The 138,998-nt window shown below is 55.7% G+C and overlaps 2 protein-coding genes across 4 annotated transcripts; both read left to right on the top strand.

The window, feature by feature from the left end:
- The first annotated feature begins 43,103 nt into the window (after positions 1-43,103).
- LOC140709084 (voltage-dependent T-type calcium channel subunit alpha-1I-like) lies at positions 43,104-100,590 on the top strand. Its single transcript, XM_073006705.1, has 8 exons — positions 43,104-43,529; positions 45,198-45,331; positions 64,416-64,513; positions 81,505-81,664; positions 88,062-88,377; positions 89,989-90,081; positions 93,903-94,215; positions 96,835-100,590. The coding sequence occupies exons 1-8, from the start codon at positions 43,437-43,439 to the stop codon at positions 97,473-97,475; spliced, it is 1,848 nt and encodes a 615-aa protein (XP_072862806.1). The 5' UTR covers positions 43,104-43,436; the 3' UTR covers positions 97,476-100,590.
- Positions 100,591-100,597: 7 nt separating this feature from the next.
- On the top strand, positions 100,598-138,102 carry CACNA1I (calcium voltage-gated channel subunit alpha1 I). 3 transcript variants are annotated; one of them, XM_038007415.2, is made up of 27 exons: positions 100,598-105,761; positions 106,389-106,574; positions 106,890-107,007; positions 107,154-107,309; positions 107,801-107,894; positions 108,568-108,770; positions 109,423-109,902; positions 110,240-110,340; positions 111,187-111,310; positions 111,589-111,657; positions 112,207-112,391; positions 112,966-113,092; positions 113,349-113,474; positions 115,763-115,852; positions 118,022-118,214; positions 118,772-118,923; positions 120,498-120,607; positions 121,243-121,376; positions 122,245-122,315; positions 125,612-125,690; positions 126,297-126,418; positions 127,473-127,811; positions 128,088-128,234; positions 129,297-129,419; positions 130,846-131,011; positions 132,626-132,822; positions 134,083-138,102. In XM_038007415.2, the coding sequence occupies exons 1-27, from the start codon at positions 105,112-105,114 to the stop codon at positions 134,725-134,727; spliced, it is 5,187 nt and encodes a 1,728-aa protein (XP_037863343.2). In that variant the 5' UTR covers positions 100,598-105,111; the 3' UTR covers positions 134,728-138,102. The 3 variants fall into 3 exon arrangements, with proteins under 3 accessions (XP_037863343.2, XP_007974037.2, XP_072862805.1); XM_007975846.3 differs by having other exon boundaries at positions 132,623-132,822; XM_073006704.1 differs by lacking the exons at positions 100,598-105,761; positions 106,389-106,574; positions 106,890-107,007; positions 107,154-107,309 and having other exon boundaries at positions 108,687-108,770; positions 132,623-132,822.
- Positions 138,103-138,998: the final 896 nt, after the last annotated feature.

The raw sequence follows: 138,998 nt of genomic DNA, 5'->3' as shown, positions 1-138,998 counted from the left end.
TGGGAGGAAGTTGGTGATGGTTGGTATCTTCTCCCCATCGTGCCGCCTGATTTCTTTCACCCTCCAGGCCTGGGGCTTTCTAGCTGTGCATTCAGCTTCTCAGGACATGGAGTGCCTGCCATGCTACCTTGTTCCTGCCTCCATGCCTTCTCCCTCCTTGATGCCATTTCTCTACCCACTTCTCTCTTCTTATCTGAATCCTGTACAAGCTTTCAAGGCTCAGCTCAAGTCTCTCGCCTTTGATGAGGCTTCCCTGAAGACTCCTGATCTAAAGCCCACTCTGATCTGATATAAATCCGTCCCACCCGCAGGGCTGTCTGGCTTGCTGAATTCACACCTATAAGACACCTCTCAGCCCGTTGTGTACTTACACGACCTTGCCTTGTAGTCTGGTTACAAAGGCTTGTCTTGTCTCCTTAGATTAAAAGCTAGAAAGGGATGAATATTTGTTGGACACCTACTATGTGTCAGGCACTGTGCTAAGCCCTTTAAAGAAGGTTTGCATCCTGCAAAGCGTGAACCCTTATCCCCATTTCACAGATGAGGCACCTGAGGCTCAGAGATGTTAAGGGGCTTGCTTCCCATCCTCAGTCAGGAAGCAGCAGAGCTGGCATAAAATCAGAGTGCACCTTTCTCTAAAGCTGTGACTATCTGCCAGCATGGGGGTGCCCAAGGCAGCCCTCAGCATCCCCCTGGTGCCCCTCACCACACATTCTCCCAGGACGTGGAGAGGGTTGTGCTGGGCAGCCCAGTGTGATGACATATGGGCAGGGGTTGGGAGCACTGGACTCATACTGGGGGCTACTGCTTCCCAGCAGAGTAACTTTTGCCAGGCAGCTCATCTCTGGCCTCAGTTTCTTCATCGGTAAAATGGGGTCAAAAGGGTGGAACTCCAGGCGGTTTAAAGAGGTGCCTAGCACACAGCAGGTGCTCACTAAATGCTTCCTGCGTTGTGAGGCAGTGAGTAGACCATTTGGCCTGCATTGAGGAGAGTGTTGATGCCTTTAATTTGTTTGACTGCATGCAAATGAACAAATAAAAGGAGGTTATAACCTTGAACACTCCCTCTCCCCAGTCCACAGCCCTTGGGTGAGATAGGAAGGGAGACAGGCCTGAGGAGCATGGGATTGGGGGAATCAGTGTGACAGGGTCCTGGGAAGTGGTGAGACTGAAGCCTTTGCAGCTGGATCCACCTGGGGGCCCTCTGGGAAGCCTTCCTCGGGGAGGTGCATCTGTTCCACCTGGGGGCCCTCTGGGAAGCCTTCCTGGAGGAGGTGCATCTGTTCCACCTGGGGGCTCTCTGGGAAGCCTTCCTCGGGGAGGTGCATCTGTTCCACCTGGGGGCCCTCTGGGAAGCCTTCCTGGAGGAGGTGCATCTGTTCCACCTGGGGGCTCTCTGGGAAGCCTTCCTCGGGGAGGTGCATCTGTTCCACCTGGGGGCCCTCTGGGAAGCCTTCCTGGAGGAGGTGCATCTGTTCCACCTGGGGGCTCTCTGGGAAGCCTTCCTCGGGGAGGTGCATCTGTTCCACCTGGGGGCTCTCTGGGAAGCCTTCCTGGAGGAGGTGCATCTGTTCCACCTGGGGGCTCTCTGGGAAGCCTTCCTCGGGGAGGTGCATCTGCTCCACCTGGGGGCCCTCTGGGAAGCCTTCCTGAAGGAGGTGGCCTTTCAGCCAAGCCTAGGAGGTTGGGAAGAAGCAGGGGTGTGAATGAGAAGTGGGGAGGCAGTCTGGGAGGTGGAGCGACCTTTAGAGCTGGGTTCTAGCTCAGCTCTACCGTTTAAGAGCTGGGGCCTTAGGTGGGTGACCCCTTACCGGGACAGTGGGGTAAACCCCCCCGCCTGGATCTCAGTGAGGAGCCAGAGTGGAATGCGGCAGAGCAGTCACCTGGGACACGGGGGTGGTCAGTATTGCCACCCCCCCCTTCTTACTCCTGACGCAGCCCCCATGCTGAGGGGTCAGGACCCTCCCCCAGGCACGACCCTTAATTTTAAGGAGCTGGCCGCGGGCTGGGGGCTTCCTGCCCCCTGGGGAGGGGCAGGGAGCTCACCAGCCATCGCCGTCAGTCTGTCTGTCGCCTCCACGCCTCCCCCCTCCAGCGTCCCGCGCCTGCAGCTTTCCCCGAAGACATTTGGTGTCAGTATAAGGACGGCTTTTCCTCGCACGCGGCGCGGCTCGGTCTCGCCGCCGCCGCACGTCCCCGCACCGCCAGGCGCTCGGGCTCCTCCGCAGCCCCCGCCGCGCGCAGACCCCGCGCTTCGAGCCCGGAGCCGGAGGCTCGAGCAGAGCCGAGGCGGGCCAGAGACCGGCCTCAGCCCCGCGCTCCCCGCCGCGCCGGTCTCTCCCGGGCACTTGCCCCGCCGCTCGGTCCCCGCAGCACCCGCGCCCCCGCCCCGGCCCGGAGCGCCGCGCTCCCGCCCGCCGCCCGCCGCCCGCCCAGAGCCTCGCCGTCCCTCCCGCCCGCCGCCGCCTCCTTCTCCCACCATGGCCCGGGCCCCCGGGCCCGCCGCCCCCCGCCCGCCGCCTCCCGCGCCCCGGGGGCTCAGCTGATCCTGAATTGGCGGGGGGTCGGCTGGCGGGACTGGAGGTCCCTCTCGATCGCCGGCTTCGGGTGCGGACGCGTCGTCCCCGCGTCTCTAACCTGGACGACCCCCCGCGGCCGGGCCAGGTCCATGCCAAGGTAGGTGGGGGCGGGGTGGGTGGGGGGAAGGAAGGGAGGGCTCCGTTTTGATGCCAGTTTCTTGGCGCGTTGGCTTCTCTCTTCACTGGGGCATTTATTTATTTATTTCTGGGGACCGATCCTCCCCACCCGCGCGTACCCGTCAGGTGAGCCCCCCATCCCGCGCCTTCGGGGCCATGCCTTGGGAGGAAGGACAGGAAACTTTGACCGGTCCCCTCTCCAAGGCCACGAAAGTTCTCTCGGTGCCAATACTGAAGCCAGCTGAGCCAGCGCTGCAGAAATTTATTCAACAAGTCAGGCTGGCGGCCGGGGCCCGGGCTGTCCGCGCGTCCGGCCGCCCCTCAGCGGCTGCGGCTCTGCGGGCAGCTGGGCCAGAGCTGGTGCCCGTGTCCGGCGGGCTGAGCTTGGAGCGCTGGCCCGGGAGCACGGCAGCGGGGGACACTGGATGGGGGAATCCCGGGCAGGGTTTAACTTTGCTGGAGGCGGGGGTGGCGGAGACCCCCTCTTTGGCCCGCACCCCAGCGGGGCGGAGGCCTCGCTGCATGAATCCAGGCCAGGGTCGGAGCCGGGGCTGTAGGGGTGAAAGGGACCCTCGCCGGCTGGAGGTGTTATGTAATGAGTGCTCATGATGATTGGGTACTAATTGCCTACTGGGTGGTGTTAGGGGGAGCTGTGGGGGACTAGGGGGCTTGGCAGTGGTGGGGAGGCCTCTTTTGGGGGAAGTCATGGTGCCTGGGGGAGGGGGCTGTGGTGGGGCCCAGGATGAGGCCTCAGTCAGCCCCTCTGCTAGTGTCTTTCTTCCCTGTCAGAGCCCTGGGGGGGTCCTGATCTGAGGATGAGATTGGGGTCTGAGAAGACCTCTGCGCTATATTCTCGTTCTGAGGGTCTGTGTCCTGGGTCCAGGTGTGTGTGTGTGTGTGTGTGTGTGTGAGAGAGAGAGAGAGACAGAGAGAATGAGCGAGCGCTGGAGTGGGCCTGCGTGTCTGGCGTGTGTGGTGTGCTGGGGTCTGATCACCATGTGAGGAGAGTCTTGGTTGGAGCACTCAGATTGGCCCAGGCAGTGGCCAGTTCATCCTCTGTCTCTCACCGCCTGGAGGATTCACCCCGCAGGGGCTGGCACCGCCTCGGGGCTAGGATGCTGTGTGAACAGAGGTGTGGGTCTGTGGCCCAGCCCAAGGGAAGGGTTTGGCCCGGGGTGCGGGCCTACCTTCCTGCGCCCCGTCCTCAGGCCCTGCTGGCACCTGGTCACCTCTTGGATCTGTGGCTTCTCTTAGCCCTAAGGACTCACTTCCGGAACTCTTGTCCACCCTTCAGGACAAACTTTCTGTTCAGGCTTCAGGATCTAGGACTGGGCTGGGAGTCTAGAGACCTCCCAGTTCCCTTCCCGCCTCCACCATCAATGCAGAGACAGAGGGAGGGGACACCAGTGGATGACAGGTCAGGACAGGGTGACACTGAGCAGGGACCAGGTCTGGGGCTGCAGCAGGGGGAGGAAGAGGAAAAGGAAAGAGTGTGCCTGGAGGCTGTTGAGCTGGCCTGGCACCAAACCCATGAACCTGCCCACAACCCCAGAGGGCCTCGGCACCACACCGTGCCCTCCATGCTCTCTTCCTAGCTGTGCAGAGCTGCTGTGCCTGCCCCAGGGCTCACGATAGGAGGCCCCTTCCCCTTCCTTTGACCAAAGTTCTCTGCCCCCTTCTTCCCCATTTCTTCCTCCTCACCCTGCATGCCCTTCCCCTCGCCCCCATTCCAAGCCTTCCTGAGAAAGCTAGGGCTGAGAGGGCATCTTCCAGGCCCACCAGGGGGCGCCAGGCAGTCCTCGGGTCCCTGCTGCCTCCCCTTGACCTTGAGTGGTCAGGTAGGGGTGGAGGGTGCTGTGAGAACCCCCTCCTCTCTCACCCTCTCTCTGCTTCAGACATCCTGCTGAGCCCATAGCCAAATGGGGAGCAGTTTTGGGGACTGCAGCCTCTCTGTGGTTCTGGACCCAGTTCCCCATCCTGAGCCCATGGGGATCACCACCTCCGACTCCCCTCCCCCAGTCTCCTTCATCATGCCCCCCTCCATGGCCCTCTCTGCCACCTTCACCCCACACCCCAACTGTGGCTGCCCTGGGCCTCAGCCCCAAGGAAGGGGCTCTCAGGCCAGTCTGTTTCTGGGCACCACTCTGTCCCTCCCCCACGCTGGTGGGGCTCCTGCCACCCCGCAGTTCCTAGTGCTTTCCAAGGGAACCAAACAGGCTTCTGTGTGGCTCTTTGATCCGTGGCTGTCTCCACTTCAGCAGCTGCCTTCTTTGATTCCTCAGCCCCCCAGCTCGTGGTGTCAAAAACTGTCTGGAAAGAGGGGATGCTGGGCTGGGTGTGGGGGTCTATAGAGACCCCGCTGCGCTGCAGGGAGAGCAGGGCACTCTCCCCTACATCCCTTCTCCACTGTCGCCAGCTCTTCCCCTGCTCCTCTTCCTCGCCTGTCCTCCTGTCCCCACTTCTCCTTTCCAACCCCTTCCCTGCCTCCTGTTCTTTGCCGCAGAATGTTTTCTTCCCATATGTTCCTAGGACATGCCCCAGCCTTAATGCCTTCAGTCTGCTCTTGTGCCCCCGGAGTCCCGGGTCTGGCCTGGGGGCTCAGAGAGCCCAGGGAGCTGTATATGCCCTGCACACTGTGGGTGTGTGGTCTGTGGATCTCTGGGAGTGTGACTGTGTGGGTCTGTGGGTCTGGGTCCAGGGATCTAAGGATCTGTAGGTGTATGTGTCTGAATCTGTGGATGGTGGATCCACGGGTCCGTGGGTCTGTGGATCCTGATATCCAGGAAGATGTGGGTTGAGTCTCTCCCCCCACCATGGCTGCCAGTCTACAGAGGGAAGAAAACAAATTGGATTTTCTGACTTCCTTTTCTCTCTAATATTTATTCTTCACGTACTGTGTTCTAAGGCCTGTTCTGGTCACTGGGGGACACAGCAGTGAATGGAAGGGAACAGACAAAACCTGTCCTCTTGGAGCTGCTGTGCCTGTGAGAGGATCCGGGCCTCCCCTGCCAGGTGCTTTGTGGGGACATGACCACAAGTCCTGGTTTCCACTCATGCTTTGGGATTGGAGAACCCAGACCATATTGATAGACAAGAGGTGCAGATCACAGAGGATTTAGCATGGCATGTTTGGACACCTCTGCAAAAGAGCTGGGTGCTTCTGGGGCTCCTTGAGCAGGAGAGGACAAGAAGGACGTGGTATCTTGAGGGTGGAGGTTCTGTGGAGGCCGTGGGCTCTTTAGGGCTAGGTTCAGTGCATACTGGCCCTGCCTCCCAGAACTTCTCCCTTCATCTCTGAGGCTCTGCCTCTACCTACTGCCCCTTCTCCTGGTCTCTGGCCGGAGTGGTCTGGCTAACGGTGCATGTAGAGAGGAGCATTAGGGTCTTGCTGCCTGCCCTGCCCTGTTGAGCAGCGGGGGCTGCATCCAGTCCTCCGTCATTCTAAGGTCTTAGGCCCCTTTTGGGAGGGGCCTAAGCTCTGTCCCAGCTGGGGTAGAGATGAGCAAGTCCACAACCATGGCAGGAGGATCAGGTCACCTAGCATCACAGGAGCATCCGCTTCTTATAAAACTGGGATAATACCTTCCAGCTGAAAGGATTTTTGTGAGGCTCAGACGTGTTTCTGCAGCACCTAGCATGGGGCCTCGTACAACGAAGCTGTCTTTTTTTTCATGAAGTTGCTTTCCAAATGTTTTTCCCCATTTGCTATCTGGTTTTCAAGGCAGAAAAGGCAGCATCTTCTGCATTTTATACAAAAGGAAATGAAGCTTGGGGAGACCCTGTGATGTGGGGAGGGCAGAGCTGGTCCTTGAGTCCTGGGACTCCTGATCCAGTGCTCTTCCTGCTGGACACCCCTCCCTCCCATCAGTGGCCATGTTCACCCTGATTTGCTAGCTGAAGTAAGACCTAAGGCCCTAATTACTGCAGAGTGAGTACAAACTGATCAGCAGAAGCGCCTGCTGGGAGATGTTCAAACACACTGATGGAGGTTCTGACACAGTCTCGCTTGCCACACTTGTCCTAGGGCCGAGAGCTGGCTGAAGACAAACAAATGGCAATGCCTGGTGGTAGACACGTGGGCAGGTGCAGGGGGTGGGGGCGCGGGTGGGCTGCAACCTCCTGTCCACAGTCTGGCCTGGATAACCCTTTAACTGGTGACCTGGAGCTGGACTGCCCAGATCCAAACCCCAGCTCTTTTACTAAGTAGTTCTTGACCTTGGGAAGATCCTTTAACCTTCCAGTACCTCAGTTTCCTCACCTATCAGGTGGAGAGAGCAAAAGCCCTTCTCAAAAGCTTACTCTGTGCCTGGCATATAGTAAGTACTCACAGATAATGTCGGCTTTGATTCTCATTGGCCATCATGGGAGGGGTTGCTGACTGAACCCACTCAATAGGCTGCAGAGCTGGGAGGGCTAGCTGTTTATTTTTGTGACAGGTCTGAGATGAATGACTGTAAGACGTGGGCAGGCTCAGCTGACCAGACCAGAGCAAGTTTTATGACAGGTCATGCAATTGCAGGGGCCGCACTTCAGCCTTTCCTCTTTAGGCTGAGGAGCTCTGGCTTGGCTCAGCTTCTCTGAAGAAGATCTGAGGGGATCAGTGGACCACATGCCCCACAGGTGCTGCCGTAGGACTGGGTTGCCAACTGGGTCCTGATGCTCCCAGTCTGCATCAAGAAAGGCCAGAACCAGGCATGTAACCTATCTGCTGTGCTCTGGGTGGCTTGGTGCAAATCCGGTCCTGCCCATGCAGAGGAAAGGGCACAGACTTGAGTGTGACTGGGGAGGGGCCCCAGGGAGGCATACGATGTGGAAATTGTCACCCAAGGAATGGTTGAGGGAGCTGGTGACAAGAGGCCTGGGGCAGATGAGGCTCAGGGGTGGGCGGGCTGTCGTCATGCGTCTGCAGGGCTGTCATGTGGAAGAGGGAGCAGATAGAGGGTTCTAGGGGCTCTGGGACTTTGGCTGGAAGATTCTGGAAGGCAGGCTTCCTGCAGTCTCACAAAGGCTTTTCTGTGGATCACCAGATGCAGGCTCTGCATTGGTTTGTATGTGTGAGTGGCTGTTGTGTCTATGTGTGTGTGATTGTGTGTATGTGTCTGTGTATTCTGTGTGTGCATATGTGTCAGTATGTGTGTGAGTGTATGTGATCTGTGTGATTGTGTGCATATCTGTGTGTCTGGGTGTGTAATTGTATGGGAGTGTGTCTGTGTGTTATGAGTGTGCCTGTAAATGGGTGTTTTGTGTGTTTATGTGTGAGTGTGTGTTACTGCGTGTGTGTATGTTTGTGAGTATATGTCTAATTGTTATGTGTGTGATTGTGTGTGCCTGTGTATTCTTTGTGTGCATGCATGTCTGTGTGTGTCAATGTGAGTGTATGTTATGTGAGTGTATCTGTGTGACTGTGCATATGTATGTGTCTGTGATTGTGTATGTGTCTGTGAGTGTGTATGTGAGTGTGTGTCTGCATGAGTGAGTACTGGTGTATCTATGTACCGTGTGTGGTTATATGTCTGTGTGAGTGTGTGTTACGTGTGTATATCTGTGTGTGATTGTGTGTGTGTTTCTGTGTGATTGGGTACTGGTGTATCTATGTGCCGTGGGTGGTTGTGTGTCCATGTGAATGTGTTGTGTGTGAATGTGTGTGTGATTGTATCTCTGTGTTATGTGTGTGTGTAATTGTGTGTGTATGCCTGTGTGTGATTGTGTGTCTGTGTGAGTGCATGCTGGTGTACCCATGTGCCGTGTGTGATTGTGTGTCTGTGTGAGTGTGTGTTGTGTGTATGTCTGCATGTGATTTTGTTTGTGTGTTATGTATGTGTGTGTAATTGTGTGTCTGTGTGTGTGATTGTGTGTCTGTGTGTCTGTATGAATGCATGCTGATGTACCTATGTGCCATGTGTGTGATTGTGTCTGTGAGTGTGTGTCTATGTGTGTGTGTTGTGTGTGTGCATATGTTTGTGTGTGAGGTTGCATCTGCAAGTGTGTGTTATGTGTGTATGTGTATGATTGTGTGTCTCTGTGTGAGTGTGGTACGGAGCATGTGATTGTGGGTGTGTGAATGTGACTGTGTGATTTTTGTGCTTGTGAGTGTATGGTGATGGATTAGGTCACCTCCCGCTCTCATTCTTTTCAGAGATTCTCTGTTTGAAGATCTGGAGACAACGAGAGTCTAAAACCAGACATCGTTTCTGGGACCCCTGGGGTTCAGGAGTCTGGAACTCCATGGCTGAGGATACTAAAAAGGATGGGAAACTGTCAGGAGTCTCACGTCTCACTGTGCACCTGCCTAGTGCCCGGTGGGGCTACTCCAGCTTGTCTGCACAGCAGCTTTGCCATGGTGTGGTCGTCTCCTCATTTTATAGACAGGGTAGCTGTGGGCACCTGCCAGGCTAAGTTGTGTGCTAAGGTGGATTGTTGTCAGGACTTGAATACAGGTCTCAGCTGCCACTGCCCATGCTTTGAAACCCACACTATAGATTCAGGATGATTGTAGTTAATATTTTGGGCCTCTGAAGTTCTGGGTGATTCTAAGATAGTCTGAAATTCCTGGATTCTAGTATTTCCTGAACAAATTTGTTGCTTGTTCTTCTACTAATGATATTAGCTGGTGTGTGGTTGTTGACAAAAGGATAAACAAGTTGCCTCCCTGCATGAAAACACACATGTACACACACATACATACACATGCACACACACACATGGGGTCTGGGGCGACCAGGCCAGGCCTCAGGTCTTCCTCCACCAGGGCTCTGAGCTCTGGAGACACAGGACATTCTGACACTGTACTCCCAGGGTTCTGGAGTGCTGGCTGGAAGATTCTGGGAGGCAAGTTTCCCCACTGCCTTGGGAAGACTTGGACATCTTGGCTGGACCAGCAGCTGTATTGCCACTGTCTGATTACTCAGCTTGGGGAGGCCTGGTTCCAGGGCACCATTCCCGTCCCAGGTTGGTGCCTGGAATGGTTCAATGCTTGAGCTTGGGAGTAAGCAGACCTAAGCTGGGACACTAACTCTGCCTGGCACCAGCTGGCTGACTAGGGTCATGGTTGTACTTCCCTGTTCCCCTGTCTCCTTCTCCATGAAGTAAGAATGAGAATGATCTGTATCCCATGGAGTTGTAAAAATGGACACAGATGATGCATAGAGAGCCTGTTGGCCATTGCTCAGTGGGGTCATGGTGATGATAGTGGTAATGGTGGTGATGATGGTGGTGATGATGGTGTTGGTGGTGATGATGGTGTTGGTGGTGGTGGTGGTGTTGGTGATGGTAATGGTGGTGATGGTGATGGTGGTGGTGGTGATGATGGTGATGATGTTGGTGTTAGTAATGGTGGTGGTGTTGGTGGTGATGATGGTGTTGGTGGTGATGATGGTGTTGTTGGTGGTGGTGTTGGTGATGGTAATGGTGGTGATGGTGATGGTGGTGATGGTGATGATGGTGATGATGTTGGTGTTAGTGATGGTGATTGATGATGGTGGTGATGATGTTGGTGTTGGTGATGATGATGGTGTTGGTGATGGCAATGATGGTGATGATGGTGTCAGTGATGGCAATGGTGATGGTGTTGATGGTCATGGTGGTGGTGAGGGTAATGGTGGTGATGGTGATGATGGTGGTGTGGTGATGATGGTTTTGGTTATGGTGATGGTGGCGGTGATGGTAATGGTGGAGGTGGTGGTGATGGTAGTGGTGATGATCATGTTGGTAGTGAGGACAATGGTGATATTGATGATGGTGATGGTGGTGGTGATGATGCTAGTGTTGGCGTTGGTGATGGTGTTGGTGGTGATGGTGGAGGTGGTGGTGGTGATGGTGGTAGTGATGATGATGGTGGTGGTGATGGTGGAGGTAGTGATAATGATAATAGTGGTGGTGATGATGGCGGTGGCGGTGATGATGGAGATGGTGTTGGTGATGGTGGTGATGGTAGAGGTGGAGATAATGATAATGATGGTGGTGGTGATGGTGATGACAGAGAATGGACTGGGGTAGCAGCCCCTGGGGATGCCACAGCTGGACCAGTGCGTGCTCAGCCATCCACCAGAGTGCCTCCCCATCTACAACACGTTGCTTCTATTTTTTTTTTTTTTTTTTTTTTTTTGAGATGGAGCCTTGCTGTCACTGAGGCTGGAGTGCAGTGGCACAATTGTGGCTCACTGCAACCTCCGCCTCCTGGGTTCAAGCGATTCTTCTGTCTCAGCCTCCTGAATAACTGAGGCTACAGGTGTGCGCCATCACGCCTGGCTGATTTTTGTGTTTTTAGTAGAGATGGGGTTTCACCATGTTGGCCAGGCTGGTCTCCAACTCCTGACCTCAGATAATCCACTCGCCTCGGCCTCCCAAAGTGCTGGGATTACAGGCGTGAGACACGGCACCTGGCAGCCCATCATTTGCTTCTTAACAAGAGCCTGCTGAAGCAGGCTGGAGGAGGGCTGAGCTTTATAGAGAGAAAAACTGAGGCTCTAAGAGGCTGCCGGAGTCAGGAATGGGGGTCTGTGTTCCAGACACAGCAGGCTTCTGCTCCTATCCCTGTTCCTGGAGGCCAGCCCGACTGCCACACTGCTGCTTGGTGGGCCACTCAGGGGAAGGAGCATCAGGGATAGGCCCTGGGAGCACCTAGAAGAAGGGGACTTAGGAACATGGAGGCAGCTCAGACTCTGGCACCTGATAGACCTGAGTTTGAATTCACCAATACTGTCACCTAAAGCAAGTCCTTTAGTCTCTGTGAGCCTCCATCTGCAGATAGATTGGAGCCCAGGGAGGCCCAGCTGCCAGTCCCCTCAGGGCTTCCAGCTATGGGCACACAGGCATCTGGGATAGGAGCTGGGCCACAGACACAGGAAAGAGAGATTTCTGGACTGGACTTGGGGGCTTTGGGAGTGGGGAGTGGGTCAGAGAGTAGTGGCCTGGGAAGCTGCTAAGGAACAGGTCAGAGGGAGATGGTCTGTGTGGCCACTGGGAGCAGGTCCAAGGGTGGAGGCTGTGTGGTCACTGGGAGCAGGTCCGAGGGTGGAGGCTGGGTGGTCACTGGGAGCAGGTCCGAGGGTGGAGGCTGGGTGGTCACTGGGAGCAGGTCCGAGGGTGGAGGCTGGGTGGCCGCTGGAGAGAGAGTTGAGGGTGGTGGCCTTAGGGGTGTGGTTTCTGGGAGCCCCACAGTGAGGGGAGAGGTGTGAGAACGGAGGGTAGCACAGTGTGGTGGCATTAAACAGGCCAAGAGAGGCAACAAGCAGGTCAGCACAAGCGACATAGCCCAGAGACAGGAAGGGGGTAGTTTTGTGCAGTCCCGGAGTCTTGGGGAGCTCTTTCCGCCTGTGTGGTTTCAGGAAGGACTTCAGCAATGCTGGGGCAAGGGTTGCGGGGTGTGCCACTGTGGTCGATGCAAGGCCAGGTGCTTTACCTCGAGAATAAATCTCAATCCACCCCCTTCTCCCTGTCTTCACCAGCAGCCACGGGCAGGCCAGCCCAGTTCCTCCTGGCCCTTCCTGTTCCACCCCTGCCCCTTCATCTGCTCTCCGTTCAGCCCCTAGAGAGATGGCTTAGAAACAGAGCAGAGTATACCACTCCCCTGCCTAAAACCCACCTGTAGCTTCTATTGAACGTGGGATAAAACCCAGGCTCCTCTGTGTTCTCCCCTAGGGCCCTGCTGAACTCTTTGGTTTCATCCGCCTCCCTGCCCCAGGCTAGGCCTCCCTTCTGTTCCTTAAATACACTGAGCGGGCCCCATTCTCCTGGCCTTCGCACGTGCTGTTCCTCGTATGCTCTTCCAGCAGATCAGTCAGGGCTGCTGCCTTCTGATTCTTGGTTTTCACTTAAACATCTCTTCTTTAGAGAGGGCAAGATGATTGTCTCCACTCCCACCTTTCCCCATTGTTTATTTACTTGCCAGCACTTTTTATTCACTTAGTCAACAAATATTGATTGAGCACTAGTATGCTCCAGGCACCATTCCAGGTGCTGGGGATACAGCAGTGAGGGGATACACCTCCCTTACAGGCTTCTCTTAGGATGCGGAGACAGATGCCAAATCGTGGAGATATAAAGACATAAATTATGCACTGTGTTTGATGGTGATAAGAGTTGTGGAAAAGAAGAGAGAAATTAATCGATAGGTTTGTCTCTCTCGACTCTGTGGAAGTGTGGGCTGAGTGGGGGCTGGTGCCGAGACTGGCTCGTGCCCCAGCATAGCCCAAAGCCTACACATAGGAGGTGCTCACTGGACAAATGAATCAGTAGGGCCTGGTAGAACAGGGCCTTGGGGGAAGGAGAAGGTGCCTCAGTGAGAGAGAAGAGCGGGAGCAGGGCCTAGGACCTGAGGAGGTCCAGTCTGGCCGGAACAAATGGCCAGGGGAGGGAGTGGTGGGCTCCGAGGCTGGCACGGTGGTGGGCAGAGCTGAAGCCACCCTAGGGAGGGTGTGTTTCAGCCCAGGAGGCTGACACGTGGCAGGCCAAGGTGCCTGGGAGCTTATGTAAGGCCCGTGGCTGTTTTTCTGGAATCAAGAGCAAAGCCCTGAGCTCAGGAGAAAACTCTGCCTCCCTGACCAGCCAGGGGAAGTGGCAGGAGGTGCCAACTCCCGCCCGTTGCCCCGGGGAGCCAGAGAAATGTCCAAAGGCATCAGCTCCGGGTGGCTTGGTCGATAGCCCTGCAGCGGCTGGGGGGGCACCAGGGATGTGGGCCCCATCTCTCAATCCCACGCTCCAGACTGGCCCTGCAGGGGTTCCAGGGTCCCAGGGACCTCAGTGGACAAAGTTTTAGGGATTGGTGCCCTTTGGGGTGAGGTGGTGAAGGGCAGGACCTGGGAGTGGGACTGTCCGTCCCATCTTGCCATTGACCGCTTGTGGAGGCCCTCGGCCAGCTGTCAGTTGTCGTGAAACCTGCCTGGGGGTCTGGTGCTGGGACTCTGGCCTCTGAACACCACCTGGTGCTTCACTTGGCTGGGTGCATAGCCTTGACAAGCCACTTTGTTCTCTTGGCCTCAGTTTCTTCACCTGCCAGACGGGCGTAGCAGTCCTCCTGAGGTGGTTGTGAACATCAGATGAGGCCACAGGGAGTAGAAGTGCCCTGAGTCGGAGTCGGAGCCAGCGAGATAATTTGCAACACCTAGAACAAAATGAAAATGTGGGACCTCTTGATAAGAAATTAAGAATTTCATGTTGGTGACAGCAGAATTCTAAAGCAAGTTCAGGGCCCTTCTGAGCACGGGGCCCTGTGCAGCTGCCTGGGCCACAGACCCAGGATGTGGGCTCTGACCGGAATTATTTTGTTTTTTGCGATGGAGTCTTGATCTGTCGCCCAGGCTGGAGTGCAGTGGTGTGATCTCAGCTCACTGCAACCTCCACCTCCTGGGTTCAAGCGATTCTCGTGCCTCGGCCTCTTGAGTAGCTGGGATTAGAGCATGCACCAGCACGCCCAGCTAATTTTTGTATTTTTAGTACAGATGGGGTCTCACTATGTTGGCCAGGTTGGTCTCAAACTCCTGACCTCAGGTGATCCACCCACCTTGGCCTTCCAAAGTGTTGGGATTACAGGTGTGAACCACGTGCCTGGCCTTTGACTGGAATTCTATTTCTGCTGTTACTCCGCTACATGTCTGTCCTGTCCCTTCTCTGGACCTCAGTTTCTTCATCTGTAAGGCAAGGAGGTTGGACTCTAAGATTCCTGGGTTCTCAGCCTTGTAAGGAAATGGCTAGGAGGTTCCTGGGTCAAGGACTCAGCTGCAGGTCTCAGCTCTGGGCTCACTTCCTCAGGGAAGCCAACTGTGATTCCCTCCTGGCTTGCCAGGGTTCCCCCAGTCTCTGATTCTGCAGCACCCCAACTTTGCCTTTGTAACCTGAATTGTCCTGGAAATCATGTCTGTCTTTACAATCACCTTTTTTTTCTTGTAAGTTTTCTTTACCTTTAATGGTGCAATAAATACATAGCTCTAGTCTTGTAAAAAAGTTAACCTACCTTCCTTCCTTCCTTCCTTCCTTCCTCCCTCCCTCCCTCCCTCCCTCCCTCCCTCCCTCCTTCCCTCCCTCCCTTCTTTCTTTTTTGATTTTCTATATTACTTAAACATTTTTTCTCTTAAATAATGAAAGATTTCAAATACAGGAAATTGCCAATAGATAAAGAGTTAATATCACAATTATATTCTAAGAAGGCTTTATTCTCCCCACTATCTTCATTTGCCAAAACTGAGGCTCAGCCAGGGTGAGCAGACTTGCCCCATGATCGCCCTGCTTGAAAGTGGATTCCAACGTGGGTGCAGCTGGGCCCTCAGCTGTTTTGTAATCCTCACCCCAGAGTGAGGGTGAGGGGCCTGTGGGGCTCAGGTGGGCTGTCAGAGTCGCATCCGTCCACTTATTGGTGGAGAGGCAGGTTGGGGAGCAAGTACCAGGCCTGTCCCCACCACATGCCACCCTCTCTGTCTTCCCCAGGGCTCCCAGCTCAACGTGGACATGGCTGAGAGCGCCTCCCTGCCCTCATCTGCAGCAGCCCCGGCTGCCGAGCCGGGAGTCACCACGGAGCAGCCCGGGCCCCAGAGCCCCCCATCCTCCCCACCAGGCCTGGAGGAGCCCCTGGATGGAGCTGATCCTCATGTCCCACACCCAGACCTGGCGCCTGTTGCCTTCTTCTGCCTGCGACAGACCACCAGCCCCCGGAACTGGTGTATCAAGATGGTGTGCAACCCATATCCTCCGCAGCCTTGGCTGATCGGGGCCCTGCAGGGGCTGAAGGGTTGGGGGGCTGGGATCGAGCCCTGCTGCTCACACCTTGCTCCGGCTGGGAGACCTGAGGTCTGCGGTGAGGCCACTGGGCCTTGGTGGTGAGTGAGCTCAGAGGGTGGGTCTGGGGAGACCTCAAACAGATGAGGACCTGGTGTTCTGCTGATGTGAAGGTTCTGGAAGTTGCTGGTGGCTGTGGGGTCAGTCCAGTGGCTCGCTGGCTCAGAGAGTCCTTGAGTGTGGGCCCCGGACCTGTGCTGGGCTGGGACTGCAGATCAGTCAGACTCTGGAGCCACCTGATGGGCCGGGACCATACAGGGGATGGGAGCCGTGATCAGGAACTGTGAGTGTGGGCAGCGGGGCAGCCCATCCCAACACACAGGGCAGGACTCATTCTCCTTGCTGTGCCTCCAAGCAGCCTCTTCCCAGGCCTCCTGCCTCCGCTTGCTGCCTCCAGTGGGCTCATGTTCCCCCTGCTTGAGACTGTCATGATTTGCTATGGCCCCGGAGGTGCAGAGCAAAGTCCTAAACCAGCCCATTGGGGCCTGCGTGTCCCACCCAGCCTCACTTTCCACCACTCGGCTTCCCCCCGTGATCTTCTGAGCCTCAGAGTCTTCTCACTGGCTCTTCCCTCTGTCTGAAAAGCTTTTCCCTTCCCCCTGGACCTGGCCAAATCCTTTCCTACATCCTTAAAATCCCAGCTTACGCATCACCTCCTCAGGGAAGCCCTCCGGGATTCCTCCTCTGCTTCATATTTAACTGTCACATCTAACTGTGGAATTCTGAATCTAACATTTGCCTCCCCTGGGGTACTGTCAGATGACCGAGGTGGGGACCCTAGCACCCAGCACAGTGCCTGGCACATCGTGGGTGCTCTGGCAGTGTTTGCTGGGTATACATGGGCAATGCCAGAGCTGACTCCTCAATAAGAAAGGGCGTTGGTTGGGTAGAGAGGGCAATCGGAGGCAGGAGGAGGGCATGGCAGGAGCGAAACCTGGAGAAGGGAGGAGTTGCAGGCAGTGTTGGAGCCTTGAGGGGCAGAGAGGAGTGAGGTGAGGCTGTAGGTGCAGCGGGAGCCCCATAGGGCCTTGGAGACTGCATGAGGGACGGGACTGTGTTTCAAGGGCAGGATTTGAAGCAGGGGCTGGAGAGGTCTATGCTCTGGAAGGACTGTGTGGCACTGGATTGCAAGGTTAAGCTGGGGGCCAGGGACGCAAGCCATGGTGGCCTTGTGGTTTGAGGGGCCACCAAACAATGCCCAGAAACGAGGTTCTGGTGCTTATGGCCACACAGGGCAGGGCGTGGGGAGCTGGTGGGTCAGGTGCAGGCATGAGTCCTGCCCTGGATTCCAGGGATGCCAGATGCAGGCTGGGATGTTGAGACTGGCTGCAGGACTGCTGGGATCCCTTTCTGTAGGGGGCTGAGGTGATGGTGGGCCCTGGATCCCCCTAACTTTTGGAAACCAGAGGGTCTCTGCTGGAGTGGGAGGCAGAACTGGGTGTTCTTTGCTGGGTGGGGACTAAGAGCCTCCCTGTTCCTTCTGGGGGACGGCTCACAGGGTTTCAGGCATGGTGAGAGGGTCTGCTCGGTAATTAGTTCACCCAGCACTCATTGACCTCTGCCCTGGGACAGTGAGGACAAAGAGGCAGAGCTGGTCTGTCCCAGAGAGTGCCTGGGGAGGAAGCAGGGACCACTCATGTGGCTAGTTTTTTTTTTTTTTTTTTTAGATGGAGTCTCGCTCTGTCACCCAGGCTGGAGTGCAGTGGCACGATCTCGGCTCACTGCAACCTCCGCCTCCCAGGTTCAAGCAATTCTCCTGCCTCAGCCTCCCGAGTAGCTGGGACTACAGGTGCTCACCACCATGCCCTACTAATTTTTGTATTTTTAGTAGAGATGGGGTTTCACCATATCGGCCAGGCTGGTCTCAAACTCCTGACTCATGATCCGCCCGCCTCGGCCTCCTGAAGTGCTGGGATTACAGGAGTGAGCCACCATGCCCGGCCTACATGGCTAGTTTTAATACAAAGCACTGGGGAAACCTCGGGGGCTTGTGGCATGTGGACAGAGGAGTGCCAGGCCTGAGAAGGGGGTGACCACAGAAGTTTTAGGCCTTTAGGAAGAAAAAGGCTGGCAGGAGCACCAAGGGGACAATGTCACAATGTCTCAGGGGCCTTTGCTGGGTGAGATGAGAAGAGTTGATTCTGGCTCTGTCACCTGCGTGCTGTGTGACCATGAGTAAGTCACTTAGCCTCTTTGAGCCTTAGAGGGTCTGGATGGGCAATACTGCTCTGGGCTGGAGGCAGGGGCATGGCTCAGATGACTTGGCCTGGGAGTCTGACCCAGCTGTGTCTCTGATGGGCTGTGGCTGGACTGGCTGGGCTGCTGCCCACGTGTCACGGAGAGGCCCCCAAATGGGGGTGGTCGAGTCCTGTCTGGCGTGTGTGTGACCCTGGGCAGTCTCCTCTCTCTCAGCCTCAGCACCTCCACCTAAAAAGGAGGGGCCGGACGAGTAACCCCTTCCAGCCCTGGGAGCCCGGGGTGTTAGCCACACACACCATGGGGGCTGCCTTGACCTCAGGCACCCTGACCCCTGACCACTGAGTGAGCCCGCCGCCTGGGAACCCACCCTGTTTTCCACATTTCTGGCCTGTTGGGCAAACAGAGTCCTTGGGGCCACTGTCTCCTTGGTTTTCACCACCCCTCTTGCCTCCACCCTCAGGGCATGTGGGTCGTGGCCTGGGGTTGGAGACAACAGTGCGGCTGGCCCAGGAGGGAGAGGAGTACTGGTTTCGGGAATAGCTGGGCCTACGTCTTGTCTGTCTTGGAGAGAGCCCTGTGTTCAAGGGGTGGGGCAGAAAGCAGCCCCCCTCCATCAGGAGGGACTTTTCAGTCCCAGGAACTGTGCAGAGCGAGGGCTCTCCCGGCATCCCCATGGCCAGGGCTGCGGAGGCTGGGCTGGCATAGAGGTGATTCAGGTCTCAGCCTTAACTGGTGTGATACGGACTCTCTTCAGGCCTGAGATTTGGCGACTCAAAAGCACAGCAACTTCAAAGGTGTCAGCTCTGGGACACTCGGACTCAAAACTTCTGTGACAGTCTAAGGGTTCAAAGTTAAGATTTAAAGCTCAGCGACACTGAAATTCTAAGCTTCTGTCATTCAAAGGCTGCAAAATTCCGTGTTTCAAAGAGTGTGTGTGGCCGGGCACAGTGGCTCAAGCCTGTAATCCCAGCACTTTGGGAGGCCGAGACGGGTGGATCACGAGGTGAGGAGATTGAGACCATCCTGGCTAACACGGTGAAACCCCGTCTCTACCAAAAAATACAAAAAATTAGCCGGGCGAGGTGGCGGGCGCCTGTAGTCCCAGCTACTCGGGAGGCTGAGGCAGGAGAATGGCGTCAACCCGGGAGGCGCAGCTTGCAGTGAGCTGAGATCCGGCCACTGCACTCCAGCCTGGGCGACAGAGCGAGACTCCATCTCAAAAAACAAAACAAAACAAAAAAGAGTGTGTGAGCCTAAGACTTCGTCGCTCTGATGCTGTGTGCCTAGGAGTTGGAGGATTCTGGACCCGCTGGACCTGGTGACTGCAGCTGCTGCTGGCCTGAGATTTCATACCTGAATCGGGTCAGGCGGGAGAGAGGCCAAGGAAGGCTCCACACACAGACCCAAGAGACTTGGCTGTCCACAGGGGGCCCCTGGAGCAGGGACTCAGTCGTGGGGAGCTTGGGGTAGGCTTTAGGGCCTTGGGATGGGGTATGTGGGGGGGGGGGGGGCAAGGGGGCAGGCAGGGGCTGAAGGCTCTAGGATTCTTTCCTGGCCGGAAACTTCATTCTCTCCTGTGCTCCATGGGAGGAGGCCTGGGGCAGTGCTTCAGCTTGCACTCCTCAATGGGACACCATTGGCATTTGGGGCTTGACAGTGCTCTGTAGTCCTGTCTGTCTCGCATATTCAATAGTAGTAGTGTCCTTCAGTCATTGTGACTACCACAAATGACCTTTTGCATGTCTAGACCTTGAAGAGGGTAACTCTCTTCCCCACTGAGAACCCAAAAGGATGGTGGATGTCTAGCATCAGGGTCTGGGTGGCAGGAGCTGCTCTCATGACGGCCAGGCACAGGAAGGGGAGGGCAGCATGGGAGGGTTCCCCAGACAGCCTGTCCTGTGCTCATATACCTGGTATTGAGGGGCCCTGGCCCAGAGCCAGCTGCCCTTTGAAGCCTGGTGCTCCCTGACTCAGCTCCTCTTCCAGCCTGGAGCTAGGCCCTGAGTCACTGCCTGACTCACCGGAGAGCCAGCAGGCTGCTGGGACCCTCGTGGAGCCTGCGAGCTGGGGTGGGAAAGGGCCACTTGCCCAAATGTCAGCACCGCTCCCTGCCTGGCCTGGGCCGTGGGCATGGGCTGTCAGCTGGGGGTGCAGCTGCAAGGCCTCTGGGTTTGAAATGTCAGGGGATAGATTGTGCTACTTGAATCACGGGAAGCTGGTGTGTGGCACCGTGGAAAGTGCTGGGCACGTGAATCACACAGACCCGGAGGCTGGTTCTGTCTCTTGCTGTGTGACCATGGGTCAGTGTCTTTTTTTTTTTTTTTTTTTTTGAGACGGAGTCTCACTCTGTTGCCCAGGCTGGAGTGCAGTGGCCGGATCTCGGCTCACTGCAAGCTCTGCCTCCCGGGTTTACGTCATTCTCCTGCCTCAGCCTCCCGAGTAGCTGGGACTACAGGCGCCCGCTACATCGCCCGGCTAGTTTTTTTGTATTTTTTAGTAGAGACGGGGTTTCACCGTGTGAGCCAGGATGGTCTCCATCTCCTGACCTCGTGATCCGCCCACCGGGGCCTCCCAAAGTGCTAGGATTACAGGCTTGAGCCACCGCGCCCGGCCAGGGTCAGTTTCTTAACATGTCTGAGCCCCAGTTTCCCCACCTGTCAAACATGGGTGGTAATACCCACTCCACAGGGTTGATTGCACTGAGGACAGAGCAGGGCAATGTGACAGTGGAGCTTTGGGGACTGGAAAAGCCGCCATGTGTGTGGTTATCACTCTGATAACCTGTGCCTCAGCTCTGAACAGGGCCCTCGCGTACTGCTGAGTCGACATTCTGCTTGCTGTAGATTCAATTAGACATTGGGGACAGGTCTTTAGATAGAACATAACACCTTCAGAGGATATTTTTTCCAAGGAACATCAGATCCAATCTCTGTTACTTAGGTGAATTTGAGCTTGTTCTGCTGCTAGTGGCCATGCCCCCATCAGTGCAGACATTGCTAATCGAGCCCGGCATTCTCCAGCAGGGCACCTCTGGCAGCATGGGGAGCCATCAGCCTGAAACCTATTATTTTCCACCCTAGATTAGACTTTCAGAGCCTTTCTTTCCTTTTTTTATTTTTATTTTTTCTGAGACGGAGTCTCTCTCTGTCACCCAGGCTGTAGTGCAGTGGCATGATCTTGGCTCACTGCAACCTCTGCCTCCTGGGTTCAAGTTATTCTCCCACCTCAGCCTCCTGAGTAGCTGGGATTACAGAAGTGTACCACCACGCCTGGCTAATTTTTGTATTTTTAATAAGAGATGGGGTCTCACCATGTTAGTCAGGCTGGTCTTGAACTCCTGACCTCAAGTGATCTGCCTGCCTTGGCCTCCCAAAGTGCTGGGATTACAGGCGTGAGCCAACGTGCCCGGCCTTCAGAGCCTTTCTTAGGAGCATAACTGGCTGCATGTGAGTGAAGCGCCAGGTTGGGTTGCGATCACTTCCCTTTCCCCCTCCCTGAGCCTTAGTTTTCTCATCTCTTTAATGGGGTGATTAAAGATGATTAGCGATGATTCCTATAAAGCACCCAGCAGTGTGTCCGGCACAGAAATGTGCAGGATGAGAGTTGATGCTGATTGCTGAAAGCATTTTGTCTGTATTATCAGCTTTAATCCTCATAACCACCCATGGGGATAGGGGCTCTCATAGTCCCATTTTACAGATGAGGAAAGTGAAGCTCAAAGAGGTTGAGTCAGTTTTATGCAGGGTTGCACAGCCAGGCTGTGGAGGAGCTGGCGTGAAAAGCCCGATTTCTGCACCTCCCCAGTCCTGGCTTTTATTCAGGACAACATTGCCACCTGCAGAGTCTGGAGAAACACCAGGTTCTCCACGCTCCACCAGGGCAGAGAGGAGTTTCCAGGTTCTAGGCAGTGGGGCAAGGGTCCCGCTGCCTCTCTGTGGCCTCCCTGAAGCCAACCCCTTGGGAAGTCTGCAGCCCCCTGCCCTCCTGGCACGCTCCCGGGCTGGGCCTCCTGCACGCCAGCCAGTGCTGAGCCAGCGCTTCTGCTGTGGTGGGAAGCAGTGATGCATGGTGGGGAAGCCAGTCGGCTGTGAAGGCCGCCTCTCTGCTCAGGGAAGGGGAGGGCGCCAGCCTGGCGGGAGGCAGGAGAGGCCAGCTGCCCAATAACCCTGGACGAGTTACCCCACCCTTTGCGCCCTTGTCTCCCTGTCTGTGGGGTGGGGAAAGTCAGGCACCAGGTCTGGAAGGGGCCATCCAGGGCACCCATTTCCCCACCGCCCTCCTCGCGGGTGGGCCCCCGCCTCTGTGCCTTTGTGGTCCTGGTTCTCTCCTGACCCCGCCTTGCCCCTCTGCCGACTTCTTCTGTCTGCTTCTACTCTCCTGTCTGGTTCCAGCTCTCTGCCTGCCAGGGCTGGGGTCTGGATGTCTGTGCCGCTTCTTTTTTTTTTGAGACCAAGTCTTGGGCTGTCGCCCAGGCTGGAGTGCAACGGTGCGATCTCAGCTCACTGCAACCTCTGCCTCCCAGTTTCAAGTGATTCTCCTGCCTCAGCCTCCTGAGTAGCTGGGATTACAGGTGCTCACCACCACACCCGGCTAATTTTTGTGTTTTTACTAGAAACGAGGTTTCACCATGTTGCCCAGGCTGGTCTCTAACTCCAGACCTCAGGTGATCTGCCTGGCTCAGCCTCACGAAGTGCTGGGATTACAGGCTTGAGCCACCGCACCCAGCCGATGTCTGTGCTTCTAAGCGGCCATCTGGTTCCACCCATGTACCTGGTGGAGACCCCTGCCTCTCGCACCCACTGATTTCATCTGGCACTGGGCAAGAAGAGGGCAGGGCACACAGTCTCCTCATGACCCCTTGGATCCCAGTCTTGTGCTGTGCGTGGCGAGGGTCGAGGCTGTTGAAGGAGGGAATGACTCGTGTTCATCCACTGTTCTCCCAGTCATTAGTACATCCACCAAGCCTTTCTTGAGTGTGAGCTGTGAGCCCAGCCTGTGCCGAGCACAGCTCTGGCCTTTCTGTATAGGAGGAAAACTGCACTGGCTGTGCAGCCGGGAGACCCGTTGAGAAGCGCCTGTGGGATGATGGCGAGAAATGATGGTGGACCAGGGTGCCAGCTGAGGGCCTGGAGAGGGGACCTGGGGCAGCTCTGGCTTCTTTAGGGTTAGTGTTAGGAGGCAGGGACTCAGAGGTGACCCCAGGGTCTGTGGCTTGGTTGCCAAGTGAAGGAAGATCTGCTCCTGGCTTCTTAGACCAGTGGCCTTGGCCAAGTCCCTTGCCCTTGCTGAGCCTCTGTTTGCTCATCTGTGAAATGGCGGCCACAGTGACCTCCAGTTGGGGATATTGAGGGGGGTCCAATGAGAGTTCTGGGGCAAGCATGGACAAACTGCTGAGTGGCAGCTGTGTGCACACTGGAGCTGACGGTGGCCCTGGCAGGGTCCTGAGCCTGCAATGGGCTGAGATGCCCAGGGCTTGGCCAGGGTGGGAGATTGTTGGCTCCTGGAGGTGGGAGGGCAGGAAGATGGGGAGTGGGGCCTGGAGAGCTGTAAATGTGTTGGGAGAGGAATGGCGCCATCTCTGCAGAAGACTCCCTGCCATTGCCTGCTGTCCCTACCCTGGTCACTTAGCCCCTGCCCCGTCTCTGAGCAGGCCACCTCTCAGTTCTGCTCCAGACAGGGCTTCAGGTCTCTGGGACTCTACGGGAGCTCTGGACTATTAGGAATTCCTCCCTTAATCTAATCTCCATCCTCCCTGCCCCCAGTCCTTTCTGGTGGGGCCACTGGGAGCGTCTGGGGTTGGGTTCTTCTGTCTCTTCCTGTCTACACAGGCAGCTCCCGGGACCTTGTCCATGTGACCTCTGGTACCACCCTCCCTCCCCGTCCCCTGCACTGCAGAGAGCACTGGGCCAGGCGCCGAAAGCTGTGTGACGTTGGCAGTCACCTCTCCCCTGGGCCCCACCCCTCCTCCCCACCTTACCTTCCTCCTCTGGGGTTTGTCCGCTGTCAAGTGCTGTGTACCCAGAGGGGCTCTGTCCCTGCCCTGCTCCACTGCTACCTGCCTCCCTTCATTTGTGTGCTGATTCTTTCCTCACTCCCTGTAGCCCCCGGGAATCGGCTAACTGAGCCTGGACTTGAGGTCTCCACCATCTGCCTGTTATCCTCCAGCCCTATTCTTCCCATTCTTTCCCTTGGGGTCCAGTGCTCAGTTCTGAAGCCCCAGCCAGCTGCTGAGGCTTCCCAACCTTTCCCCTCCTCTGCCTTTGCTCCTGCTGGGTACCACCTGTGATGCCCTTCCCCATTGCCATGGTTCTGAACCCCACCAGCCCCACAAGCCCAACTTCCAGGTACCATTGGCAGGAAGTCTTCCCTTTTCCTTGCTAGCCTCCTCAGCCCCGTGTGGGTCCTGCCCTTCTGTCCTCCCAGTAGTTGTTTGCTGCTAGCTTTTTCCCCAGCACCGGGCTGTGACACCCTGGAAGACAGGGCCTAAGCCTCTGACTTTACCATGCCTCCAATGCCCAGCACAGGCCTAGTGCTCCCAGGCTGGTCAGGCACTCTCTAGTTCACAGAGCTCTTCCCATCTTCCGGGACCCATCAGACTCTCCCAGCACCTCCTAAGAGGGTACAGGCATTACTGGAAGCAGCAACACATGTCTGAGTGCCAACTCTCCACCCACAGCTGGGGAGACTGAGGCCCAGGAAGGGAGCATGGCATGCCCAGGGCCACACACTGAGTCATCAGCAAAGCCAGAGCAGGCAAGCCCAGGACCCAGACTCTCAGGCAAGAGCCATCCCTACCCCAGCCTGCTCATGGCTGGGTGTATCCGTCTGTTTGCATTGCTGTGTAAGAATACCTGAGGGTGGGTAGTTTATAAAGAAGAGAGGTTTATTTGGTTCACAGTTCTGCAGGCTGTACGATAAGCGTGGCACCAGCATCTGTTTCTGGTCAGGACCTCAGGAAGCTTTTACTCCTGGGGGAGTAGGCGTGTTGCATGGAAAGAGAGGGAGTGGTGCTAGGCTCTTTCAAGCTCTTTTTTTTTTTTTTTCTGAGACAGAGTTTCGCTCTTGTCACCCAGGCTGGAGTGCAAAGGTGCGATCCCCGCTCATTGCAACCTCTGCCTTCCAGGTTCAAGTGATTCTCCTGTCTCAGCCTCCTGAGTTGCTGGGATTATAGGCACCCGCCACCATGCCGGGCTAATTTTTTTGTATTTTTAGTAGAGACAGGGTTTTGCCATGTTGGCCAGGATGGTCTGGAACTTCTGGCCTCAGGTGATCCACCAGCCTCGGCCTCCCAAAGTGCTGGGATTACAGGCGTGAGCCACGATGCCCAGCCTGTTTTAAGCTCTTTTAAGCAACCAGCTCTTAGATGAACTAATAGAGAACTCACTTGCTACCGAGGGGGGGACACTGAGCCCCTCAGGAGGGATCCACCTCATGACCCAAACACCTCCCTCCAGACCCCACCTCCAACATTGGGGCTCATGTTTCAACAGGAGATTTGGAGGAGACACACATCCAGCCATATCGCTGGGGAAGGGGCTCTTTAGAGGGGGAGGTGTGCCTTCCGCCTTCGGCCCTGGCCTCATGGGCTGTCCAGACGGGTGGCCAGCATTACTGGAAGCAGCAACACATGTCTGGGAAATTGTCCGTTTCCCTCCATCTGCTGTGGAGAAAGTTGTTTTTCTCAGAAATAAAAGTCAGCATCAGGCACCATTCCCAGGGATGCTCAGCGGGGCCAGAGTGGAGGCTGCACTTTCACTGACCGGCAGGGCGGGCCCAGCAGGCATTGGAGGAGCCTGACCCCCAGGGCAACCTCAGGTACCCTGGCGTGGAGGTTTCTGTGTACAGAGAGCTGCAAGGCTGTCCCTGATCCAACCTGGGGGCATTGGTGAAGCCTGCCTGGGGGAGGGACTATTCAGCCTGGGTCTTGCTGTATAAATAGGAATTTTCCAGAACAGTTCAGGGATGGTTTTCCAGGCAGAGGGAACAGGGTGGGGCACAGGGAGGGGTTTAGTGCAGATGGAACCGTGTGGGGCAGGGGCTGGATGGCAGAGTGTCAAATGCCAGTTTAGAGCTTACACTTGGTCTTGTGGGCCCTGGGGAGCCACGGATGGGTGTCTAGCAGTGGTGGGACGTGGGCAAATTCACTTATTAGAATGGTGACTCCCAAAGCAGACTGGAGGATGCTGAGGGAAAGACCGAGGCCTGGAAACCAGGTAGGAGGCCCCTACAATGGATACCGAGGATGGACTGATCACCCATTCATTTGACTCGTGTTGGAGCCCAGCTATGTGTTGGACACTGGTCTGGACTTGAGTGGAGGCGCCCCCAGGCCTGTTCAGCCATGTCATGTGGGACCACAGTACACCAGGCCTGGGCACCCAGTGGTGACCCTAAGGAGTCCCCAGACTGATGGAGAAGGCAGAGCCACACCCGAATCATACTCTTGTGAAGGAAAATAGAGTCTAGGCTGGGTAGAGGGACCCTCTGGGGGGCGTGGGTGACAGGAGAACAGGGCAGCCACCTTGTTCTGAGTGGGGATGCCACAGGAGCCGCCTCCCACGAAGAAGGAAGTCTCAGAGTTAGGGCAGGAGAGAGCGGGAGGGCAGAAGTGGTGAGGCAGAGAAGTGCGGGGGGCATGGGCTGGCTGAGGAAGCAGCCTGGTCAAGGGCTCAGAGCTGAGTTTAGGGTCACCAGGGTTGCTAATAGCCTGGTGTGTGGGCTGGGAGAGGACGTGCATGAGGATGGAAGGACATTTGGGGTCCAGATTCTGGAGGGCAAAGGGGAAGACTGCGAAGGGAGGCACCGGTATGGGTGAGGGGCCTTCTGTATGCTGGGCCCCGTTCCTCCTTCCGGCACCTGAGCTGGCCCTGAGTCACCCATTTGACAGATGCAGTCCAAAGAGGCGAAGTGCCTGTCCTGGGCCACCCAGCTTGGCGGGGGCTTGGGTGGGAGACCCGAGGGGATGGGAAGTCTAATAGTTGAAGAACTAGAAAGCAAGTTGGCCGACTGATGAAGGGCCAGCCCCTGCCGAGAAATTGAAGATGTGATTGGATTTTTACTGGTGCGTCCTGCCTGGGCTTCTGCCCTGCTGCCTCCCTCAAACTGCCTCATGATCCCATTGAGAGACAAATGGCCTCATTTGTTTTCCTTGGAGAGAAATCAATATGTCTTTTTAATCAGCCAGGCTGTCTTCTGCTAATCTGTCTCCAGCTCTCCTGTAGGACCACCTTTCACGTTTCCATCCTCATCTGCCGAGTGCAGCCATGCTTTGCTCTCTAGTCTCCCTCTTCTTCCCCAAGTTCAAATCCTGACACCAGTGCTTATCCTGTGTGATGCTGAGCAAGTTATTTGGCCTCTCTGAGTGCACTTCCAAGCAGGAGGAGAAGGCTTGGTTGACTGAGATGTGCTGTGCGAATGTGAGGGCTTGTGGTGCTGAGCCGCGGGAAGAGGGCCGAGGTGGAGGTGGACAGAGCAGGAGGTGCTGAGGACTGTACCTGGCTTTTCCCAGTGGAGCAGTGGGGGAGGCTCCCAGCCCCACAACCAGGTCACAGTGAAAGGGTGATTGTGCGTGGACTCTCCCCAAGGTACAGTCTGGGCTTCAAGTGCAAACTTGATGACCTCAGGCAAGTAACCCCTCCTCTCTGGGTCTGTTTCCTCATCCATAACATTGGGTTGGGGTGGGCTATATCAGTGGTTTTCAATCGGGGTGACTTTGCCTGCCAGGGACACTTCATAATGTCTGGAGACGATTTTGGTTGTTCCAATGTGGGGAGGGCGTGCTACTGGTTTCTAGTGGGTAAAGGCCATATACCCTACAGTGCACAGGATAGAGTCCCACAACAAAGAATAATTCAGCAGTACTCGGTCTGAAAAACCCAGGCCAGGCAGTCTCTGAGATCTCTTGACGCTCTGAAAGTGTGGAACAGTATGGAGTTGGGGGCCTTGGAGGGAGGGCACCAAGACTAAGAGTGGGGATCTCTGAAGGAGGAGGAGGAGATGGTACAGTCACATAGACTTGGATTTGAACCCTGGAGCTACCATTTACTAAAATGTCACATTCTCAACCACCTTCCCGTACTCCCACCCACCCATCTTCCCCCATATACTCACTCACACATCTTTACTCAACACCCACTTTTCTTTGCTTCATCCATCTATCCATCCATGTAACCATCCATTCATCCATCTAACCATCCATCCAAGCATCCAACTATCTAAGCATCCAACCATCCATCCATCCATCCATCCATCCATCCATCCATCCATCCATCCCTCCATCCCTCTAACCATCCATTCATCCATCTAACCATCCATCCATCCAAGCATCCATCCATCCAAGCATCCAACTATCCAAGCACCCAACTATCCATCCATCCATCCGTCCGTCTGTCCATCCATCCATCCACCCAAGCATCCAACCATCCAGTCATCCAACAATCCATCCAACTGTCCATCCATCCATCCAACAATCCATCCATTCATCCATCCAACTGTCCATCCATCCATCCATCCATCCATCCATCCATCAATCCACTGTCCATCCATTCCCCCAACGAACCCTCCAACCACCTCCAATCAATATGTCCTTTTAATCAGCCAGGATGTCTTCTGCTAATCTGTCTCCAGCTCTCCTGTAGGACCACCTTTCATGTTTCCATCCTCATCTGCCGAGTGGAGCCATGCTTTGCTCTCTAGTCTCCCTCTTCTTCCCCAGTGGATCCATCCATCCATCCATCCATCCACTGTCCATCCATTCACCCATCCAACCCTCCAACCACTCATCCATTCAAGCAACCATACATTAATCTATCCAACCATCCATCCACCCAGTCAACCATTCAACCATCCATCCACCCTCCCACCCACCCACCCGCCCATCCAGCCAGCCATTCATCCATTTACCTATCTTTCCATCTCTTGAAGCATTCATCTGTTTATCCACCCATCCCTCCACTCAACCTTTACATTCATGCATTTATCCACACATCTTCCTAACAATTACCTATTTAATCAACATGGACCCTGCTACCCAAAAACCTATTTACACATCCATCAACCCATCCACTCATCTATCCATTCATTTGTTTGGCAGATGCTTGTTGATTATCCTCCCAAATTTCTCACCCATTCTACCATCTGCTGAATGCCCAGCAAAAACCCATATTGGGCACCATCACTCATCCTTTGTACCACTCACAAGGCCTTTTGTATCTGGCTTATTCTCCTTACCTTCTGCTGGACTGTGAGCTCCTTGAAGATGGGTTCCATGTTCCAGGAATGCCTGTTTCTTCCCTAGACCTTGGCCACTGGCCCTGCACATAGTAGGTGTGCAGCGCGACTTTTGATGAGGTGCATCCTGGCAGGCAAGGTTGGAGGTGGAGGTTGTATGACCTGAAATGAGGCTGGAGGGAGACCAAGAGTGCTGGCACAAAGGGCCTTGTATGCCAAGCCAAGGACTTTGGAAAGAAGGTGGTGGGGAGCCACAGAAGGCTTTTGGTTTTGAAACGGCTGTCTGGCTGCCATGGAGGTGAGGGATGTATCAGAGGATACAAGGCTACAGAAGAAGGCTGTTCAGGAAGGAGAGAATACAGCCTGCCTGGGGCAATGGGGCATTGAGGAGTAGACAGAGAGGAAAGGTTTAGGTGGTGAAATGGACAGATCCCTGAGATGGATGTGGGGCAAGGGGAAGGGAGGTTCTGGAGAGTTCTAGTCTGGACAACTTCCAGGACTGGTTGTGGGGGTGCATCCTTCATGGAGGTGGGACATGCTGGGGGAGAATTTAGTGGTCTGGGGAGAATATGATACGTCCCATCTGGATGCGATGAATCTGAGGTTCCCAGAGACTTCTCAGCACTATGACTGGGAGGCCTGGTGCTCTGCAGTCAGGGTGCCTGGGGCTGGGACAGACTTGGGACCTGTTCAGCCATAGTCAATTAGGCTGTGGAAGTGGGTATAGGGTCAAGGAGAGGAGATGGGAGACCAGAGGGCTGGGGCTGGAGGAGCCCAGCATTTAAGCAACAGAACCACAAAGTGGGAGGAAGACCAGTCTAGGGGCTTGTGGTGTCTCCTGGGGAAAAGAGTTTCTAGAGCAGGGGTCTGAACCTGGGGTTCATGAGCTGCTTGCATGGGCACAAGTTGCATCTTTGTTTTCCCTGACCTCTGACTGAAATTTAGCATTTCTTTCTGTTATGGATGGAGGAAACAAACCACACTGGTATTATTAGCAACTCCTGTGGCTGTCACCCATAGAAATCACCAATATTTCCATGTCACATCATGGTCCTTATAGAGCTCTCAGAATATCATTACAGCCATCACTTTGAGGCAGAATCACTTAGCATGCAGTCCTGCACCAGAGCTTGCTACTTATTGTGTTGATAAGAAAGAATATATGCTTCTCTATCAAAAATTTGTTTTAAAAATATTTTGATAACTACTTTAACATAACTGCCTTCCTTTGTAGTTCTAGGCTTTTTTTTTTTTTTTTGAGATAGAGTTTCCCTTTTGTCGCCCAGGCTGGAGTGCAATGGCACAATCTCAGCTCACTGCAACCTCCGCCTCCTGGGTTCAAGCGATTCTCCTGCCTCAGCCTCCCAAGTAACTGGGATTACAGGCATATGCCACCACGCCCAGATACTTTTTTGTATTTTAGTAGAGACAGGGTTTCACCATTTTGGTCAGGCTGGTCTCGAACTCCTGACCTTAGGTGATCCACCTGCCTCGGCCTCCCAAAGTGCTGGGATTACAAGTGTGAGCCACTGGGCCTGGCCTTTTTCTTTTTATTTCTTTTATTTTTTTCTTTTTTTGAGAGTGAGTCCCCCTCTGTCACCCAGGTTGGAGTGCAGTGGCACTATCTTGGCTCACAGCAGCCTCTGCCTCTTGGGTTTAAATGATTCTCCTGCCTCAGCCTTCCGAGTAGCTGGGATTACAGGTCTGAGCCACCACGCCCAGCTAAATTTTGTATTTAGTAGAGATGGAGTTTCACCACGCTGACCAGGCTGGTCTTGAACTCCTGGCCTCGAGTGATCTTCCCATCTCAGCCTCCCAAAGTGCTGGGTGGGATTATAGGCGTGAGCTACCATGCCTGACTGTAAACTTTAAAAAAAAAAAAACAAAAACCTTTTAAAGTTCTTTTTTTTGTTTCTTTTTTAGCAGTGGAGTCTCACTATATTGCCCAGGCTGGCTTTGAACTTCTAGGTTCAAGTGATCCACCAGCCTCAGCCTCGCCAGTAGCTGGGACGATAGCTCACAACTGCACCTGGTTTACTAATCCTACACTTCAACATTTAAAAAAATGCATTTGGCCTGGCGCTGTGACTCACACCTGTAATCCTGGTACTTTGGGATGCTGAGGTGGGCAGATCATGAGGTCAGGAGATTGAGACTCTCCTGGACAACATGGTGAAACCCCTTCTCTACTAAAAATACAAAAATTAACCAGGCATGGTGGCGTGTGCCTGTAATCCCAGCTACTTGAGAGGCTGAGGCAGGAGAATCGCTAGAACTAGGGAGTCAGAAGTTGCAGTGAGCCGAGATCGTGCCACTGTACTCCAGTCTGGCGACAGAGTGAGACTCGGTCTCAAAAAAAAAAAAAAAAAAAAATGCATTTAAAAACTTTATTCTGGCTGGGTGCTGTGGCTTACACTTGTAATTCCAGTACTTCGGGAGGCTAAGGTGGATGAATCACTTGAGGTCAGGAGTTCGAGACCAGCCTGGCCAACATATAATGAAACCCTGTCTCTACTAAAAATACAAAAATTAGCTGGGTATGGTGGCACACGCCTGTAGTCCCAGCCACTTGGGAAGCTGAGGTAGGAGAATCACTTGAACCTGAGAGGTGGAGGTTGCAGTGAGCTGAGATCGTGCCACCACAATCCAGCCTGGGTGACAGAATTAGACTCTGTCTCTTAAATAAATAAATAAATAAAACCTTTATTCTGAAAAGGGGCTTGTGGCACAGAAAAGGTTAAGAACCCCTGTTCTAGAAGAGGGGTCAACCATGCCCAGTGCTGCTGGCACGTGCGAGTGCAAATGCCTGCTGCATCTGTGTGCCCACGTGTATGAGGGGTGCAGGTGCATGAGGGGCGGCAGGTCTCCTTGGGGATGCACACATGAACACGTACGTGTGTTCAGGGGCAGGCAGGGGAGATGTGCGGTGGAGGACAGGTCCCCAGGGAGGCCGGAGGATAATGTAATCCACACTGGTGGAGCCCTCACCCTCTCAGTTCAATGGCTGCTTGGAGGAAGGGGGGCATCCAAGGCACAGTGAGGTCCCAGAGGAGGCATCTGCAGCCCCTGCCCAGGAGTCAAGGAAGGCTTCCTGCCCGCACACCTTCTGTGTGGTTGGGCTCCTGAGGCTGGATCAGCCCACAGACAGTGGGACCCTGGCCCCCAGGGGCCTGCCTGGCCCTTCTCTTCAGCAGTGATGGAAGCAGCTGTGTCTGGCAAGTCTCTTCGGCTGGAGCATCCTTCCTGTGGACCTTCCACCCTGGCTTCTCGTCCCAGCTGGCAGCCTCTGTTTCCTGCCATTGCTTCCCCTACTCCGCTGTCTGCACTGGGTACTGAACCTTACTGGGTATTTGGGAATCAGAGACTTTGGCCAAATCCAATGAGTTCTTATACAATGGGGATTCCAAGAAGTGGGGCTGGGGTAGGAACAAGGAAGGGCTCCCTCCCTTGTCCCCTCCTACAAAGGATCTCAATGCACTGAGATACCATAGTTTATAAGCAGAACCAATCGTGCCGTTTGTCATGTGGGGAGCTCCTTGTTGCTGGAGGCATGTAAGTGGAGGGAGGCCTGGGACCATCTGTCTGGCAGGTCTGTTCATTTTATGGAGCAGCTTTCTGTCACAGCTCAACCACTGTGTCGTCTTGGGCAAGTGCCGTCTTCTCTGAACCTTCATTTTCATAGCCATAAAGTGGGGTGTGATAATGTCTGCCGTGCCCGTCTCCCGAGGCAGCTGCGGCCACAGGTGCAACAGGCTTAAAGGAGCATTAGAAGACAGGAGGGTATGAGGTTCAAATCCTGGCTCTGTCCCTCACTAACTGTGTCCTTGGGCAAGGCTAAGGAACAGAGATGATGCCCACCCCTGCAGGTTGTTGTAAAGGTTCCTGTGGAGTTTGGTAATAGCAGATGCCCTAGCAGGTGCCTGTGTTTATTTTATTTTATTTGATTTATGATTATTATTTTGTGAGACAGAGTCTCGCTCTGTCGCCCAGGCTGGAGTGCAATGGCGTGATCTCGGCTCACCGCAACCTCCGCCTCCTGCATTCAAGCAGTTCTTCTGCCTTAGTTTCTGGAATAGCTGGGACTACAGGCATGCGCCACCACACCCGGCTAATTTTTCTATTTTTAGTAGAGACAGGGTTTCACCATGTTGGCCAGGCTGATCTTGAACTCCTGGCCTCATGTGATCTGCCTGCCTCAGCCTCCCAAAATGCTGGGATTACAGGTGAGCCACTGTGCTGGCTGATTGTGGTTTTTTAATAGTCGCATTTTTGTTTTTCCTTAAAGCAGTTGCTCTTCATTTTTTCTTTGAGACAAAGTCTTGCTCTGTCACCCAGGCTGGAGTGCAGTGGCACCATCATAGCTCACTGCAGCCTTGAACGGCTGGGCTCAAGTGATCCTCCTGCCTCAGCCTCCCAAGTAACTGGGACCACAGGTGCATGCCAGCACACTCAGCTGTTCCATTTTTTATTGAGGTTAAATGTACAAGTTGAGCTCACAAATCCTAGTGCGCAGTTCAAGGCATTTTCATATGAGTCCTCTCCTGGGGCCACCACTCAGGTCAAGAAGAACATCTCCAGTCCCCGAAGCTTCCCTGTCCCCCACCCGCCTTGGATACTCCCCAACGTTACTGCTCTTCTGACTTCCTTCACTGTAGATTGGCTTCTCCAGGCTCTTAACTTCATGTCATTGGAGTCGTGCGTTGTTTGCTCTGCTGCATCTGGCTTCGGTTTCCCAGCAGAGATCCCTCCGTGCTGTTGTGTGTTTCCGTTGCTTATCCTTTTCCTGGCTGTGTGGTACTCCACGTGGGCTTCTCACACGTGGCACTGGTGACATTTTGAGCTGGATGATTCTTTGTTGGGGGGCTGTCCTGCGCATTGTAGGCTGTTTAGCTGCATCCCTGGTCTCTACCCACTAGATGCCAGTGTCCTATCCCCTCAAACGTGACAACTAAAAATGTCTCCAGACATGGCCAAATGTCCCCTGGGGGACAAAATCATCCCTGATTGAAAACCACCACCCTACCCCATTCTTCTGTTGGTGAACGCCTGGGTTGTCTCAGGTTGGGGCTGTTACAAATAACACAGATGTGCCTGTTCTGGGACGTGGCTTTTTGCAGGGTATGTGAGCATTTCTCCTGGGTATGCACCCAGGAATGGCCCCGCTGGGTCCTAGCGTGGGCCTGTGTTTGGTTTTAGTAGAAGCTGCTGAGCAGCCTTCCAGAGTGGTCGCTGTCTGTAAAGATCAGTCAATGATCTTTCAATGAATGATGAAGTTCATTCATTGAATAAATAAATGCATGAACGAATGAATGTGTGAACGAGTGTCCTCCTAAAACTCTGGGCTCTGAAACAGCTGATGTTCAAAACGGTGGTCACTGTTGCTGGAACACACGCTACACAGTCACCATCAGGGGTGGTCCTGGAACAGGGACGCACATGGGCACCTTCGGGGAAGGAGCTGAGCCTGGTTCATCTCAGCACCCTGAGGCGCAGGCTGCGTGTACAGCAGGTGGTCCCTGGAGGCTTGTAGGCCTGGCCTCAGAGGAGCACGGAGCTGGCCCAAGAACTGGGATCTGGAACCTCAGGCCTGGAGGACCTGAGGCCTGAGCTCCCCCTCCCTTGGGTTCACTGGGGACCAGCAGGGGAGGTACACCCCATGTAGGTGCTGGTCCACCTTCCCTATCTCCCCCATCCAGGAGGATGGAGCCCCCAGTTCCCTTCCTCCACCTAATTTATTTAGACAACTGAAACGCACCCTGGGAAATGGATCAGATTTTAGATTTGACAAAAATAAAAACAAACTTGGCCACCCCTGCCAAACCCAGCACTCCCGCCCCCACCAGCCTCCCAGAGCCCCCCGAATCACAGAAACTGACTGTCGCCTGGGCCTGCAGGAGAGTGGTGGTCGCCATGGTAACCATGCAGGCCTCTGGCTCGGCTCCTGGAGAGGAGGCTGCCCTGCAGGGCCTGCCGGGGCGCCGGGCACTGCCCCTCCACACAGTTGCTCTTCTAGCTGGGAACTGGCAGGTTGGAGGGAGCCCCAGCATAGTGGCTTCCCTGGCTCCCTGGTGACCCTGTCCCCTTAGTCCACATCCTGACCTCTCAGGCCTTGGTGGCTAGGGTGTGGTGTGGTTATCATCTGACTTAGCCGGGTTTTGATCCGGCTCAGCCTCCTCCTGGCTGGGGGACCTTGAGGCAAACATGCCTTTGTTGGCTTCCCCTCCCCTTCTTCCTGCAGGTAAATCCTTCCTTCTGAACCACAGCAGGGGCTGGAACATCCCTTTTCCTGACCCCACTGGATACAACACAGGTCTGGGGCCCCAGCAGGGACACAGCCAGAGGGGCTGCCGGCTGGGCTCACCACTGACCCAGACTCCACTTCCCTTTGCCTGGCTCGGAGCCTCACAGGGAGACAATGTGGGTGGGGAGGAAAGAGCAAATATTCTATTAAACCCATCTCAACTGGGGGTCCCTTGCATGGCAGACACTGAGCCGGGTGATGGCAGGATGTGTGGATGAGAACATGGGATTTGCAGCCAGTGAGAGGCAGTGCAAATCGCCACATAACACCTGAGTGACCCCAGAACCAGCTCCCGTGGCCTTAGTTTCCTTACCTGTGAAGTGGGGATAACACTAGTATCAGCCAGTTTGGGAGAAATTTGCTGGTGTTGCAGGGTGATGCTGCTCATTGCTAGGCCTGAATTGGTTGACAGATTCTTTTTTTATTTTTATTTTTTGAGATAGGATCTCGCTCTGTCACTGAGGCTGGAGTGAAGTGGCTTGATCTTGGCTCACAGCGACCTCCACCTCCTGGGCTCAAGTGATCCTCCCATCTCAACCTTCTAAGTAACTGAGACTACAGGGACGCACCACTACAGCTGGCTAATTAAATTTTTTTTGCAGATATGAGGTCTCACTATGTTGCCCAGGCTGGTCTCAAACTCCTGGGCTCAAGTGATCCTCCTGCCTTGGCCTCCCAAAGTGCTGGGATTACAGATGTGAGGCACTGCATCTGGCCTGGATTTTTTTTTTTTTTTTTTTCCTGAGATGGAGTTTCACTCTTGTTGCCTAGGCTGGAGTGCAATGGCACAATCTCAGTTCACTGCAACCTCCTCACCTCCCGGGTTCAAGCAATCCTCCTGCCTCAGCCTCCTGAGTAGCTGGGATTACAGATGCCCGCCACCACATCCAGTTAATTTTTGTATTTTTAGTAGAGACGGGGTTTCACCATATTGGCCATGCTGGTCTTGAACTCCTGACCTCAAGTGATCTGCCCGCCCGGGCCTCCCAAAGTGCTGTGATTACAGATGTGAGCTATGGTGCCCAGCCCGACCTGGATTCTTTACAAAAGACTGTGGGTGAAGATTTAGTACACCACAGGACAGACGTCAATCAAAGGGTCTGTACTAGCATCTCTTCTTTTCTTTTGTTTCCTTTTTTTTTTGTTTTTGTTTTTGAGATGGAGTCTCGCTCTTTCACCCAGGCTAGAGCGCAGGAGCACGATCTCAGCTCACTGCAACCTCCATCTCCTCGGTTCGAGTGATTCTCCTGCCTCAGCCTCCTGAGTAGCTGGGATTACAGGTGCATGTCACCATGCCCAGCTAACTTTTGTATTGTCATTGTTAGTAGAGATGGGGTTTTGCCATGTTGGCCAGGTTGGTCTTGAACTCCTGACCTTAGGTGATCTGCCCGCCTCGGCCTCCCAAATTGCTGGAATTATAGGCGTGAGCCACTATGCCTGGTCATATCTCTTATTTTCTGCTTAAGGTAATATGAAGTAACCAGCAGGTAATACCAGTGTGAGATTCTTAGTCCTCTCCTGGGGAGGTGGCTTTTCCTTTTTTTTGTTTAAAGCCCACAATGAGAGACCCCTTGGTCCTGTTAGAGGATGACAATAAAAGGGGCTCTCTGGTGCACACCACGTGGCAAACCCTGGTCCCGGGAGCCCACAACTACTGGGGCTCTTGCCTCCTGTGCTGGCTGCAAGGTTTAAATGAGATAATGCAAGCCCGTTTGTTTTTGTTTTTTAAGATGGAGTTTTGCTCTGTCACCCAGGCTAGAGTGCAGTGGTACAATCTCAGCTCACTGCAACCTCCACCTCCCGGGTTCAAGCGATTCTTCTGCATCAGCTTCCTGAGTAGCTGGGATTACAGGCGCCCACCACCATGCCCAGCTAATGTTTTGTATTTTCAGTAGAGACAGGGTTTCACCGTGTTGGCCAGGCTGGTCTTGAACTCCTGACCTCAGGTGATCCGCCCACCCTGGCCCCCCAAATTGCTGGGATCACAGGCATGAGCCACTGCACTTGGCCACGCATGCTGTTTGATTTGGAGGCTCCTTGGCAAACAGACACTCAGGGTCACTGAAGAAGAGTTTGCGACTGGTCACCATTATTACCATCGGTAGGCCGGTGCCTGGCACACAGCAGGCACACAATATAAGCGCATTCATTTCCCCTGCTCAGCTCTGAGACCCTAGTTCTGAAGACTTTGAGAGGTGTGGTGGGGGGACATGGGTAGGAAGTGGGGCTGAGGGCCCAGGCTCTGCTGAGTCACTGGGGGGCTCTGCGGCAGTGCCCAAGGACCCTGAGTATTTTTCTCCCCTAGGCCTGTGTGCTTGGGATGGCTTTGCCTGCCAAGGAAACTCGATTGATTGCATCACCATTGATCTGTTTCTCCATCTGTGTTCCTCAAAGGCGCTCAGGGCTGCCCGTCAGGGATCTAATCAGCTTAAAGTGACGGCGCTGTGGCTGTGCCGAGTGTGTGGGGAAATGCGGAGGGTTTCCGTGTGAATTTGAAAAATCGACTGTGGCTTGGGGACCCCCGTGGGTGGGGAGTCTGTTGTCTGAGTGTCATTTCTGCTCTGGGCTTGCTGTGGAGCTGGGACAGGTTTCTGCCCCTGTTTTCCGTCAGTGCAATGAGGGATTGGAGCCGTTGTTCTCTAACGATGTCGGCAGGGCTGCTCTGTGGCAAAGGTCACCCTTACTGCAGTGACGGCCTGAGGGGTGAAGCAGGCGAGGCAGCTGGGCCTCAGATGCCCATCGCAGGGCTTCAAGCCTCACTGTGAGAGGCGGTTGGGAGTCACTGAAGACTCCCTGTCCTCGTGGCACTAGCACTCCAGCCCTGCCCGCTCTGTCACCTGCAAATCCTGTGCTGCCCCTTGGGGCTCCAGCTTCCCTCAGGTTGTCTCCACACCTCACGGCTTTGCTTGCCTGTGTTCTCAGACAGTTCCTCAACACTTGTGATTCATGGTGGAAGCATGAGGCATTGGGCCAGGCTGCAGAGTGGCTCCAGCTGGACACCTGGACTCCCCCCGCCACCCTCATACCCCACGCTGCACTGTCTGGTTTAACTTCAAGGAGGGCTGGTGCTTTTGATCCCTGAGCCAGTGGGGAGTGTGTCAGGAACTGCGGGCAGCGATGCCAGTTCTGGCCTGACTTCTAAGCCTCCTGGGCTCTTGGAAGGGGCCCAAGCTGTGCCATCTGGGATTTCCCCGGGTACCTCTGGGCAAGGGCTGAGACCGTCCATCGCTGAATTTCTGAAGCTGAGCAGCCCAGGGATGAAAGCCACTCCATCTGTCCCGTGGGGGGACCCAGTGCAGTGGACGAGTTAGATGAACCACAGAGGCAGCGCTGTGCAGCGGCCACTGGCACTGCCGCGAGTCAATCTGGGCTGCTCGGGGACTGGGTGACCTTGTGTGAGTGGTGGCAGCTCTTCAGGCTTGTTCCTCATCCGTCCCCAGGGGATTGTGAGAGCTGAGGTCATGTCCCTAGGGTGCCGGGCACACAGTCATCAGAGTTACTGCCAAATTCACTACCGTGGTACGTGCTAGCCAAGGCAGGTGGGAGCGCTTCTGGAGAGGAGGCTGAGCCACCACCTTGTGAAGGGTGAGAGGCACATCGGGGAAGCTTCAGGAAGAGGTGACCTGCGAACGGGGCTCTGAAAGAGTCTGCCTGCTGGAGAGGTGGAGGAAAGGGAAGGAGCAGGCAGAGGGTGTGTTTGGAGAAAGCGAGGAGTTCAGTGAGTGCTAAGGCCAGTGAGTGGTAAGATTGCAAGGATTCACTGAGGCGAGAATCTAGGAGGCCTTGCGCATCAGGCTCAGGAGGGTGATGGGGAGCCATGGGAGGTTCTTGAGCAGGAGAGAGGCATCAGGAGAGCGTGTTTCAGGCAGATTAGCCTGGCAGTGGCAAAACAGCTTGGAGGCAGGAAAAGTCTCCAGCCTGAGGTTTTGTGTCTCAGCTCTGCTCTTTTCCAGCTGGTGACCTTGGGCCAATCTGTTTCCCTTTTGTGTCTTGGTTTCCTTATTTGTAAATCGGGCTTATAATAGAGCCGTGAGGATTAAATGAGATAACACTTGGAAAATGTTCAAATTGTGTTGGGCACACAGCAAATGCCTCGTTATCGTGTGGGGCTGATTGGAGGGGCAGAGACCAGAGCTGGGGGATACAAAGGGTGCTGGGTCAGGGTCCTGGGGAGAGACACTGAATATGGGCTGAGAGGCCTCAGGGGAGGGAGGAGAGCCATGGGCAGAGACAGGCCGTACTTCACAGAGGAGAGCGAGCGCTGGCCTTGGAGTCCAACAGGCCTGGTGTGAGTCTCTGCGCCAGTGCTTCCTAGCTGCGCAGCCTGGGAGAGGCCCCTACTTTCTCCGTGTCTCAGCCTTCCTTATCTGTAAAATGGGTCTGCTGACCTCCACTGCTCAGGGCCTTGTTGAGGAGGCAGCAGGGGCACCAGACTCCTGAGAGACACCGTTAAGTGCACTTTGAGCCTGAAACTGGCAGGAAGGGCAGAGGGAGCAGAGGATGGGGCTCGAAGGAGAGAGCGCACGACAGGAAAAGGGGAAAGGCGAGGGGGATGGGGGATGTTCTCTGGTAATTAGAACGTTTGAACTTCAAAAAAGTTAATTAATGATGAAGCTGCTGCTGGAGCCAGGCTCAGGCTCGAAGGGGGCCCTGGCAGCGACTGAAATTAATTACAGGCTATGGTGGGAGAGTGGCAGTGGGGTGAGGGGACAGGAAGGAGCAGGGCTGGGGCCGGGAGGAGCTGAGGAGAGGCCACGAGAAGGCAGCATCCCAAAGTGGGCAGGGCTGGGGATGGGAGGGAGACTGTTGCCGTGGAAACCAGGTCACCTCTCCCACTCCTCTCTGGGTGGGGTCCCGCTGAGGGTTTGGCTGCTGGTGTGGCTACATCCCAGTTAAGGGCAAGGGCTTTGAAATGGAGGGGTGAGGAGTTTGCTTGGAGACACTCCTGAGTTCCTGGATGTTGGAGTGGGCAGGGCCCATAGAGATTTACAGCAGCACCCCCGCTTACCCACAGGGGACACGTTCCAAGACCCCCAGTGGATGCCCAAAGTCACAAATAGCACTGAACCCTGTATTTACTATGTTTTTTTCCTATACCTGCATACCTGGATAAAGTTTAATTTATAAATCAGGCATTGTAAGAGATGAACAGCAACCAATAATAAAATAGAACAATCAGGCCGGGCGCGGTGGCTCATGCCTGTAATCCCAGCACTTTGGGAGGCCGAGGCGGGTGGATCACAAAGTCAGGAGATCGAGACCATCCTGGCCAACATGGTGAAACCCTGTCTCTACTAAAATACAAAAAAATTAGCTGGCATGGTGGCACGTGCCCATAGTCCCAGCTGCTTGGGAGGCTGAGGCAGGGGAATCGCTTGAATCTGGGAGGTGGAGGTTGCAGTGAGCCGAGATCATGCCACTGCACTCCAGCCTGGCAACAGAGCAAGACTCCGTCTCAAAATAAATAAATACTAAAAATAAAAATAAAATAAAATAAAATAAAATGGGACAATTAGACTGGGCACAGTGGCTCACCCCTGTAATCCCAGCAGTTTGGGAGGCCGAGGCAGATGGATCACCTGAGGTCAGGAGTTCAAGACCAGCCTGGCCAACATGGTGAAACCCCGTCTCTTCTAAAAATACAAAAGATTAGCCGGGCGTGGTAGTGGGCGCCTGTAATCCCAGCTGCTTGGGAGGCTGAGGCAGGAGAATCACTTGAACCCAGGAGGCAGAGGTTGCAGTGAGCCGGGATCTCTCCATTGCCCTCCAGCCTGGGCAATAAGAGTGAAACTCCGTCTCAAAAAAAAAAAAAAAAAAAAAAAAATTAGAATCACGTGTGATAATCAAAGTTATGTGAATGTGGTCTCCCCACCCTCAAAATCTCTTATTGTACCACACTCATACCTAATTTTGGGCCACAGTGGACCATGGGTAACTGACACGGCACATAATGAGGGACAACCGTATGTATCCATCCGACAGATGTTCATTGAGCACCTACTAGATGTTAGGGCTGTGAGTGTAAAGTCCCTGTCCCCCTTGGAATGCAGATTAGAGCAGTGGCAGAGACAATGAGCATGTCAGCAAGACAGTGGCAGGGCATGAAGAGGGCGTGTGGCTGCTGAGGGTGATGAGGTTGGGTGGAGACTTCTCAGAGGAGGTGACCATGATGCTAGAAGCTCAGCCCTTGAAGTGGGAACAGCATATGCAAAGGCCCTGAGGTGGAGTGTCCTGATGTCACTCACTGTGTGTCTGAGGAGCAGCAGGAGCCAGTGAGGTCAGAGCAGAGTGAGCCAGGGCAGGGCGGAGGGAGATGGGGTGTCAGGGCGGGGCCCTGCAGCCAAGCAAGGGCTTCAAAGTTTGTGCTCAGAGAGGCCGGGAGCCAGGGCAGGGTTTTGCGCTGGGGAGGGAGGTGGTCTCGCTGATGTTTTTTTTTTTTTTTTTTTTTTTTTTTTTTTTTTGAGACGGAGTCTCGCTTTGTCACCCAGGCTGGAGTGCAGTGGCCGGATCTCAGCTCACTGCAAGCTCCGCCTCCCGGGTTCACGCCATTCTCCTGCCTCAGCCTCCCGAGTAGCTGGGACCACAGGCGCCGCCACCTCGCCCGGCTAGTTTTTTGTATCTTTTAGTAGAGACGGGGTTTCACCATATTAGCCAGGATGGTCTCGATCTCCTGACCTCGTGATCCACCCGTCTCGGCCTCCCAAAGTGCTGGGATTACAGGCTTGAGCCACCGCGCCCGGCCTCGCTGATGTTTTTAACTGCCCACTGCTGCTGCAGGGAGGGTGGTTTGGAGGGGCCAGGGCAGACCCAGGGGGCTGATGGGGAGGCTCCTGGTCATCCGGTGGAGGACCTCCAGGTTCAGAGACAGGGAGGGGCTTGCCGAAGACCGCAGAGCCAGTCAGTGCTGGGACTGGAGTTCAAATGCAGGTCTCCCGGCTTTGTTGTCTTGTTTGCTGCTTTTACTGCATGAGAGCCTCTGTTTCCTGACACTCCGTTTCTGGGGGAGGAGACGGGGCTGCATAGGTGGGGTGGGGTGAGTTCTATCAGCATCTCTCCTCTTAGAGAAGGAGAACCTACTGCCGATTCCAGTCATTGCCTGTAAGGTCAGGCTGCATGGTCTGGAAGTTCACCTGGGTGTCTAACCTCAGTTATTCATACTGTGTGCAGCTCAAGCCCATTTCATCCTGGGTTGCCTCTTTTCAAGTAGGCACATATTTTCTGAGGCCCCAGGACTCAGTCAACTGGAGATCCCAGTTCAGGAGATCTGAGCAGGCTTCGGATTTCTCATTGGTATGACAGGTGGGGGCTGGGAGTGACACCGCCCTGAGTTCCTTGAGGCCTGACCTTCCTGGTCCTGTGACTGGGAGGATTGAGAGTGGCGGGGCTGGACACTGCAGGCTGTGTTCTAAGGATGGGTAGGAGTTGGCCTGGGAGGGAGGGAGGATGGCATTCGTGGAGGGGCTCTCAGCAGTGGTGAGAAGAGCAGCCTGGCCAGGTGCAGGAGGGGAGCCCACTCACCCCAGCTGCAAGCTGTGCCCAGAGGCCCTGCCCAAGGCCAGGTTCACGGCCAGCTCTGGATCCCCTCCGTGGCAGGAGTCTTTCTGCCTGACCAGGCCTGAGGGGGCCCAGCCCCACCCTATGTGGTGCAGGCCAAGTCTGGGCTTGGTGTGGGTGTTTTGGAGTTAGGTGATGAACCCTACCTGAGCCCTAACTGTGGCAATGGGCAAGGAGAGAAGGATGGGGCCATCCAGCCAATCTCAGCCCCACTGGAGGGCCTTCTGCTGGCTCCAGACCCAGGCGCTGGCGGAGAAGGAGGGAACATGGGTCAGGGGAGGGAAAGGTGGTCAGAGAAGGGAGGCAGTGACAGTCAGAGGGTGGTGCTTGGGGTGGAGAGGCTGGGATAGCCCAGAGTTTCCTGACAGCCAGGCTTCCGGGAACCTCTGCCTTCTCTAGGCCTGAGGGGAGCTCTCAGGCTGGGCAAGGAGCAGGGTCCTGCAACTGGGGGCCTGGTGGGTTTGGTGCATATGGCCATGTCTGTTGTGATGGGGGCAAATTGGCACTACGGGCTTTGAGCTGTTGCAGGGATAGCACCCAGAGGGAAAAGAACGAGGAACGGGGTGTATACCTGTGTGTGTGGTGGGTTGGGGGTATTACACTCTAGGGTGCACCCCAGCCCCCACGGGCACGGTCCCACCTGCTGCTTTGTCCTTGACTTGGTGTGCACGTGGTTTGAATGTGTCAGCATGCTGGTGATCCTGCTGAACTGCGTGACACTTGGCATGTACCAGCCGTGCGACGACATGGACTGCCTGTCTGACCGCTGCAAGATCCTGCAGGTGAGCCGGCTGCCCCGCCCCACTGCCCGCCCCACCCCACCCCACCCCACCCCACCCCCATCCACGCCACCCCCACCCACCAGGACCCGGCCTATGCCCCGCCCACTCCACGCCCCGCCCCATGTCCTTGCTTTTGCCCCGCCCACTCCACGCCCCGCCCCATGCCCCGCCCCTGCTCCGTGCCCTTCTGCGTCCTGCGCTGCCCTATCAAGCGCGTTGCCACCACCAGCCACCACCAGCCGCCCTCACTTGGCTGACCCTTCCTCACTCCCAACTGGTCTTCCTATTATCCTTCGGATCCTCTTTCCCTTTTATCTCTCCTCTCCAGCTTGGGGCCTCTGCCTTAGTCCAGGCCTCAATCTTCTCCCACCCAGGTGCTCTCACCAGCCTTCTCCTGCACCCCCTTCACGCATACCTGCAAAGCAGTGACCCCGACTCTCCTCTGCCTACAACCTGCACTTCTTCCCCCGTGCTCTTGGACTAGAGGCCGAGTTCACACCCAGCCCTAGACGCCCTTTAGGAGTGGGCCTCTGGTTTCACATTCTGTTATCTCCTGAGGTCCTGGGGTAGGGCTTGACCTTTGGTACCTGACATAACCCCGTGCAGAGCATGTATACGGGTAGCACAGATGTTAGGGCTGTACCCATTTTAGAGATGTGGAAACACTCAGTGTCTCTCCCTGGGAAAGCCAGATTCCTCCTGGGAGGAATTGCTTTCTGCCTCTTGGGTTTCTATAGGACTCAGTAACTCCCAGGCAGCACTGGGCCAGAGTCTCCCGGAACACTTGGCAAAAATCCAGACCCCTGACCCTATCTCAGACCTGCTGAAGCAGAATCTCTGGGTGGGTCTGGGGTCCGAGTGGGTAACAAGCTCCTCAGCAGCCCCGGGCCCCAGGCCCGGTTAGCCTCATGGTGAGTTCACTGAACATGCACCTCTGTGTCGTCACCACTGGCCTAGCCCTGGCACACAGTAGGTGTGTGGCACCTGTCTGTTGAATTGAGTTGACTGCAGCCCTCACTAATCCTGGAAACAGGAATTCCACCCAGGCCCTGCCCTCAGGAAGCATAATGTCACCTGAGCCTCCTTTGTGGGCAGAGGAAGGCAACACCGAAGCCTGTACCCGGGGGCTACTTTGAGACAGCTCCTTCTGTGGGGGCTTTGAGGTCAGATCCACTGGAGTTTCAGTCCTGGTTCTGCCACTTATCTGCCGTGTTACCTGTGGGGCAAGTTGCTTAACCTCTCTGAGTCTCTGTTTTCTCATTTGTAAAATGGGACTATCCATGGGGTCCTTGGGAGAATTAGGAGAGAGAATGGGGGTCACGTGAGTAGCCAGTGCTTGGTAATTATTAGGGAGAATATGGGATGGCCCCTCACCCCACCCCTCTCTGGGGCTCTTCTATCTGTTTCCAGGCTTAGGGAACAGATAGAATGGGCTGTGTGACCTTGGGCAAATTCACTCCCCTCTCTCGGCCACAGTCTCCTCATCTGTGAAATGACTGCACTGGACCGGGATCGCTGAGGTTCTCCTTCTGCCCAGGAGGAGTTTCCGGGTATTTCCCAGGCCCCTTGCATCCATGTGGTGTCCCCACCTCATACTGTGGCTGCAACCCCTGGGCCCTGCTCTGCAACCTCACCCTGTCCCTTGCTTCCCTCCTCCTGTCCCTGCAGGTCTTTGATGACTTCATCTTTATCTTCTTTGCCATGGAGATGGTGCTCAAGATGGTGGCCCTGGGGATTTTTGGCAAGAAGTGCTACCTCGGGGACACATGGAACCGCCTGGATTTCTTCATCGTCATGGCAGGGTAGGTAGCACCCGCCAGGCAGGTCCTAGCCTCGGGTGCACACCAGGAATAGTTGAGAGAATCCAGGGCTTCTTGCTGATGGTGATGAAGCTTCACGGTGATGCGTGGGACCCTCCTGGACCCCTGGACTGGGAGGAATGATGGACAGACAGGTGTTCTTTCCTCCCTTCCTAAGTTGTGCGTCCTCTAGCACTGCCAGCGGATACTGGGTGTGTTTATGCTAATTAACGATATGACCTTGAGAGGCCACTGACGCGCTCTGAGCTTTCATTTCCTCGTCTGAAAAGGGGAATAATAATAGTGGCTGCGTCAAAATGAGCACCCAATAAATGCTAGCTGTTAGGATTGCTATCCTGGATCACTCATCACGCCAGAGACCGAGCACAGACTCAAGCACTGTCTGACTCCAGACTGTGGTTATTTCTACAAGACACAAGTTGCCATCAGGGACAGGCCTGGTTACAGCTGAGCCCATCTGCAGTGCCTCAGACCCTGCCCTGGGCCTTGTGCCTGCTTTCCTGGGTCAAACCCATCCATGCATTTATCCACCTACCAGGGACTGAACAACTTGCTCCCCAGTGTTGGCGCCATCCTAGCTGCTGGGGGCAAGGAGGAGGGCAAACCAGACACAGACCTTGTCCTTCCTACTCCTGTCGTGGGGAGGCACCCACCTGCTATGCCAGTGGGTATGCCTTCACACACTGGGACCAGAGCGCTGGGCAAAGCATGTGGTTTGCTGAGAGCATTTAACACAGGGGCCTGACTGAGCCAAGCTGGGGACTTGGGGCTTGAGGGCTTCCTGAGGGGGTGACATGGAGAGCTGAAGGATGAGGAGACAGTCATCATGCCCAGGGGTGGGTCATTATTAGGGCAGAGGATAGAGAAAAAGGCTGGAGGCTGTAAGTGTGTGTGCGAGAGAGGATGCATGAGTGTGTTTGTCAGTGTATGTGTGTGACCTTGTGTGTAGAATGCTATTGAGGAGGTGTGACCTTTTCGATTCGGTAGACTCACGGCTGAGATGGGCAATCAGGGTGTGAGAATCCCATCAAGTATCTGCTAAATTCCACAGATATGTTCTGAAGTGAGGTGATTTGTTTCATTAGGGTTTTAAAAAAGTTACACTTCTTCTAAGCTTGTTTGCCCTCCCTCCCTCCCTCTCCCCTTCTCTTCCCTCCCCTCCCTCCCCTCCCTTCCCTTCCCTTCCCTTCTCCTTCCTTCCTTTCTTCCCTCCCTCCCTCCCTCCCTCCCTCCCTCCCTCCCTCCCTCCCTCCCTTCCTTCCTTCCTTCCTTCCTTCCTTCCTTCCTTCCTTCCTTCCTTCCTTCCTTCCTTTTTTGAGACAGGGTCTCACTCTGTCACCCAGGTTGGAGTGCAGTGATGCAATCACAGCTCACTCCAGCCTTGACTTCCCAGGCTCAAAGGATCCTCCCACCTCAGCCTCCTGAGTAGCTGGGACTGCAGGCATGTGCCTCCAACCCTGGCTAATTTTTCTTTTCTTTTTTCTTTTCTTTTCTATAGGGACAGGGTCTCACTATGTTGCCCAGGCTGGTCTTGAACTCCTGGGTTCAAGCAGTCCTCCCACCACAGCCTCCCAAAGTGCTGGGATTACAGGTGCGAGCCACCGCACCTGGCCTCTAAGCATCTTCTCTCAATTGCTGTATTCAGTTTTACAACCACATTGTCAGCAGTCACTTAGACCTGAATGGAAGCTACCCTGGTTTCCTGTGGTTTCCTGTGATTTCCTGAGCACTGTATCCTCCTCTTAGTCACGTTCTTCATTTTTATTCTTATTCTGGTTTGGCTGGAGAACATCCTTAAGTAGTTTTTTTTTTTTTTTTTAAAGAAAAGATGTTTGGATAGTGTTATTTTTCAATCGTGCCTGTCCAGACATATGTTCCTTTGATCTTTGAGTGTAGAGGACAATTATTTGTGATGTTCTAGAGTCAGAACCCTGCACACATCCCGCCATTCAAACCTACACTATAGTATTGCACGTGAGTCCAGTACAGGTCTGGTTCCTGTTTCTTGGAAGATGACCTTCTTTTTCCTGACTAGAAGCTTGTGGGCTTTTCTCTTTACCTTCAGGATCAGACCTTTCTCTAGGGCAGATCTAAGTGGGACTTTAGAGAACTCAAGACTGGTGCTTTTGGCCAGCTGCAGTGGCTCACCCCTGTAATCCCAGCATTTTGAGAGGCCGAGGCAAGAGGATTCCTTGAGCCTAGGAGTTTGAGACCAGCCTGGGCAATATAAGTGAGACCCCATCTCTACAAAAAATAAAAAATTATCTGGGTGTGGTGTACACTCCTGTAGTCCCAGCTACTCAGGAGGCTGAGGCTGGAGTATCCCTTGAGCCCAGGAGGTCGAGGCTGCAGTGAGCAGTGGTCGTGCCATTGCACTCTAGTCTTCAACAAAGTGAGACCCTGTCTAAAAAAAAAGAAAAAAAGAAAGATTCATGCTTTCCTTCATCTCAGAAGACGGTTCTTCCATCTCTTCTTTGGCTATGGCCCATTATTCTCTGCTATCTCCTTCTGGAATTCACGTTATATAGATAATTCTATCCTCTTATCTTTTCTGCATATCTTTGCCCTTTTCTTTCACAGATTTTGTCTGTAATATGAGAGAAATCTTTGACTTGGGCTTCTGAATCACAAGTGGGCTTTTCAGCAATGTCCTTTCCCCTATTTACTGCCCCCATGGAATAATTCATTTCCTCAGTGTCTTTTTAATTCTCAGGAACACTTGTTTTTGGATTTCTTGTTTTTCAGAGCACCTTGTGCCTGTTCTTGTTTTATGGATGCCTGGTCTTGTTTTATAAATACAATATTCACCTGAATCTCCTTATATACTAATTAGGCTTCTTAAAAGTCTTTTCATGATTCTGGACATAACCCTGTATCAAAGTATAATTTCTGAAAAGGTAAAAAAAGTGACTCTTACACAAATCTTAAAATGAACATATATGACAGATTTATCCAGCTCGTTAAGGAGTAGGGACTTAGCAGATGGTAATCAGCAGAATTAGGAAAACAGACATTGGAGAAAGAATGTAGGAAGAAAGTGTGATTGGAGTCAAAACTGGTTAATGACCTACAGGGTAATAAACCATAACTTTTAGAGTTTTCTTTTGGGCAGAAATCACATACATCTGCCAGATAAAAATCTACAAGTTAAAATGTAATTTCACAACATCCAGACCTTTAGTGAACAGGAAATTGTGAATCAAACAAAGGTGTATTCCCCCTGGATAATGAAATAATCTTTAAATGGCCTGTTAAACTATGCTTCAAAATGACATTGTGAGAAATAGTGCCTTCCCTTTGCCATATTTCCAAGTTCAAGGGTAATTTTTCCTGACTCTTGTTTCAGGGAAGTCATTTGTTCTGCTGGCTCCACTGTCTGACTCCCATGGGTACCCCCATGCTGCCCTTTTGACTTGAAGCATTCTGTATTGCTTAGCGATTCTTTCCTGTCTGCTCATATTTATAAATAAAGACGATGAGGCTCTAAGCTGAGCAGAGTGAAGAGCTGCCTAGCTTCAGCTTCGTGGTGAGCTCTCAGTTTGACATCTCCTCTTGGCCCTCGAGATGGGGGCTGAATGAGGTGAGGTCTGCAGGCCAGCATTCTTGGGAGATCAGGGAGGCTAGGCATAGGGCCGACATGCAATGTGTGCAGTCACACAGGGCCCTACGCTTGGGTCCATACTCTGCTGTCACTATTTTGAAATTCTTAATCATTTATGAACAAGGGGCCCTGCATCTTCACTTTGCACCAAGCCCCACCATGATGTAGGTGGTCCTGGCTGGGGGATAGATGCAAAGGAGACTTTTTTTGAGACAGTTTCATTCTGTCACCCAGGCTGGAGTGCAGTGGTGTGATCACAGCTTACTGCAGCCTCGCCCTCCCTGGACTCAGGTGATCCTCCCACTTCAGCCTCCCAAGTAGCTGGGATTACGGGCACATGCCCCATGCCCGGCTAATTTTTTTTTTATTTTTTTTTTTACTTTTAAATTTTTTTGTAGAGACAAGGTCTCACTATGTGACCTCCTGGATTCAAGTGATCCTCCCACCTTGGCCTCTCGAAACGCTGGGATTACAGGTGTGAGCCACCATGCTCAGCTGACTTTTTTGCTAGAGTCATGAGCACTCTCACTGCCCAGCTATGTGCTGGATTTGGGAACTCAAGTGAACAGGACCACCCCGTGCTCAAGGTCGTTCCCGTCCTTTGTGTCCAGGGATGGCGTGGGTGGAAAGGACAGGATGGGGAGTCACAACCCTGGCTCCAGAGCTCAGCCCTCCAGTCCCCCTCCCACCCAAGACCTGTCCCCAGAGCCGCCCACCCATCCCCTGCAGTCCTACCCAGGCATGGTGTTATAAATGTTCTGTTTCCCAAGTAACCAGCCTATTTCCTCCCTTCCTGTACCTCCCCTTCCCCAAATTAATTACTGGCTCTTTCTTCAAGCTGTGGAGGCAGACATACATCTCCGAGTTGGGAAGTTCCTTAGAGGTCACAGCCTTCATCTGCACATCTGGTGTAACCCTCATGGCAGATGTGTCTGATATGGGGGCCTGCCTCTGTTCCCAGGCTGCCCCTGCAGGGAGCGCAGTGCCTCACCAGGCGGCTGGTCTCAGACTAGGACATCCAAATGCACTAGAAAGCTTGCTTTCACGGAGCTGAAACTGATCTTCCTGTGGCTCCCACCGGTTGGTACCATTCATTCATTCATTCATTCATTCACTAAATCAACCTTTATTGAGCATCTACTACATGCCAGGCCTTGGGCAGGGCAGTGGGGGCATGAAGATGAACCAGACATGCCCTTTGTGATTCACGGAACTTTCAGTTTGGAAAACAGAAATAAAACACATCACCACAGCTAAAGTCTAAATTGGGATCCATGCTGTCATCAAGAAGTATAGAGGGCCATCAGGTCATGGAATGGGGCCCTGCTTTTGATTGGGGGGGTGTCTCTGTATGTGACCCTGAGGGACAGACCTGGGATGGGTAAGAGCTGGTCAGGCAGAGAGCTGGGGGAAAGGGAGTTTCAGGCAGGGGGAAGCATGTGGGAGGCTCGAAGGGGTGTATGAGGAAGGGAAGGGTGAGTGGCAGGGGATGCTGGAGCCCAGGGTTTCTGTGGGGTGGGTCCTAAGAGATGAGACCAGAGAAGGGGCATGGGCTTGATTGCACAGGAAAGGCCCTGAGGCTGCAGGGATGGTGTCACTGACAAACTCACAGCCGTCCTTCAGAAGTTGGGGGGCAGTTCCTGTCCTCCTCAAGTGTCCCCTTCCAGATGAAATGTCCCCAGTCCTCCACTGTTTGTCAAAGGACAGCGTTCATCCTTTCATCTGCTGGACTTGCTTCAGGCTGTCTCTGTCCCTGGCAGGAGAATGGGATCCCACCCTCCCAATGACGGCTTATGGGGTAGAGTGAATGGGCTGTTCTCGCCCCAGTGAAGTGTGGGATTGCAGTGACCTGGGGAGTGGTCATGCTCCCTTTTGCCATCAGGTCACGTTCACTCTCCAAACCAGGTCTCTCCCACCCTGGAACTAAGTCGGTGATTTTTAAAACCCACGTGAAAACTTTGCACGTATTGCTGTTGATTTCATCTCACCGTGGCCTCTTGGAGTCCTGAGGCAGCCGCTCATTCCATGCACTTCCTGTACTCGCGAAGCTCAGGACAGCGAGTCCTGTGGCACCGCACTAGACTCTTCCAGTGTGTGACAAAGCCCCCGTCATCATCTCTATTTGTGTTTGGTTGAACCCAACTCTTTTATTTATTATTATTTTTTGAGGCAGGGTCTCTCTCTGTTGCCCAGGCTGGAGTACAGTGGCATCATCTTGGCTAACTGCAACCTCAGCTTCCCAGGTTCAAGCAATTCTCATGCCTCAGCCTCCCGAGTAGCTGGGATTATAGGCATGTGCCACCATGCCTGGCTAAGTTTTGTATTTTTAGTAGAGATGGGGTTTCAGCATGTTGGCCAGGCTGGTCTTGAACTCCTGACCTCAAGTGATCCACCCTCCTTGGCCTCCCAAAGTGCTGGGATTACAGGCGTGAGCCACTGTGTCTGGCCAGTCCCAACTCTTTGTCTTATCATTTAAGTTACACTTTTCTGCCTCTGTCCATTAGGAGGTCATGAACTATTCAATCACATTCTTGTTAAACTTGAGATGTTCTTTATCTATGTATCTCCCTTGGTGCATCATGCTGGTAATTCTGTCTCCTCCCCCAACCAGAAACAAAATGGCCATTGCCACCTGTGGGGAGGGGCCTGGGCACCTCTGTTAAAAGCGTCCCCAAGAATTCTGCTGTCTGGTCTCTGGGGGTGAGCCAGGGGTAGAGGGTGAGGCTACTGGTACCTCTCCAGAATGAGGCTTGCCAAGGACATGGCTGATGTGAGCCCTGACTTGGATGAGTACAGCGAACAGGAGCCACCTTACATCTGAAAGACCTGGAAAGCTTCTGACTGTGTGGAGAATGGAACAGCTGAGGGAGGGGTGTGCACAGATCAGGAATGGGCAACCACCCCACTCCCCAAACACATGCATGGCCTTTCACCCCTTCTCAATGCTCCTCCAACTTCAGGGAGCAGCAGGATCACTGGGGCATGTGTTAAAATGCAGATTTTTGGTCCTTAGCTCAGGGATCCACTACCAGCAGGCATGGCAGAGCCTAGAAATCTGCATTTTAACCAAACGTCCAGGTGGCCCTGATGTGGTCTGTGGGCCACCTATGGAGAAACTACAGCTCATTCGACTGTCACAGCAGCCCCTAATCAGGAGCACTGAAAGGTAGAGGTCATGATTCCCAGTCTGGGAACCACAGGAAGGGGAAGAGAAATAGGGAGGGCTCCATCTCTGCATCTGTGTCCAGGATTTGAATAATTCTCATGAGAGGTAGAAGTACTTTGTGGACAGAACAGTAGGAACTCTATGTAAGAAGTTCTGTGATTGGCTGGGCCCTGTGGCTCATGCCTATAATCCCAGCACTTTGGGAGGTTGATGGGGGCAGATCATGAAACCCCATCTTTACTAAAAATGCAAAAATTAGTCCGGGCATGGTGGCTCACACTTATCCCAGCACTTTGGGAGACCGAGGCAGGTGGATCACCTGAGGTCAGGAGTTCAAGACCAACATGGTGAAAACCTGTCTCTTCTAAAAATACAAAAAAATTAGGTGGGTATGGTGGTGGGCACCTGTAATCCCAGCTACTCAGGAGGCTGAGGCAGGAGAACTTCTTGAACCCAGGAGGTGGAGGTTGCCATGAGCCCAGATCGCACCACTGCACTCCAGCGTGGGCAATGAGAGTGAAACTCCATCTTCAAAAAAAAAAAAAAAAAAAAAAGAAAGAAAGACAAATACAAATTCAAAAGCTAGCCGGGCGTAGTGGCACGCATCTGTAGTCCCAGCTACTTGGGTGGCAGGAGAATAGCTTGAACCCGGGAGGTGGAGAGGTTGCAGTGAGCTAAGATCACACCACTGTACTTCAGTCTGGGTGACAGAGCAAGACTCAGTCTCAAAAAAAAGAACGTCTGTGATCACCCAATCCAGAGGTGTGTGCCAATTGTTTCAGCTACTCAGCAGGCTGAGGTGGGAGGATTTCTTGAGCCCAGGAGTTCGAGATCAGTCTGGGCAACATAGCGAGAGCCCATCTCTTTAAAACATTTTTTTAAAAAAGAATTTCTGTGATCATTAACAGTATTAATAAAGATACCAGTAACATCAGTAACTTAGCACTTTGGCTAGAGGGTGAGAAGGAGAGGCTGGGTTAGGACTTATTGTATCCTGGGCTGAGTGTGGTGGCTCTTGCCTATAATCCCAGCACTTTGGGAGGCCGAGGTCAGTGGATTGCTTGAGCTCAGAAGGTTGAGACCAGTCTGGGCAACATGGTGAAACCCCAGCTTAAAAAAAAAAAAAAAAAAAAGGGTGTGTCTGTAGTCCCAGCTACTCAGGAGGCTGAGGTGGGAGGATTACTTGAGGCTGGGAGGCGGAGGTTGCAGTGAGCCAAGATTGCGCCACTACATTCCAGCCTGGGTGACAGAGTAAGATCCTGTCTCCAAAAAAAAAAAAAAAAAAAAAAAAAGAAAAGACAAAAAAAGTATTTATTGTACCCTGGAAACATGGTCTCTGGAATGCATGCTGGACACAGCTTCTCCACCCTGACTCTTACAGGCTCTTGGGAAACAAAAAGCCACTAAGAATTGTTCCTCAGCTCTGGGCTAGGGCTTTCTAGAAAGATCAGGCAAGTATGTCCCTGCTGAGGTTGCTGGCTGAGAGTTCCTTTTGTCCAAAGTGCCCCATCAGTGGGACTTTAAAAGGCAAAGGGAATTTAATTCTCTGATGCCTCCTCCAGGAGTGTGATAAAAATAAGGACGCTGACTGCTGAGTGCTCACACTGTGCATCATCTTGTTGAACGGTCAGACAAGCCCTGTGAGGGCTGTGGTCAGTTCCACCTCACAGATGAGGCAGTGACAGGAAGTAACTTGCCTGAGGTCCCAGGCTGGTAAGGGGCAGAGTCAGGAGTTGAACCCAGGAAGCTTAGCTCCACCGGCTAGGATTGGGTCCTGGTTCAGTATGACTTGCTGGGTGTATTTATCAGGGATGCAATTGGCTGCAAGTAATAGAAAACCCAACCAACAGTGGCTCAAGCAAATCCTGAATCCTGAATAATGTTTTTTTTTTTTTTTTTTTTTTTTTCTGACATAACACAAAGTTCTGGTTACTGGAGATAGTTCTGCAGTGTGGGGGCTGACATCCTTGTGATTTTCCAGCCCTTTCTTTCATGGTCACAAGGCAGCCAGTGAAGCCGTGGGTGTCATGTCTGAATTAGACAGGAAGGAAGGGTGAAGAGTGACAGGACATGTCCACTTGGGTCAGGAAAATGAGATATTCTTTCCAGGATCCTCCCCTTCCCTAGTGCATTTGGTTGGAACTGGGTCTGATGGACACCTGAGCTGCAGCGAGGCTAGGAAAGCACAAAGCATTAAACTTGGCTAAATCAAACAAGAGTTGTTCCCTGGGGTCAGATAAGGTCAAAAGAGAGAGAATGCACATCATGGGGGCACTCCGAGTCAGCCACATTCCTCTCCTCGAGCCTCAGTTTCTTCACTCACCCTCTGCCAAAACTGTGGCTCGACCATGTCTCCAAGCCCTGGTCAGAGCTTCTGGAGCTCTGCCTGCACTGGCTGGGCAGGGGCAGGGCTCTGTTGAGATCCCTAACGTCAATACCAACCTATGCAAGTTCCACAGAGCCTAGCGCCTGCCAGCACATCCAGCTGTGGTCATAGGGATCAGAAGGCGATCACTGGGTTGCCCAGAAGCCTTTGGGGCTGGCCTTCCTGCACAGCTCTGTGTGCACTATTGGTGGGTATGGGAAGCCCTCCGAATGTCTTGAAGCCCAGGGCACCCTTCTGGTATTGTCATTGACTGTGCACTCTGATCTATCCTGGACTTACAGGTCTGTCTGCCCTGCGGCTGTGGATGCTCAGATGCACTGGGTGCTCTGAGGGCAGGGCCAAGGCTAGTCATCATCCTGAAGTCCCCAGAGCTGTGGAGGCATCATTACATGTTTGTTTCCTATCTGTTGCACCCAGACACTAAAGAGCTGGGGAGAGGATGGATATCTGGAGCCATTTTCTTTAAGCTGAGCTGCCGTTGGGTGGGCGTGGACTGGGGAAGGTTCCAGTGGGAACCTTAGTGTGTTTTTCTCGTTTGCATATGGGATGGGGTGGGAGAGGGGTGGTGGTCACTGTGGAGGCTCGTTTCCATGGAAACAGGATGGTAGCTGCCATGTGTGATGTTGGGGGAAGTCACCAGAGATTCTCTGGCCACGGGCTGAGGTGCCTGACACGAGTCAATCATGAATCAGGAAGGATTATCTCTGTTACATGGGACAGAAACTCTGAACCTGGTTTAAGGGAGTCTACCATCTCCTCTACTGAAAAGCCAAGGGGTCTACAGCTTCAGGGCCCGCTTGCTCTAGAATCCTGAAAGATGTCTCTAGATGGTATGTGCTCCCATCCCACAGCTCTGCTAGTCTGTGCTGACTTCCATCCCTGGAGCTCTCTCGGTGGCAGGGTGGTGGCAGGCAGCTCGGGGCTCAGAGCAGACTCCCTCCAGTTCAGAGATACCTTTTCTTTCCCAGCAGTTCCAACCAGTACGGAAACTGAGCCTCTTTGGCTTGGATTGGCTGGCGTGGGGCACGTGCTCATCCCTAAGCCAATCACTGAGGGAGGTGTGGGCAGAGCTCCTATAGGCCAGAGGGAGGTGAAGGCCCACCCCTGGCAGGATGTGTCAGCCCTGCCCCTACCACGTGGCTGAGGGTGGGGAGGCTGGAAAGGGATGCTGGACAGGGAGGACCCCAGGCTAGGTCTTGTTACTCTCAGAGTTCACAAGGGCGCCCTGGCTGGTGGCAACCAAGCCGTTTAGGTGGCCTACTGTGAACTGCCATTAACAGACTGATCTGGGCTTACACCCATGATGGCGTTATATCCTCACAATCCCCAGAAATTAGTATTGTTAACCCCACTTTGCAGATGAGAAAATGGTGTCTCAGAGAGATTGGTAGCCTGCCTCAGGACACACTCAGCCTTTATGGATCAGAGCTGGGATTGCTCAGGTCTGGATGCCCCCAGGGCTCGTGCTCACCCATGACATGAAGGAGTTGTACCTTTCCAGAGGCTGAAATGTAAGCAGTTGATTTGCCTCTGAGGACTTGGAAGCCTCACTAGCCCTCAGAAAGCAGTGAGGTGAGTCCCCTGAGAAGAACATTTCCCCCAGGCTCTGGTAGAGCCGAAAGCCTCTCTGCCCCACACAGAGCCCACTCTCTGGTTCCCAGCAGCCGTTCCCACCTGCACGCTGCCAAGACTACTCTGGAGTAATGGAGCTAAGTTTCACGGGAGGCAGACATGAGGCATATACTAAAATTATTCATTGTTTATCTGAAGCTCAGATTTAACTGGGAAGCGTCTATGTATCTGGCAACTCTACCCAGAGATAAACCACTGGAGTAAAGTCACCTGAATGGAGGCTTGGAGAGAGAAGGTCCAGGTCTTCTGCCACTGAGGTTCCCGGAGCTGCCCTGGTTCCCACCTGCCTGGGTTCTGTCTTTGCAGCCCATCCTTCAGCTTTGTGGCCAACCCAGCATTCTTCCCCCAAATCCCCCCTGTACTCTGAGCTTGGCCTGAGTTGGTTTCAGAGCATCAGTCAAGTGGGCTTAATCACCTGTGTTCTTTGGCCTCATAGGTTTGTGTGAGGAACTATGGGTGTTGCTATGGTCTGAATGTGTCTCCCATAGTTCATGTGTTGGCAACCTAATCCTAAGTGTAACAGAGTTGAGAGGTAGGACCTTTAAGAAGTGTGGCCAGGTCATGAGGACTCACTCCTTGTGGATGCATTGCTGCCATTATTGTGGGAGTGGGATGGTTATTGTGGGAGTGGGTTCCTGATACGGATGAGTTTGGCCCCTTCCCTCTCTCACACACACTTTCTTACCCTTCTGCCATGCGATGACACAGCAAGAAAGCCCTCGCCAGATGCGGCTCCTTAATGTTGGACTTCCCAACCTCCAGAATTGTAAACCGAATTAATTTCTTTTTAAAAAATAAATCATCCAGTCTTTCTACTTCTGTTACAGCAGCAGCAAACGGACTAAGACAGGTGTCTTAGTCTGTTTGAGGTGCTCCAGCAAAATACCATAAACCGGGTGGCTCATAAACAACAGAAATCTAGTTCTCACAGTTCTGGGGGTTGGGAAGTCCAAGATCAAGGTGCTGGCAGATTCAGTGTCTGGTGGGGGCCACTTCCTCACAGATGAGTCTTTTCACTGAGTCCTCACTTCAGTCCTTACATGAAGGGGCGGGTGAGTTTCCTTTTTCCTGTTTTAAAAAGGTGCTGCCAGGCGCGGTAGCTCACGCCTGTAATCCCAGCACTTTGGGAGGCGAAGGTGGGTGGATCACAAGGTCAGGAGTTCAAGACCAGCCTGGCCAAGATGGTGAAACCCCGTCTCTACTAAAAACTACAAAAAATTAGCCGGGTGTGGTGGCAGACACCTGTAATCCCAGCTACGTGGGAGGCTGAGGCAGGAGAATCGCTTGAACCCGGTGGCAGAGGTTGCAGTGAGCCAAGATTGCGCCACTGCACTCCAGCCTGGGCGACAGAGTGAGACTCCATCTCAAAAAAAAAAAAAAAAAAAACTGTATATAAAATAAAATAAAAAGGTGCTCATCTCATTCTTCAGGGCTCTGCCTTCATGATCTAATCACCTTCCCAAAGGCCCTAATACCATCACCTTGCGGAATAGAATTTCAATGTATGAATTTTAGGTGGATATAAATATTCAGACCATAGCAATGGGTGAAAGGACCCATAAATCATGAGGTGCTGGCCACAGTCAAGGGTTAATGTTATTACCCCCAAATCCTCTCCATTATTTCCTTCCTCCTCCTCTCCCCACTTCCCTCCTTCTCTCCACAGAACACCTACTGTGTGCTGGGTCCCCGGATATTGGCAATGGCTGGTGGTCTAGTTATCAACCAACACAAGCCTGAGTCATCACAGAGCTGCCTCCTGACAGATGATCTGTGATTTCCAGCATCTCAGCTTCCCTTCCATTAGCTACATCTTAAATCACATTTTAAGAAAGCCCCCGTGGGCCCCTTGTGAAGATTGAGGAAACACCCTATTTTTATCAGCCGCACACAGAAATCATCCCCTGGGCGGGGTATTTCCTGGAAAGATGTTAAACCTCAGTCATTTCTTGTGGCTTCTTGTCAGCTCCAAGCTTTTTTTTTTTTCTTTTTTCTTTTTCTTTTTCTTTTTTTCTGATCTTGTCCCTCAAATTATTTGTTTGACAAGCTCGTACAGGGAATCCGCCTCTAAGTCAGAACCTGGGCTGGGCACTGGGGACCCAGCAGGGGCTCTGAGCCAGCCCCTGCTCTGAGGAACAGGGACAGGTGCCCAGAGGTGCCCTCGTAGAGGATCAGTGGGACACCAGGCAGAAGAGCTCATCTCTGCCTGTGGGTGGGGTCTGGAGAGGGCCTCATGTGATTCGTGGGCGCGTGTGAACTGAGGTAACAGTTGAGGCTGCGATACAATAATAGCTCACATTTCTTGGCTGTTCCTTGAGCACTAGATCTGTATATGAACACGTTTCAGGTCAGTGACTTGCCCAAAGTCACATGGTGCACAAGCAGCAAGCTGGCATTGGAACCCAGCTCTGTACTCTGACCATCGGGTGGCACTGCCTTGGAGGATGCTGGCCCTGGTCCTAGTGCTGTGGTGGGCATTGTGCCTTCCACCCATCTGGTCAGGAGAGGGTCATGCTCCTGAGCCAGAGACAGTGGCCTGCTCTGGCCTTGCTGGTGACTGATGCAGTGGGAGAGGGGGCAGGTCACACAGAGCTCCTGGGACCCTTGGTACCTGACTGTGGGACATGGATCCCTTCTTTTTTGAGACGGAGTTTTGTTCTTATAGCCCAGGCTGGAGTGCAGTGGCGCAATCTCAGTTCACTGCAATCTCTGCCTCCTGAGTTCAAGCGATTCTCCTGCCTTAGCCTCTTGAGTAGCTGGGATTACAGGCATGCGCTACCATGCCCGGCTAATTTTTTAAAATATTTTTAGTAGAGATGGGGTTTTGCTGTGTTAGCCAGGCTGGTCTTGAACTCCTGACTTCAGGCGATCCACCTGCCTCGGTCTTGCAAAGTACTGGGATTACAGGCATGAGTCACCATGCCTGGCCTGAGATGGGCCCCTTCTGTCTCAGTTTCCTCATCTGCAGTGGGTGCCGTAATCCAACTGAGAGAGGAGTACTTGACGGAAGTGGCATGAAGCTCGTGGCAGGTAGTGAGTGCTCAGATAACCTTTCTAAACCAACCAGGACCCTGAGTTCCAGTTGACAGAAACACAGTACAAGCAGGACCTAGAACCCAAAAGGAAGACACTGGTTCAAGTAACCGGGGAGAGCAGAGGGTAGGTCAGGGATCTGGGCTTAGCTGGAGGGAGGTCCTCCAAGCATGCGGTCAGGAGCCTGCCTCTCTCCAGCTCTTGCTTCACTCTTCCTTTATGTTGGCAGAATTCTCAGGCCACCACGGAGCCACGGTGGCCTCCGCGTTTGCAGGCTGTGGCTCAGCCAGGGAGAGGACCTCTTCCCTGCAGTCCCCGCTCATGGGCTGGGCTGCCTTCGTGGTCCACCAGGGATCACATGCCTATCCTGAACCAACCATGGTGGCCCAGCCGGGGGCATGGGATCCTCTGGTGGACCAGGCCTGGGTGTCTGGACCTCTGCTAGGAGCCAGGAGCGGGAGAGGGAGGCTCTTCAAGGAATAAGGTCGGAGTAGAAGGTGCTGGGAAGAAATGATGTCCACCCTCCCTACCCTCCTTGGCACGGTCCCTCCACCAGCCTGGCCACACCGGAGCCCCTCTCCCCAGAAGACAGCCACCTCCTCCTGGGGAGACTTCAGGATGGAAGTGCTCTCTTTAAAGCAACATTACTTACCTAATTAAGCGCTTAGGAGCTGGCAGGAGGTAGTGGGGAGGTTTTGTTGATTTCTTTTTTAGACTTAGCACTGAAGTTGCATGATAAAGTAACTGTGTAATTAGGAATTAATTTCTCACCCCCGTAAGCGATGTCTTATTTGGGGCCTGAGGAGAGTCAGCCCACAGGGCGGCCCTTCCTTACCTTCTCTTTTTGGAATGTGGGCAGGAAGTCCCAGCTGTCTTGGCTGTCACTGGGGTAGAAAGAGGAGAAGGGGAGGGAGATAGCTTCTACCATCCCAGGTGGCCTCAGCAAAAATTGAGACACGGTGCTTATGCCTGACTCGGCACCTAGGATGAGCAGAGACTCGGGGGAGATGGACTGAGGCCAGATTACCGAGGGCCTTGAAGGTCTCTTTGTTCTGAAGGCAATGGGGAGTCACTGAGGGTTTTAAGTGGGAGTGACACAGCTAGATCTGAGTTTAGGAGATTTCTGCTGACTGAGGAAGGGATGTAGCGGAGGAAGCAGGGGGCAGGAGGGCAACTGGGAGGCTTCTGCCACTGTCGGGACAGAGGGCCAGTGATCCAGGCTAAGACAGGGAGGGTGGAACTATCAGCAAGCTGTCCCAGGTTGGGCTGATTGGTGCATGGAGTCATTGTCAAGACAGCGAGGTTCCCAGGACAGAGACTTAAACCCACAGTTCCTCCCTCCCAAATAAGTGCCCTTCCCTCTTCCCTCCTCTCTCCCCATCCTTGTCTGGTGTCCTCCTTTCTAACCTCTTCTGCTCAGAGAAGAATGATAACTACTCAATTCTTCACTGTGTGCCTATGATTCTTCTTCACTGAATGCATTTATACACTGTCTTATTCCCCCAGACAGGAGATGCAACCACCGCAGAATACCCTCAAATGGTTCATGAAGTAGAAAAGTAAGAGTTAGGACCCAGTAGAAATGTTTAAGGAAATGGATTCCCTGGAAGGATCTACAGTGTCAAGATCTTTCATGCTGCTAAGAACTCAGTAACATCATATTTCCTTTTTTGACTTGGTTGCCAGGAAGCTCAGAGCTAAGATCTTGACAGCAGATTCTACAGGAACGTTTTCTTGGGGGAACTTTTCACCGGGGTGTGAGGGCTGTACCTGGTGGGTTCTCAGGGGGAATTTGGGGAATGTTTGCCGCAGACGTAGACTGAAGGTGTGTTCCTGTGCTGAAGACCCACAGGGTCAGGTACAGGGTGAGGGAAAGGGGCTGGGCCAGTGTGTTGCTCCGGGTCTGCCCTATTTGGACCAGCTCAGAGTGTCTGGGAGCTTCAGATGCACTGCCAGGCAGCGGCTGCTTCCGTTCCCCTCCAAGACTGGGGCGGATGGCAGGGAGGTTGCCCATCTGTAGCCAAGAGCACATGTGTCTGATCAGCCTCCTGTGGCAAAGCTGGGGTCTGGGAGGTGTTCAGACCCTAAAGTTACTAACTGGGTCATCGTGGGCCCCCCTGTGACATCCAGTCACAACTCATATCTCATTGAAGACCCCAGGGTCAGTCTCTTCCTGCCACCCCTTGTTGTAGAGAAACACAAAATGCAAGAAAACACTCTTTGTCGGCTGGGCACGGTGGCTCACGCCTGTAATCCCAGCACTTTGGGAGGCCAAAGCGGGTGGATCGCCTGGGATTGGGAGTTCGAGACCAGCCTGACCAACATGGAGAAACTCCATCTCTACTAAAAATACATAATTAGCTGGGCATGGAGGTGCATGCCTGTAATCCCAGCTACTCAGGAGGCTGAGGCAGGAGAATCGCTTGAAACCGGGAGGCGGAGGTTGTGGTGAGCCGAGATAGTGCCACTGCACTCCAGCCTGGGCAACAAGAGTGAAACTCCGTCTCAAAAAAAAAAAAAAAAAAAAGAAAAAAAACACTCTTTGTCATCAAGGGGCTGAACTGTGCACGGGGGCATTCTTGCCCCCCAGCCTATCCTGGGGCAGGGGCCATGGTTGGTGCCCTCACTTAACTGAGAGCCAACAGTCCTAGACTGGGCGGGGAAGGTGGAGCCGGGTGGCCGTGTGGGGGAGGGGAGTTAGGGACCAGCAGGGGGTCGTTCCAAGGGCTCTCTCAATGAGCCAGTCATGGATGTGGCTTGCCCTGGTCGGCGGTGGAATGGAGAGAGGCTGTGGCAGGAGAGAGTAATGGGCCCGCGCTCAAATGAGTGGAGATTGAAATGGGTTCCCACAGGTAAAGAGAACAGTGCCCGGCACCCAGTAGGGCCTCAAACAGCCTTGCTTTTCTGTCTACCCATCCATCTTGCAGGCATCTGTTTATTTTCATGGCGAGGCTTCATGGGGATGGGAACAAGTCCTCGATGAGTGCCTGCCAGAGCTGGGCAGGTGTGCCCTCTGGGCCCTGGGAAGGCAGCACATGGGTGGGTTCAGTCTGGTGTGGGCTGGGAGCCCCCACCTGCAGCTCATCCAGGAAAGCATGAACTGAGCCTGAGGGCGTTCCCAGCTCTCCCTAGGGACTGACTTCCCTCCACCCCGCCCCCCACAGGATCTGGAAAACCAAGGCAGGAGGAAGAGGGGCCGCGTCTGTGTGGGGGTGGGGCATGGTGAGGAGGGCTGGCTGGAGCTGGTCCTGGCTGCCTGCGATGGGACTCGGCAGTCCTGGGCCCCGCGGGTGCCAGCACCTGTTTATGTGCCTGTGTGTGCCACCCCCGCAGCCCCTCCGTCACACGTGTCTCCCGGCTGCCTGGAGAGCTCTTTCTACAAAATGTGAAAATGACAGTTGGGCTCACCCACGCGCAGAATCCTCATGCAGTCCCGCTCCCTCGCTGCCCCTTCCAGGTCACCGTCAGTCCTCACCCTCTCTGCCTGGCTGCTGCCCCCTCCCCCCGCACCCCCTCCTCTCCCCGCCCCTCCCCCAACCCTCTGTTCCCTCCTCCTGCTCCTTCCCCTGCCCCCCTCCTCTCTCCCTGCTCTCTGCCAGCTCCCCGTCTCTCCTTCCTCCCTCCCCCTCAGGTCCCCAAGGTCTCTGTCTCCAGCTCTAGGTCTCTGTCACTTTTTTGGGTCACTCCCCCTCATCTGCGTTTGGGCTTGTGTAGGAGGGTGCACGTATGAGGATGTCCAAGAAGGGAGTGTGTGTGTGTCTGCAGGTGTGCAGTTGTGTGCGGATGTGTGTGTGTGTGTGTGGGTGTGTGGTTGTGTGCAAGTGTGTGACTGTGTGTGCAAGTGTGTGTATGTGTGTGCAAGTGTGTGGTTGTGTGCATGTGTGTGACTGTGGAGGTGCGTGACTGCGGGTGTGTGGCTGTGTGCGTGACTGTGTGTGTGTGGGTATGTGGTTGTGTGCATGTGTGTGACTGTGTGTGGAGGTGTATGTGTGTGGGTGTGTAGTGTGCATGTGTGACTGGGTGGGTGTGTGGTTGTATGCGTGTGTGACTGTGAAGGTGTGTGTGGGTGGGTGTGTGGTTGTGTGCGTGTGTGACTGGAGGTGTGTGACTGTGTGTACCCGGGTGTGTGATTGTGTGCATGTGTGGGTGTGTGGTTGTGTGCATATGTATGACTGTGCAGGTGTGTGACTGTGCGGGTGTGTGGTTGCATGTGTGTGACTCTGTGTGCAGGTGTGTGACCGTGCAGGTATGTGGCTGCGTGTGTGTAACTGTGTGGAAGTGTGTGACCGTGTGTGTGCGTGTGTGCAGGTGTGTGACTGTGGGGGGGGTGTGTGGTTGTGTGTGTGACTGGGTGTGTGGTTGTGTGCGTGTATGTGACTCATGCAGGTGCGTGACCGTGCGTGTGTGCACACAGGTGTGGAGGTGTGTGTGTGTGCGCGTGCATGCAGGAGCCTGAGCCTGCGCTCCAGCGGGTGGGGGATGGATGATGGTGGCATTTCAGGGAAGAGCTTTCACTCAATGACTCTTCAAGCAGCGGGAGCGGGTGGCGGCTTCACAACAGTCGGACAGGTTTGTGCAGCATGTAGGAAAAGCCTTCATTTCCTACTGACAGTGGTGACATGGGTGGTGACAGGTGGAGCTGGCAGCAGCGCTGAAGTCCTGGGGTGGGAGGTGCTGGGGGAAGGATCTGGTGATGGGGCAGGGGGGTGATCCTGGGAATGCAGGCCGGACCCATCTCCCAGTGCCCCGCAACTGAGGTTTGCTGTGCTTCCACCATGAAGGGACCTCAGAGATCTGCCTCTTGCGGGAGATCTGGGAAGACTTCCTGGAGGAGGCAAACTGCCTCCAAAGAGCTGCAGGGCTGGTTGAGCATGGAAGGACTGCGGGGTGTGGAGCTGTTTGGTGCAGGAGATGCTCCTCCCGCTTTCAGAGGCTGCTCTGGAAGCTGGGGCTGACACGGGCCACGGGCCAGGAGGATGGGCCTGAAGGGCAGGAGCCACCTGGCACAGTGCTGGGCACACAGCTGGGGCCCAATGTCTGTGTTCCCTTCACGCCCTGAGCCCCTGCCCACATCTGTCACCAGCGCCATTTACAGAGGAGGAGACAAGGGCCACAGAAGCAATCCCAGGCCACATATTGGCCGGATGTAGCTGGAGATCCAACCGCTGTCTTTACTTGCCCTGTCCGGGCAGCCCTGACCCCAGCTGGCCTCCAGCACCATCCCTCACTCTTTCCCCTTTCTCTGCAGGATGGTCGAGTACTCCCTGGACCTTCAGAACATCAACCTGTCGGCCATCCGCACTGTACGCGTCCTGAGGCCCCTCAAAGCCATCAACCGCGTGCCCAGTGAGTCAGCCCCGCCCTGTCCACACCTTCCTGGCTGATCCATCCCTGGCCAACCCATCCCTGGCGTGCCTAGCCAGTGCCCATCCCCCACCCTGCTTCATTCACTAGGAGAAGACTGACCAGGGCCTGGGTGGGCGCAGGGATCCTGTGGTGTCTGGACAGATGTGCCCTGCTCCCATAGAGCTTATGGGCCTGAAGATACTGGCAGGTGGCCCCGATGTCTCTGAGTCCCAGGAGAGCCTGGAGAGCATGCTGGGGAGTCTGGCTTTTCAGGAACAAAGGGTTTATGGGGGAGTGGTCTTCATAGGATGTCAAGGCGAGCACCCATAAGAAAAGAAGCTGCTTAGTTTGAAGGAGGACATCATAGAGCATTTCACTGGGGCAATGAAACCTGACTCCCTCACTTGTGCTGACTGACTTAGAACTTGAGCTCTGTCACTCACCCACCACAGATCCATGTACCTACTCACCCATATGCCTGGTCACCTGTTCATCCATCCACTCGTCCACCTATCCACCTGTCCATCCATCCATCCATCCACCCACCCACCCATCCGTCTACCCACCCATCTGTCCATCCATCTGTCTGTCTACCCATCCACATATCCATCCATCCATCCATCCATCCATCCATCCATCCACCCACCCACCCACCCACCCATCCGTCTACCCACCCATCTGTCCATCCATCTATCTGTCTACCCATCCACATATCCATCCATCCATCCATCCATCCACCCACCCACCCACCCACCCACCCATCCATCCACTCATCCATCCACTCATCCATCCACCCACCCACCTCTCCACCCATCCACCTGTCCATCTATCCACCCATCCATCCATCCACCCATCCATCCATCTACCCATCCATCCATCCACCCACCCACCCACCCATCCATCAACTCATCCATCCATTCACCCACCTGTCCATCCATCTACCTGTCCACCCATCCACCTGTCCATCCATCTACCTGTCCACCCATCCACCTGTCCATCCATCTACCTGTCCACCCACCCACCTGTCCATCCATCCACCTGTCCATCCATCCACCCACTCACCCACCCATCCACCCACTCACCCACCCATCCACCCACTCATCCATCCATCAACTCATCCATCCATTCACCCACCTGTCCATCCATCTACCTGTCCACCCATCCACCTGTCCATCCATCCATCCATCCATCCATCCATCCATCCATCCATCTGCTCATCCTTCTAGCCATCTTTCCATTTGTCCATTCATCCCTCTGTACTGTCAGCCAGACATCCACCTGTCCATCCATTCATCCACCCATCCACCTGTCCATCCATCCATTTACCCACCCACCTAGTATTAAGAGAGGTTATCTTGCAACCATAAGCCCTGACATCTGCCCAGCCTTACAGAGTTTTCCTGTCCATGACCTGTTTTGAGCCTTACAGGCACCCTGAGGGAGGTGAGCTATTCCCATCTTACAGATTAAAAAACTAAGACTTGGAGACAAGAGGTTACCTGCCCAGGGATGTACTGCCAGTGAGTAGCAAAGGCTGGAGCCAGTTAGGTCTTCTGACTCCTCACTGCTCTCTTTTAGGGATGGGGTGGAGATTGGAGAAGGAGAGGATGAGGGCCCTACCTGCCTTCCTGGGCTTGGATTTTTTTTTTTTTTTTTTTTTTTTTTTTTTGAGACAGAGTCTAGCTCTCTCGCCCAGGCTGGAGTCCAGTGGCATGATCTCGGCTCACTGCAACCTCTGCCTCCCGGGTTCAAGCAATTCTCCTCCTGTCTCACCCTCCCGAGTAGCTGGGACTACAGGCACATGCCACCAAGCCTAGCTAATTTTTGTATTTTTAATAGAAATGGGGTTTCACCATATTGGTCAGGCTGGTCTCGAACTCCTAACCTCAGGTGATCCACCCACATCAGCTTCCCAAAGTGCTGGGATTACAGGCGTGAGCCACTGCGCCTGGCTGCATGGGGCTTTTATAGGCATCTACCCACTTCCTGTGGTCCAGGAACTTGACATCTGATGGCTCAACAACCTGTGGGAGGCTCAGAGAAGTAAAAGGTGGCTCACATAAAGTCAAACAGCAATTCAGCCGCAGGGCTGGAATCTGAACAGAGTTCTGTCTGTCCTCAGCCCAGCTTATTTCCTGGCTCTGTCTGACCCCTTGCTTCTCTTCCCTGCCTGAGCTTCTGTTTCCCCATCTGCCAAACAGTACAGGTCTCCTGGCACCTGCTCCTCGTCCACAGACAGTGCTATCCCCATTCCCCTAATTCCTAGCCCTGGGGCCTTGGGGCTCCGTCAACCACCCCACCCAGCCAACCTCTGTGGTCCATCCATCCTGAGCGCCCTGTGGGGCTGGCCTGACCCTGGGCTTGCAGAATGCATCGGTCAGTCTGGGCATGCCTGGCGGGGCAGGAGAGGCCACATGCTTCAGGGTATCTGTGGAGCAAGGTGACCAGGAGGGTGGCAGAGCTGTCCGAGCCTGGAGGGTGGCCCAATCCTGCTTTGTTCTGAGAGGGACTGGCTTGGATTGGGTAGGGCACAGAGGGGGCCCCGGGGGCTGGGGTCTCAAGGTCACAATATGATAGGAAACTCTCAGGGTCCTGAGTGCTACTGTGAGGGTCCTTGGGAAGGGTTGGGAGGCGAGGTAGGGCAAGTGAGTAGTGGGAACCAAAGCTGTGCGGTAGTGGGAGGGGCAGTTCAGCTCTACCAGTCTGGCCCCTTCCCACTGCCCTGGGGAGACTCCCTTGGGGGCGGGGAGGTGACATGCAGAGAGGCCATTTTAGGGCCAGCTTCTCTCTGTCTTTCTCATCCCCTCCAATCCCAGAGGGCTTCTTGAAGATCACCGAGTTCAAAACCATCTTTCCCACATTTAACAAATGAGGAAACTGAGGCCCAGAGAGGGTCGTGGCCAGTCCAGGGTCACACAGCAATTCAGTGTGACCAAACAGCAGTTCAGGAAGGACCAAACCAAACCAGCATACCTTCCCCAACAGTGTGTGATTTTCTCCCACGTGCCCTGCCTGCCTTTACTGGGAAATGAGCCAAAAGGTGGCCTCCGTGCACTCAGCACCCAGAACTCTGCCTGGCAAACAGAAGGCGCTCCAAAGAGACGTGTGAAATGGACACAGTCAGCAGGTGTACTGAGCTGTGTGCTGTGCCAGGACCACAGAGCTGTACATGCTCCTGTGCCAGGCATGAGGAGGCAGGGAGAATGGGGCTGGGCGTCGGGACGCCTCTGGGAGAAGGGGACGTTTGAGCTGAGACCCAGGGGAGGATGGGGATTGAGTGGGTGGAGGGGGAGGGCTGGGTGGCAGTTGGGGGGAGGTCAGGGGGTGCAAAGGGCTTGGGGAGGGAGCTGCGGGAGCTGCGGGTTGCGGGCTGGGTGGACAAAGGGGTGGGGCCTGAGGCTGGAGAGGACAGGGCCTGGGACGGACCATGTGCCTGAAGGCGGTGGGAGCGTGGGAGGAGGTTAGCAAGTGGTTGCTTTAGAAACACCCCTGGCCAGAGTGCGAGGGGGGCAGTGGGGGTGAGCTGGACAAGGGACTGCTCCTGGAACAGGTGTGAGCGAATGGCCGGTACTGGGCAGGGGCAGGCAGGAGGCAGAGCAGCAAATGGATGGGAGAGGTATTGCTGGGCCCAGTCCAGGTCCTCCTTGAGTGTCTGGTGTGGGCAGCTGGGTGGGCGGGAGGGACCTTGGCTTTCAGGGGGCAGCACAGGGGGCCATGTCGCTCCTGGGTCCCACACACAGTGCTGCCTGTTTCTGTCCTGGGGAGGGCAGGGGATGCCCTCAGCAGGCAGCTGCCTTGGGGCCACGGTCACACTCCAGGTCCCGGAGCCCACAGGCACAGTCACATTCCAGAGGTGTGTGCATGTTGCAGGGGGTCGCACACGAGGGATGTTTGTGTGTGATCTTGATCTGAACTTCCTGTCAGGTCTAGGGTCTGCCCAGCAGGGGACAGCACACTGTGCTGGGACTGCTGAGGCTGGAGGCGGGCTCAGGGGCATGGGATGGGACACGGGACAGAGGCCTCGCTCTCACCAGGTGGGCTTCTCTACATCTGTGTGAGGGTGTGTGTGGGTGTGAGGGTGTGTCCACCAGAGAACATGTGTGAGGACATGCGTGTGCACAAGTGTGTGTGCAAGGCAGGGTGTGCACAGGTATGTGCCTTTGAGGTGTGTGGGCACATGTAAGTACATGGGAGAGTGTGTTTGTGTCTGACAGTGTGTGCATCTGAGGATATGTGTGCACATGTGAGCAAATGTGAAGGCCTGCACACGTGAATGGGCACATGTGAGAGTGTGTATTTATGAGAGTGTGTGCTGTGAGGGTGTGTGCTGTGTGTCTGCCTGTGAGGGTGTGTGTGTATGCCTATATGTTCATGCCTGAGCGTGTGTGTGTGCTTGTGTGTGTGCCAGTGAGGGTGTGTGTGCCTGTGAGGGTGTGTGTGCTGTGATGTGTGTGTGCCTGTGAGGGTGTGTGTGCCTGTTAGTGTGTGTGTGCCTGTGTGTGTGTATGTGTGCTGTGAGGGGATATGCCTGTGAGTGGTATGTGACTGTGAGGGTGTGTGTGTTATGAAAGTATGTGTGCCTGTGAACATGCAAGTGTCTATGAGCCTGTGTGTGCCCGTGGGGGTGTGTGTTTCCGTGAATGTGTGTGCTTGTGAGGCTGTGTATGTCTGTGAAAGGGTATGAGTCAAGAGTGTGTGTGCCTTTGAGCATGTGTGCATCCATTGTCTGTGAGGGTGTGTATGTGCCTATGAGGGTGTGTGTGTGAAATGTGTGTGTGCCTGTGAGGTTGTGTGTGAATGTGTGTGTGTGTGCCTGTGAGGGTGTGTGTGTGAAATGTGTGTGTGCCTGTGAGGTATGTGTGAAATGTGTGCGTGTGCCTGTGAGGGTGTGTGTGTGAATGTGTGTGCCTGTGAGGGTGTGTGTGTGAAGTGTGTGTGTGCCTGTGAGGGTGTGTGTGTGCCTGTGAGGGTGTGTGTGTGCAGTGTGTGTGTGCCTGTGAGGGTGTGTGTGTGCCTGTGAGGGTGTGTGTGTGCCTGTGAGGGTCTGTGTGTGAAGTGTGTGTGTGCCTGTGAGGGTGTGTGTGTGCCTGTGAGGGTGTGTGTGTGCAGTGTGTGTGTGCCTGTGAGGGTGTGTGTGTGCAGTGTGTGTGTGCCTGTGAGGGTGTGTGTGAGGTGTGTGTGTGTGCCTGTGAGGGTGTGTGTGTGAGGTGTGTGTGCCTGTGAGGGTGTGTGTGTGAGGTGTGTGTGCCTGTGAGGGTGTGTGTGTGAGGTGTGTGTGCCTGTGAGGGTGTGTGTGTGAGGTGTGTGTGTGTGCCTGTGAGGGTGTGTGTGTGCCTGTGAGGGTGTGTGTGTGAGGTGTGTGTGTGTGCCTGTGAGGGTGTGTATGCCTATGAAAGGGTGTGTATGTGTCAAGTGTGTGTGCTTGTGAGGGTGTGTGTGTGAAGTGCGTGTGTGCCTGTGAGGGTGTGTATGTCTATGAGAGGGTGTGTATGTGTCAAGAGTGTGTGTGTGCCTGTGAGGGTGTGTGTGTGAAGTGTGTGTGTGCCTGTGAGGGTGTGTATGTCTATGAAAGGGTGTGTATGTCAAGAGTGCGTATGTGTCTCTGAGCTTGTGTGTGTCCATAAAGGGGTATGCCTGTCAGGATGTGTGCATGCCTGTGCACATGTGTGTCATTGTGTGTGCTGTGTGCCTGTGAAAGGGTATGCGAGAGAGTGTGTGTGTGAAGAGTGTGTGTGCCTGTGGAGGTGTATACCTGTGAGCATGTGTGTGTGTGCATGTGAAGAGCATGTGTGCCTGCGAGGGTGTGTCTGTGCGTGTCTGTGTGTGTGAAGGGTGTGTGTGTCTGTGTATATCTGTGAATGTGTGTGGGTGCCTGTGTGTGCCTGTTAGATTGTGTCTGTGAGGATGTGTTTTTGTGTGTAAAAAGTGTGTGTGCCTGTGTATTTGTGAGGGTGTGTGTGAAGAGTGTGTGTGTGCCTGCGTGTGTAGACAGCATGTGTGTGTGTCTGTGAAAGCATGTGTGAAGAACGTGTGTGTGCCTGCGAGGGTGTGTGTGAAGGTGTGTGTGCCTGTGAGGGTGTGTGTGAAGGTGTGTGTGCCTGCGAGGGTGTGTTTGTGAGAGTGCGTGTGTGTGTGAAGTGTGTGTCTGTGCGGGTGTGTGTATGAAGAGCGTGTGTGTGCCTGTGTGTGTAGAGAGCATGTGTGTGCCTATGAGGGTGTATATCTGAAGTGTGTGTGTGTGTGTGTGTGTGCGCGTGCCTGTGAGGGTGTATGTGTGTGAAGTGTGTGTGTGTGTCCGTGTGTGTAGAGAGCATGTGTGTGCCTGTGAGGGTGCATGTGTGTGAAGAGCGTGTGTGTGCCTTGCACGTGTGTGTGGGCGCCTGTGCCTCTCCCTCTAGGTCCTCTTTGCGCCTCCTGGTTCCTCTCCCGCTGTGTGGGGAGTTCATTAAGCTGCTCCCCGGGAGGACACTCCCGGTCCCTAGCACAGCCTGCCCCGGCCTCTGGGTAAGGCAGGGATCGACCCTGTGCCCAACATCCCCGTGCGCTCCAATTACAAAAGGAGCCCCGAGTGGGCTCCGAGCCTTTCCTCAGGGTCTCCTCCTGCTAGTGGCCACCGCTGGGCAGCAAGGAGCGCCGAGTTGGGGGAGTGTCTGCTTCCGGCCACTGAGCCTGATTCCGCCTCTCAGCCACGGCCTGAAAAGTCTCTCAGAACCAGCACTGGGGAGTTACTGGGAGCGCTGGCCCTCCAGCACCTGGTGCTCCCCTGGAAGGGCCCTGCCATCCTCACAGGCGATTGATTCTACAGGAGCCCCAGGCTGTTGGAGCACGTGGGGCTGAAAGTCCATTGGTTCAACCCTCATTTCACAGGACACACAGCTTTGTCCTTAGGTGCTGGCTCCTCTGCCCAGAGCCACCAGGGAATGAGTGACTTGAGGTGGGGAAGGGGTGGATCGGGCTCTTAGAAGTGCTTCTTAGAGAGATTTCATAGGTCGCCTGTTTTTTTATTTTCTTTTTTTTTGAATATAGTTTTCCTGCAGACATTCCTCCTACTTATGGTTTGAGCTGCTTCTGCCCTGGGATACATACTTCTCTTTTTTTTTTGAGATGGCATCTAGCTCTGTCACCCAGGTTGGAGTGCAGTGGCGCGATCTTGGCTCACTGCAACCTCTGCCTCCCGGTTCAAGAGATTCTCCTGCCTCAGTCTCCTGAGTAGCCAGGATTACAGGTGCCTACCACCACGCCCAGCTATTTTCGTATTTTTAGTAGAGACAGGGTTTCACTGTGTTGGCCAGGCTGGTCTCCAGCTCCTGACCTTGTGATCTACCCGTCTCGGCCTCCTGAAGTGCTGGGATTACAAGCATGAGCCGCCATGCCGCTGGGACACAGTCTTTTCAACAGTAGCCCGTAGCTTTCAGTCTCGTCACTAGAGGGCAAGCTAGAGGGCTGGTGATGGGCATAGTTGAGTGATGGGTTATTAATTACAAAGCCGTGAGGAGGGGGCTGGTTGCCTGTGTTTTAAAAATACAGCGAAGTCTGCAAAGCTCCAGCACAAACAGCCAGGAAGATGCAAGTGTGGGTCAAGGAATAAAAGTTCTGGTCTTAGCTCTGCCATATTGCCTGCTGTGTGACCTGAGAAGTCCCTTGGCATCTCTGGGCCTCAGTTTCCCTACTTGTACAAACAAAGCAGGAGGAGAAACTGGGTCAGAAGTGTGGCTCTCAACTTTGTCCAGGATGAGCGGGGGACATGGACATCATGGTGCTGCTTACAGAATCGTATAAAATACGTGTCTCTCCACTCCACCCCTGCAGGTCCTTGTTCAGGCCACTCAGCCTCTGATGGATAAAGAGAGGAAGACAGCAGAGAGGTGGTTGGGGAGGGAGGAAAGAAGTGCCAAATTATGAGTTGGGAGGCTGGGTTCTGGTTCCTTGCTTGTGACCTTTCCTAAGTCACCGCCTCTCTCTGGGCCTTGGCAAGATGGGGCTGAATCATCTCTAAATGTGTCCCCCACCCCAGCCCCCTCAGCCTATACATCTCTCAAGGCACTGCCTTGCTTCCCTAAGCACACTGCCTGAGCCATTTGCATATGAAAAGTGCTGTTTTCTCCAGTAAGTGAGTTTTCTCCAGGGCAGTCACTGCCAAGGCCTGGCCAGCGGAGGTGATACTTCCCCGACCCAGGCTGTGGAGCAGGAGGTGATACTTCCCCGACCCAGGCTGTGGAGCAGGAGGTGATACTTCCCCGACCCAGGCTGTGGAGCAGGGGCGAGGCAGACCCTGGGGAGCTCAGGGGCAGCCCTGAGCCCGAGCTCACAGTCCCTGACAGTGCTGTGGGGAAGGCTGCTGTCCCCTCAGCTGCACCACCAGCTGGAGGTTTGCTCTGTGCTGTCAGGCCAGGTTCTGGTCCTAGGGCCTCCACCCACTGGCTGTGGGACCCTGAGTAAGCCACGTGCCTCTCTGTGCCTCTATTTCCCCAGCTCTCAAGAGAAGTTAATAATACCGATGTCCATCTGGTTTGGAAGGCTGAAATGCCACTGTGGGTGTAGAGAGCTGCGTGCACAGCCTCGTGTGCCTACGCAATCCGCAGGTGCTGCTGCTAGATAAGGTGCTGGGAGCAGTGAGGGTGGACGTAGGGTGGCAGGGACGTCTTCTCAGGGGCTGGTTTTGGAAGACACTCATCAGCTGAGGGTTGGGGAGGGTGTGCCTGGCAGACAGATTGGCATGTGCAAAGGTGGAATGGAGGTGTCATCCTGGGCTGGGCATCCTGTGGGTGGGCAGGGGACTGCGTGGCAGGAAAAGGAGAGGGTTGTTCACATCTTCTAGGGAGTTAATTATAATCATAAGTGGCTAAAGTTTTTTTTTTTTTGAGACAAAGTCTTGCTCTGTCAGCAGGCTGGAGTACAGTGGTGTGATCTAGGTTCACTGCAACCTCCGCCTCCTGGGTTCAAGTGATTCTCCTGCCTCAGCCTCCTGAGTAGCTGGGATTACAGGCTCTCACCACCACACCCAGCTAATTTTTGTACTTTCGGTAGAGACGGGGTTTCACTATATTGGCCAGGATGGTCTCAATCTCTGGACCTCCAGATCCGCCCGATAAGTGGCTAAAGTTTATCAAGTGCTTGCAACAAGCCCATCACAGTGCTTTACGTGGGCAGTGTCATTTCATCTTCACTACAGCCCTAGGAAGTCAGTGGCATTGTGACACCCACTTTCTAGATGGGGAAGCAGGCAGAGGGGTTGACTAGTCTGCTCGAGACCACACAGCTGGCTGGGGACAGAGCTAGGGTTTGAACCTGACCCTACAGCTTTTCACTGTGTTTCAGTACCTCTTTTCTGTTCTGTTAGCGTGTAGGCACCAGACACCCACCCCCGTCCCCACTGTCTGCGGGACATCAGGAAACACCCCTGCCCACCTCTGGGGTCAAAGGAGAGAGGTCCCATGGGCTGCAGTGATGCCTCGAGGCCCTCTCTCCTCCCATCTCCCCGCTCAGCCTGGTCTGCTCCAGACCTCTGCATGCCTTTCACTGTCGGGGTACACAGGTCTCGTGGTGCTGAGCCCCTTTCAGGCTGAAGCCACGAGGCAGGGCAGGAGGCAGGATGGCACTGTGGTTAGTGCACAGCGGGCCCCTGCCCTCGAGCCCCAGGCCCAGCCCTTTCCTGCCCAGGTGCCTGCCCAACCAGGGTCATGGTCAGGCCAACCGTGCTGAGGAGGGGTGAGGAAGTCCTCAATATTCCTTCTTGGAAGGGCCTTGGGGGGCATTTGTTGGGCAGGTCTGAGAGATGCACCTTGAAATAGTTGGCGTGGAAGTGTCGGCATTTTCACTTGGAGTGCGTGTTTACTCGGGGCTTGGGGAGAGCAGAAGGAAGGCTACTGGGCTATCAGTCCCCACCAGGTCGCACCTTGGACTTCAGGGCTGTCTGTTCTAGACACCTACAAGGGGCTCCCACTTTGTCCCGAGGGAGAAAGGCCTGGCAGCCCCCATGGGGAAGGAAGAGAGGGAAGGAGGGAGAGAAACGGGGAGAAATGAGGGGGGCCAATTTCCCCAGGGCTGCTCCTTTCCCAGGAGAGATGGGGCTGGGTGGGTGGGAGAACATCTGGCCAGAGCATCTGGTGAGCGCTGGATTTGGCAACAGGAAAGAGCAGCCTGGACTGTGCAGGGAGAAGTGCTTGGGGGTGGGGCAGGGCCAAGGCAGCCTCTCCCTCTCCCCCCATCTCAGGTCGAGTTCTGGTTCTGTTCTACAAATCCGGAGGGAGGGAGTGTCCTGGACAGGACACTGGACCAAAGTACTGGCCACTGTGGTTTCACTGACTCGTGGATTGCTTCCATCATTCATCCAAAGTAAAATCCACCTGGGGTTTTCTGGGAGAGACCCTGGCCAGGTGTGGGGCCAAGATCAGGCACAGCCCCTTCCCCAAAGGCTGACAGCTGCAGGCCAGTGCGATCCCTGCTCTGATGGGGGCAGGGACCGATGGGAAAGGGTGCCTACCTGGACTAGGAGGAGGCTTCTCAGAGGAAGGGGTGGCGGGACATTTGAAGGATGCCTAGGAGTGGTTTGGGGCACAGTGGGTGGGGGGACCTGCAGTGAGACAGCCGGGCCAGCCCCCGAGGGTGTGAGCACTACCAGCTCTGGGAGGGACCCGAGGCCTCTCCTGGGATGGGGGAAGTGTGCTGCTGGTTGGCTGAGGTTGGTTTCCTTTCTCAGCGGTGGGCACCAAGGCCCTCCACTAGCCCACAGGCCCCTCCCTGGCTGGGCCTTGGGCCGGCAGCTGTGACCCCGGCAACCTGGCCGTCTGCTGCCTGGCCAGGCCTCCCGGTACCCACTGTGCCCCTGATTAGTTCGCGCTGGCAATGGCAGGAGCAGAGATGGCCTCTCCCAGCCACTCAGCCCCTTTACTGACCCAGCCAGTCCAGGGAGAGGGGCCCCCAGTGGCCAGGCCACAGCCTCGGCTCCCCTCACCCCGACTCCACTCTTCGGGGCCACGGGCTGTGCCCTGGCAGAGGCTGGCACGCGTCTGGCGATTTCTACTGGAGCTGGTCTGGCAGAGTGGCTGAACCGATCTGGGCTGACAGCTCCCCGCTGCCAAGAACACCCCAAACCTCCAGGGGTGATGCCTATCAGGAAGCGCTTCCTGTTCTTCCTGCCACCTCCTCTCAGGTGTCCCCACTGCCACCAAGGGGCTACCTCTGCCTAGCTGCTGCCCAGGTTCTCTCAAGCAGAGGCTCTAGTCTAGGGGCTCTCAAAAAGGGTGAGCAGTTCCATCCACCGGCCCGCTGCCATCTGCCGCCACCAAGCCCCCAGTTTTCAGTGCTGTCTGGAGACTGTCCTCACCCTGGTGCTCCACGTGATGCTCCTGGGCCAGACCCCTCTCCCCTGAACTCTAGACCCCAAGAGCTAGCAAAGCGACTCCATGGGGATGTACTCCGGCCACCCCAAGCTCCGCATCTCTAGATGGAGCCCCACCCCTGCTGAGGGCTGCTCTGTGGCTCCAGGCCCCACACCTTGGAGTCCCCAACTGCCCTCTTCCTCCTACATCCACATCCCATCCCTTGGCTTGGCCCCCAAAATACCTCCAGAACCCACCACGTTCCCCATTCCACTGCCATCATTGTCTGGGCTCAGCCCCCCCACCTTCCGGTTTATCACAATGACGAGTGTACGACGGCCAGGCAGGGCCAGGCGGGACGGAGAGGAGCAGGGGGACGGAAGGCCCGATCATCAGGCTGTGAGGGTTGTGGGGAGGTCCCAGTGTCTGGCCTGGGCCATCCTAACAGTGAGGGCACAGGGCAGGGAACCACAGCTCTCCTGGGCCCCACCCTCAGCACTCCCATTTCTGTCCCAGGCGAGGCCCCTGGGAGGCAGTGATCACACAGCTGTGGAGCCCACAGGCCCAGCCCCCTTTCAGAGATGTGTGTGCCATTTGGGGCGCTGTCCACAGGGGCGTCTGCACGAGATCCTGCAGACTGTGCCATTGATGCTCTCCCGCCTCTGCCCTGGTCCCCTGCGATCCATTCTCTGCCCAGCAGCCTGGCAATCCTCTTACCCCTTCCCCAGATCACGTCTCCCTTCTGCTCATTCCCTTATGGTGGCTCCTGTGATACCTCTGGAGAAGCTCAAGTCTTCCAGGCCCCTGGCCCTGTCTCCTCCCCAGCCTCATCCCTGCTCGGCTTCCCTGCAGCCACATGGTCTCCTTGCTGTGGCTGTGGCTGTGGCTGTGCTTGACTGCCTCCCGCCTCCAGGCCTTTGTCCAGGCTGCCTCCGACTTGAGGGCTGTCCCCCAGACAGCGACAACCCCTCAGCTGACTCTGCCACCCCCTCCCCGTCTCTGCTCAGCGTCGTCCTGCTTTTCCTGGCCCCCTATTTAATGTTCACCTGACTCCAGGCCAGACCCCCAACCTTTTCCCCCTTCTTTTTGTTTTCATAGCACTTTTCATCCAACGAATGAGGACGTGTCCTTATGTGTCACCCATGTGGTTTATTGCCTGTTTTTCCCTCCCCTACCTGGGATGTGAGCCTCATGAGGACAGGGAACTTTGTTTTGTGTGTTTTTTTAAACTCATGTATCCCCATGAGCCTAGCACAGTGCCTGGCACGTAGCCAGCCCTCATTCAGTTCTTGCTGAGTGGCTCCATTCACTCGCCCATCACACCTTTACTCATTCAAGCTGTCAGCCTTCAGCAGGCTGCTTTGTGCCAGGTCCTGGTCTGGATGGGAGAACACAGAGCAGCCGCCTTGGCCTTGGGTGCAGAGCCTGCCTGATTTCCAGCGGGGAGGAGGAGGCAGAGCCAGTAACTGGCACAGGCTACGATGGAGGGCGGGTGGGCAGCGGCAGCTCATGGCAGGGGCACCATATGGGGTGACTGCTCAGCTGAGATCCCCAAAAAGGAGGCGAGAGATGGCCCTCCAAGCATGTGCAAGGGCACGGAGGCAGCCCCGAAAGTGGGCTTTCCAGGACTGGAAGTGGGTCTGTCTGGCTGGATGCAGCACAGCGGTCCCGGGATCCTATGGCAGGGTGGAGGAGACGTTGTGGGCGGGGGCAGAGTGTGTGCCAGGGTGGGGAGTGGGGATGCTGGGAGCTGCCAGTCTGGCTGGTACCTTCAGGTGTGGTAGGGAGGATGGAAGGAGGTGGGGCCGGACTCGGGAGGAGTCTGTGAGCAGGGGCCAGGAGGTGGGGGTGAGGATTTGCACTTTCCCGTGGGGCGCATGGGCTGTTGGAGGCTTCTGACTTCAGGGAATCTTCCATCAGCAGTGTCCTGGCCCCATGGTATTCCTGAAGGGCTGGCTGGACAGGAGCCACTGTCCACTCTGTAGATGAGGCCACTGGGGCCCAGAGAAGGCAAGCTTTGCCTCAAGGCCACCCTGCTGGGACTGGGACCCAGATGTCCTGTCCTGGGCCTGTGCTCTGGGCGCTCACTAGGCTGGGGGCTGCATCAGGTGTCCTGAGGACTCCAGGGTCCTCTTCCCCTTTTTAGCTGGGGACCCAGGGCCCTCAATCACACCTGTGGGGCTGCCTGTAGCCTGTTCCCATCATGGCCCATCTGGCTCTTGCTCCAGGCCGAAGGCTTGAAAAGGTGCACTAAGAACGCAGAACCAGGCCAGGCGCAGTGGCTCACGCCTGTAATCCCAGCACTTTGGGAGGCCGAGACGGGCGGATCACGAGGTCAGGAGATCGAGACCATCCTGGCTAATACGGTGAAACCCCGTCTCTACTAAAAATACAAAAAATTAGCCGGGCGTGGTGGTGCGCGCCTGTAGTCCCAGCTACTCAGAGGCTGAGGCGGGAGAATGGCATGAACCCGGGAGGCAGAGCTTGCCATGAGCCAAGATCGCACCACTGTACACTAGCCTGAGCAACAAAGCGAGACTCCGTCTCAAAAAAAAAAAAAAAAAAAAAAAAACAACACAGAACCAGGTAAGCCCGTCCTGATCCTGAGAGTGAGTGAGAGCCTTGGGGCAACAAGAGACAGGGTGGTTTCATGACTAACTGGGGGTGAGAATCAGGGAGGACTGCCTGGAGGAGGAGGGTTTGGCCGGGGGAAGGTGTGGCAGGAGATGAAGTAGAAAGGATGGTTTGAGGCAGATGGTGACTTGCAGGCAGACTCTCTGCTCTTTCTGTCTGTCGTCTTTGTTTCTGTCACTCCTAGTTTCACTTTCTCCTCTGTCTGCTTTTCTCTTTTCTCTCCCTGCCTCCACCTCCTGTGCCAGCCTCCAGAGGCACTGAGGGTACAGTGTAACTGGCCAACCTGTCTTGGCTAATTACTTGACCGTTGGCATAAAAGGAAGATTAGCCTTGGTCTCTTGAGGTCCTCCCTGGCTCCCTAATCCTGTGGCCCCTCTTCACTGGTGAGGAAGGGATAAAGTCGTTCTAAGTCCTTAATTAGCTAATTATGCTGGGGCTCTGTGGTCCTGGGACTCCCTGGGCCCCAGGGAGGGCTGTGAAGTGCACTGGGGCCCAGCTGGGCAGAGTGAGGCGGGAGGGGAGGAAGGACGGGGCTGCCATTCAGGGAAGCCAGCCGGATAGGTTTGCAGGAGCCTTTTGGAATTTCAATATCCCAGAGAACAAGGGAGATGTAATTAATTGAGCAACAAAGGCCGACCGGAGGGAACAGCAGGAGTGGGAGTGAAGCAGCCAGGCTGGGACTGTGCGGAGCTGCCTTCTCCAGGCCCTTCTCATCCAGCCTCTTCTCCAGCTGCTACCAGCCCTCTGTGCTTGCCTCCTGCCCCTGTCCTGGCCTCGGGGCTCGCCCATTCTTTTTTGAAGCTTAGAGCTGATCAAGGGCTCTGCCTGCTTAGAAATATGCCAGCAGACCTCCTTGCCCAGACACCCAGCACAGAGCCCCACGCTCCTCGGACCCCCCCGCAACCGCCCTCAGGAATGGTGCCTTTGCCCATGCCAGTCCCTCTGCTGGCCAAGGCTTCACATCCTGGAGTCCAGCTCAGCAAATGTGCCCGGAGCGGCCCCACTCCCCAGTCATGGTCCTTTGGCTCAACACTTGATTCCCTGTCCTCTTGCTGCCAGGCTGTGAGCTCTGGTGGCGGGGGGGATGGGGGTGGGGAGGGTAAAAAATTGGGTCTTGTTTGTCTTTGGATTCCCCATGTGCCCAACGCCATGCCTGGCATGAAGCTGGCATTTACTATGTGTTTCATGAATGAACGAACGAACGAACGAATGAATGGTGGGGCACTAAAAAGGCCTGTAGTTGGCCTGCTTGAGTCAGGGGATCCATTTGGATGGATGACCCATCCATGTATTGGGCACCCATTCTATTTTCTCCCTTCCCTCTGCTGCACACGCCTCGCTCCCCTGCTTGGGGGTGTAGGGTGGTGGAGGACGGAGCCCTCACCCTGGCCTGCCCCGGTGGGATGAAGCCGCCTGCAGGCGAGCCCCGCTGCCCTTCCTGAGAGGAAGCTGACCTAGTTTTGTGGAGAGGGAAGATGGGGTGAGCATTCATTATTGATTGGAAATCACTGCACACAGAGTTTGTGATGCAAATTCCAAATAATTATCCTCATTAATAACCACCTCAGGCTCACCCCTGGCATACATAACCATCTGGACAGGGCCACTGTTCTACTTGTCACCATTCTTCCATCTTCCTCTCTCCAATCTTCTACTCCCTCCCCATGACTTATTACATAATTTGTTCATGAGTAGTCATTGAACAAATGTTAGGTGAGTCTGTCTTCTGGGCCAGGACCTGCTGGGTTCTGGGAATACTGAGGTGACTTAGACAAGGGTCCTGCCCCCAGAACCTTACAACCTGGTGGAAGAGACAGGAAAGTAGACAGACAACTATACATTAGGGCTAGAAGACGAGATATAGAAGATGGATGGAACCTCCTAGGTTGTGCAGTATACAACATGCACAACTGTACATGGCAGCCTAGGCTAGGTCAGAGGTGCTGAGATTGCCCAGAGCAGAAGAGAGAAGGATGAACTCTACCTGTGATGATGTAAGAGTCTGGAAGCCTTCGCAGAAACAGCATTCACAGGGCTGTGGTGGCTGAATAGGGATTTGCCAGGCAGAAGAGAGGAGCAAGGGTGTTCTGGGAAGAGGTAACAGCAAGGATAAAAGCACGGAGGTGTGAAATCTTATGGTATGTTTAGGGAACTTCAAATAATTTGGCACTGCAAGGCATAGGCTGTAAATTGAGAGAGGTATGAAGCTAGAGAGGTGGGCAGTATGGACTCTACAGGATCTTAGGGGGAGGCTGTGTACTCAAAGGTGCTCCACCAACTCTTCACCTTCTTTGGAGCCATGGACTCCTGTGTGGGCCTTCTCTGTAGAGCCTATTAGCAGGCCCTTGGCTCTTCTGAAGGTGACTCTGGGGGCTCTGCCTGGTTCTCTCATGCAGTGGGAGTGGTAATTCTGGCTGGTACTGCTGTGTCCTGACATGGTCAAGGGGAACAGTGACTGCCCCAGAGACAAAGGGTGTTCAGGACACATTCATTGGGCATGTACTATGACCACTCTATGCAGGTGCTGGGCATACTAAGGTGAACCAGCCTCAGTCCCAGGCCACTGGGACAAGGGGGTTGTGAAAAGACACCTGGTCTAAATCTAGACCCTGCTGCTTCTGAGCTGTGTGACCTAGGGCAAGCAGTTTCAGTTCTTTGAGTCTCCAGCTGCCTTCTCTCTAAAATAGAAGTGATAGTACCAACCTCACAGAGTTGTCATGAAGACTGAAGATCACATTTGTGCAAGTACACAGAAGAGCACTTAGTACATAAAAGGTGCTCCATAAGTGCTTGCTTGTTCATTCACAATCTAGTGTAAGTGGAGCGGGGCCCTGAGCCATTTCCATGGCTTTTTGGGTGGAGGGGCAGATACAAAGGAGAGGGTGTATCTGGCAGCCACTGAACAGGATGGGAACAGCAAGGAGCTCCTGAAAATGCATCCCACTCCCCGTCCCTGTTTCTCTAACCTTGCTCTCACTCTTTCCTCTCTGGGACCTCTGCTCCGTCTGACCATCCCTCCACCTTTCCCCCTCCCAGGTATGCGGATCCTGGTGAACCTGCTCCTGGACACGCTGCCCATGCTGGGGAATGTCCTGCTGCTCTGCTTCTTTGTCTTCTTCATCTTTGGCATCATAGGCGTGCAGCTCTGGGCCGGCCTGCTGCGCAACCGCTGCTTCCTGGAGGAGAATTTCACCATGTGAGTTCAGCCCCTGCCATCCATGCAGCTCCAGGGACTCTTACTAAGACACAGTTTTAACCTTCTGGGTCACTGGGAATCAGGACCAATGGGGTAGAAGCAGCAGAAAAAGAGAGGTCAGGTAGGAAGGGAAAGGGAAGTTAAGACACAAGCAGAAGTGATGCCCAGGAGGAAAAAGAAGACAGAAAACCTGAAGAGCAGGCATAGAACTTGGCTCTCCGCTCACAGCACATTCATTCCCCTTGGTGGCTGAGTCATCCAGGAAGGCTGAGCTCCCATTCGGCCGCCTGTGTATGAAAGCAGGGGGCGGGACACTCCTCCGAGAGAGGATTATTGACACACAAATCAAGCTCTGACTCTTGGAGGAGCTGGGCTTAGTTGTCTGAAAAATGGGATGCCTATAGAACCTGTGCTTCCGTAGTGGTGGGGGACAAGTGTACACACACACGTACCTACGCGTATGTGTTTGGACATGAATATGCATTCATTTCAGATAAGCATGGCGTGCACCAACTAAGTGCCAGGCCCCAGGGAGTCAGAAACAGGAGAGAATTTTCATCCATTTTCTCACTCCCCTTTGTTGGGCCTGTGCTCAGGTCTCAGGATGCGGCAGAAGAGGGGATCCCTGCCCTTGAGAAGCGCAGGGCTGGGAGCCGATCCCAGACACCTCTAGTGAGTGCCTCTCAGTCTGTCAATCATGGACCGAGGTGACTGTGGGAGGTGTGGGGATGTGGGGACACTGTACAGGTGAGAGCTAGTTTCTCCCTCTCCGCCTGTCTGGTTGGGGAGAGGGTAGCAGAGCTGGAGGGTGAAAGTTGGGTAGGAACGGGCCCATCCACCCATCGCTATGGGGGAACAGTAGGGTACTTGGGTAGACCACAGCAGGGGCACCTTGGTGGGTAAGGGCCCCAAGTGGGGGTTCAGGAAGGGGGTCTACACTTGTGCCCACTCCCAGAAGGGGCAGGTCCTGAGGCAGGGCCCGGGGCAGTGGGACCGGGGAGAGGCAGCTGCTTTGAAGTCAGGGTAGTATGAGCTCTGCCCCTCTGTCCCACAGGGCTCTTTCCCTGGATCCTTCTGTGGCCGGCCCCTTCTTTTTTTTTTTTTTTTTTTTTTTGAGATGAGTCTCGCTCTGTCGCCCAGGCTGGAGTGCAGTGGCCGGATCTCAGCTCACTGCAAGCTCCGCCTCCCGGGTTGACGCCATTCTCCTGTCTCAGCCTCCCGAGTAGCTGGGACTACAGACGCCCGCCACCACACCCAGCTAGTTTTTTTGTACTTTTTAGTAGAGACGGGGTTTCACCGTGTTCACCAGGATGGTCTCAATCTCTTGACCTCGTGATCCGCCCGTCTCGGCCTCCCAAAGTGCTGGGATTACAGACTTGAGCCACCGCGCCTGGCCCGGCCCCTTCTTATTATGTGGGCTCAGCCCACCCGACACCTCCTCCTGGAGGCCTTCCCTCGCCCTCCCTCACCACCCCAGCCCCAAGTTGGCCATCACACAGCCCTGCTGGGGTTTCTTCTTGACTCATCTCTCTGAAATCATCTCCTGTCGGTTCATCCAAGGTCTCTGGAGGCCCCTGGAATGTCAGTTCTCTACTGCAGGGGCACCTGGGGCTTGACTCTTCCCAGGATCTAGAGCAGGACTTGGTACAGGTGCTGCCAGCTAATTGTTGAAGGAATGAGTGAGTGAGTGGATGTGTGAGTTCATTTCACCCAGAGGCAGGCTGGGAGCGAGGACTGGCTATTGGAGATTCTGTGTCCCGGTCCCTGATGTCTCCTTCTCTGTGATCGTCCCAGCCCTGTCTTGGATGCAATAGGGGAGTTGGAGGGAGGATGCCGTGGACATGCTTGGGCCGTGTTAAAGAGTAACCTGATCTGGTCCACCCCCATCCCCACCCCAGGAAGGGGATAATAAATATAAAGAAATGTCACTGGAGAAAGAACGCCCTAAGGGAAGATGCTGGGTGATTGCCACGCCTCCCTCTGAGCTCCTGGCTTCATTCTCTTAGGGCGGGTGGTCGGTGATGAAGAAGAAAGGAGATGAGTACAGTTCATGCACGTCTGGGTGGGGAGCAAGGCCAGGGTCATTCCAGGTCTGTGACTCCTGTAGAAATAAGGGAGGTTTAGACCTTAACTCACAAGGCTTGTTTAGGACAAGAAGCAGAGAAGTTGGTAACCAGGGTTCACAAAGAGGCAGCAAGATCTCTTCTGGGTGATCAGAAAGCTGGAATTTGAGAAGATCCTAGCTAGGATCTTGGGGAACCAGGCAGGGTCTTGGGCAGGGGAATTCCTCAAAGTCCTCTTTTTGGGCTCTCCCCAGCCAGGGCTGTTGCCTGGAAGCCTCTAGCTCCTGGCACAGTGGACCCTGTGAGAGGGGCAGAGCTCAGTAGTCAGGGTGGAGAAGGGCCCTTCCTGGGGTGTAACCCAAAGAGGTCGGAGTTGGGGCCACAGAAAGCCTCAGCCCAACCTGTCACTATGCAAATGGGGACTGAGGCCTAGATGGGAAGGGACTCACCCAGGGCCAACGGCAAGGCTTCCAGCAAGCATCCAGCCCCTTCCTGGCTGTGTGGGTGTCAGGACGCTGTCATTCCACAAACACTCACCAACCCCTTCCAGGGGCCAGGGCCTATGCTGGGCCCTGGGGATGCAGAGACCCTTTATCTTGGCCACTGTCCTCTGTACTGTCTCACTGGGGGGCTGAATGTGTTGAAAATTAGGCCTCAGGGTGCTCTGGGCTTGGCAGAATGGGGCCTGGAAGCCCAGAGGGGTTACAAGACCAGCCAGGGTGGGGACCAACGGGGCTTCTCGCTTCACAGAGGACCAGCGGGACTTCTTGCTTCGCAGAGGATGTGACCTTGAGCTGAACCTAAAAGGTTCAAGAAAAATGTCTCCAGGCAGGCGGGGGCACAGGGAGTGGGTGGGGAGGGTATTCCTGATCGAGGCAGCCTCACTGCCACAGTGTGGTGTGTGGGTTAGGAACCCGAGCCCCAGCCTGGCAGTCAGGGTCAAATCCTGCCTCTCTCACTTGGCAGCACTCCTGGGTGTCTACCCAAAAAAGGGATGGCTTATATACATCCCAAGATGTGTACAAGAATATTTATGAGTCATAAGAGCCGAAAAGCCAGGAACAACCCCAAACCATCGGCAGAATGAATAAATAAATGGCAGTGTATTCACTCAGCGGAATACTCACAGACGTGACAAAGAAGGAATTACGTTTCGCTCTCTTAATGGCGTCCTTTGATGAATGAAACTCTTAGTTGTAATGAAGTCCAGTTTATCAATCGTTTTTTTAGCTTTGTTTTTTGTATCCTATTTAAGAAATCTTTTCTAAAGATTGTGAAAATATTTTCCAGTGCTTTCTTTTAGGAACTTTCTCTTTTTAAAAAATCCTTACATGTAGGTCTGTGGTCCATCTCTAGTTTTGTGTATGGTTTGTGGTTAGAGTCAAGATTTTATTTATTTATTTATTTACTTATTTATTTTCTGACGGAATCTCACTCTGTCGCCTAGGCTGGAGTGCAGTGGCATGATGTTGGCTCACTGCCACCTCCTCCTCCCAGGTTCAAGCGATTCTCCTGCCTCAGTCTCCTGGTTAGCTGGGATTACTGGCACATGCCACCACGCTATTAAATGGCTAATTTTTGTATTGTTAGTAGAGATGGGGTTTCGCCATGTTGGCCAAGCTGGTTTTGAACTCCTGACCTTAGGTGATCCACCCACCTTGGCCTCCCAAAGTGTTGGGATTACAGGTGTTAGCCACTGCACCCCGTCCCCATTGGGATCAAGATTTATTGATTTATTTTCAGTGGATAGTCAGTTGTCCCAGGACCAGTGATGGAAAACTCTACGCTTTCTCCACTGAATTGCAGTGGTGCCTCTATGAGACTCAGGTGACCATATGTATTTGGGTTGGATGTGTACATTTTGATTATTGATGGATGTGCCAAATTGCCCTCTAAGAAGGTTGTACCAATATATACTCCCACAACAGTGTGTGTGAGTGTCTGTTTACATTCATTCTTCTCCTGAATATTACCAACCCTGAAATGTTTGCCATTTGGATGGGTGTAAAATGATCTCATTACTTTTTGTTTGCATTTGGTTATTTTGTTCCATTAGTGTTTCTTCGTATATATTGGCCATTTTTTATTTGTTCTGTGAATTTTTTCTGTTCTTTTGCCCTTTTTTTTCCCCCTAGTGGGTTATTTTTCCTTTTCCTTACTGAGTTGCGGGAGACTTTCATATGCTTTAGACCAATAGTCCCCAACCTTTTTGGCACCAGGGACCAGTTTCATGGAAGATGATTTTTCCATGGACCAGAGTTGGGGGATGGTTTTGGGATGAAACTGTTCCACCTCAGATCATCAGGCATTAGATTCTCACAAGGAGTGCACAACCTAGATCCCTTGAGTGTGAAGTTCACAATAGGGTTTGTGCTTCTGTGAGAATCTAATGCTACCACTGATCTGACAGAAGGTGGAGCTCAGGCAGTAATGCTCTCTCACCCGACACTCATGTCCTCCTGTGTGGCCCCGGGGGTTGGGGACCCCTGCTTTAGATAGTTACCTTTTATCTTCTTTTTATGTTGCAAATACTTCATCCTATGCAACAGCAAACTATGGCCCGTTTTGGTAAATAAAGATTTATTGAAACAGCTATGCCAACTTGTTTATCTATTTCCTATAACTGTTTGCAGATTACAATGGCAAAGTTGAGTCATTGGGACAGAGGCCAGGTGCTGTGCAGAAAAATATTTGCTAATATAGCCCATTACACAAAAAGTTTGCCTACCTCTGCTTTATCCCAATTTGTTGCTTGTCTTTTTACTTCGTATATTTTGTCTCAGTGAAATTTTACATTAGTATGTAGTTGATCTGGTTGAACATTTCCTTTACAAAACTTGGATTTTGTGTCTTACCCAGGAAAGTTATACCTATCTTGAGTTAACAAAAAATATTCCATTTTTTCTTATAATGTTTTGGTGGTGATGTTCATTGCATTTATGCTTTTTAATCCACTGGAAGTTTACTATTTTTAGTTTTACAATTTATCTTAATCTAATATATCCAAATATTATTTTTAATGTGTAATCAGTATAAAAATTAAAAATGAGATAATTTATATGTCTAGTTTTGGATACCTGTCTTCAGAAAGTTTATTTTTGTGTATGGTGTGAGGCTGGGATCTAACTAGTATTTCCCAAATAGATAGCAACTATCCTAACATCACTTACTGACAGGCCCCTCCTTTCTCTGCAGGTCTGAAAAGCCATCTCTGTGATATACTAAGTTCCCCTTTGTACATGGGTTTGTCTTTGTGCTCTATGGCATTCCATTAACCTTTCTGTTCGTGTCACAGTGGTACACAGTATTAACAATCATAGTTGTAGAGTATTTGGCTCTCTTGTAGATCTGGTTTCTGTTTATCTCTCTCCTTTTTAAAACTTGTCTTGACTATTTTCCCATCCAAATAAATCCTAGAGCCATCTGGGCAGGCTCCACAGGCCAAAATGTTGGGATTTTGATTAGGATTGCAGTGAAGCATAGATTAACCCTTCTGGATGGTCAGAGTAGGGATTGTTGTCTGTTTTATAGATGAGGAAATCAAAGTCCAGAGAGGGGCAGCTGGGCTCGGTGGCTCATGCCTGTAATCCCACCACTTTGGGAGGCTGAGGTGGGTGGATCACCTGAGATCAGGAGTTTGAGAACATCCTGACCAATGTGGTGAAACCTTGTCTCTACTAAAAGTACAAAAATTAGCCAGGTGTGGTGGCATGCACCTATAGTCCCATCTACTCAGGAGGCTGAGACAGAAGAATTGCTTGAACCAGGGAGGCGGAGGTTACAGTGAGCCAAGATCTCGTCACTGCACCCCAGCCTGGGTGACAGAGCGAGACTTGGTCTAAAAAAAAAAAAAAAAAAAAAAAAAAACCAAGTCCAGAGAGAGGAGGTGATCCGCCTAGGATTACTTAGATGCAAGTGGGTGGAGCAGATGGAGGATTTACCCCTCATCTGCTGGATTGGTAAAAGCCAGTGCTTGCTTATTGAGCATCTGCTCTGTCTGTGTGAACCCAACAGTGTGTGTGGCCTGGGGATGCTGAAATGTCCAGCCTCCCAGGGGCGTTGGGGGCATCTTCCCCAGGAGCCGTAATGAAGGTGTGTGCAAGGCACAGTGAGGCTCCCCAGAGGAGGGGACCACAGTGGGCCAGTGGGGGTTTTCTTGGCCATAACAGAGGTGAGGAATGGTGACCAAGCAGGGGAACAGCATGTGCCAAGGCCTGAAGCAGTGACAAGGCCTTCTGAGCCATCCTGCCATGCTGTATGGCCTCTCCCTTCCTGATCCTCCTGGCAGTGACCCCTCCCCTTTCCCTCTTTTACCCACCCTTGCCTGTGGACAGACAAGGGGATGTGGCCTTGCCCCCATACTACCAGCCGGAGGAGGACGATGAGATGCCCTTCATCTGCTCCCTGTCGGGGGACAATGGGATCATGGGCTGCCATGAGATCCCCCCACTCAAGGAGCAGGGCCGTGAGTGCTGCCTGTCCAAGGATGACGTCTATGACTTTGGGGCGGGGCGCCAGGACCTCAACACCAGCGGCCTCTGTGTCAACTGGAACCGTTACTACAATGTGTGCCGCACGGGCAGCGCCAACCCCCACAAGGGTGCCATCAACTTTGACAACATCGGTTACGCTTGGATTGTCATCTTCCAGGTGAGGCTGCTCAGGCCTGGGGCCAACCTGGTCCTAGAGTGGGCAGCTCTGCCTGGTGGGCAGGGCTCTGTGCTAGGTATTTGCTACCCCCTATCTGACTGAAACCTGCCCAGCTTGCTGGCAGAATAGGCATTATCGTGCCCATTTTATAGACAGAGAACCCGAGGTTCAAAGAAAGGAAGCAAGCTAATTGACCACAGATGATGTGAGTATTAAATGGCAAAACTAGGATCTTAACCCAGCTCTGGGTGACCCCAAAGCCTGAGCTCTTTGCAGAGCCCCAGGTTGCCTTGGGCCATATGGATCCCAGCAGGGAGGGCTGTTCAGAGAGGAGAGGAAGGATTCAAGCTCTGTTGGAGGGATTGGCTGACCAAGGCCAGGATCATGGGGTAGGAGGACATTCCCGGTGGGGACAGCCTGAGTAAAATTCTGGTGCAGGGAGTGCCAAGTAGCTAATCTGAAGTCAGTAAGAAATGTTTCTCGCCTTGTCACCCAGTGCACATAATACACACACTTTCACAAAGCAGCGCTAGCCTCATGGTGTGCAAAGCGCTTGTTGCATGGCCCCACTGCAGTGACTGTCCTGTCAGCCTACAGTCTGCAGAGGATAGGCTGGGGTATGTGTAGGGAAGGAACTAGGGCAGTGGACCTTGGGTGTATTGCTTGGCCTCTCTGTGCCTCCGTTTTCTCATCTTTAAAATGGGGTAGAAACAGCCCCCCTCACCTTGGGTGACTGTTAAGAATAAAGCAGATGGCGCGCTCAGGGCAGCCAGCCCTGTGTGCAGAGAGTGCTGAGTAGAGGTTACCTTTCTGCTGTCCTTGGAAAGAAGAAGGGACAGGAGCAGAGAGGGGGAGCTGAGAATTCCCTGAGGGAGTGGTGGGAGGGCCGAACTCTGCTGCCTCTGCTGCCCTGTGCTGCCCTGCACTGCCCTCCACTGCCCTAGGCACTTTGCCCTGGAGAGCGTCAGGATCATTTGTTCAGAGCTGCAGGGTGTGAGGTGACGGCAGCAACTGTGTTTTGGAACTGTCTGCCCAGGAGAGTGGGTGGCTGCTCAGGGGGTCCCACTCTGTGCATTTGCCAGAAGCTAGTAAGGACCTAGAGTTTGTCGTTCCCAAGGCTGCTCCATCCCCCAGTCTGGGAAGGAGTCGGGGTGGGGTGGGTGGTGACAGAGTCACACCAGCCTCATCACAGTGCGTACTATCAGGCTCCACCGAGCTGCACCCCAGCCCTGCCAGGTGGGCTCCCCACATACAGAAGAAGCAGCTGAGGCTCAAAGAGGGTGGGTGGCCCAGCTGATAAGCTGGAGCAGGGGCAGGCTCCCTGCTTTTCCAGCCCTCCTGCTGGTGTGGTAGACTGGAAGGACCAAGGTTCAAATCCTGGCTCCACCCCTTCCTGGCTATGCGACAGTGGGCAAGTGCCTTCCTCTCGCTGAGCCTCAGTTTCCTCACCTGTATAATGTAATGTGCCTTGTCCAGCCCCTGTGAGAGGGACTCGAGGCAGCATGTATGATGCGTTCTGGCACACAGTGGGGCCTCTGTGTGGGGTGCTGCTTGGGCTACGGACTTTCTGATGGGCCAGCCCTCTCTGTCTCTCTCCTCTGCGCGCGGCAGGTGATCACTCTGGAAGGCTGGGTGGAGATCATGTACTATGTGATGGATGCTCACTCCTTCTACAACTTCATCTACTTCATCCTGCTTATCATAGTAAGTGTCAGGGAGCCTAGGCTCCTAGGCGCGCTCAGAACCTGAGGAGGGAGGGTCTTTGGGAACCCCCAGGGAGCCCCTCAGAGCGAGGCGAGCTGGGATGAGGAAGCAAGAAGGGCTATTTCTCAGCACCACTGGGCAGCAGGTGATTGAACGGGCTCATCAGGGGTGGCTGTCGGAAGCATCCATCACCTTCAATTGCTGTCATTTCTCATGTCTGGGCACTTACTTCCCCACCGATGCTCTGCTCCTGTTTCTCTGCCTTGTATCTCTGGGATACACTCTTTGCATGACCTGAGCCCGAGGTGCAGCCTCAGACTGGAAGCTTCAGAAGGGCTTCCAGCTCATGCCTGTTTTCCTGGACAGGGAAGACAAGATGCCTGGAGACTGAGCAGGGTTTGGAGGGAGGTCACCTGATGGTGATCTGGTGGAACTCCCTGAAATTCTCAGAGGGACTCCCATCTCTTGGGCAGCCCTGCCTTGTTGGGGTAACCTGGAGATGGAGGTGGGCCCACCTGCCTCTTCCTGGCCAGTCCCTCTTGCCTGCACCCCCACACAGTCTCCCCAGGGTGAGCTCATCCACCTCGTCATGCCTGACTGCAGCTTCAGCATAGCACAGTCCCCAAAATGTCAAGGTGATTCACTCCCAGGAGTCGCTGCTGAATCCTGCTGTTGCCAGGCTGGGTTCTCTGGCTTCCTGGTGGTGGGAGAGGGCACACTTGACCCTCCAGGGCAGTGCCCCATCCTGGGCTGGCAGGACCTTGACCTGGGGACCAAGGCCAGACCGGCAGGTGACCGGAGACACCTGCTGTTGTCTAAGCTCCAGTGCTTTCTTGGGGAGGCTGGAACCTTGGACCTATAGGAGATGCCCCAGATAAAAGGAGAGGGGCCAGATATTCAGCATTGCCATCCATGGCCTTGCATACTCATTCACTAGAACATTCAGGAAGCCCACACTGCACCAGGCCCTGAGCCAAGTGCTAGGAACAGAGCAGTGAGTAAGGCCCAGCCCCTGTCCTCAAGGAGCTCACAGTCTCGTGAGAAGATGGGCTGACAGCAGTCAGTGACTATACAGCATCTTAGGCGCCATGAGAGAAGGGAGCCCAGAGAAGGCTCCCAATCCAGCCTGGAGGAGGGATGGGGAGGTGGGAGGCTTCTTGGAGGAGGTGATGCCAGAATTGAGCCGTAAAGACTCAGGAGGTCAGCAGGGAAAGAGCCTCTTGGGCGGGGGTGGCTCCCAGAGCCCCTGAAGCTGGTCGGGATACTGCAGTGTGGGAGCCACAAGCCACTGAGGTTGCAAGAGGAGACTCCGGTTCCTAGGAGGGGCTGGAGGATGCTCCATCTGCTCTTGCTGTGGGGTTCAGGGTGGCTAAGGGTGCGGATGGGGTAAAGCGCAATGCTCCCCAAGCTCATTGTGAAATGGGGGACAGTGACAGCACCTTGCTCCTGGGCTCTCAGGAGGGTTAGGTGAGACAGAGCCTGAAGCCTGCATGCCCTTGGCACACAGTGAGTGCTCAGTACATGTGCTCTGCTACTATTACGGCTGCTGCTGTCGGGTCTCAGGCGGCCCTGTCACGGGACAATCTGCTACTATTGCGGCTGCTGCTGTGGGGTCTCAGGCAGCCCTGTCACAGGACAATCTGCTACTATTGCGGCTGCTGCTGTCGGGTCTCGGGCGGCCCTGTCACAGGACAAGGAGTGCTGGCGAGAGGCTGAAAGGGCTGAGTTTTTCCAGGTGCTGGGAAGGGTTCACAAAGCAAAGTCAGGACAAATGTGCTTCTATGTCACCTGCAGGGTCACCTCCCGTGAGGACCCTGAACCCCAGAAAGGTGAGGGGTACTTGGCCTTCAAGCCTAGGCTCTAGTACTCCTTTAAATTTTTATTTTTATTATTTTTATTTTATTTTAGAGACAAGGTCTGGCTCTGTCGCCCAGGCTGAAGTGCTGTGGTGCAATTATAGCTCACTGCAGCCTTGATCTCCTGGGCTCAAGCGATCGTCCCCACTCAGCCTCCTGAGTAGCTGGGACTATGGGCACGCACCACCATGCCTGGCTAATTAAAAAAATTTTTTTTTGAGACAGGGTCTTGCTATGTTTCTTAGGCTGGTCTCAAACTCCTAGACTCAAGTGATCCTCTGCCTTGGCTTCCTAAAGCACTGGGATTACAGGCGTGAGCCACGGCCCTGGGCCCCCAGTTCTCTTTCTTTCTTTCTTGTCTTTTTTTTTTTTTTTTTTTTTTTTTTTTAAGACGGAGTCTTGCTCTTGTTGCCCAGGCTGGAATGCAATGGCCTGATCTTGGCTCACTGCAACCTCTGCCTTCTGGGTTCAAGTAATTCTCCTACCTCAGCTTCCTGAGTAGCTGGGATTGCAGGTACACACCACCACACCCGGCTAATTTTTGTATTTTTAGTAGAGACGGGGTTTCACCATGTTGGCCAGGCTGGTCTCGAACTCCTGACTTCAAGTGAATCACCCGCTTCGGCCTCCCAAAGTGTTGGGATTACAGACATGAACCACCGCACCCAGCCTCCTTCTGACGTGAAAAGTTCTTGGCTCATCAGGTCTGAGCCTTCTATTTTACAGATGGGGAAGTGGAGGCCAGGAGGGGACGGAGGCCTGCCTGGGTCGCCCAGGGCAGCAGCTGCAGAGGCAGAGGCGGGTAGGAGCCTGAAAAATGTGTGGTCCCAGAGGGCAGGGCCCAGCCCTCTCTTCCTGCGACCCTCACACAGACCTGGTGCAGGGCAGCTCCCCAGGAAGAGCTTGTGGACGAGGTGACTGAGACAAGGATGGAAGGCCATCTTCTTACCTGATAGGCAGGGGATTTTCCCAGAGTTCTCTGGGTCAGTAACCCTCCCAGACCCTAGCTCCTCAATCATCATTGATGAGGCTGCAGCCGGGGAAAGCCTCCTGGCAGGCACCTCCGAGGGGGATGAAAGCTATCTGCGCTGGCTGGCTGGCTGGCCGCCAAGTTCACTCCCAGGCTCAGCAAATGCTGGGGAGGGGGCTGCACCCTGAAAGCCTGGAAACTGGAGAGGAGCCCCACTCCTGGAGCCATCAGGCCACGAGGAGATGGGATCCCCAATGCCGACCGGGGCAGCCTCTCCCCCTGCATTTCCTGTAAGCACAAATAAAGCCACGTGAAAACCCCGAGGGACCTTCTCTTTTCTCGTCTGGGGTCCCAGCTGAGGCCAGATTCTGGCCAGAGAGAAGGCAGGGCTGGGCGAGGACTCAGGGCCTAGGAAAGCCGAAACGGGCTGTGGCCTCCCTCCCTGGGCTCAGTGCAGATGTCCCAGGCGGATGGGGGCCAGGCCAGGGCCTAGGGGTGTGAGGGGAGCTGGGCTTTGAAGCAGATCCCAGTCGGGCCTGGGGAGCTGCCTAGGCCATCGCCTTCTCCTGGAGCGAGGCCTCAGCGATCTTTTCCTGTCCCCATCTGTGTCTGTGCCTGTGTCTCTCCGGGCCCCTCCACCTCTCCTGCCTCTTTCCCTGTCTCCACTCATCCCCTGCGTCTCCCCTCCCTTGTGTCTGTCCTCTCTGAGCCTGTCTCATTTTCTTTGTCATCGCGTCTGTGTACCTCGCTGTCTCTTTCTACCTGCCCCTACTCTGGCCTCTGTGTCTCTGGTTGGTCCCTGCCCCTCCTCTTTGCTTAATTTCTGCCTCTGTACCCGCATCTCCATCTCCGTCTCCATCTCCCCATCTCCCTCTGCCTCTTTCTCCCCATGTCTCCCTGCTGTCCCCACCCCATGACTCTGCCTCTCTCACCCCTCTGTCCCCTCCATCCGTGTCCCTGTCCCTGTCCCTGTCCTCTCCTCCCGTTGGTCACAGGTGGGCTCCTTCTTCATGATCAACCTGTGCCTCGTTGTCATAGCGACCCAGTTCTCGGAGACCAAGCAGCGGGAGCACCGGCTGATGCTGGAGCAGCGGCAGCGCTACCTGTCCTCCAGTACGGTGGCCAGCTACGCCGAGCCTGGCGACTGCTACGAGGAGATCTTCCAGTACGTCTGCCACATCCTGCGCAAGGCCAAGCGCCGCGCCCTGGGCCTCTACCAGGCCCTGCAGAGCCGGCGCCAGGCTCTGGGCCCAGAGGCCCCAGCGCCCGCCAAACCTGGGCCCCATGCCAAGGAGCCCCGGCACTACAGTAAGTGGCCCTGCATCCGACACGGCACTCAGGCACTGCATGCCAAGTGTCGCTCCTTTCTAGCACGTCCAGCAGGCCCAGCAGCCTCCACATTCCAGGTCTTCACTTTGTGCGCAAGTGTTTCCTTCACAGCCGCCAGGGAGCTCTGTCCCCGTCTCTGCCTGCCCTCTCCTGGCACCTGTCAGTCTGTACTGGACTGGGTCTGGTGCTGGGTGGAACTCAGCCTTTCCCTGGAGGCATTCGATCCCTGTGTGTGTGGAGATAGCAGCTCTGCCCCCGGAGCCACACTTGAGAGGAATGAACAAGTGTCTGTCCTCAGTCTTGGGAAGCTCCAATTCTTTCCCTGCTGCAGCCCACATCACTCCCTTCTCTGGGTTCCTTCTGCTGTCCCCTGCTTTCCAGCACACCCGAGCAATGACCCTGGGTGCCTGGCACAAAGGGGCTGTGGGTCTGCCCCCTCAAAGCTGTGGCATGTTGGGGACTCATGCCACCCTGTTCTCTGTGCTTGCCCTGGGGCTGTGGGAGTTACACTTTTGTTTTTTGTTGTTGTTGTTGTTGAGACAGGGTCACCGAGGGAGTGCAGTGACACCAACACAGCTTACTGCAACCTCGATCTCCTAGACTTAAGCCATCCTGCCGCGTCAGCCTTCAGAGTAGCTGGGACTGTAGGCGTGCACCCCTACGCCAGGCTAATTTTTAATTTTTTTTTTTTTTTGGTAAAGACAGGTCTCCCTGTGTTGTTGCCCAGGCTGGTCTCAAACTCTTGGGCTCGTGTGATCCTCCCGCCTTGGCCTCCCAAAGTGCTGGGATCACAGGCATGAGCCACTGCCCCTGGCCGAGGTTATGCTGTTAGGCTTGGAAGGGGCTGCCCTGTTGGTTGCCTCGTCTGTTCCAGGAAACAGTCCTGAGAAAGGAGCAGATAGTAATATTATCCCCACTTTTCAGATGGGAAGACTAAGGGTCAGGGAGACGAAGGGAGTATCTCGGAAGCCGGCATTGCCAGGCTTTGCAGGGGCCTGCCTCCCCTGGAAATGATCACTCGGGAAGAGGCAAGCCAGGGCCACAGAGGTGGGCCCTGCCCCCAGCCCCCAGCCCCAGTGCCACTTCTCCCAGTTGGCGCCGAGAAGGAAGTCAGCAGGCATGGGGACTGCGCTTGAGCAGGTGCGGGCCTCTGCAGGCCTGTCTCCTGCCTGTAAAGTGAGGACAGGGGCCCCCAGCATGCGACATCAGCAGCGGGAGTCAGCCACCCCAGACCCTGCTCTGGAAAGCCCAGTCCTTCCAGCCTTCATGGTCTGGGAATCGATTCTTGGGAGGCGAGCAGAAGAATGCACGCTCAGAGCTGCCGCCCACCCATCCTTGGGTGCCAGCCGTCCAGGCGTGGGCTTGGAGGAGGCCCCAGGTGGCCCGTGGGCAGGCCCGGCATGCGGATACAGGAGCCGGGGCCAGGCAAGGCTGGCACTGATGTTGCTGGAGGACGTGGGGGAGAAGTGTTCACTCCAACGGGCTTCCCGTGGCCACCTAGCCCCCTCTCCTGGTACCTGTGCCCCCTTGCCCCTGTGCCTCCCCTCTGCCCTGGAAAACGAGAGTTGGCAGCCGCCCCATGTCCAGGTGGGAGCAGTGAGCCGGCGCGGGGAAGGGCGTTGGCCTGTCCTCCGGGGTGAGGTGGGACTGGCCGCTGGGCTCCTGGCTGCCTGCTCCGGCTCCAGAGGCGGAACGAGTCAGGGGTGCTTATTTGGGGCTTGGGAGGCAGCTAGAGGCAAGTGTGGAAATGAAGGGCAGGTGTGACATGCTTTTCTTTCCCTTTCATGTTACTTTTTTGGCTTACACAAGCAAAATGTATTTATTCTAGGAATACACAGGAAAACACAAAGAAGAAATTAAACCAGGCAGAGAGAGGCTTCTCTGCCACCCCTTTGAGATGGTTCACAGATCACAGAACGCAGTCCAGGGCCAGCCCAGGCTTCTCCTGTGATTCTGGGGCAGCAAAGGGATGAAGTTCCCTCTTTCCAGCGGGCCTTCCTGCCCGCTGCCCCCACCTCCACCCCTTGTGTGGAGGGAAGTCCCAGGGGCTTCTGGAGTGAGGGTCCGCCCCTGCCCCAGGGCTCCATGCCTCCTCCCCTCCCTGGGAAACAAACCTCCCCCTCCCCACTCCCCCCCTGCTGTACGGACAGGAAACTTGAGAACACCAAGGCCACCATGGCCTCCTCTGAGGGGGCCCGCCCCCACATTGGCCTGGCTCTTTCAGAATCACATTTAGCTCCCAAGCTGCGTGACTGCGGCTCTGGGTCTGTTCCGTGCTGACCCAGGGCCTGGGCCAGGAGGAATGGCCGGTCAGCATGGACGCGTGCCCTGCACCGTGCTGGGCCCATCATGTGCCTTAAGGGAGAGAATCCTCCTATAGCCTGCATGGTGGGCGTTCCTGCCCCCACATCTACAACAGGGTGGACAAAGCTCAGAGAGCTGCAGCCGCTTCCCCGGGGGCCCCCCGCCCTTCCAGGCTGGGTCGGCTGTTTCCAGGCAGACCTGTGGGCCTGGGAGCCGAGCGCACTCGGATGTGTCCCCGGGTGGATTGGGCCTGGTGTGGGCAAGAACTCTACACCCCTCCGGTTTGCTTTTCAGAGCTGTGCCCGCGACATAGCCCCCTGGACGCGACGCCTCACACCCTGGTGCAGCCCATCCCTGCCACGCTGGCCTCTGACCCCGCCAGCTGCCCTTGCTGCCAACATGAGGCCAGCCGGCGGCCCTCGGGCCTGGGCAGCACCGACTCGGGCCAGGAGGGCTCGGGCTCCGGGAGCTCCGCTGGTGGCGAGGACGAGGCAGATGGGGACGGGACCCGGAGCAGCGAGGATGGAGCCTCCTCGGAACTGGGGAAGGAGGAGGAGGAGGAGGAGGAGCAGGCGGATGGGGCAGTCTGGCTGTGCGGGGACGTGTGGCGGGAGACGCGAGCCAAGCTGCGCGGCATAGTGGACAGCAAGTACTTCAACCGGGGCATCATGATGGCCATCCTGGTCAACACCGTCAGCATGGGCATCGAGCACCATGAGCAGGCCAGTGCAGCGCAGCCAGGCCGGGCCCGCGGGGGAGGTGTGAGGGCCCCAGGACCCTGGCCAGGCCTGGGCAGCCCCATGCATCTGCCTCGGTTTGTGTGTCTGTCCCCCGAGAAGTGCTGGGCTGAGCTGGGTCCAGTACATCCATGCGACTTTACTGCCCAGCCAGGGCCAAGCTCAGAGGAGGGAAAGGCTTGGGTGTCTCGTGAATGAATGATGAGTGAATGAGTGAAGCTGGCTAGGACTTGGCCTCTCTGGGACTCTTTTCCTCCTGAGCTGCTCGGCCTGGACACCAAGGCAACCACAGCGCATCCCCTGCCAGTCCCTGCAAATCTGACTTCTATTCACCTCTCCACCTGAGCCCTTCTGTTTTCTTCTTCCTTAAAAAAAAAAAAAAAAAAAAAAATTAACAAAAAAAGAGAGACAGGGTCTTGCTCTCCTGCCCAGGCTGGAGTGCAGTGGCACGATCAAGCAATACTCCCTCTTCCACCTCCCAAGTAGCTGGGACTACAGGCGCACGCCACCAAGCCTGGCCACCTGGGCCCTTCTGTCCATTCTTCCCCAAACAGCTGGGCTGATTTTTCCAGAGCACCAGTCTGGTTGGGCTCTTCCCTGCCTCAAAACTTCTGTTGCTCCTCATTGCCCTCAGGACAAAATCCAGACCTTTCCACTACCCTCAAGGCCCTTGTCTCTATCACAACATCCCTTCACCAGGCCAGGGTGTCCTGTCCTCTCCGGTGACTCCACCCCATATAGACCCATGGCGCTGAGGGCGAGTGGCCCCGTGGTTGTCCTGTGTGTCCTTCTGCATGTCCCTCCTGTGTGCTGGGAGCAGGGAGGACAAGGAGGAGTGGGCGCTGAGCTGAACAGTGTGCCCCAGGCCCCCGGGCCATCATGGGGCTGGCCAGCCCCAGGGATAGTACACAGGGGAGGGGACAGCTTCTGGGAGGTGGTGGGAGCTGGGGGATGATGTGTGTGTGAGGAGAGCAGGGCCTCCGTGGGGATGCAGGAGGGAGGGGCAGTGGGGTTAGCACGGATGCCTCAGTCCACAGGCACCACCCAGGGATGACAGCCTGGATGGCAGGTCCGGTCCTGCCCCATTTGGAAAAACACCATTTTCCGGCTCCTGCCATCCACCAGCCCCTGGATGGGGTGGCTCCCTGAACCCACTCCCCAGCTATGCAAAGCTCCCACCTAGTAGCTGGCGACCCTGAGGCCCAACGGGGGGGATGTCACTGGCCCTAGGTCCCGCCGCCAGCTGTGGGCCAGGTTTGAACCCACTTCTTTCTGCGGCAAGACTGACGCCCCGGGTGGGCTGGGGATTTCGAAGTTCTCTTTGCTTCCCTGCGGCCCTCCTGCGGAGGCCCTGCATGCCGCACCCCATGGAGTCGCACTTGCACCTCCCTCTTCGTTAGCTCACCAAGCGCAGGCTCCATTCAATTTACTTAAATGGGACCCCCGGGGCTGCTGTGACACTCTATTCGGAGCCGCTGGTTTGCCAGCCATTCTGGCTTAATTAAAAAGGTCTCTGGGGAGGGCTGGCAGGAGGGCTCTCTGCAGGGGGAAAGCTGGTGAGACAGGGCCCCCAGGACCCCCTTGCTTAGAGTCCTGCCTCTGGCTAGTGCCTGGCCCAGGCCTGCAGAGGAGCAGCATTCCTGCAGAAAGCCCCACAGGGAGTGAGTACTGTAGGGCTTGCTCCAGTCTCCAAGCGGAGCAGCATCGAGGGGGCCTGCACAGCCCTGCTATACTCAAGCCCCAGCACTGTCCTTGCCAGGGGCTCGCTCGAGCCAGCTGGTGAGGGCCAATTTCCAGACACTCGGCAATTTTGTAAGCCAATGATGAAAGAGTTGGGCGCTTGAAATTGGCCGTGGAGGGAGTATTTACACCATGGAAAATGGCAGATGTTACACATCAGGGCTGTTTGCAGAGGCCTCTTAGCCAGGGTACCTGCCTTTTCACCCACCCCATCCATATCAACACCATGGCCAGGGCAGGTCCTGCCTCAGGCCAGGCCATGGTCCCTGTCCAAGCTTCCTCAGGATCTGCGTCTCTGGCCTGTCCTCCCTCCCTCCTTCTGCCACATTTGTTTGAACAAGGTTTCTAACCTCGAGTCTGGTAGAGCCATTTTTTTTTTTTTTTTTTTTTTTGAGATGCAGTCTCACTGTGTCGTCCAGGCTGGAGTGCAGTGGTCTGATCTGGGTTCACTGCAACCTCCGCCTCCCGGGTTCAAGCAATTCTCCAGGCATGTGTCACCCCTCCCAGCTAATTTTTAGTAGAGATGGGGTTTCGCCATGTTGGCCAGGCTGGTCTTGAACTCCTGACCTCGGGTGATCTGCCTGCCTCAACCTCCCAAAGTGCTGGGATTACAGGCATGAGCCACTGCGCCCAGCCAGGTTGAGCCTCTTCTGGGAGCGGTAGGCTTCACGTGGCTCCCCGACCAGGCTGAGAGATGAGAAAGGCTGTTCCCACTGTGCGTCTCCTGTCTGGTCACAGGGAACACCTGATTTCCTCATCTACTAAGCAGATGTCTTTCCCTCATAGGGACAGGCCACTCTTTACTGAGCGTGTACTACAGGCCAGGCCCTGTGCCGGCATGGTGCCAGTGAGTCCAGCCGCCCTCAAGGCAGGGATTATTACCTCGCCCCTCTCGTACCCTTGGAAGGCCACTGCTCAGAGAGGCAAATAGATCATATAACGTTTGGGTTTCAGTCCTGGTTCTGGCTGGGCTTGGTGGCTCATGCCTGTAATCCCAGCACTTTGGGAGGCTGTGGCAAGAATCACTTGAGCCCAGGAGTTCAAGACCAGCTTGGGCAACAGAGTGGGACCCCGTCTCTACAAAAAATAAAAAAATTAACCAAGTGTGGTGGTGCCTGTCTGTAGTCCCATCTACTTGGGAGGCTGAGGTGGTGGGAGGTTTGCTTGAATCCAGGAATTTGAGGCTGCAGTGATTGGTGATCGTGCCACTGTATTCCAGCCTGGACAACAGAGCAAGACCCTATATCAAAACAAACAAAAAATTCCAAATCAGCCAAACAAACCAATCCTGGTTCTGCTGTTGACTGGCAGGGTGGCCTGCAGTGTATCACTTGCCTTCCTCACCTGGCACCTCCCATCTGTAAATGGGTGCACGGATCCCCCCATACAGTGGCTAAGAGGGTTGACTGCATTGAGAACCTGGTACTTAGTAGGCGCTCATTGATGAGTCACTGCTTCAGAGTCTTGTCTGAGCCTCACACCACCACCCCTGGGTACGTTTACCATCCTCTGTCTGGAGCCTCAAAAAATTAATTAAAGTAAGATTGAGGAGGAGGATGAGTCTCTGAAATGTCCTTTATAAAGCAGCTCCAGTGGCAGCCATGGTTGCCCGGGCTCTGCGCAGGGCTTGACTGTGGGCCCGCTGGCATTTTTGCTCGACTCCCTCGGCTCCCAGACACTGCTCTGCGGGAAATGCTCCGCCCCCATGTTTATTCTGAGCAGCCCTGTCTGAGGTGGTGCTCGCAGAGAGAGGTGGCCCAGGGCTTCCAAGCGGGGTGCAGGGAGAGAAGGAGAGGGTGGGTGAACTCCCTCAGCCCTTCTCCTGCAGGGGAGGCAGCATGGGAGGCCTTGCTCTATACCCCATTCTGGCTGGCAGGGAGCTCTGTGACACTGAGGGGCAGGAGTCGAGGGTGTGACATCTGTGAAGTGGAGCAGAGTGACCCTGGGCGTGGTCACAGGGTACTCGAATGACAGGTTAGATTGTAGGCACTCAAGCCTTTAGGGTGGCCACTGCTGCTGGAATCATGGGGGCATTACCCAGAGAACAGCTTGCTCATCCAGGTTCCTCATGGCAGCAGATGCTGTTTCTTGCAGGGCCTGGCCTAGAAGGAGGGGATGGGTGAGGTGGGGGTCGGCCAGGCAGGGGCCTGTGTGTGACTCATGAAGTGGTGAAATGGGGCTGAAATTCCCACCTCTGGGTAGCCCAGGCTGTGTGACGGGCAGGTGGGACAGGTCAGCCGGGGTGGCCAGGCTTCTCCAGGGAGGCCTGATTCCTTCATCGTCACCGCTGTCATTGCATCACTGTTCTTCCTGGTGTGATCCTCCAGCAGACTTGTGGGGCAGACTGGGGGAGCATCTTATCCCCACCAAGCAGATGGGGAAACTGAGGGTCAGTGAGGTAGATGGCTTGCCCAAGGTGCCAGGGTGAGCAGCAACAGAGCCGGGGTCCCAGAGGTTGAGGTCAGCTGTGGACAGTTGAACTGGAGGAAGCCATTGCTCCTAGGAGCAGCATCTGTCTCAGCTTCTCTCTCTCCTGCACACACCTGTGCAGGCCGTGACTCCTCCTGAGCTGGGCAGGGCTGCCCTGCAGCCTCATCATGTCCTGGAGCTGGAGGCTAACCACCAAGTTGGAGAACAAAAAACAGAGGGTTGGGGAGCATGGGCAGCAGGGCAGGGTGTGGGGAGCCTTCTGGGTAGGGCTGACCCCAGGCCAGGCTATAGTTACTGGCCCCAGCTCCCAGGGGACTGCATTCAAGGCCTCTGAATCAGTGGCTGGATCAAAGCTGGCTTTATTCTCCCTTCAGCAGCCCCTGATGTGTCAAGTCACTGCCAACCCAGGTCTGGGGTAACTCTGGGAAGTGAAGGATGGAGTGGCTTAGTGGCTGACATTCCAGCTCTATAGGGGCACAAGGAAGAGAGACACCAACATGTACAGCAGTCACAGAAGGCTTCCTGGAGGTGATGGCACTGGGGACAGATCCTGAAGGATGACTAGGAGTTCATCAGTGAGACAGAGGGAGAGGGACCAGGAACACAGTTATCCCCCCAAAGGACCCCGAGTCCTCGAGAAGGATGTGCACAAGGGGCAGGGCAGACAGTGCAGGAGGCCAGGAGGGCTGTTCATTCAGGAGGACCTTGGAGCTGGTTTTATCCTTAGGGCAATGAGGAGCCCAGAAAGGCTTGCAAGCAAATCACACATCTGTGCTGAACTGGGGCCTCACCAGAAAAGCGGGGCCGGTGAAGGCACCTGGGCCATGGAGGTGGCGATGTGGCCAGAGGGAGGAGACCTAGGTTTGAGATCCGACTTCAACACAGCCTGGCCATGACCCTGGGCAGTCAGTTCTCTTTGAGTCTCAGGCTCCCTGTCTGTAAAATGGGGACAATATAGGCTTGAGGTTGAGAGGAGATAATGCCTGGGGCATGCTCAGCACACCCGGCCCATGGGAGGGGCCTAATCAATGCTAGCTGCCATTATTATGATGGGGATGGTGCTGGGCTGGCGGGCTTCCCGGTGGCCAGCTGACTTCTGCACACCCTTATCTACCCCTACAGAAACGGCAGAGGCTGGGCAGCCTGGTGCCACCTGAATCTGCGTCAGGCAGGGACTTGCAGGCTCCCACTGCTGCCCCCTACCTCCTGCCTCTAGCTGAACCTGGTGTTGTCAGCCCTTCAGCACCTCCGCCTTCACTGGGTGCGCTTCGCCACCTCCAGCAACCTTTCTACCATCTGTCTGTCTGTCCGACTGTCTGTCTGCCTGCTCTTTTTGTGTCTCTTTCTGGCCATATCTATGATTCCCATGGTGTCGCTGCTTGGTCGTCCTGGTCCTTCTTCACGTCCGTGTCTCTGCTTTCCTCTCTTTATGTCTCCGTCTCTCCATGCCCCACCTTTGCCCCTCACTCCCTTGTCTGTATCTGTCTGTCTGTCTATGTCCATCTCCACCCCTTTCTCTCTACGTCCCCTCCTCCTTGGGCTCCCACTTGCTGTGTCTATTTTCATCTGTGTGTCTCTGTCCCAGAGAAATGCTTGCAAGAGTGATGGATGGTCCATTAGAAAAAGATTAACAGGTGCGCTGAATGGAGAAACATCTGTTGTGAGGGAGGAGAAGGCGCGGGGTGACCTTTTGGATGGCAGTGGCTCCCCGCATCCCCGGTGGGAGTGCGTGTGTGGCGCGTGTGGCCAGAGCCAGCTGGTCATCATCACGGAGTGTCAGCATCTACAGCTTTCATCTCCGCGGACATCGCTTACTGGGCTGGCAAATTGCTGGCTCTGAGCAGCATCTGGACCCTGGCTCAGCCAGGGGCGCTGGGCCTCAGCCCTCCCCACCGAGGGTCCCTCTCAGGGTCCCGCTCCTCTTTTGGGACGACTTCTTGAGTCAGATGTAATTACAGATGGAAATGGGCCTTCTCCTTTCATCTGGGCTTGAGAGGAGCTGGCAGTTTTGCTAGCTTTCCCAGGCACCAGGCTGGAAGCTGGTGCTTGGGTTATTATTATTATTTTTTCATCGTCCTTTTAACCCACATGGAGTCAGAGTCAGGTCCTTGCAGCTCCCCATTGCTGATGGAGAGGGCTCCTGCTTTCGGTCCTCTGCTCTCCCACCTCCCAGCCCGCTGTGCCCTCTGCCTGCACAACCTTCTCTGCTCCCTGCCACCGGCTCTCTCTTAGCTTTTAGGCCTCTGCTGAGATGTCGCTGCCTCCTGACCCCACTAGCACTGCTCCCCTAGCCACCCCCTGCTTTCCTGTCATCAGCACACACCAGCTTGGTTTGTTAACTTGGTTTACTGGGCTTTGCCCCCAGAACATGAGCTTCTCAAAGGCAGGGACAGTGCCCTGACTCCCTCACCACTGCCCACCCTGGTAGCATGAGCCCAGCACATCATATCATTCAAATCTGTGGCAGCCATGCAGGAATGAATGAATGAATGAATGAATGAATTCGGCTGCGGTCCCCGTGTGGTGTAATGGGAGAGCAGTTTGGCCATGCAGGAATGAATGAATGAATGAATGAATTCGGCTGCGGTCCCCGTGTGTTATAATGGGAGAGCAGTTTGGCCATGCAGGAATGAATGAATGAATGAATGAATGAATGAATGAATGAATGAATTCGGCCGCGGTCCCTGTGTGGTGTAATGGGAGAGCAGTTTGGAGTCCAGCTTGGTTCAGTCCCCTGCCTTGCCCTGCCACGTCCTTGCTGGATGGCTCTGAACAAGTCATTCCCCCTCCCAGTTTCCCCAGCCTCAGTCTCTCCATCTGTGAAACAGAGAGGCTAACTTGTGTTGGGCATCAAATCAGGTCTCAACAACGGTGCTTCCCGTCTCTGTGATTCAGGCAGGGATGACCTGGCACCACCGTGAGCACACACCAGACACTTCAGCAGTCCCGGGGAAGCCGTGGCAGGGAGAGAAGGGGCTGGGCCTCCTAGGAGCCTTAGAGGAGAGGTTTGGATGAATTAGTTCATTCACTCGACCCTCTAGTTTTATGGATAAGGAAACTAAACTCCAGAGGAGTGGGGAAGCGACTCTCCCAGGACCACACAGCCACTTAATGTCCAAACCAAGCCCGGACCCCTCTAACTTCCCCCACTGCTGCCAATTGTGGCCTCTAGTGTGGCCTGCTTTAAATACTGGGGTTCTTTGAACAATGCCATTTGCAGAACATCAGTTAAAAACCGGGAGTAAACAGCTCTGGGAGCAGAGGGAGGCTCTGCGGCTGCTGCGGCATGAGCTAGTCTCCCTCTGACCACCCAGCGGCTTTGGGCAGGTCCTCTTACCTCCCCGGGTCTGAATGTCCTCCTCTGAGAGCTGTCGGGTGTGCTGAGAGCCACCACGGGTGCTGTGTGTGCAGGACAGTGCCTGGCATGCAGCAGGTACATTGTGTCCATCCTCCTTTCATGGGGCACGATGTCCCCAGCCACCCTTGGTCCTGAGACGGCCAGTGCTGGGAAGGGGAGAGAGAAGTTCTGCTTGAACAGGGGTTAAGGGCAGGAGTCTTGGAGCCAGGCTGCCTGGGTTCAAATCCTGGCCCCACCACTTGTTAGCTCTGCGGCCTCAGGCAAGGGACTGGTGTCCTGTAAACCCGCATCCTTGCCTGCCTGCAGATGGGTTCTTATGAGAGGCTAAGTGAAGTGATGCCTGTAAAATATATAGAACAGTTCCTGGCATGTGGTAAGTGCTCACTAAACGGGTTAGGGTCGTGGGCAAACAGGGAGTTTCTGGCGACGCCTGTCTTGCTTTCCTGTCTTGCTCTGCATCTTAGCCATGTGATCTCAGGCTGGCCTCCAAGCCTCAGTTTCCTCATCTGTGAAATGGGTATCAGAACACTTCCCTCGTGGTGCACTATAAGCCTCATTTCCAAATTTGTGGAAGGTCAGCCCTGTGGGGTCCCCCAACTCTCACCATCTCAGCAGACCTCTCAGGACCCTGAGGTAGCAGAGTTGAGAGGCCCTCAGGGCCTTGTACACGCAGCAGTGGGGAGACTGAGCTGTGGTGAGGATACCGACCCGCCAGGCCACACAGCCAGGGTGGGTGTCCAGAGGGGATCCACAGCTGCCCTCTGGTCTGACCGGGTCTCCATTCCCCACCCCAATGCCCCACAGCCAGAGGAGCTGACCAACATCCTGGAGATCTGCAACGTGGTCTTCACCAGCATGTTTGCCCTGGAGATGATCCTGAAGCTGGCTGCATTTGGGCTCTTCGACTACCTGCGTAACCCCTACAACATCTTCGATAGCATCATTGTCATCATCAGGTACTCCTCCACCCTCCCCCCGGGCAGCAGAGTGGCTGGGGGGGGGGACAGGATTTAATGCAAAGACCCCAGCCACTATATAAAGGACATAGGATGGCAGTGGAAACCCATTGCACTGAAACAATGATCGAAATAGTCAAACATTTGTGATTTAGCAACATATTTATGCAAAGTTAAATAGCACGATCTAGCAGCGGGTCTGTGACTGCTATCATTCCAAGGAAGGGATGGGCATAAATAATATTGGGAAACAGCTGCATCGGCTGTCACATGACGTGAAGACATCAGTTACTTTGATTGCCACAATGCCATAGGTACTGCTCATTCTCTGTGGCTTCCTGTTTACATTCATAACCAAAAGACACATTAAATCTCATAAAGAGGACAGTGACATCCACGGAGCTCCTGGATTCTAGCCAGAGATTTTGTGTGGGGGTGGTGGTCCATGGACTCCAGGTGAAGAGCCCCTGATTAGCTGCGTGGAGCAGCATCCAACATATTTGTCAGATGGATGGATGAATGGAAGCTCTGACTCTCTGTTTTCCCTTCTCCCTCTGTCTTCCTCTCCCCCCGGCCTCCTACTGCTCCCTCCTACCTGCACCCTGGGTCTGCCCTGTGGGGCCACAGCATCTGGGAGATAGTGGGGCAGGCGGATGGTGGGCTGTCGGTGCTGCGGACCTTCCGGCTGCTGCGCGTGCTGAAGCTGGTGCGCTTCATGCCTGCCCTGCGGCGCCAGCTCGTGGTGCTCATGAAGACCATGGATAACGTGGCCACCTTCTGCATGCTGCTCATGCTTTTCATCTTCATCTTCAGGTGAGCCTGCCCTGCTGGGGGCCATACCTCAGGGCCTGCTAGGGCTGTGGGCGGGAGCCTGGGGGATGTGGTCCACTGTGCTTCTCTTGACAAAGCCACCTGGACCTGGGTGTGAACCCTGACACCGTCCCTCAGTCCCCTGTGACTTTCAGCAAGCATGACCCCCTGAGCCTCAGTGTTCACCTCTGTAAAATGGGACCCATGCTGCCCTGCCTCCGCCTGCCCGCATTTTACTGAGTTGACTGGGAATGAAACAAGGTGGGTGGACAGTTTGCTGCATGTGAGTCTGATCAGCCTTGTCCATCCTTTCCCCAGCATTCTTGGGATGCACATTTTTGGCTGCAAGTTCAGCCTCCGCACGGACACTGGAGACACGGTCCCTGACAGGAAGAACTTCGACTCCCTGCTGTGGGCCATCGTCACCGTGTTCCAGGTGAGTGGCCGCTGTGTGTCCATATGTGCTGGGGAAGCGATGGGACAGTAGTCCTTGGAGTGGTGGGACTGACAGCCCCCATGCCTCCCTAGAGAGCCTAGCCCTGGACTAGGGGTACCCCAGGGCTAACTGTGTCTCCCCAACAGATCCTCACCCAGGAGGACTGGAACGTCGTGCTCTACAACGGCATGGCCTCCACCTCCCCCTGGGCCTCCCTCTACTTTGTCGCCCTCATGACCTTCGGCAACTATGTGCTCTTCAACCTGCTGGTGGCCATCCTGGTGGAGGGCTTCCAGGCGGAGGTGACTGTGGTCTTGGCAGAGGAAGCACCCCCACAGAGCCTGCAAAAGACTGGGCAAGGGAGAGGTGGCCTGGATGGGGGAGGACTGCAATTCAAACTTCTAGCAGGCAACCTGTTCCCAAAGGAGGGGGTTGCTGATGAGGTGGTGGGCTCTTCATCATAGGAAACATGCAAATGGAAACTGCAGCTGCCATCCCTGCTCTCCCCCAGGGATGTAGGACTAGGCTTCTCCATCTCTGAGATTCGAAATCCCCCAAGATTAGGGACTCTGGGCCCTGCCCCCTCCATTCTCTCAGGCTCTCGGGATACTTGCAGTCAGGCAGATGTAGGGTTGTGGCCTAGGTTGTTGTTAGCATCTCATTTCCCTTTTCCAACCCTCAGTTTTCCCATCTATAAAATGGTGGCGGAAACACCTGTAGAAAAATTCAGGAGGGAGCTGGAAAGGGAGGAGCTGGGCTGACTTGCATTTTAACGTGAGGGATGCTCTCCCAGGGTGACGCCAATCGCTCCTACTCGGACGACGACCAGAGCTCATCCAACATGGAGGAATTTGACAAGCTCCAGGAAGGCCTAGACAGCAGCGGAGGTAAACAGGCCCTCGCTTGTCACCTAGAGGGCCAAGATCCTTCCCCACAGATCCAGGTGGGCAGAGGGGACAGCGTCTGACTTCCCCTCAAGCCCAGGCTCAGGGACTGCTACTTTTCTATGGTTTGTTGTTTACGTTCGTAATTGAAAAAAATGTGAAGTCTCAAAAAGAGGTCAGTGACATCCATGGACCCCTGGGATTCTAGGCACAGGGGTAGCCGCAGCCTACCGCATCCCTCCACACACCAGGGCCCCTTGGTTAGAGCCTCAGGGCCTTAGGTCGAGGCCCAGGTTCTGGTCTTGCCTGGCACTACCAGGCATCCTGGAACAAGCATCCCCCAACCCTAGCCCAGTGTCTTTCTCGGTAACCAGGGCGGACAGTCCCTGCCTTGTTTCCCGTTGTGGGCATGGGAGTGAGGTGCCAGGCTGGTCCTGAGCACAGAAGACAAGGGGTCCACACATACCTAAATAAAGTTGAGAGCCCTACAGGTGGGGCAGAGGGGAGGCACCGTGATGGGGTGCAACCAGGAAGACTTCCTGGTAGAGGAAGCCTCCTCAGAAAAGCTCTCCATTTCTGCTCCTTCCTTGTTTGTTTGTCTCGTGGCTCCCTTGCTCTTGTTCTGTCCTTCTGTCTGCCATCTGTCCCTCCCTCTGTCTCCATCTCACTCCTCCAGATCCCAAGCTCTTTCCAATCCCCATGACCCCCAATGGGCACCTGGACCCCAGTCTCCCGCTGGGTGGGCACCTAGGTCCTGCTGGGGCTGCGGGACCTGCCCCCCGACTCTCACTGCAGCCGGACCCTATGCTGGTGGCCCTGGGCTCCCGAAAGAGCAGCGTCATGTCTCTGGGGAGGATGAGCTATGATCAGCGCTCCCTGGTGAGTCCTTGTGGGGAACTCTGGATGAGCACTTCCTGCTGGGGTATGTGTGGAGGGGCCCTGAAGAGAGGTACCTGCCAGTCCAGCCTCAGACTCTGGTGCCCAGCCAAAGTCAGGCAGGGGCCATATCTGTTGCATTCCTGGGTGCCCAGTGCCAGAGCGGGACCTGGCAATAAGGAATGAATGAATGCCTAGTGCCAGTGGGGTCTGGTGCAGAAAACTGGGTTTTCATCTCAGCAGCAATGTGTAGGGTAAAAAGAGCTGGGCTTTGGGGTCAGGCAGACTGCAGCTTGAATCCAGCTTTTGCCACCTCCAAGCTGTGTGACAATGAGCAAATTACTGCCCTTCTCTGAGCCTCAGTTTCCTTACCTGTAAAATGGGAAGATGGCCCTAACTTGCTGTACCTTCCTCAAGGGAAGTGAGGTGGCATAAGGGGATATAACCTCTAGCTGGACGTGCCCCCATGTCCCCATGGATGTGGATGGAGTGAGGTGGGACAGGGAGAGGAGTTCTAGGATCCATTCCATCACCCGCTGGCCAGGCGAGTGGCCCTCTTAGAGCCACAGCGGGGGTGCAGGCTGCCTTTGCGCACCTGGTGCCCCACCCATGGGTGTGCCTGTGGGGCGCTGACCCGAGCGGGAACTCCTCCCAGTCCAGCTCCCGGAGCTCCTACTACGGGCCGTGGGGCCGCAGCGGGGCCTGGGCCAGCCGCCGCTCCAGCTGGAACAGCCTCAAGCACAAGCCGCCGTCGGCCGAGCACGAGTCCCTGCTCTCCGCGGAGCGCGGCGGCGGCGCCCGGGTCTGCGAGGTTACCGGGGAGGAGGGGCTGCCACGGCCCGCACCCCTGCACGCCCCGCACGCCCTGCACGCCCACCACGCTCATCACGGGCCCCATCTGGCACACCGCCACCGCCACCACCGCCGGACACTGTCCCTCGACACCAGAGACTCGGTGGACCTGGCCGAGCTGGTGCCCACCGTGGGCGCCCACCCCCGGGCCGCTTGGAGGGCGGCGGGCCCGGCCCCCGGGCATGAGGACTGCAATGGCAGGATGCCCAGCATCGCCAAGGACGTCTTCACCAAGATGGGCGACCGCCGGGATCGCGGGGAGGATGAGGAGGAGATCGACTACGTGAGTGGGGACCGGGCCGAAGGGGACCTGGTGCAGCGGGATAGGAAAGAAGGGGGTGCGGCTGCAGGAGGCGGGGCCCCAGCAGGCGGGCCCACGGGGGGCGTGGCCAGGGCGTGGCCACAGCAGCTAGAGCTTCAGGTGCGAGGCAGGAGGGGCGGGGCCAGAACTGCCCACCCCTGAGCTGGGCCCGCTCCTGAGAGAGAAGCCCTCCCTGGCTGACCCCGGGGCAGAGAGTTCGGAGGTGACCCTGCGACCCCAGTTGGCGGATGGCCGCATGGGCGGAGACCGGCAGCCCTGCACATCGCTAACCCCCGGCGCTCCATCTTCCTTTTGCCAGACCCTGTGCTTCCGCGTCCGCAAGATGATCGACGTCTATAAGCCTGACTGGTGCGAGGTCCGCGAAGACTGGTCTGTCTACCTCTTCTCTCCCGAGAACAGGTGGGCGGGGCCAGGCCTGGTGTGAGGGTTAGAGTAGGGGTGACGTGGGAGGGACGGATCTTTGCCGAGCCAGGCAAGGCCATTGGTGGTGCTCTCCCAGACCACAGCGGACCCTCCTGGCCCGGAGGTGGAGGTCTCCAGGGGAGAGTGCAGCCTCCTGAGGGCTGCTGGGTGAAGATGGATTTGGGGAGGGGGATTGGCTGGAGGAGGTCAGGGAGGAGATAGCCTTGGCTTCCAAGATCCCTGGGGAGCAGGGGTCCCTCTGGGGCTAGGCGAGAACTTTAGGCAAGACGGATGTTGGTGGCTAGGCTCTCCTGGGCTCTCCTCTAGTCTAGGCCATCCCGGTGCTGGGCACCAGGTTGAACCATCCTCAAGTAGCCTGTATGGCTTGCATCTCAGGGGACATCAGAAGGCTTCCTGGAGGAGGAGGCCTTTGTGCTGGGCTGTGGAGGCAGGTGGCAATCCAGTAGGCACATCAGGGGCTGTGAAGAGGAGGAGCCTGGTGCAGGGGCAGGGAGCAGCCTGAGGGAAGGCCTGGGGCAGAAGCAGAGGGTACCAGGCAACGTAGTATCCTCCTGAGAGGCTCAGGGATCTGGGCTGAGTAAGCCTTGAGTGCCAGGGCAAGGTGGGTGACCTCATGGTGTGCATGTGTGGTCAGAGGAGGTGGCGCCAGGTGGGCGCCCTGAGCAGGTGTAGAGTCAACACCTGCCATGTGGACAAAGGAGAGGATAGGGGTTGCTTCCTTGAGGCCAGCCTGGTCTGCACTTCTGCCTGGGCCCTCTGCCTTCCTTCTGGCCAGGGTGGGAGGCAGCTGACGCTCAGGCGGCCCCCACCCACCCTGCCCAGGTTCCGGGTCCTGTGTCAGACCATTATTGCCCACAAGCTCTTCGACTATGTCGTCCTGGCCTTCATCTTTCTCAACTGCATCACCATTGCCCTGGAGCGGCCTCAGATCGAGGCTGGCAGCACTGTGAGTGGCTGTAGCCTTTGGGCAGGGCAGGGGCCAGGCCAAGGGACAGCTTGCCAGGGCTGAGGGGGGCAGGGAGACCTCCCACCATGGGGGAGGTGGGACAGGGAGTTTGTCCATGAGGGAGGTGGAACAGGGAGTTTGCCTTTGGAGCGGGGAAAGCCTCTGTGAACTGAGAAGTGGCAGCCTCTCCTCTGTGCACCTTGGCCAAAGCAGATGCTGGCCAGTGGCCAGACAGCTCTGGGAGCCCCTGGGCCCATGGTATCTCCTGATGCTTTCAGGAACGCATCTTTCTCACCGTGTCCAACTACATCTTTACGGCCATCTTCGTGGGCGAGATGACACTGAAGGTAGCTCCCAGCTTCACCCGGGGCCCCTGACCCTGGGTCAGCCCCTGCCTCAACTTGTCACTCGCCTGCCATCGGCCTCATTCCACTCATAACTCCATAGCCCACCCCTCTGGGTACCAGCCCCTGGGCTGGGCTTCCGCGACCCAGAAGGGGTCAGCCTTGTCCCCATTCACAGGAGTCACAACCCCGCCAGACAGACGGGTGCAGGGAACACTGAGTGTGATGGAGGCACCTGCTGGAGGTGTGGGGCGCAGGGGAAGCATCCCGTCTGGGGCGCTTCCCAGGGCGGGCAGTTTTGAATTGGATTTGCCAGAGGCACCGGGAACCTAACGGGGCGGCCTGCTGGGCCCTGCCCCTGCCTGGCCTGAACCCTCCCCTTCCCTCCAGCCACTTGCAGGACCCCGTCCCCTTCCCGCCCCCCCCCCCCCCCCCCCCCGCCCCCCGCAGCCGACTGGCCTCGCCCTGCCCCCTTGCGCAGAGCCCGGCTGGCCCCGCCCACCTACCCGCTCCTCCCGCGGCTGCCTGACCCCGGCCCCACCCCTGTCCCAGGTGGTCTCGCTGGGCCTGTACTTCGGCGAGCAGGCATACCTGCGCAGCAGCTGGAACGTGCTGGACGGCTTTCTTGTCTTCGTGTCCATCATCGACATCGTGGTGTCCCTGGCCTCGGCCGGGGGAGCCAAAATCCTGGGGGTCCTCCGAGTCTTGCGGCTCCTGCGCACCCTACGTCCCCTGCGGTGAGGAACCCTCCCTGGCGGACGGGGGGAAGGTGTCATGCACTATGCAGAGAAGCCACGGGTCGGTGGAATTGGGCCCTCACTCCGCCCTCCCCTCCCGCCCACTCGGCCCTCCAATAGTGAGTGCCAAGCACCCTGAGCTGTTCCCGGGGGAGGGGACTGCAGACCCTGGGGGTGGGGCATGCTGGAGGAGCAGGGCTGAAGCTGGACCCCAGTATTGCTGCCCACTCTGCGTGTCCCTGAGTGGCTCGTTGCCATCTCTGGGCATCAGTCCCCAGACCAGGGTGTGGTGTGGACCCGGAGGAGCTGGGCACAGTGAGGGGTGAGGGCAGGTGCCCTGCTGCTGCTGTAGATCTGAGGCCTGGGTGCAGCTTGCCTCCTGCGCTGCCAGTGTCTGGGTTGCCTGGCCACTTTCTCTGCATTCCTGGCGACTGTCTTCATGCCCCAGGATGTTCAGCCCTGGTGAGCCCTAGGGGCTCATGGCCTGGGATGCTCAGCCCTGGTGACTCTGGGCTGAGTAGGGGCTGCCTCCTGGTCAAGGGATTATGTGTGCCTGGCCTCTCCCTGCCCTCAGTGTCATCAGCCGGGCACCGGGCCTGAAGCTGGTGGTGGAGACACTCATCTCCTCCCTCAAGCCCATCGGGAACATCGTGCTCATCTGCTGTGCCTTCTTCATCATCTTTGGCATCCTAGGAGTTCAGGTGAGGGGTGCCCAGGCTGGGCAGGGACTGGGCTCTGTGACTGGGGAAAAGGAAGTCTCAGACAGCCAGGGGAGAGACTCCACATTCCAACCTCATGTGCCTTGCCCACTGTGGGCTCCTCCTCCAGGGAGGGAGACAGACATGGGCCCAGATGACCGAGCACAAGACAGGCTGAGTAAATGCCATCGAGAGGCGGGTTCCTCTCTGACTTGCAACCCTCACCCGTGAGAGCACCAACTTTGCCCCCTTTCCCCAGCTCTTCAAGGGCAAGTTCTACCACTGTCTGGGCGTGGACACCCGCAACATCACCAACCGCTCGGACTGCATGGCCGCCAACTACCGCTGGGTCCATCACAAATACAACTTCGACAACCTGGGCCAGGTGAGCACCGCCCTCCTAGCCCTGATCAGACCCTCCCCTCTCTTGGATGCCAGTGGCTCTGGGAATCACAGACCTGGCTTCAGTCTTGCACTGCCAGGACTGACACTCACTTCTCTTCAAGCCTCAGTTTCCTCTTTTGCAAAATGGGTAAGGGTAGCACTCACCTCTCAGGTGGAACGAGGTTTAGAGAGTCTGTGTGCAGAATGCCCAGCAAACGCCTGCACTTAGTAGGTGCTTTGTGAACACCCCCAACCCAGGGGCCCCTGACAGGAGTTTGAGAATCAAGCAGTCCTGAAGGTGAATCCAGCTCTGCCACTTTCTGTAGGTGTGGCCTCCCTGAGCCTCAGTTTCCTCATCTATGAAATGGGAATGTTGTAGCCTGCCAGGCAGGCTGCAGTCCAGATGAAAGGGTATCAAGCCTTTGGCCTGGGGTGGTTCCCTCTCCTGTCACCCACCCACTGCTGTCTGCTCTGTCGACAGGCAGACCCCTGCCTGGTGTCTGCTTTCCCCTTGGTTTCCTCTCCTGGGGGCCTGCCAGGTGTGACTCATCTGGGCAGTGCCCCAGGTGAGAGCCCTTGGCTGGCTGCCTCCCCTTCCCTGCTCTCATTTCTCCAGGGCCTGCCCAGGAGGCCAGGTATGTCCACTCGGAGGCGTGCCTTGCCCCAGGGCACACAGGAAGGAGCAGGCTCCAGGCCCTCGTCCCCCGCTGGCTGATGGGCAGTCTCCAGCTAGATCCCACTGGAGGGCTTGCCCCCCAGTGGCACCTCGGAGGGGAGCCACAAGGCCTTGGAGGGGCAGTGAGTGCCCAGAGAAAGGGTGTTGGGAACCGTGACAGTCACTACCCCTACCCTTCTGGGGAAAAGATGTCTTAGGAAGTTGAGGGGGAGCTCTCCAGGGGCCTTTTGTGCCCATGTTCCTGACCCCCTTCACCTATGGGCCCTGCCCCAGTGCCAGCCCCGCCCCTTTGGAGCATTTCTGGGTCTACCTGGCACCAGGCTCTTCTGGAACCCCTCATGGGGTGTTCTCAGCACTCGGAGCCACCTAGAGGGTTCCAGCCTGGCCTGCAGCCTCTGACTCCTCAGTGGCCCTTACCAGCTGTGTGCCCTCAGACAAGTGCCAGACCCTCTGTTCCAGTGTCCTCATCTGTCAACGGGGACAGTGATGGCAGGTCCTTGGAATGCAGGAGCCTCCTGTGCCATGGCAGGGGGGCTTCCTCTGCCCTCCCTGCTCCTGGGTGTGAACACTTTCTGGACACCTTCGGCACCATTCCCACCTGGAAAGAGAAGAGGAGGGGTCTGTGATCTGGATGGTGGGAAGGAGGGGCCAGTGCGGGGCCAGAGACTCATTCCAGAACCGCATGTCCTGGCCCACAGTGGCAGGAGCACAGAGCGGGGTGTGACCACCTCTGCCCTGGGGAGAGGGCTTCCTGAGTAGGACATGTGACCTCTGGGCAGTTTCTGGTGAAATGGGACCCTTTGTGAACCTACTAACTACTGGTGCAAGGATGGCACAGGAGGCTGTGCTCAAGTTCAGTTCAGAGAACCTTTACTGAGCACCTGCTGTATGCAAGGTTCTGCGTTGGGTGCCGGTGCTGCAGAACCAGATGTGACCTCACTGAAGGGACATGAGGATGCTGATCTGCCATCTCTGTGGGAGCCTTGGGTGGCTGTGTTCTGGGGACCACCTCCTTTTCAAAATTTTACAAACCAGGGAGAGGAATTATTGCCATTTTACCGATGAGGAAATGGGCCCAGAGACATCGAGGAACTTGCCTCAAATCACATAGCCAGTGAGTGGCACAGCCTGGGCTCTGACGCAGGGTTCCTGACTCCTCTCATGAGCTCCTGTTTTCAGATGCTAGGGCAAACGTGTCTTACCTCCTGGAGTAAGGATGGCAGGGACCGTCTGGTTGAGCCTCAGTTGGTCCTCCCAGCACACCTGCCAGAAAGGTATTTGTTAGCTCCATTCTGTGGGTGAGGGGACAGGAGTTCATGAATTTTTTTTGCCCAAGATCACACAGCTGGATGATTTCAGAGCTGAGACCAAAACCCAGGACTGTGGGTCCAGCACTTTTTCTTCTGTAACAGCAACTACAAGAGTATGTTGCAGGCACATAGTACGTCCTTAGGAAAGGTTTGTTGGATGAGGGCACAGCTCTGTCACATGGAGAAGACCTCTTTGTCCCTCTGTCTCCCAGGGGCAGAAGAATAGAGAGCTGAGGAATGGTGGCTGCAGCTGGCATCACTCACACTCCTCACTCCTGCATTCCCCTTCCCCATGTCTCCCAGGCTCTGATGTCCCTCTTTGTCCTGGCATCCAAGGATGGTTGGGTGAACATCATGTACAATGGACTGGATGCTGTCGCTGTGGACCAGCAGGTGGGTGTAGCTGGGACCAGGTCAAGCCTTGATGCTGGGAGGGAGGACATGGTGTCCTTGGGGCCCAGTGGTTTGAATTTGAAACTGGTACCAGCGAGACCCACAGCCCCAGTGTCTCCCTACTGTCAGCACAGCCCACCCCTCACATCTTGGCCTGAATCTTCACCATTAGAGCCACTCCTTGGGTAGCGTAAATCATTGTTACATTTGCTTTGGCAAATCCCCCCTGCTCTGTGTGGAGAGGCATCTGAGCTGCTCCTGCCTGGAGGGGCGCAGAGCCTGGTGGGTAGAGAACCAAGTGCAGGCAGAGAAGAGGGGCTGAGCCAGCTGGCAGAGGAACAGAGAGGGTGAGAGTGTGATGTGTTTAGGGAATTGGGAGTTGGGGGCTAGGAGTAGAAAATGAGAGGCAGGAGATGGGGAGAGGAGGCAGGTAGGGCTAGGTGGTCTGCAAGCCCCTGAGTGTGCAATGACAAGGGGCAAAAGTTTACTCTGAGGGCAGAGAGAGCCAGTGAGGGGCTAACAGCAAGAGTGGTGTCCCTGCTTGTCAGGTCTGCTTGTCAGTGCAGCCTCCTGAGGGCTGCTGAGTGAAGATAGATTTGGGAGGGGGATTGGGTGGGGGAGGTCAGGGAAGAGACTCAGCCTTGGCTTCCGAGACCCCTGGGGAGCAGGGGTCCCTCTGGGTCTAGGTAGGGACTTTAGGCAAGATGTGTGGCTGACCAAGGTTGGCTGTGTTCAGACTGAGGGGGTCACTGGGAGAAGAAACAGAAAGATTCTCTAGCTCAAGACAGGGCCCACTCAGTGGTGGAGGCAGGGCTGTGTGCAACTCCCAGGCTGGTAATGGACCCCTGGCTCTTGGCTTCATGGGTCCCACCCAGTAAGACTCTGGAGCTGGATGTGGGGGTGGCGGTATTGGGTGGGAGGAATGAGAATGCTTGGTTGCATCTTCCTCTACTTCCTTGTCTGCTCTGTCTCCTCACACCTGCCAGTGCACGCATGCACATGCATACACGGATTCCACCAAGGAATCTGTGCATCCAAGTTTTCCTCTCTGCTGGCCACCTTGTTTTCTGCCTTATTTCTGGATGGGTGAAAAAGTGGATGGATGGAGGTATCGATGGAGGGGTGGCTGGCTAGCTGGGTGGGAGAATGGGTGGGTGGTGAATAGGTGGATTGATGGATGGATGGATGGACGGATGGATGGATACATGAGTGAGTGGATGGGTAGGTGAATGGATGGGTGAATGGGTGGGTGAGTGGATGGGTGGATGGATGGATGGGTAGGTCGATGGGTTGATGGGTGGATGGGTGAGTGAGTGGATGAATGGGTGAGTGGATGGGTGGATGGATGGATGGGTGGGTGAATGGATGAATGAATGGGTGGATGGGTAGATGGATGGATGGGTGGATGGATGGCTGGGTGGATGGATGGATGGGTGAGTGAGTGAATGAATGGGTGAGTGGATGGGTGAATGGATGGATGGATAGATTGATGGATGAGTGGGTGGATGGATGGGTGGATGCATGGATGGATGGGTGGGTGGATGAATGGGTGGATGGGTGGGTGGGTGAATGGGTGGGTAGATGGATGGATGGGTAGATAGATGAATGGCTGGCTGGCTAGTTGGCTGGTGGGTGGATGGATGGGTGGATGCATGGATGGGTGGGTGGATGGGTGGGTGGGTGGATGGATGGATGGGTAGATAGATGAATGGGTGGCTGGCTGGCTGGTGGGTAGATGGATGGGTGGATGCATGGATGGGTGAGTGGGTGGATGGATAGGTGGATGGGTAGATAGATGGGTGGGTGGATGGATGGATGAGTGGATGGGTGGTGGATGGATGGGTGAGTGAGTGGAAGGAAAGGTGGATGGATGGATGCATGCATGCATAGGTGAATGAATGGATGGGTGAATGAGAGGAAGAAGACAGACATTTCCAGGAGGCAGCCGCTAAGCAGGGAGGGAGAGGTGGCTTTCTTGGCTGAGGACCATATTGTGTCATGCTCAGGGTATTTACTTCTTACCTGCTGCCTCATTTAGACCTCACAGCTGCCTTCCTGGAGGCAGGCTCAACACATCCCCACTCCATGGAGGCTCAGCCAGGCTGGGCACTTCCCCATGGCCCTGTAGGGCCTGATCAGCCTCCTCAGCCCTCTCTGACTCCCCTGCAGCCTGTGACCAACCACAACCCCTGGATGCTGCTGTACTTCATCTCCTTCCTGCTCATCGTCAGCTTCTTCGTGCTCAACATGTTTGTGGGTGTCGTGGTGGAGAACTTCCACAAGTGCCGGCAGCACCAGGAGGCTGAAGAGGCGCGGCGGCGGGAGGAGAAGCGGCTGCGGCGCCTGGAGAAGAAGCGCCGGAGTGAGTGGATGCCTGTGGAGGGTGTGGGCCACCCAGCTCTAGGTCCCTCTGCCTGGACCTGACCCCAGCCTCCTGAGACTTTGGAGCTGGAAGGGAACAAATTATACAGCCCCTGTGTCCAGGGCTCAGTCACTTCTCCCAGCATCTTTCTGTCCAGGGGATCTGAGCTCCATCAGTGTCCAATGGCTGACACCACTGCCAACCTGAGTGAGGCTGTTGGGGGTTCAGTCCAGGCATAGGGCAAAGGCAGAGCCTGGGCGCCCTGGGCCATGGGAAACCTGCCCTCCCTGCAGGCAGGCCCAGAGCTCCTGCCACAAGCTCATTTGGGGTAGATGGAGAGAATGAATGTCCTGCCTTCTTTGTCACCCTTCCCCACAGTTTCTGTCATGGTGCTTTGGCTGGGTGGAGATCTAACACTGATTCCAGGGCCTGGGGTGGATCAACATCTTCCTCCTTGCCCCTCCCTTTCCTCCACATTTCTGTCCTTTGTGCTCTGTGCCCTTTCCCTTGACCCCAACCCTCTGTGGTCTGTGCCACTCCCCCTGCACCACCTGCAGAGGCCCAGCGGCTGCCCTACTATGCCACCTATTGTCACACCCGACTGCTCATCCACTCCATGTGCACCAGCCACTACCTGGACATCTTCATCACCTTCATCATCTGCCTCAACGTGGTCACCATGTCCCTGGAGCACTACAATCAGCCCACGGTGAGCCCTGGTCTACCTTCCAGCCCAAGGTTACAAGGTGAGGGTGGGGTCTCAGCAGGACCCCACCCCAGGGATAGGGTAGGGAAGGGGTTAGCTGATAGCAGGATGTGAGAAGCCTCTCCATGCTGGGCTCTATGCTGGGCACTGCAACGGGAGAAGGTGCCGGACAAGCTTGCCCTCAGGAAGCTCAGGGTCTGGAAGGGTCAGAGGGAAGGTGGGTCAGGGAGGCAACATTTGGTCTGTGGTTTGCACATGGGTGGCAATGACTGTGGTGTGTTAAATATTGACTCTTTGCAAGGCACACTACATGTATGAACTCTTTAATCCTCATAGCAGTCCTAAGGCTGGCAGGGGGAATCCTTTGTCCAGATTTTGTAGGTGAGGAACCTGAGGCTGAGAGAGCTTAAATATGCTGCCAAAATTACTCAGCCATAGGTAGTGGAACCAGGTCTGGAACTTAGATTTGCATTCAAAGCCTACCATGTAGCGTCCATTACTACCTGGGCATATGGAAACTATGCAAATGGTGGAAGGACCATTTCAGGCAAGCACTGGTGGTGGATGAGGATGACCATTTCCAAGCTTGTTGCAGACCGGGTATGTGAGGGGCATGTGAGAAGCAAGTGCATTCTAAAAACCCTGATGGAGTTGGAGGGGAAGAAGAGGGAAGCAGAGCTTCCACGTGTGGAATTAATACCTTATTTCAAATGATGGGAGAGGAATATTATGAATACAGGAAAAAGAAAGATAACCGTTGGCAAAATGAAACAATAATTATAGAACTTCCAAATTAACAGGAAAAAATGGAAGAATAATGGTTTACATTTACCAAGTATTATTCTGTGTCCAGCACTGAATTATTAGCTCATTTAATTTTCTTTTTTTTTTTTTTCTTTTTTTTTTTTTTTTTGAGACAGAGTCTGGCTCTGTCGCCCAGGCTGGAGTGCAGTGGCCAGATCTCAGCTCACTGCAAGCTCCGCCTCCCGGGTTTACGCCATTCTCCTGCCTCAGCCTCCGGAGTAGCTGGGACTACAGGCGCCCGCCACCTCGCCCGGCTAGTTTTTTGTATTTTTAGTAGAGACGGGGTTTCACCATGTTCGCCAGGATGGTCTCGATCTCCTGACCTCGTGATCCGCCCGTCTCGGCCTCCCAAAGTGCTGGGATTACAGGCTTGAGCCACCGCGCCCGGCCAGCTCATTTAATTTTCATAGCAGCTTTCTAAGATGAAATGACTTACTCAGGATCATATGGTGAATTTGGATTTGGAGTGAGCACTAAGCCAGGATTCAAATGTAGGCAGTCTGGCTCAGTAGCTCTTCATTAATACCCTATATTGCCTCCAAAGGTACCAACTGGACCAGATACACACAAATAGGAAAAAGGAAACAGAAGGAATAACAACATAAAATAAATAGCACACATTAAGATAGAAAGAATAAAAGCAGCATACAAATAATTACACTAAAAGTAAATGGACTAAATTCTCTCCTTAAAAGGCAGAGACTTTCTGAGTGGAGGAAGGTTCTGGAGTTGGTCATGTGCCCTGGATCATGCTTCTCTTTGTTCCCCCATAGTCCCTGGAGACAGCCCTCAAGTACTGCAACTATATGTTCACCACTGTGTTTGTGCTGGAGGCTGTACTGAAGCTGGTGGCATTTGGTCTGAGGCGCTTCTTCAAGGACCGGTGAGTGGCCAGGCTGGGTTAAGGTAGTAATAGGGTAGACTGCAGGATGAGGAAGCAGTCCTGACCCTTAGGGAAGTTTGGAGCAGACTGAAGAGGGGAACCAGTAAGCATCTAGGCACTGATGGACAGACATCCCAGCTGCTGCTTATAGCTCTGGACAGGAAATGATTATGGTATCATCTGATGGGTGCAGGGCATTCTACTTGGCCCTTCTCAGTTCATCTTTGGTAGGTTGTTTCTACCCTATAGGCAGAGCAGGGTCAGCCTCATGCTAATACTCCTTTTTGAAGGGAATAGTGAGGCTCAAAGAAGTTGGTGGATTAGCCTAAGGCCAGACAGAGGGAGCAGCCAGCTCAAGGTTAGACCTGGAAGTCACAGTCCATGCCTCCTCTCCTGCAGGAGGCCAGAGATGTTTATCCTGATCAGCCCCTTGCTTGAGGAAGTGATAGCTATCGGGAGCAGAGACGGGCCTGGACCCAGTGGCGTTAGGAGGCGCTAGTAAGGGAGGGCAGCCACACAGCCCAATGGGCCTCAATAGAAGGTTGAGGACTTGGGAGGCTCCCCTACTAAGATGTGTCTGAACCAGAGGGATCCTCCTCATGCCCACTCCTACCCTCCCATGCATGGCTGAGCAGATGGAACCAGCTGGACCTGGCCATTGTGCTACTGTCAGTCATGGGCATCACACTGGAGGAGATAGAGATTAATGCGGCCCTGCCCATCAACCCCACCATCATCCGCATCATGAGGGTTCTGCGCATCGCCCGAGGTGAGGGGCAAGGGGTGGGACAGGGAACGGGGGCAAGCAGGGGCAGGATGAGACTCCTCATTGCCTGATGAGAGCACACAGGAGTGGGGTGGGGAGAGGTGGGGGCAGGAGTTCGTGGGCATGGTGGGCTCCTTGCTGAGCAGGGGTGAGCAGGAGCCAGGAGGCACACAGCCAACACACACGCATGCACCCTCTGTGTGCACACACCTCCCCCAGCACACAGACAGCTTGACACAGCACACATGGATACACACTCCCACTTCCTTATAACGTCATGACCCATGGGGTCCAGTCTCAGAGCGTGATGCAAAGAACCCAGTCCAACTGGGAAGATGTGAAACACCTCCAGCTCCTCACTGGCGTTTCTCAAACACAGTGACTGGGACGTACGGTCTTCAGAGACCCTTCTCCCTCCCCTCAAGGTAGTTCCCACACTTCTTTTAAAAGCCTCCTGCCTCAGGGCGAGCCCAGGTGCCTCTTGCTCTTCTGCCTGCCAGAAACTCAGCGAGTGATGCCAGAGTCCTCTTTATCGAGAGGGGAAGAGAAGAGATGTGGCCACTCACGCTGGTCCTTTGTGCCTGTGACAGTTTATGGCACACTCATTCACACACTTCATAGACCTCAGTTCCCATGAGAATGCCCCATCCTCGGGGGCTGTTTCACAGTGACGCCCACGCCTTGTGTCCACATGTTTTTGTGCATGCCCCACTCACCCTGTGGCTGCACCCACATTCTTGTAATGTGGCGTCTGAGAGCCGGACTCTGCTTGCACGTGCCTTCATGTGCTCTTCTACCGAGTTTACGCGCGTGCACACACACGTCCCCGCCGGCCTGGGGCTGAGTGGGCGGGGCTGGGTCTCGCCCACAGTGCTGAAGCTGTTGAAGATGGCCACAGGGATGCGGGCCCTGCTGGACACGGTGGTGCAAGCTTTGCCCCAGGTAAGAGCCACTCTTTCTGGCAGCCCTACTAGGGGTCATTGGTGTCAGGCTGGGCCCTGGGGCATGAAGGCCCTGATATTCCTTCTCACATCTGCCAGAGCCAGGGCAGATGCTGTCTCTGGGGATGCATTTTGAGCCGAGGGCTGACAGGCAGAAAGGGTCCCTTTCTGCCTGTTTTTTCCGGCTTCACCACGTGGTTGCCAGTGACACTCTGTGTCCAGCCCTGCGCACGCACTCAGGGTCCACATCGTGCCCTTGGTTGCCCCAGGCTGGTGGAGGGAGATGGATACTTCAGGGAGATGTGGGGAGGGACCGCCAGCATGCTCCAGGGAGAGAAGACTGCCAGACACTCCCTGGGGAGATCAGGGAAGGCAGCCTAGAAAAGGGGACCTTTGAGCTTGACTTCCAAGGGTGGCTTGGCAGAAGAAGGTGGCAGTGTGGATGGGGAAGTTCCGAGATGGCATTCCAGGAGGGGCAGCATGAGACACTGACCCAGGTGGGGATCTCAGAAGTTAGGGAAGTTGCTTTACCCCCACCCCGTGGTTAGTGAAAGGGGAGATGTGATCAGGGCCACAGAGGGCATCTTTTTCATCCTCCTGGGAATTCTGCAATCCCAGTCCTTCCCTCCCTTGCTGTCTTGACTGCTTGAGGCTCTTCTTCCCCCTCCCCTAAGGGTGGCCTCTGCTGTGATGACCCTCAGGCACATTTATTTATTCATTATGATTCATCGAGTCATCAGGAACTTTAGACACCTTAAAATACAAGGCACAGATACTGCACAGTAAAAATGAGGATACAAGATTAACGGCCCGGGGAAGGTGGAAGCAGAGCTAATTCTTTCGGGGAGTGGGGCTAAGGACATGGGTGAGTTCTGTTCCTGAGTTTGGTGTGAGCTTCCCAGCAGCCTCGGTATAAAGGGAAAGTGGCATGGTCTGGATGGAAAGCAAGGGCATTCATTCAGAGATGTGGTTTTTCCTAACACTAAATTCCTTCGGGGGACTTTGTCCCATGGGAGATGGGAGTGATGCTGGGCTGCAGGCTGTGCAGACAAGAAGTAGATTGGAGCCCTGACTTGGGCCATAATGAGAGCAAAGTCTGGGCCCTGGGCATGCAACTTAGCTTTTCGTGCCTCAGTTTCCTTGCCTGTGAAATGAGGATGGTGGTGAAGCATCGCTCCCTCAAGTGCTTATTTCAAAGGGCAGCGGTGAAGTTTCAGATGGTTAAAGCTTATGAAGCACTTCAGAAGCCTGGTTCATGGGAAGTGCCTTGTAAGAGGCTGCTAGGGATGGGGATGGCAGGTGTGTGGCTTGGCCTCGCTGGCCTCCTTGCTCCCACTCCCCTTCCCCACGCTCTGAGCCCTGGGCAGTCCTATCATGACTCCCAAATCCAGTGCGGAGCTGGCATGGGGCACGGCATATGGAGATGTTCAGGACCTCCCAGCCTCCAGCAGGAGACCCATGGTAGTCATTACAAGTGCATCAGCACTTTAGAAGCAGCATGTGCCAAGTGCCGCTGGCCATGAAATGGTGTTGACCCCTCAAAATCCATTTGCTGCTGCTCATGCTGTTGCATGGACATTGTCCATTTCCTCGATTCTATGTAAAGTGCTCGGAAAATGAAACTTCAGCCTCTCCCCACCAGGGTCTGCCCCAAGAAGAGGGAGGAGGCATCAGAGAAGGCTTCTCAGGGGAGGTGACCCATGGACTGGGCTTTGAGGGGTGGGGAGGAGGCATTTTCCAAGCAAAGACAGAGGGTCCTCCCTGCAGAGGGAAAATAATATGCCAGGGCACTGTGGGGCTGTTTTCTGTGTGGCTGGAGTGTGTGGGGTTGGAAGATCAGGCTGGGAGGGGGTCCCTGGGGGCCAGGTCACAACACACCTTCAATGCCAGGGAAGCAAAATCGGGCTTTATCTTGCAGGCAGTGGGTGCCACAGGAGGGTTCTAGACAAGGGAGGTTGCAGCCAGAGCTGCTTTTGAGAAGGTGGCTCTGGTGGCTGGGAGGAGAGTGGATTGGAGGAAGACGCTGGAGGCAGGGAAGCTGGTGAGGAGGCTGCCACAACCCTGCCGGCTCTGAGATGCTGTCAGTGGGGAGGGGACAGAGAAAAGCTGAAGGCAATCCTGGTTAAGAGACGCTGCCAGCCCCGGCCTGCGCAGAGCACAAAGCTGATTTCCTAGGGTCTTGACCACGCCAGATCCTTCTCAGCAGTTAGGGCTTTACAGTTTGCCTCACAGGCGCTCAGTAAGTGCTTGTTTTATTAATGAAGGGAACATCATTTAATTAGCCACTAGCAGTGCAGAACGGCTGGCCAGGAAACCCTTCTTTGGAGTGGAGAGGAGAAACTTGAGGAGTGGTGATTAACGGGGTTTACTTTTCAGCAGTTAATGTGAACGTCTTCTGATTCTCTTCACGCAGGCCTTCTGAGGGTTCTAAGAGAGATTTCATTTCTAGGGCAAGAATGCGGTTGAGCCTTATCTTATCCATAGCATGAGTTAAAGGTGGTCTCCAGTGCATGGATAGATTTGAACTAGGTCTGGAATCTGGGATGCTTTCTCCCACAGGAGCTGTGGGAAGGGGGTGGCTGGGTTTGCAGAGCCTTCTGGGGTCCACGGGCCTGCGTGATTCCTGCCTTCCCTCCTCTCTATGGCCAGGCCTCATGCTGGCCCGAGGAGGCAAATCTGACCTCATGCAGCTGTGTTCCTGTTCGTGAAGATTTCCCAGACCAGCAGATGACAGTGACAGGGACAAGTGCATTTCAGTGGTTTCGTAGAGGAGCTAATGTTAGTGTTGAGACTTCCTGCCCTCTCCTTTCCCTTCATTCATCTATCCATTCAACCTTGGTAGCCACACAAGGTGTGTAGCACAGGTTGTGTGCACAGATCCTGGGGCCAGCCTGCTGGGTCTGGACCCCTGTCCTACCAGTTACTAGCTATGCGCCTCTGGACAAGTGATGTCGCCTCTCAGTCTGTCTCCTTCTTCATCTGAAGAATGGGGATAAAAGATAGTTCATGGATTATTGTGAGGAGGAAGTGAGCTCATTAACCTCAAGTGCTGGAAACGGGGCAGCTTGTGGTAAAGGCGGCACAAGTGTTTTCTTGTTATTCTGAGCCCTGTGCTGGAACCAGCCTGCCCTCCGGGTCCTGTGGGGTGGCAGACGTGGACACACAGCCTGGGGGAACGTTACAGCTGCTCTGACCCTCAGGCTGCCCACCTCCACCGCCCCAGCCTCCACCCTTCCCAGGCCTGGTGCGCCCTCACCCATTCCCCAGTCCCACCCAGCCTCACCTGTCTTCCCACAGGTGGGCAACCTGGGCCTCCTCTTCATGCTGCTCTTCTTCATCTATGCTGCCCTTGGGGTGGAGCTCTTCGGGAAGCTGGGTGAGTGGCTCCCAGACCAGGCCTGCGGTGGGGTGCAGCGGGGCTGTAGGATGACTTGGTGGAGCAGGGACCCCCAGCCCATCACATCAGGGTCTTTGTATTGAGGAGATGGCTACAGCAGGGCCCCCAGCTGTCTGGTCTCTCGGGGAACCTGCCCTCCCTACCCCTGTAGTTGTTGCCTGTCTTGTGTTGGTGCCTGTCTTGCGTTGGTGCCTGTCTTGCGTTGGTGCCTGTCTGGAGCCAGCACCGCCCCAGCAAGTGGAGAGGCCAGGGTGGGGGCAGAGGGCAACAGAGCACTCGCTGAGCTCTGCCCTGCACCGGGATGGCTCTGGAAAGCAGGGTTCCCTGACGGGCTGGCCCTCACCCCATTTCATCCTCTTTCTCAGAAACCCATTCTTCGGTGGGGGGCAGAACTGGACTCATGCACACCTGAGCCCCAGCTCATGCGCCATCTCCCCGAGCCTCAGTTTATCTGTGGGCTGGGCACAGTCTGCACGCCCCTCCTAGCGTGTGATGAGGGTTGAGGCAAGGTGGGAGACACTGGGTCAGGGTGAGCCCTGCAGGTGCTTTGCCATCGGGCAGGGCTGACCTCCTCCCTGCTTCCAGTCTGCAACGATGAGAACCCATGCGAGGGCATGAGCCGACATGCCACCTTCGAGAACTTCGGCATGGCCTTCCTCACGCTCTTCCAGGTCTCCACGGGTGACAACTGGAACGGGATCATGAAGGTACTCTCGGGTGGGCTGGGGTGGAGAAATCAGCCAGATGCTGGGACAGTGAGGATGCTGGTCCTGCTGCTTAGGGCTCTGCCCACCCAGGGCCCCACCGCACAAGGGAGGAGCATGCAGGGCACAGAGGAGCGGAGGGGCCTGCCCGGGACCAGCACAGTGGGGAGAGCTGAGCCATAACAGGCTCCTTGTCTACCACTGTCCCATCCCCCAGTGTTGCCTGGGATCAGGGCTCAGATTCTAGGGGAGACAACTCCACCCGGTTCCAGGGGGTATCTGGGGCCCAGGCAGGCCCGAAGGCCAGGGCCAGGCCCCCTAGTGACTGCCGCACCGACCAGGTCACCCGGCAGAGGCTCCGTAGCCTGGGCTGCAACCTGGGCTGGGCTGGGAAGGGCAGGGAGGGGCTCCCAGAGGACAGGGGTGAGGCCTTGGTTCTGGGGCCCTAAGGTGGAGAGGGCAGTGCTAGGCCTGTTCTGCCTCTCAGCCCCACCCTGCAGAGCCCCCAGTCCCCCCAGCAAGGGGGCAGGAAGCCGGGGGGCTAGGAGAGGCGACCACTCCCCTCGGCCCAGGGCGGGAAGGTGGTGGAGGGGCAGGAAGTCGGTGGGGGGCTAGGAGAGGCGGCCACTCCCCTCGGCCCGGGGCGGGAAGGTGGTGGAGTCTTCTTGGGCTTTGTGGGTGGGGGTTGAGCTGAAAAACCAGAAAGGAAGGACACGGAGGCCCTGGTCCCGAATGCACCCTACTCCCCAGGGGCCCCTTCTCAGGCCTGACTGTGTCCCAGGGAAGCAGGCCAGCTGTGGGGAGGGTGACGTGGGCGGGAGCAAGAGAGGAGGAGAGGGCTCTGGGCCATCGTCTGTCCATGCGGGGACTTAGCTGAAGCTGAGGCAGGCAGATGCCGCCACAAGGCAGAGTGGGGCTGGCCAGCCAGGGCCATCTTGGGGGTTGAATCTCAGTCTTGCTGCCTCCGAGTGTGGCCCTGGGCTCGGCCTCTGCCTCCAGCAGCCTCTGGGATATCCTCATCCTCATCCTCGTCCTCTCCGCCCTCCCCACCACGCAGGACACGCTGCGGGACTGCACCCATGATGAGCGCAGCTGCCTGAGCAGCCTGCAGTTTGTGTCACCGCTGTACTTCGTGAGCTTCGTGCTCACCGCGCAGTTCGTGCTCATCAACGTGGTGGTGGCTGTGCTCATGAAGCACCTGGACGACAGCAATAAGGAGGCGCAGGAGGACGCCGAGATGGATGCCGAGCTCGAGCTGGAGATGGCCCATGGCCTGGGCCCCGGCCCGAGGCTGCCTGCCGGCTCCCCGGGCGCCCCTGGCCGAGGGCCGGGAGGGGCGGGCGGCGGGGGCGACGCCGAGGGCGGCTTGTGCCGGCGCTGCTACTCGCCTGCCCAGGTGGGCAGGGGCTGGAGCGGCGCGAGGGTCGCCGGAGGGGGGGCACTGCAGGGCTGGATGGGCAGCGGGGCCAGGGAGGCCTTGCACAGAGACCTCTGTCTTTCTGGGCCCCACCCTGCTCAGCTCCATAGAAGGGGTGACCCTGTGATGAGGGGGTCGGTCCCAGGCCATGGGCGCAGAGAACCAACCGGGAGGGCAGCTGTGTCCTGCCCACCCCGCAGCCCCGGGACCCGGCTGATAATCCCGCCTGTCCCCACCCCGTCCCCGTCCGCCTAGGAGAACCTGTGGCTGGACAGCGTCTCTTTAATCATCAAGGACTCCTTGGAGGGGGAGCTGACCATCATCGACAACCTCTCGGGCTCCATATTCCACCACTACTCCTCGCCCGCCGGCTGCAAGAAATGTCACCACGACAAGCAAGAGGTAATGGCAGCCCGGGAGGCCCAGCCCCTTGTGGCAGGGGCAGCACGAAGCCTGGTGGGGGGCCTGCCTGAGGGCAGAGCCTGGCTCTGGGCCGTAGAGACCAGGCTGGGTCAGTGTGGGCACACGTAGCTTCCATGGCCTGGGCAGATTGGCTCCCTGAGCCAGGGCCAGGTGTGGGCCTGTGGTGTGGTGGCCGCAGCTGCTGACCGCAGTGCCGTGCCACACACAGTAGGTGCTTGGGTAGGGCAGCTGCCCTGCCTTGTGTGTTGCAGGTGCCAGGCAGGGAGCCTGTGTGTCACTTGCAGGACAGCTTGGCCTTTCTGTGACATGAAGGGGTCATCTGCCCGCTCTTCCCCCAGGGTATCATCCTAGCACTCAACCTCCTCCAGGTGCCCTGCCCTGGTCTCCAGCTCGGGGCTTAGGCCCACCCAGCTCAGGGCTTCCCATGGGTCCGCCTCCAGTGCAGGCGCAGGCAGCCCCCTCCCCTCTCCCCAGCAGTGTGGGCCCCTGAGCTCTCCTCAGGGTGCTCCAGCCTCCAGGGTGGCCCCAGCCTCAGGTGGCTGCAGGGCGGGTCCCCAGGAGCCGTCAGCAGGAGCTGAAGTCTGGGCTGTCCCACACCCCTGCCCTGTGGTGGCTGCAGATTCTCCAGTGTCTCTGGGCCCTGCAGTGTCCCCTGCCTGTGACACGCTGTGCAGGTTGTCCACACAGGGCCATAGATGAGTCAAGTCCAGCCCGGTCTTGACGGGCACTTGGTCTGGGGGCAAGCAGACAGCTGTGGAGTTCACAGCCCATGGCAACTCACCTGCCCTCAGGCCCAGATAGCAAGATGGGCCACTCAGGGCTGGCTTCCACTGGAGGTGACCGCTGTGTCACCATCGCATACCGCCCAGGCTGGGCCCCTGCACAGGATGGACACATCATCCGTGCCCAGCAGGTCTCTGGACCTTTCTGACCACTGCTTGGCCTCTCTTCAGAGCCTCAGGCCTGTGGCTGCACACCCCAGGACCCAGGCCTGCCCATCCCAGCGCTGTGGTGACCCGAGGCCACCCCCTCTTCCTGCAGGTGCAGCTGGCCGAGACGGAGGCCTTCTCCCTGAACTCAGACAGGTCCTCGTCCATCCTGCTGGGTGACGACCTGAGCCTTGAGGACCCCACAGCCTGCCCCCCTGGCCCCAAAGACAGCAAGGTGAGCTCCCCTGGGGACTCCTGAGCAGGGGGGTCTGTCCTTGAAGCCTGGCTCCTGCCCACCCAGGCAGGAACCCCCTGTCTTTCCAGTCTACCATGTAAACGGCACCCACTGTGTGCTAGGCCTTCATCTCCTGTTGGACAGATGAGGGCAGTAGGGCTCAGAGAGGTGGAGTGATTTGCCTGAGGTCACACAGCCACAAGCCCGGCCAGCGATCCAACCTGGCACTCAGCAGCACTGGCTGCTTCTTGTTGCTTTGAGTATTTTTTGGTCCATTCCATGGGGGTCATCCCTGGCTGGCAGGGCTGTGAGGCCGAAGTGAACGGGGGAGTCGTGTCAGGTAAAACACCTACTCTGTGCAGGCGCTCTGCCCGTGCCGGCTTTGTCCGCCCCACAGCTCTGTGCAGCAGGGATGATTCGTCCCCGCTTCACACGTGAGGAGATGGGGCTTCCAAGAAGTGGGGTGATGCTCACATCACACAGCCAGGAATGACAGAGCAGGAAGCCACCCCTGAGGCTGGACCCCAAACCTCTGCACCCCAGGGGGTCAGTCTGAGGAGGCCTGAAGGCCAGGAAGGGCCCCTTGCTGATCCTGCAGTCTTAGGGGGTGAGACCTCAAGACTGGGGCTCCTGATCTCAAGGTCAAGGTGGTCCTACCCTGCTGGGGGTGGGGAGTATAAGGGACGGCTAGGGGATACCCTGGGCTTGGCACCTCTGCCCCCTAGGCTGGCCCTCCATCAGCTCAGGGTAGGCTGCGGGGCAAGTTCTTCCTATCCCTTCCATGTCATTTCGGTCCCCTCCCTGATGGCTCACAGTTGCTGCAGCTCCCTGTACCCCCACACTGCTCTCCTACAAAGGATATCAGGGTGCACAGTTTTTGGGACTCAGCTGGACTTGGGCAGGGTACCGTCTTTTGTGCCAGACTCAGCAAGTCATCGGAGGTTGGGGTGGCGCGAATGCATCTGCCTTGGAGGGGGCACTAAGGCAGCTCTTTTGGGAAGGGGCCACTGTGGGCTACAGGCCTGAGGAATGTGGGGGCCAGGGAATGCCTAGGAAGGAAGGCATCACTCTCCTCGGATGCAGAAACATGCTCAGCAAAGGGAAGGGACCCCCCAAGGTCATGCTCACGGGACACTCTGGCCACTCAGCCTGTCTTCTGATGCCTTCGCCAGCCTTGACCTGGCTTCTTCACTGGCCCAGGGTCTGCACCAGGGGAAGTCACTAACTGCCTGGGGCATCCAATGGGGCATTTGAAGGTGGATTCCTTTCACCGGGGTTTGGGAAGATGGTCAGGTAGAGGAGGTGAGAGGAAGGTCAGACTAGCCATGAGGGTAGCCTAGTTAAGCGAGGGCCCGTGGAGCAGGTCATGAGGGCAGCTGTCCCCGCCCCCCCAGTCCTGTCCCATCCTACCTCCCTTTCCTTGCAGGGTGAGCTGGACCCACCTGAGCCCATGTGTGTGAGAGACCTGGACGAATGCTTCTTCCCCTTGTCCTCTACGGCTGTCTCACCGGGTCCAGAGAACTTCCTGTGTGAGATGGAGGAGATCCCATTCAACCCTGTCCAGTCCTGGCTGAAACATGAGAGCAGTCAAGGTGAGCAGTCACAGCCCTCATCTTGGGCATCTGCTTCAGAGGGAGATGGTTGAGTTTTTTCCTTAGTATTTTTACCCAGATTATTATATTTAGTCCAGAAAGAACCAGATGGATATCTGACAATGAGAAATAGACTCTCAGGCCTGATATAACAATGATAAAAGATCAAGAGCCAAATAGTACAAACAGATGAGATAATTATAACAAAAACCTAAGCATCTAAAGGAAGCTTCATGCTAAGCTTTCTAGGAGCCATAGTGAAAAGGGAAAGAGGTGGGTACACACGGCTCTCATACCAAGCAGAAGGAAAGCTGCCAGATTATTGTGGTGTTTTTCTAGAGCTGAATTAGGGAGGTGTGTAGCCCACAGATCTTCATATACATGGGGATGTTAAACATAGGAAAGCCTGGTGTCTTTAATAGCCCTTTTGCAAATTCCTGATACTTATCCTTCAGCTCTACCCACAGTGTTCTGTTTGGGCCCGTGGCTGGGCTCTGGGCACAGGGCCAGGGGACTAAGCTGGCCTGCCATCACGGGTTCATCTTTACCGTGGTCCTCATGGAGGGTGGCAGGAACCTGGTTTCACAGCACTGGCTATGGAGGGAGGCAGAGAGATGAGGAGCCCAGCAGAAGAGGGATGCCCAAGACTCTGAGCCCACCCCAAGTACCCTTCGGGGACGCCTCCCAGGAGCCAGACATGGGGTGACTTTCCTGGGCACCCTCCCTAAAGCTGATGGGCTTTCAACTGGCCAGGGTGGCTGAGGTGCCAAGATCGCAGACTTCCCAAACCAGAAGTTGGGGCACAGGGCTGACCCGAGAGCCATTCTGGTGGAATGCAATCTCATTCCCTTTAGCCAACCATTTATTTACGTTTTCCTTAAATGGTAAGATGGTATGGCATAGGAACCCCAGCCGGGACATTGACCATCCAGCTGTCTTGGGTACATTCTTCCATTATCTTACCCTCAACCCCCCAAGGTGTGGAGGGGACGGTGGGCAGAGGCTGCTGCTACCCCCCCACGTCCCCCACACCCAGACCTGCCACAGCCCTCAGACCCCCCACCCCCGTCTCTGTCCCTCACTGTGTGCAGCCAACCAGGCCAGACTGACCTGCCATCCAGTGCAGCGCCTGACCCGGGGCTGGGACGCCCCAACCCACCTGCTGTCCCACAGGGGCCCCCAGGCCTGGCCAGGCTGCATGGTGGGGTCAGGACCCGGGGGTGACTGATCCTAGTGAGCACCTACTGTGTACTTGGTACTGAGCTGGGAGCTTCCAGCTGTTTCTTCTCCTGATGCCCCTCAAGATGGCATCTTGTTCCCTTTTACAGAGGAGGAGACCTAGGCTTGAGCCCGGGTCTGCTTGTCTCCAAAAGCTGTGTCTTGCCCAGGGCCCCTGCCCCCTGGAATCAAAAGGGCTGGTTCAGGATTTCTCTCTTGCTCTCACAATGGGGAAACGAAGGTTTAGAGAGGGGGACTTGCTCACGGTCTCACAGTCAGTTTATTAGGTGGCTCCTCCCTGCTGGCCCAATGAGATTGGTGCTCAATGCCACCTCCCAGGGACTGCCTCCTGGCCTGAGCGTGCTCCCTCAGATCTGTCTCCTCCTTTCCCAGCAGCACCCCCAAGTCCCTTCTCCCCGGACGCCTCCAGCCCTCTCCTGCCCATGCCAGCCGAGTTCTTCCACCCTGCAGTGTCTGCCAGCCAGAAAGGCCCAGAAAAGGGCACCGGCGCTGGGACCCTCCCCAAGATTGCGCTGCAGGGCTCCTGGGCATCTCTGCGGTCACCAAGGGTCAACTGTACCCTCCTCCGGCAGGTACCGGCACCTCCCAGGCTCCAGAGCACTGGTCTGTGGGCAAGGGGCAGGATCTAAGCCAGGCCTGGAAGTCCAAGGGACTGGGAGGGGAAGGACCTAACCAAAGGCCCAGGGCACCACCATGCAAGGGGGTTTGGGAATGCTGGGTTGATGCTGAGACTGGAGCAGGAGGTGGCACTGGGGCGGACGGGATTGGGCAGAGCTGGGTCCTGGGGACAGCAGAGTGTGGGGAGGACCCCGAGGGGGGTCTGGAAGAGGCCTGTGATACCTAGCTTGAGGGGAGGGGAGGAGGAGGAGTACTGCAGGTTTTGCAGGGTGGCAGGGTGCTGGCGGTGGGGAGGATACCCTGGGTTATCTGGGTGGGTGTGAGTGGGGGCTTGATTACTAGGAATGGAGGTGGGAGGGCGGGTCTGGTTGATGAGAAGCCTCGGCCTGCAGGGTCCCCTGTACTGGATTGGCCAGGGCCACAGCCCTCCTACCCAAGGGAGCACTGAGGGCTCCGTTGTGGGGGTGGGGAAATGGGGCCCAGCCGGCTCCCACAGTGCGGTGAGTGCGGTTGATTCACTGGGTGACTGTCTGACCCCGTCGTAGCAGGCTGTGTGGCCTGGCGGGCAGGATACAAACTGTTTAGTGCTGAGAGTGAGCTGCAGGGGTGCAGGAGGAGGGGTGATAACCAAAATAAATGTCTGCTGAGTAAAGTCTACTCCATGGTGAACAGGCAGGGAGAACAGCTCCTGGGGAGGGGCTGGAGGTGGGGGCTGGGAGGTGGGGGGCCCTGGTGCTGGGAAGTGGGAGCTGGGCAGCTGGGAGGTGGGAGCTGGGCAGCTGGGAGGTGGGGGTCCTGGGGCCGGGAGGTGGGGGCCAGGGGCCGGAGCAAGTGGGAGGGACCGGAACCAGTGAGAGCAGCCAGGGCAGGGGCCGCGTCAGGACCATGGGGGCTGTGGTGGGGGTGCCACGTGCCCTGGGAGAGGGCGGTGGGCCCAGGGCTTCGCCTTGGAGTGAGCCTGGAGCCTTCCGTGAAGGGCAGGGCCGGGTTTGACCTGGGTTTGAGGCGGGTGCTAGCTCCTTTCAGGGGACCTCTCAGGGCAGGTGCAGGCCCTGTGGTGACTGCCGCCTAAGCTGGACTTGCAGGGGGGAGAATCCCTGCTCCTAAGGGAGCTCCTTGGATGGGGGCTGCCTGCTGTGCCGGGGAGGGAGGCGTCCAGGTTGCTGGGGTGGGGGCAGACCCAGGCGGCCTCCACCGCTCCCACCTCCCCCCAGGCCACCGGGAGCGACACGTCGCTGGACGCCAGCCCCAGCAGCTCCGCGGGCAGCCTGCAGACCACGCTGGAGGACAGCCTGACCCTGAGCGACAGCCCCCGGCGCGCCCTGGGGCCGCCCGCGCCTGCTCCGGGACCCCGGGCCGGCCTGTCCCCCGCCGCGCACCGCCGCCTGAGCCTGCGGGGCCGGGGCCTGTTCAGCCTGCGGGGGCTGCGGGCGCATCAGCGCAGCCACAGCAGCGGGGGCTCCACCAGCCCGGGCTGCACCTACCACGACTCCATGGACCCCTCGGACGAGGAGGGCCGCGGCGGCGCGGGCGGCGGGGGCGCGGGCAGCGAGCACTCGGAGACCCTCAGCAGCCTCTCGCTCACTTCCCTCTTCTGCCCGCCGCCCCCGCCGCCGCTCCCCGGCCTCACGCCCGCCAGGAAGTTCAGCAGCACCAGCAGCCTGGCCGCCCCCGGCCGCCCCCGCGCCGCCGCCCCGGCCCACGGCCTGGCCCGGAGCCCCTCGTGGGCCGCGGACCGCAGCAAGGACCCCCTGGGCGGGGCACCGCTGCCCATGGGCCTGGGCCCCTTGGCGCCCCCGCCGCAACCGCTCCCCGGAGAGCTGGAGCCGGGAGACGCCGCCAGCAAGAGGAAGAGATGAGGGTCGCAGGGGCCCCCGGCCGCCCACCGCCCGCCCCGTCTCACCTTTTTTACCTCAGGAGCCAGGAGCAGACAGCAATACTTCGTCCACCCCTGGGATCGCGCAGGGCCCGCCGGGCACAGGTGCCCGTCAGCCGGGCTGAGCGGAGTCTGGGTTAGCCAGGCCTGCGTGGCCCATGGTGGCCCTTCCAGTGCATATATATACATATATATATATATACGTATATATACACACACATAGACATATATATATATATATTTATTTTTTTTACTGAGAGCTTATGACTTCCAGAAAGTGCTAAAGGTGGGAGGTGGGCCAGGGCCTGGACGGGGCTTTTGTCTGACGCTCTGGAATTCAGGCCAGACCCACCCCAGGGCACATGTGCTGCCGGGCGTCGCAGCTGTGGTTTTTGATGTCTCCTCCCGGGTTGAGAGTAGCTTGGAGAGGACCCTCAGGCCTCTGAGGGCACCTGGCCCGGGAGAAGAGGTGCAATTCAGGGTGTGTTTTCTTTTTCTTTTCCTTTTTTTCTTTTAAAGAAGAAACGCTGCTAAGATCCCACGTGGCTCCCACGCGTCGGGGTGTCTGTCCTGTCATCCTGACCGTCTGGTTGTTGTGAAGTCTTTTGTAGACACCCCAGAGCACACACATACCCTTAGTACACAGGTTAGATGTCTCTTTAGAAAAATCAGGGGTGAGTAGCTGTGTTTCCTTAGGACCGTGGTGGGGGGTGGAGGGCAGCTCCGAGGCTGGGCTGGGGCTCTGGCCCCAGGGGAGGTCCCAGCTCCTGAGTACTTCTGAGGGGGTGGGTTCCACCCCAGGAGGGCGGGGTTGGATGGAGCAGGAGTGGAGGCCACTTGGAGAGGCCAGGGTACCTGCCTGGTCTGGGCTGGCTCTGGCTGCCCTGCAGGTGCCCCTGGGCTCAGACAGTTAGTTGTTCTCAGTCACTTATGCCTTTTATCCCCAATATGGGCCCTGAGCTGTGGCTGTCCCTGGACGCTGTGCTGTCCCCGTCCTGAGCAACTATGCCCCCACCCCAGTGAGTTCAAGGCAAAGCAGCTCTGACCGAATTCTAGGCAGGGGTGGGGGCACCTGCCTGGGCCCTGGGTCCAGCCGCATCCCCACGCCCAGCCTTTTGCGTCACCTGGAGGCCACATTCTCCGACCCCACCTGCCAGCCCCTGTCTCTCCTCCCTGCTGCCCCGTCTCTCCTCCCCGCTGCCCCTAACTGCAGGTCAGCTTTCACTATAGTAGTGCTTCCCAAACGGGTTATAGATGGGGGTGTTTGATTTGAAGAGTTACACATTTATTTCACTATTTATTAGAAAAAAAATACATTGAACCCGTGATTTCACAGAGATTTTGCTTAGGTCAAGGCTACTTTTTAAAAAGGGAGTGACTTTCATGAAGTCAGTTTGAAGAAGGAGGTTGGGAGCATGTTGGTGGCGGTGGTCTGGAAAGGCTGCAGAGGCCACGAGTTTGGAGATGCTGTGCTTCAGCAATAACCTTGCCTTTGTTAAGACCCCCCCTTGCCTTTGCTAAGACCCCCTCTGAGGACTTCACGGGGGCCTGCTGAGGGGCAGCTTTGTTCCCAAACTCTGACTTGGAAGAACTCAGCTTGTGGCCAGGTTGGTGAGGGTGTGGGGTGCCCCTTGGAGGGGTTCTGGGTGTCTTCCAGGCTGGCACAGGGACCCTGGGGGAGGTGGTGGGCAATGTGTGCTTTGTCACATGCAGAGACCTTTCAGGCTGAGGGAGAGTGGTCCGGGAGGGGTTGTCAAGCCCACCCGGGAAACAGCCCCGGAGAGGGGAAGCGGCCAGCCCAGGATCCTTCAGGGCCCTAGCAGCAAAGAAGCTGGGGTGGTGTGGAGGGCCCCACTCCACACCCTAGAGCTGTGATGCTGAGCAAGGTGCCTGCGGCGGGAGGAACTGCCCAGTCCTCCCTGGGGGGCAGGTAGACCTGTGGGGATGGCTGGGTCCAAGCCCAATGCTGACCCCTCCAGAGAGCCTCGGCCCTGCCTCCCTTTCCACGGAGGTGGTTTTATGTGGAGCGAGCTGCGTTGTCTGGGGAAGAAGTGTCTGGGCAGGCTTACCTGCTCCTGGCTGACCCTGAGCACGAGCAGTTGGAGGGAGGCAGACAGACGACTTTTTGCAAGTCCGTGTGTTGCTGGAGGGACTTGCGTGTTGGAGCCCAGAAGAGGGGCTGTGTGACCTGGGAAGACCATGTGGAAGGTTGGGCTTCAAATTGACAGGATCAGACGCCGGTCCAGCAGCCTTGGGTCATCTTGTGACTCTGCTGAGCATCCTTTCCTGTGTTACATGGGTTCAGAGCAGCTGCGCAGGGAACACATCCTAGGCAGGTCTGACGTGAAACCTCCCCTTACCCTGAACCATGTGGCTCTGGAACAAGCAGACACCTCGGGGCGGGTGTTCTAGGCAAAGGGATGGGCATGAGCGAAGGCTCCAGGGCCCACAGAGTGGGGCATGTGGAGAAGGCAAAAGAGCTGAGCTCAGAGGCAGAGAAGCTCCTTGCAGGGAGCAGTGGGAGATGGCCTGGCCGATCCCAGGCTCCTGAAGGTCCCACCTGCCGATCCCAGACACTTGGCCTTGTTCTTGTGGGTGACAGAGATGGGGAACCAGGGAAACTGTGATCTGTTGGCCAGCACAAGTCAGAATGGGTGAGGGTTGGGCAAAGGGCCGTTCCTTCCTCCTCAACCCTGTGGTCTGGGGCCATGGCCTCAGGCCTGTGTCTATCACAAAAGCACAAATTTGCCCTGACCCACATGGGCCTGGCAGTGGGGAAGGTGGGGGCGCAGGTGCCTGAGCTGTCTCTGCTGCTCCATCGAGTGGTGATGGGCAAGCACCTTGGCATCTGTGCAGAGACAGCCCAGTCTGGCCAAACCCTCTTCGTCTCCTCTGCTCTACCTTCTCCTGTGCCAGGCAGCCCCTTAAAGGAGGACAAAGTGTGTAAAGCCCATCTGCCCGTCTTCCCCCATATCCTCAGCTCGGAGCCTTCCGCTTCCAGGGCCAACCCCAGCCCCCTTTGCTGCGTTGTGTAAGGGCTTGGGGTCATCAGAGCTGCTCTTTAGCCCAGATACACATACTCTTTTTTGTCTTTGTGCAATAATCCGTGTTCCTGGCAGAGCCTGGGCCAAGCTGCAGCCTACTGAGGAGGTAGAGGCCACCTCCTCCAGGAAGCCCTCGGCCTGGGCCGCCTCCGTGACTCTAGCACTCTCAGTCGCTGTACAGTTTCTATGGTGTGAATGAACTTCCCTCCTAGTTGCTGATGGCGCTGGTACCTGCTGGCCCAGATGGCCCGGGTGTAGAGAAACCAAGCGGCAGCCACCACCAGTGTTGTTTTGAATAAAAGCCCAGAAGCCTATTTAAGAATTTCTCCGTGTGTCTCTGCTGTTCTTTCCCCGGTGGGGTGGGTGTCAAGCTGGGGCTTCTCTCAAGGGAGGGGTGGCGGTTCTCCTCCTCCATGTTCAGGTGTGGGGCCTGGGGCATCGGGGACCTAGAACAATGCTCATGGCAGGGTGCTCTCATGGCTGCTGGGTGGGTGGGGGCCTGTGGAGCTGGGGAGGCGGCAGGCCTGGTTCCCACGCTCTGCTGCTGCGGCTGAGGTGCTGGCCCAGGGCGAGAGGGTTACATGGGAAGAATAATCTCCTCATCCTTTGGCACTGTCTATTTTGTTTTCTTTTTTCTTTTTTTTTTTTTTTTTGAGACAGAGTCTCGCTCTGTTGCCCAGGCTCGAGTGCAATGGTAAGATCTCAGCTCACTATCGCATCAGCCTCCTGAGTAGCTGGGATTACGGGCGCCTGCTATCATGCTTGGCTAATTTTTGTATTTTTAGTAGAGACAGGGTTTCACCACATTGGCCAGGCTGGTCTCAAACTCTTGACCTCAGGTGATCCACTTGCCTCGGCCTCCCAAAGTGCTGGGATTACAGGCGTGAGCCACCACACCCGGCCTGCACTGTCTGTTTCTTGAGCGAGTCTCCATCAGATTGGACTGACACAAGGACGGGAACCGTGTTCACTTCTCCCGCCCGTAGCCCGGTGCTGGTTGAGCTTCAGCAAATGTCAGCTCCGTGGCTGTGTTTTGGAAGCAGAAGGGATTTCAAAGACCAACTAATGCCTTCTCTTATTTTTCCACTTGAGGAAACAGGCCTGGAGAGGCTGCAGAGTATGGTCTGGGCCACACAGCGAGGCAGAGGCTGGGGTGATGGGCACCCGCTTGCCACCTCCGTAGCCAGAGGCACGGCCCCTGGGGAGGAGA

The sequence above is a fragment of the Chlorocebus sabaeus genome, chromosome 19 (assembly GCF_047675955.1).
Source record: "Chlorocebus sabaeus isolate Y175 chromosome 19, mChlSab1.0.hap1, whole genome shotgun sequence".
Classification (NCBI taxonomy): Eukaryota; Metazoa; Chordata; class Mammalia; order Primates; family Cercopithecidae; genus Chlorocebus; species Chlorocebus sabaeus.
This window is presented reverse-complemented; position numbering and strand designations above follow the sequence as displayed.

What these genes read in the sequence shown, in the direction of transcription:
- LOC140709084 (XM_073006705.1), top strand. Translation starts at nt 43,437, where the DNA reads ATGCTGGTGATCCTGCTGAACTGCGTGACACTTGGCATGTACCAGCCG. An exon ending in CTTGGATTGTCATCTTCCAG is followed by an intron (nt 88,378 to 89,988) that starts GTGAGGCTGCTC and finishes TGCGCGCGGCAG; the next exon opens with GTGATCACTCTGGAAGGCTG. An exon ending in CAAGGAGCCCCGGCACTACA is followed by an intron (nt 94,216 to 96,834) that starts GTAAGTGGCCCT and finishes TTTGCTTTTCAG; the next exon opens with AGCTGTGCCCGCGACATAGC.
- CACNA1I (XM_007975846.3), top strand. Translation starts at nt 105,112, where the DNA reads ATGGGTTCTTATGAGAGGCTAAGTGAAGTGATGCCTGTAAAATATATA. An exon ending in AGCATCATTGTCATCATCAG is followed by an intron (nt 105,762 to 106,388) that starts GTACTCCTCCAC and finishes GTGGGGCCACAG; the next exon opens with CATCTGGGAGATAGTGGGGC. An exon ending in AGGCGCTTCTTCAAGGACCG is followed by an intron (nt 120,608 to 121,242) that starts GTGAGTGGCCAG and finishes ATGGCTGAGCAG; the next exon opens with ATGGAACCAGCTGGACCTGG.